Source organism: Hypanus sabinus, chromosome 3 (assembly GCF_030144855.1).
Source record: "Hypanus sabinus isolate sHypSab1 chromosome 3, sHypSab1.hap1, whole genome shotgun sequence".
NCBI lineage: Eukaryota > Metazoa > Chordata > Chondrichthyes > Myliobatiformes > Dasyatidae > Hypanus > Hypanus sabinus.
The window spans coordinates 98,145,302-98,268,559 of NC_082708.1; the positions used below are offsets into that span (position 1 = coordinate 98,145,302).

Consider the following 123,258-nt stretch of genomic DNA (forward strand, 5'->3'; position numbering starts at 1 on the left):
TTCAGTTGTTTGAAAGCTTTCCACACAGGATCCAGACCCTTAAAGACCAGTGGGTGGCCAAAGAAGCCTAGACTGTAGTCTTTTCCAACAAAACCTTTGATTTTGGTTGCACCCCTTAACACACATTCCTGCAGCTTGGAATATGCCAGCTGGGAGCATTCCCTGACACTTTTCACTGAAATAATGATCAGCACTTGATGACCATATCTGTGTGTGACCCTGAGAACAGCCCATCGATCAGAGAGTCCATTGTTGCACAGTTATTTAGGATGAGCTTGACAAGGCACTGTACATTCTTCTCAAGTTCAAGGTGAGCCCATTATTATTCAACCATACTGCCTAACGAAACAACATTCCTCTGAACCAAGATACATATAACTCAAACCCTTAACACATAAAGTAATATTACCACAAATAAATTAATAATAAGCTGCATATAGGATACAAGTTAGAAATGAACAGTATAACGCTACCGGCACTTTGTACATGATGAGATTCATATGCAGTGGCAGGGAGTTCAGTAGTCTTACAGCCTGGGGGAAGAAGCTAACTGAACTTGTCCTAATGCTATGATACCTCCTTCTTGACGGTAGGGGGTCAGAGAGATTGTCGGATGGATGGGAGGGATAATTGACAATGCTAAATGCAGCATTCCTGATAAATATCTCTGATGAGTGGGAGAGAGACTGCAGCAGTCCTTGCAAACCTTCTGGTCAAATGCCTTGCAATTCCTGTACCTGATGGCAAAGTAACTGGTGAGGATGCTCTTGAAGGTCCTCTTGTGTAAATGGAGGGTGGGGAAGGGAGAGCCTCACTTGTATCAGCCTCCTCAGGAAGTGGACACGCTGCTGTGCTTTCTTGACCAAAGAGTGGTGTTGAGGGATGAGGTGAGATCATCTGTTATGGGCACTCCCGGAAACCTGGTGCCCCTATAGAGCATTTGTCTCTCATCTCTTTAGTCCTGTCTATGCCTTCTCTAGACTTTCCTGTGAATGCACAGTCCTCAAAGAAGTGGGTGATTGACTCCTCCTCATTTCAGCTGTCCTGAAGGTAGCCCAGTTGGGAATGAGGTTCCAACTGTGTAAGAACGAGCTGACATGAAGAGCCCCTCTAACTGCCATGCAAGTGTGTTCTGGTGATGGGATAAATGGGCAGTCTTCCTTTTATTGTAAATACAAACTTAATTCCTAATAAAATATACATGCCAAAGGAAAAAACAGTGTAAAACTCTTTACATTCTTAGTGTAGTTAGGTCAATACATTCAGTAGTATTAACATCTTTTTTAAAATGTAGCACCATTGCCACTCACGTGGGCCCCTGGGGCATCCTGCAGTTAAATAGGAGCTGCTGCCTTTACCAGCAAAAGCTGCAGGCACAGAGATAGTGCCACATCATAACACTAGCAAACGCACCACCTGATCTGCCTGCCCAACAATAGCCTGTCCACACTGAACTGTGGGCAAGTCATTGCTGTAAAAATGCCAGTGGGGGTAGGGACTCACGTCAGATACTGGCACAAGCAGTATCTCTCTGCACACAATGTTGTAATTTTTAACGCTGATTGTTCTGTGTTCCTGTTCTTGGGAAAACATCCTGTGCCCTATGCAATGCAACTGAACATCCTTATCTTTTTCTTTGAGGCTTGAGGAGGATTTTAAGTTTGTGCAATATCTTGAAACGGGTTACAAACAATGACATGTGGGCAAAATAATGATCTGCACCTTGCTAATGAAGTTCATTGCTTCCGCAGTCTGGTTTGAAAAGATTAACTGGAGATAAGTTTGAACTTCAGTTGGGTGGAAATCCATCCAAATGGGACTCCCCCGCCCATCCACCTTGCCCCCACCCCCTGCTGGCCACGTGTTCTGCCTGGCCTCACTCCTGCTGATTTTGTGTGCATCTTTGGAAGGACACAGGGCAACTAAATGGTTGGTCCAGTTTTGCTCTGAAGAAAGCAGGCAAGTACATGGAATCAGTTATCTTGTGATAGTATTTTTGGTCATAATGAAACCGTACTCAGATTTAAAAAATGAGGAAACATATTCTGTTAACTGAGTGCTGAATGATTAAAGGCATTAAAAGTCTGTGCTAATTATCACTGTGAACACAGTGACAGGACTGGAATTCAAAAGGTACATTTAAACTCAGAGAAATGTAAACAATATACATCCTGAAATTCTTTTTCTTCGCAAACATCCATTCGCAAACAGTAGAGTCTGGCATGGTTCCGGAGGACTGGAAGGTCACAAATGTCATTCCGTTGTTTAAGAAAGGGGGGAGGCAGCAAAAAGAAAATTACAGACCTATTAGTCTGACATCGGTAGTTGGAAAGTTATTGGAGTCGATTCTCAAGGACAAGGTTATGAATTACCTTGAGGTGCATGACAAAATAGGCCCAAGCCAACATGGTTTCATGAAGGGAAGATCCTGCCTCACCAACCTATTGGAATTTTTTGAGGTAATCTCAAATAAGATTGTCAAAGGAGAGGATGTGGATGTTGTGTATTTGGATTTTCAAAAGGCCTTTGATAAGGTGTCGCATAAGAGGCTGCTTAATAAGATGAGGGCCCATGGAATTACAGGAAGGATATTGGAATGGGTGGAGCACTGGCTGATAGGCAGAAAGCAAAGAGTGGGAATACAGGGATCCTACTCTGGTTGGTTGCCCGTTACTAGTGTTGTTCCGCAGGGGACGGTGTTAGGGCCTCTTCTTTTTACACTGTATATCAATTTAGATTATGGATTAAACGGTTTTGTGGCTAAGGTTGCGGATGACACTAAGATAGGTGGAGGAGCAGGAAGTGTTGAAGAAACGGAAAGGTTGCAGAGAGACTTGGTCAGTTTAGGAGAGTGGGCAAAGAAATAGCAGATGAGATACAATGTTGAGAAATGTACAGTTGTACATTTTTGGAAGAAGAAAAAATCGGGCAGATTATTATTTAGATGGGGAGAAAATTCAAAAATTGGAAGTGCAAAGGAACTTGGGGGTCCTAGTGCAGGATACCCTAAAGTTTAACCACCAGGTTGGATCGGCAGTAAGGAAAGTGAATGCTATGTTGGCATTCATTTCAAGAGGAATAGTGTATAAGAGTAAGGAGGTGTTGATGAGGCTCTATGGGGCACTGATGAGACCCCATTTGGAATACTGTGTGCAGTTTTAGGCCCTCTATCTTAGAAAGGATGTGCTGATGTTGGAGAGAGTTCAGAGAAGATTCACTAGGATGATTTCTGGAATGCAGGGGCTAACATATGAGGAGTATTTGTCGGCTCTTGGATTGTATTCATTAGTGTATAGAAGAATGAGAGGGGTCTCATAGAAACATTTCGAGTATTGAAAGGGTTGGACAGAGTAGATATGGAAAGGCTGTTTCCCTTGGTGGGTGAGTCCAGGACAAGAGGTCACAGTCTTAGAATTAGAGGGTATCCATTTAAAACAGGGATGAGGAGAAATTTTTTTAGCCAGAGGTTCGTGGATTTATGGAATTCATTGCCACATGCAGCTGTGGAGGCCCAATCATTGAGGGTGTTTAAGGAGGAGATTGATAGATATCTAATTAGTCAGGGTATCAAGGGATATGGGAAAAAGCCTGAAATTGGAACTAGTCGGGAGAATAGTTTAGCTCATGGTGGAGTGGTGGAGCAGACTCGATGGACCGAATGGCCTGCTTCTGGTCCTTTGTCTTGTGATCTTGGAAACAAAGGAGTGCCCCAAAGAATGAATGAGTTAAATGCTAGAACTCCAAAGCCTCTTCCCATGCATAGGTAGCAGTAAAGTAATGACCCCTCTCCCCCGCACCAGCAAAATAGCATTGGCGCCCCCACCGAGCACTCAAACGTGCAGCAAAGCATCAATAAAGGCACAGACTTGCAGTACCCCAAAATCTACTCGTTCATCCGGTAATTCGACGTACCACAGACTCTCTCTCTCCCCAATAAGGGAAAAAGAGGTGTCCCCATTTCACAGTGAGAGGGGAGAAATCACAAACAACTCGCTGATTTACTAGGGTCTGTGGGCATACAGCCAGCAGCCAGCTTGCTGCTTTCGATCTTCTGCCTCCCACGACACACCAGGCAGCACCACTGACCTCAAATCCGCCCACCTCCAGAGCCATGAGAACCTGGCACACTGAAAGCGTGCTAGAATGGCATCTCAAAAAGCGGCTAGTTGTGAGGCCCTGAGAGCAGGTCCCATTATAACTTGGCAGATAAAGGAGACTCTGTTCCCCTAAGATTGTTGAGAGAAGAGAATAGAACAAATATCAATCACCATCTGCACTTCGACGAATTTAGAAGTGTATGAGAATTAAAATTGAGAGTCAAGAAGAACTTCCTCAAGCCATTGCTGAATGATTGGTATAACTCATATAGAAGCTTAATGAACCTTTCCTTTAAATATTATAGCTAATTTGGAAATCCCAAATTAGATTTAGTACATGATACTTCAAATCTGCTTACCACCCATAACCCCAATTAAATGCTGCTTATTTGAACCTGTCGTGTAATGTACCGGCTTCAGTTCATGAGTCCTGGTTGGACTTAGCTGTGATGTATTTATATTATTGAAGGTTGATTTTGCATGCATCCATAGCATTGCACAACTGAGTCTCTATCTTTGCCAAATAAAACTAGACAAAGCTTCCTCAGTAAAAACATTAGAATTGTTGTGCATCTGTCTACATTAAAAAAATCCTTCAGGCTATTCTTGCAATGTCCTTCCACACTTTGGGGACTTGCCACTCTACATGCCTGATCGAAACCTCTACCACTTCTGTGCACTCATACTGACCCACACTGGCCTCAAGACCTTACATTTAAAATTCTATGTCTTGTGTTAAAGTTTGTTGTTGGATGGAAACTGGAAAGAAAAATCCACTAGGCCATACAGCCACCATGTCAGCCAGGGCCAACTAGGCCATAAAGCCACCGTGTCAGCCAGGGCCAACTAGGCCATACAGCCACCGTGTCAGCCAGGGCCAACTAGGCCGTACAGCCACCGTGTCAGCCAGGGCCAGCCATCTCCTCCTTGTGAGACAGTTACATATCCCACTGGAGACTGAACAATTACTGTCAGGTAACTAAGCATCAGAGAGTGAAAGTTACAGCAGATGTTTGGACCACTCTCTGCTGAACGTTAGAAATATCAGTTGAGATAATAATCCCCTTCACATCCATACCAATATAAGATAATTAACTCTGGTAGAAAATAGTGGCATAAATTATTACTAATTTGATAACAATTATCAAATAACTGATAAGTATGCTAGAATATATACAGGTAGCATATGTTATGCACAAGAGCTTTCACATCCAATTATAATGTGTACTGGTGATTAAAATGTGAACTTTAATCCACTGTCACAAGGAACTGAAGTATTTTTGTTTAAGAATTTTTTTTATTGACTATTTTGGTTGGGACTATTTTCTTTGATTAAACTAATTGACATGATAGCAAAAGGCTCAAGATTTACTCTCACTGCAAACATCTGAAGTCATTCTAGCCTTGTTAATCAGAGAACCTCTCATTTCAGTTGCTTTGGACCCAATTCCCTGGAAGCATGAAGGTGCATATTAGCAAATAGACTTTTCATTTGTGCAAAAATAGAAATCTTACAAACTCAAGTTGGAATGCACAAATTAAATATATATCATTTTGCAAGAAATACTGGAAGAGCATACTATAAAAGACACTGACGTGTTCAGTCTGGTGAAAAAAGGAAGAGGCATCTATAAGGATGTTTTGATTTTCTTATCTGAAAACTGATTATCAAGGTTCAATATACAGAAAACAGCCTTCAAGTGGAGCTGCAGATTATGGTTGAATAGTGTTATGTAGAACTGCTCTGCAAATATTTGAGATACCCTGATACCCAGTGTAGAAGAGAGGTGGAGTATACCAGCCTAACATTTGATAAGTTATGGTATTGACCTGCCCACCAATGTGAAGTATGTGTTTCTGGTTCTCAATGTTACATTAAACATGAAGGTCCACCAGACCAGTTCCGGGGTTGGCAGATCTGTCATTTGAAGCAATAATGAGTAGGGAAGGCCTGTATTCATCATGGTTTAGAAAGGTGAAGAATGACTTCAGCAAAACATGTAAAATAATTAACAAGTGTTGATGCGGGGAATCTGTGTCTCCTGGTTAAGGAGTCTAGAACAGAAATGAGGAGAAATACGTTTACTCAAAGGGTAATGAATCTTCTAAGGAACTCTCCAGTTGGGGTGGGGGAGTGGTGTTCCGCTGAAGATCAGTTGACACTGTATTGGAAACAGAGGTGAATAGACTGATGGAATTAGAGGAACCACTGGGCATGGGGACAGGGAGGGCAGTACTGGCGTGTTAGTAGGTCAGTCTTGAAATTGTTGAATAGTAGAATTGATTCGAAGGGCTGAATGCTTAAAACCGATTTTTATTTCTTAATCTTGGGAAATTAAAATCAATGATGTAGTTGTAAACTCCAGTGGTTTAGATTACTGGAAGGTAAAGGTTGGAGTAATTAAGGAGATGTGCAGGTAAAATTCAAAGGTTCAGAAGGTTCATTTTATTATCAAAGTATGTACACAGAATACAACTCTGAGTTTTGTATTCTCCAGACCGCCATGAAATACAAAAAAAAACATGGAAGTTGTTGAAAGAAAATATATTCAGCTCCCCCACCCCACACACAAAAAGGAAAAAGAAACAAAACCCTAATCTCCAACCCCTCCCTCACAAAAAAACTAACTGATCACCCACCTGGAACACAGCATCTAGAACATCAAACCCCTAACCCCCAACTCCCTTCCCTCACAAAAAATATAGCCACAATAACATCAACCCCTCACCCCCTTAAAAAACTAACAGATCTCCCACATGGAAAAACACCATCAGACCCTAATCTCCAACCCCTCCTTCACATAAAAACTAACATATCACCCACCTGGAAATCGACAAGAAGAAAGAAAACAGTGGAAACTTTTTACACAAGAAGTTTTTTTTCACACAAAGAGGTTCTTGGAACATGTTGCCAACTATAGTGCTGGAAGCAGGCACAATTTGAGAGGTGAGACGTGATGATGCAGCGAATGGAAGGATACAGGTCATGTGCGGAGAGATAAATTTGATTGATTTGGCATCATGGTCAGTGATGGGCTGAAAGGCCTGACCCTGTTCTATGTTCTACAAGTAGGGCATACTGTTAGGCTCAGGGAATATAAAGCTCCCCAGACCACATTTGCAGACTCCATGTGATCCGAGTGGAGGAGACAGAGTACACGAGCCTTGCACGAGTCCCACCTTTGATGTCCAAACACCTCACAAGCTGCTTCACTGGAGAGCTGATGACACAAATTCTGACACCTATTTATTAAGATATTGAACTCAAGCTTGATCGAAGATAATATTGCAAATATGGAAAGGGCAGTAGAGAGATTGGGAGGTTAAGAGAGAGAATCCAGGGGTTATGAATGCAGCACCTGGAGGTAGAAATGGAGTGCAGATACCTGAGAGGGTCCTGGAGCAGGATGAGGTTACTGGTCAGGGATGGCACTTGAAGAATGGGAAATATATTATCAGGCTGTTGCTTTACCAAAACCCTATTCAGTCCAGTGTCAGTGAGAGTGTCTGTGAGAAGGATGTGATCATTCACTGATCAATCACTGTGGAAAATTTGGAAACATGGATACAGGTTGTATTACTGCAGATTGCCTGTTTTACATGCAGTAACACAAAGGGCAATTTGATTTGTGTGGTATTTACTGTGCGAATGGAGAAATAGAAGTACCCCTTAAAAAAGGCACTTCTCAGCCCATTGTGACTGTCTGATATTTTCCTTTGGTTTTTCTCCTGAGAAAAGCAAATAGAGGTCTGGACTTCTGTGGGGCTTCAAAATCATATAGAAATCCAGACTAAGGAAGTCATGCTCTCAGCTCGACCAATCTTGTCAGCAAATTAATCCACCCAGCTCCCAAATCAGTCAGTTTCCCAAACTAATTTACAATGTTGAAGGAGTTGAGTGGTTGAGTTCACACGGACCCCACTGCCTCTGAGGTTCTGAGTGCCTCCTGTGCTCATTGACTTCGTTGGTTTTAGTTAGCAGCAGGAGAACCACAATGTCTTCATCCATGTTGAAGAGGAATGGAGTATCCAGTGCGGGTTTTGGTCCCAAAAGTCAATAATTCCTGCCCATATATACTGTGTGACCTAATTTTCTCCAGTGGATTGCTCTTCATATAAAGACCTAGAACAGCACTGTACAGGATCAGGTCTGAAGGTCCATAATATCTGAGCTGACCGTGATGCTGATCCAAGCTACTCCCATTAGCCTGCACCACTCTATTCCCTGCCTGTTTGAGTTCTATCTCAATGTTACTTTCCCTGGCAGTGCATTCCAGGCACCTATCATTCTCAATAAATCTCCTTTGAACTTCCCCCTTTCACCTCAAAAGGTATAAACACACGTTTGATATTTCCGCCCTAGGAGAAAAAAATAACTCTGACAATTCACCCTATCAATATCATTCATAATTTTGTCATAACTTTATATACTTCAATCAGCTTGCCATTCAGTCTCTGATGTAGAATCCAAGTCTGCCCAGCCTCTCCTTCAACATTCTGGTAAACCCTCTCCAAAACCATCACATTCTTCATATAATCCAGCAACCAGAACTGCACAAAATACTCCAAATGTAAAGCAACACACACAAAATGCTGGAGGAACTCAGGTCTGAAGAATGATGTTGGCCCAAAATGTTGACTGCTGCCTGGCCTGCTGAGTTCCTCCAGCGTTTTGTGTGTTTTGCTCAGATTTCTCTTGTTACTGCTGAGTTCCTCCTGCATTTTGTGTTTCCATGTTGCTTTGTGTTGTTGCAGGAATGAAGTCACTAGGGAAAAGTACTGATCGATATGAAGCAGCCTCTTCACTTGACAAAACAAGTTACAGCAGGCTTCTTATTGGAGACCCTTTTGGTGGAGAAGGTCTGCTTGGCCCAGCCCTACGCATTTTATGTGCTAAAGATTAAAGAACAATTCAGGACAATTCAAACAAATCGATATGCTTCCTTTGAACCACACACCTCCCTCCTTCTCACCCACACTACAAACACATCAATAACAAATTTAAACCAGTGTTGTCCACCCATTGCTTGGAGTTGCATTTTAGATTTAATCTTCAGTGCATATTCAGATCTGAAGGCTGGTCACTGAAGCCAATATTCACTTTATGTCCTAACTCCGAAAACGCTCGAACCCTTTGGATTTCTAGCATGCCAGACTTCCTCATGCTTGTGATTTAATACTCCAAATGTACCCTAAAGCTTCTTAGTTTTCTAACTAAAATGACTTATTTAACAACATGACATCAGATAGCAAAGGGCAAAATGAGCTTTCAACTGATGCATCATGTCTGCACAAGCTTGCAGACTTCAGTCTTCACCCAGCAAACAGGAATCACTTGCAGCTTGTTTAAACCAAGAACTTATCCAAAATCCTTGTTCACTCATACGAAGTAGCAAACCTCAACCAGTTGCTCCTACCCGTCAGTCACCTTGTTGTTAAATTGCCTCTTCTGTCTTGGTATGTAACCCCTCTTGGCTTGTTGTTTTGCATTTATTATTAAAATTATCAATCATTGCTAAATTGTTTCCCTTTCCCTGCATATGGGTCAAGCCTTCTCGATATTTCTGGATGGGATGGGTGAACCAGTGATTGACCCAGAAGAGTTTGCTTGTCTAAAGGAAGTTTTCTGTCAACATGAGCACACAATCCAGAAGCAGCAGGGAACCATTGACCCCTCTCAACCAACTCTCCCTCTTGATAAAGCAACCCCATGCCAGTCAACCTCCTCCCTTGGAGCCCCAGATTCTGGTGCCCAAATTCCTTGATGAATCTCCAATCCAATGCTGCAACTTCTTGTCCCATGCTTCTTACACATCGAGCTCCTGCCATCTCTGTATGTTATAGGCCAAGCCAATATTGCCTTCATCATTTCTCTCTTGACTGAGCAAGCCACTTGTAACTGGGATTATAAAAGAACCATTTGCAATTGTTATGAGTGATGGACAGACCTGATGGACAATGGGGTGCAGAGTTAACCATTCCCCCCTGCCTTCTGAGAACCACAAACTATTGCTGTTGTTGTGCTGTTCATGAGAGAGAGATAAAGCCCAGGCAAGAACATTTGCTACAGATAAGAGGGAGAGAGAAACTGTTGATTTACTGTATTATGACTCTTCCTGGATTATTTACTTTCTACTACAAGGACTGTACTTGGCTCGTTAACATTCCTCAGGAGACAGCAGGAGTGGCCTGATTTGATGGACACGGTCATTCAGAGTTGATGGATAGCTGAGACCCCGTGAGTGGGGATAAAAGACAGGTCAGGAGAGACATCCTTCAGACACACCAGTGGACACTGATTGAGTGTTGGGAACCCACAGAAAGGTGGGGGCTTCGAAGACCGAACCAGATCGGTCAGTAAAACTCACAGTGTTACAGCAGGGCCGGTGGGGACTTGTGTGTGTGTCCACTCATGCCAGAGTGACAAGTCCACCACAGAAGAACAGTCTAGCTGAAGACCAGAGGGGTCATAACTGAATGACCACAACGATACGACGGATTAAGAAAGCAAAGGAAGGTTTGGCTGCTGTAGCTGTTACATCTTGCTCACTCTCTCTCTCCAACGATTTCAACACAACAATCATAACCACTTCAGCATTTATGAACTGCACTTTATACTTTCCTATGACAATTCATTTACCCCTAGACATCGATAGAGCTTGTTTATTATTGATTATTATTATTCCTACACTTTTAGGTTTATTATTGCTAACTTGATTTATATGTATATTTGCATTTTTTGATATTATATTGTGTAGTTTACAAATAAACACCTTTAGTTTGGTACCACCAGACTCCAATGGATACTTCTATCTTTGCTGGTCTGACACCCAGTTACGGGGTACATAACACAATAAATATGAGAAATTCACTGTTGGGATGTGCCGGTTTTTCAACCATCCAGGAAGTGGAAGGGAGCAGTGGAACAGACCTGCATCAAGGCTCATGCTTGGTGCTGGATTCAGACTCTCGTGGTGGAGTGCATCTGGAATGCAGAAGGGCTGCTGGACCATTCCATCACGGTCTGTCAGAGCACTTGAAAGATGACCCAGGAGATGCCCACCAGCCTCAAGAGTCTCATCACTCTGGCCCTACTTGTTGACAAGCGACTTATTTAACAATCCTCTGGGTCATCAGCCAGAACCCCAGTTCCATTCTTACAACCATTTCAGACTGGCCAGCCACTCATAATCAATACCCCCAGAACCCGTGCCATTAGGGAGAGCTCCCTTAACCCCCCCTAAGAGTGTGAGCGTTCGTGGGGAAATAACCTACTGTGTTTACACCAGAGCAGCCAATCACCCACACAGCAATTGCCCCACTGTGTCCAGGAAAACGGCCCCGGGTAGAGACGAGGGTCCTGCTATCTGGTAAAATCCCTGGCCCCTTGTGCTAGTACCAAAGCCTGACCTTCTCTCTCCGTCCTCCTCCACACCCCGAAGGCTCTACACACACAGGAGGCTCTGGTGGATTCCAGGGCAGCAGGCAACTTTCTGGACCGTACAACTACAGAGCCTGTCTCTCACTCTTTCGGCATCATGGCCATTGATGGAAGTCTCTTGGCATCTGGGATGGTCAGGGCACGCACATGGCCTGTACACATTAGCATCAGAGAGCACTACTAGTCCATGCAATTCCTTCTGATCTACTCATCCGACAATCCTGTCATCCAGGTTGCCCCTGCTCTCCATTTCCAGTTCACTCCTGAGTTAGGGGCCCACCTGCCTACAACCACAGTTGACTTCACCCCGTAACTCCATGGAAATAGAACAAACCCTGATCCTCTCCAAACTTCCTCAGGAATACCATGATTTATCCATCGCTTTCAGTAAAAAGGAAGCCAGCACCCTACAACATCCTGGATAACCTGGCCTTCAAGGAGGCCAAGAAATGCTTCACCACTGCTTGAGTTCTCCACCATCTGAACCCCTTCAGACCTTTTGCAGGTGTATGTGATGTGGATGCCCAGGCCATCCTCTCCCAGGGAGGACCAGGCAGAAAGACACATGCTGTGCCTTCTTCTCATGCAAATTCAACTGTAAAAATATTATGGTGGATTTTAGCCTCCCTGATATGAACTGGGACTTTCTTAGTGTAAAGGGCTTAGATTCTTTGTTAAATATATCCAGGAAGGTGTCCTAATTTACTAAGTGGATGTTCCAATGAGAGAAGGGACCATACTGGACCTGGTGTTGGGTAGTGAGCCTGGCCAGGAGACTGACCTTTCAGTGGGTGAACAGTCATGGAACAGTGACCACAGCTCCTTAACCTTCAAGATAACTAGAGAATAAGGATAGGTATGGTCCTCGTGAGAATGTTTTAAATTGGAGTAGGGCAAATTACAAGAGCATTAGGCAGGATCTAGGAAGCATTAATTGGGAACACCTTTTCTTTGGCAAGCTCACATCAGACTTGTGAAGGGTGATTAAAGATCAACTGCACTGAGTACAGTAAAGTTATGTTCCTGTTAGAAGGAAGGACGGGGATGGAAAGACAAGAGAATCATGGATGTCCAGAAAGCTGATGAATTTAGACAAGAAAAAGGGAAAGTATTGCCAAGCTTCGAAGTTAGGACCAAACAGAGGACATGGGGAGGATGATGCTGCCAGAAAAGAACTAAAGGGAATTGGGAAAGCCATGAAAATCCTTGGAAGTAGGATAAGGTGAATCTCGAGGCATTCTATACATACATAAGAGAATAATTAGGGAGAGGGTGGGACTACTCAAGGGTAAAGGGGGAAGATTTGTTTGGATGTAGAGGATGTGAGTGATGTACTTAATGAGTACTTTGCTTCAGTAGTTACCAAGGGAAAGGACATGCAGGACAAGGAGATCAGTGCTGAGTGTATAAATATATTAGGGCTTTTAGAGGTCAAGGAGGAGGAAGCTTTGGGCTTCTGAGTGAGTATTAAGGTTGATAAGTCCCTAGGGCAACATGAGATTTACTCCAAGTTATTGAAGGAGACAAGAGACAAGACTCTTGACCATGGGCCATTGACCAGTATCTTTGTGTCCTCTCTAGCCACAGATGAGGTCCCAGAGGATTGCAAGTGGCTAAGGTTGTAGCCCTGGAACAAGGGAAAATCCTGGGAACTATAGGCTGGTAAGTCTCAAGTCAGTTGTAAGGAAATTGCTGGAGGAAATTCTAAGGGATACGATATATGAGCATTTGGAAACCCATGACCTAATTAGGGAGAGCCAGCATGGCTTTGTGCAGGGCAGGTTATGCCTTACCAACTTGGTTGAGCTTTTTTGACAAGGTGACAATAGATATCAATGAGGGGAGGGCAGTGGATGTTGGTGACATGGATTTTAGTAAGGTGTTTGACAGAGACACTCATAGGGGCTAATCCAGAAGATTAAGATGCATGGGGTCCACGGCGAATTGGCTGTTTGGATTCAGAACTGGTTTGTGCATAGAAGGCAGAGGATAGAGGTTGAATGATTTATTTGAGCTGGATGTCTGTAATTAGTGGTGTTCTGCAGGGATCTGTACTGGGACCTCTGCTGATTGTGATGTATATAAACGTCCTGGATGAAAATGTAGATGGGTGAGTTAGTAAGTTTGTGGATGAGACACAGATTGGTTGAGTTGTGGATAGTGCAGAGGACTGGCAATGAATACAGTGTGATATAGATCAGTTGCAGATATGGGCTGAGAAATGGCAGATGGTGTTTAACTGAGGTGAATGTGAGGTGCTTCACCTCGCTAGGGCAAATACAAGGGCAAGGTCCTTCACAGTGTTGCTGAGCAGAGAGATCTTAGGATACAAGTTCATAGCTCCCTGAAAGTGACAATACAAATCGATAAGATGGTTAAGGCGGCTTATGGAATGCTTGCTTTTATTAGTTCAAACTCAGGAGGTTATGTTGCAGCTTTATAAAACCCTGGTTTGGCCACATCTGGAGTATTGTGTACAGTTCTGGTCGCCCCACTGTAGGCAGGATGTTGAGGTTTTGGAGACGGTGCAGAAGAGGTTTACCAGGAGGCTACCTGGTTTAGAGGGCATGTGGATTCACATGAGGCTGGATAAACTTGGGCTGTTTTCTCTGGTGCGTCAGAGACTGAAGGGAGATCTGATGGAGGTTATGAGAGATATAGGTAGAGTGGACAGAAAGCATCTGCTTACCAGGGTTGAAATGACTAATACCAGAGGGCATGCACTGAAGATGAGGGGGAGTAGGTTCAAGGGGGATGTGAAGGGTAATTCTTTTATTCAGAAAGTCATGGATGCATTGAAGTGCACTCCTGGTTTGGTGGTAGATCCAAATACATTAGAGGCTTTTAGGAGACGATTGGATAGACTCATGCATACAAGGAAAGTGGACATGGTGTAGGTGAGAGAAATTAGCATTTGAGTGTTTTTGATTTGATTTTTAGGTGGTTTGGAGCAGCATTATGCTGTATTGTTCTATGTTCTAAAGAGATAGGGAGCTGTTCACCATCAAATAGGCTTGAAGGAATGGAGACGTTGACTGATGAAAAACGTCAAGCCTTTCCTGATCTGGGCTGAGCAGCCGAACCTCATATCCATTCAACAGACCCGCCAACTCAGCCACGCCAGGCTCGTTGGGCTCTCTTCTTCAAACAATTCAACTTCTTCATCGCCTACTGAACAGGCTCCAAGAACACCAAGGCCGACAACCTGTCATAACAATTCAACCTAGCTGAAATGGAGACTGACCCTCAGCCATTCTGCCAGATCATCTTCCTGATCCTAAAGCACCAGCTCTGTCAGGCACTACAGCACGGGCCTGTTCCAACTGACACAACTGACAACTGTATGTATGTGTTGGGAGCCGTGTACTCTGAGGCTCTCTGATGGACCCTCTCCTCACCCCTGGACACTGGATTTTCTACGACCCTGGTTCCAGTGGCCCTCTGGGTTCCTGTTTAGCTCAGATGTATGTCAGTTCATTGCTGCCTGCTCTCAATGTGCCCAGTCCAATCCCTCCAATCAGTGGCCCTCTGGGTTCCTGTGGCCCCTGCCAGTTCTTTGATGTCTGTGGTCCACATCACCATGGATTTCATCACAGATTTGCCACCTTCTGATGCAGCCCTAGTGACCATGTTGGTGTGGGCCAGTTCTCCAAGGTGGCTCACTCCATTGCTCTCTCCAAACTTCTGTCAACCACAGAGACAGCAGACCTGCTCCTCCAACATAAAGCTCGCATCCATGGCTTCTCCCAACACATTGTGTTGGTTCTGCTTTCTCCTTCACATCTCAGTGAGCTTATCCTCTGGCTATCATCTGCAAACCAATGGACACTCAGAAACAGACAATCAGCACATGGAGAAGTTTCTGTGATGCTTCACTGCCTCTAATTCTTCCACATGGGAGTAATATCTGCTCTGGGCCGAGCTGCCCCATAATCTACACATCTCCTCTGCGCAGGTACGTCACCCTTTAAAGTACCTCATGGCTACCAACCCCCATGAGGAGCTAACGGTGGAAGTCCTCTTCACCAGGGTCCTGGATGCTGGAATGTTTGGAAGAGGGCACGGAGAGCCATCCTAGCTGCCAACTGTACCTACTGCCCCAGGCTAGCTGCCACTGGTGCCCAGACAGATGATTCCAGCCTGGGCCTGCAGCACTGAACCAAAGAAAGTGGAAGGTGGTCCACTGTACAAGATTTGCCGATTGATAGATTCTTGTCATCATGGACATGGTGTGCAGTACCTGGTCGACTGGAAAGAGTACAGCCAGAGGAGAGGACTTCCAGTGGTGCCATCCAGTTTCATTTTAGATCCCTCACTCATTGAGTTTCACTGGACCTGTCCAGATTGCTGTGGGCTGTTGGGTGCCAGTGATAGGGAGGGAGGAATGGCGGGGGGATGTGTGATGCTTCCTGTCAGAACTTCACAGGTGGGGGCCTCCCAGTCTTCAATCCACTAAGGGTAATTACCTGCCACTCATTTCCAACTCATTGCCGGCAGCCTATTTAAACCCAGCTATTGTACACAATCTTCATTCAATCGTATGAACCAGCTGGCTTTAACTGTTACCTTAATGAGCTAAGTATCTGTTTTCTCTTGTATTGTGGCCTCTTGTATCTTGTTATTTTGCAGTTTCCTATTAAAGTTATTGCTCATACTAAATCTTCTCCACCACTCTGTGTTTGGGTCAAGCCTCCTGTACATTTCCTAACAATAGGAAAGGACAGGATAAGGCCCAACAAACAGATATGAGACAATGACAATATAATTGATTTGGTGATACAGGTTTCAGGATAAATATTGGCTGGATTGCTAGAGAGAATTCTATATTTTCTTATGAAATAACAGGAGACTGTTTGGCTCGTGTGTCTTTGGTGGCTTTCTCAGAAATGCCACCTGTCCCATTTTTCAGCATACACTCAGTGGCCACTTTATTAGGTACAGAAGTGGTCTACTGCTGTAGCCCATCCACTTCAAGGTTCAACACATTGTGCATTCAGAAATGCTCTTCAGCACACCCCTGTTGTAATGCATGGTTATTTAAGTTACTGTTGCTTTCCTGTCAGCTTGAAACAGTCTTGTCTGACCTCTCTCGTTAACATCCACAGAACTGCCGCTCACTGGATTGTTTTTCTTTTTGCACCATTCTCTGTAAACTCTGGAGACTGTTGTGCCCTAGCAATTTCTAAGTTACTCAAACCATTCCATCTACCACCAATAATCATTCCATGGTTAATGTCACTTGGATCACATTTCTTCCCCATTCTGATGTTTTCTCTGAACAATGGAATGTCTTCACCATGTCTGCATGTTTTATGTATTGAGTTGCTACCACATGATTGACAGATCAGATACCTACATTAATGAGCAGGTGTACCTAATAAAGTGGCAATTGACTGTATTTCTCTGTCAGACATCCTTCAGCTTCACCAGAGAATACAATAAGCAAAAGGCTACTAACCAAACTGCTGTTGAGATGTGGGAGAAGACTGGAATACAATGGGAAGAATCCCATGGAAATCTGTCCACTGCCGCACTGTGCGCTCCCCCTTGCTTCGGATTTTTTTGTATCCATCTAAACAGAGCTTTGTTTCATTTTTCTGATCAGAAAGGTATCCCTGCTTTTAATGCTGCCCTTCCTCAATGCTGCATTGAAATGCCAGTCTTGATTGTGTGTTTCTCTTTCTGGAATAGGATAAAACGGTAATCCTGTAATTAAGAACAGTGAAGAGAAGTGTATATTGGTTCATTGGCAAACATTTCCTTTCAATCTCATCATAATCTTGCTCTTAGGGTTGTTAATGAAAGGATAATCAGCAGCCCAGTGATTAAACCATTTCCTCTCTCAAAGCGGAACTCGGTAGTGTGTAATATAATTCTATTATTGCCTAGTGTTGTCAGCTTTAGCACAGGCCAAAACCAGACATTGTTCTAAACTAGACTAGGCAAAATGCTACATTGACACAACACTATATGTACAAATAATTGAAAAGAGAATCTCTTTTGTTTTGCAAACTTTAACCAATAATAAAGCATCAGTGTTTTCATATGATCCAGAAGTGAGGGGAACAGAGTGGGGCATGGGTGAATGAGAGGGACAAAGGGGGAATGTTGCTCAGAGCCAGTCACTGAAGGTCGGCAGTAGATGAGAACCAAATCTTTCCTTCAATTAAAGGGGCCAAGCTTTGACTCATGCTTGGGGGAGTTTGGACCTTCACCCTGTGCACTTCAGGTAGGTTGTCTTCAGTGCTGCAGCTAATGCGGTTTCTGACAAAGGGAGCCGGGAACCTGGTACCTGGGGTCTAACGTCAGAAATTTGTCAACAAGATGAGGTCTGCAGGGATGGCAGGGACCAAACCTCAAGTCCGGATGGAGGACAGGAGTCTGATAGAGCAGCTGGAGTCTGAATCAGGTAACAAACCCCAAATGCTGAGCTACATGAATCCATTGCAAATGCCCAGTCTTCCTGCCCTATGACTACTGCAGCCTATCGAGGCGAGCTAGCTTTGCTGTTTTAATGAACAACATTGATGAAGGAATGGAAAACTATAGAATTCAAAATGAAGAAGCTTGGCTTGAATGAAAATGTCATGAGACCTGGTGCTATTTCCATTTAGAACTAATAGTGAAGGGATCTGAAAAAGGAGGTACAAGCTGCTGCTTGATGTTGCCTTTTCATGCCTAAGCAGTGGGATGAAAGTATGGACACCAAAGAATTTCGTATTACAGTATTTGAAAATTATGTTCTCTTTCTTTTGTATTTGTTTCCTACTGGACTGTGCAAAATTCAACCTGTGTGATGACAACGCCTAATATTATAAAAATTACACAGAGACACATGCCAGGATGCCTTACGGAGTCATCAGGCTCCAATTGCTCCAAAGCTGGGAAGGAAGATGGCTAAGAAATGGTGATTCAAAGAGATGGGCATTGATTAAAGAAAGGGAAAGATATGCACTTCTCATGACTCAGACTCCCAAAGCCAGTGAAATACGTTTGAAGTCACTGTTGTATTGGCAGCTGGTAATTTGCACCCAGTGCATCTCCCATAAATAGCAAGGTGATAATGACCTGTGCTACACAGTTAGCTGTGGATGGATCTTGGCCAAGGTATGTCAAAATTAAGGCAGTGCAGCAGGTATAGAAAGAAAGAGAAACACAGTCAAGTATTGCTAGAAAAAGGAGTAAATTTGAAGATAGGAACCTCGAACGGGATAAAGTTTGAAGATGACCAGGGGATATGGAAGGAGGAAAGAGGCTTTCTCAATGGGGGTTGGTGCAGTTATTAAGACAATGTTGATAAGGTTTGTTCTAATCATCTTTGGCAGAAATTATCTTTCGAAGGGAGCACTTTACAACTGTTGATCTAATTTCTTCAGTGTTTCCCCTGGTTTTCTAACAACTTTAGAGAGGAATTGGGACCCTTCCCTCAGAAATTTGATCACATGGTGTTTATTCTGGAATGAGTGGGTGGAGGGGGTGTCAGATGTAATATGTTGTAGAAAAGAAGAAGCCAGTTTGATATAAAGGCAATAAACCCGTCAGATGTTATCTGTAAACTCCATTTAGGTGTTTATGAGACCATCATGTTCACCTTTGTGTTACTCCTGGTTGCAGTAGAACCACAGATCATGAGCTATTGACCTTGGGATTATTTAAAGGTTTCCCTATAAGATATATTGTCATAGATAAAGTAATATAGAGATACTGTGATGTAACTGAAATGGATAAAGAGAATGAAGATGACTGCAACACTAAACAAGCAGAAACGGAGTTGTGCTTTCACATTGCCCGCACCTGGGCAGGGCAGGGGGAGGGGTCCTTCCTGATCCACTCAGGTTTCTATACATGTGGGATGATGTCCAATACAAAGTCAAACACTTGCAAATGATGAAGCATCACATTTTATTCTTATTCTCTGACAGTCTGAATGTAAAGACAGCCATCCTTTTGTTTCGGAGCCAGCTTACCCAACTACACACAGACAATCACTGTTTACATGGCTTTCTTCTCTGTTGTTTGCTTATGGAAAAGAAGGGGTGTGAGTTTGTACCATACAAAGGAAGAGGCCCTGACCAGAGCTAATAACCAATAACCTTGTCTGATGTGATCATTAACTTTGTTAGAAAATGCAGCAGCTCCGTTGAGTTGGCACTAGAGCATGATTTCTATCAGACACTGTTGGTAAAGCCAAGGGGTTTCATTTAACTAGTGCTCAGAATTTAATCCTGTGTTCTGCCAGCTTCAGCTCAGCTTCAACAGTCTTGGAGAAACTTAAAATGAGATTCCAGCACTTCTTCCTTATTATTCTTGTTGTATGCACAAGTTTTCTGCAGATCAACGGACAGAAAGCAGGTAAGAAGTTCCAATGGTTACAAAGATTGCCAAGTGTAGAACACTGTTTAGCCTTTCCATATAATGTCACTATTCCTGAAGATTTAAACACCAGAGATCCTGCAGATGCTGAAAATCCAGAGCAACACACACACAAAATGCTGGAGGATTGCAGCAGGCAGAGACCCAAGTCCTGAAGAAGAATCTCAGCCCGAATCATTGACTGTTTATTTATTTCCATAGACGCCGCCTGACCTGCTGAGTTTCTCCAGCATTCTGTGTGTGTTGCTAAAGCCTTGCCAAGGTGAGTTTTATCTAGAGCAAGTTGTTAGAAGTGTAGCTTTTTTTTTGATTAATTTTATAGTAATATGTAGTGTTACATTTCACAAAAGTCACTGAAAGTTAAAGATGTCCATATGTAATGATTTCCCCAGTTACGCCTTAAGGATACACCATGTGGAATTTTCAAGAGCCTTTTAAAAAAATCTTTGATAAGTTGTGGGAGATGTTAAATGACTGAAAGAAGCAGTAGCTAACCCTTCAAGTTTAGACAGAAAGAGCAAAAATTGAGTTAGTGTTTAACTGCATTCCCAAGTCTGTTCTTTAGAGAATGGCACATCCATTTAATATTAAATGACAAACGACCAATTTAATTCAATTCTTATTTTCAGGTAAAAATTGGAGAAGGAAAATGCAAAGGCACAATTGTTTGCAAAGAAGATGTATGCCTCTCCATTCGAGAGTTCCCTTCCCCTAAGGTTTGTAACTGTATTATCTGTAGCTACAAACCAATATTCCAGTCTACTGGACAAATTGTGATGTTTAAATACCTAGATGCACATGTGGGAGGCAGACTGAATTATGACTGGGAATTAGTTTGTTGTTTCCAGCTGGAACCATTTTAGTTGTTTATTTCAGTCTCTCGTCTTTCTCTTGCCGAATTGAACAGACACGTTAGTTGCTTTTATTTTGGTGTCAGTCTGAAAATACAAACCAATCTAAATTTACATTGAAATGACATGTAGGTAGTTACTGTCCAGATGGTCACTTGTAATTATTTTTTTCTGCTGTACTTTTGTAACTACTACTAACTCAACTGAATAATTAACTCATCTTAAGGATAACTTCAAACAACATTTATGTGGTGTTGGCCACTGACACCAGGTCGAGGTACGACTCCGATTTGTGATGTAGTTAATGAAGTGGCCGCTGAGAGTCGCACCTTGCTGTGGCCCATCCATTTCAAGGTTCAACGTGTTGTGTGTTCAGAGATGATCTTCTCAATAGCGCGTGGTTACTTGGGTTACTGTCATCTTGAATCACTCTGGCCATTCCCCCTCTGACTTTCCACATTGTCGAGCTGTTTTCACCCACAGAACTGGACATTACTTTCGATTTTCATACCATTCTCGGTAAACTCTAGTTTGTGCATGGAAGTTCCAGGAGATCAGCAGTTTCTGGGGTACTCAAACCACCCTGGAAAGCATCAAAAATCATTCTGTGGTCAAAGTCACTGAGATCGTATTTCCCTATTCTGACGTTTGGCGTGAACAACTGAACTTCATGATTGGTTGATTAGATATCTGCATTAACTAGCAGGTGTACCCAATAAAGCGGTCACTGAGTGTAGGTTCATAATTACAGAAACAGACCCCTAAGCTCACTGTGTTCACCCCATCCCCATATCAATTAGCTAATTATACTTGATCCCATTTTCCAGCACTCAGTCGACATTGGTACATCTCCGGAGCCTATTTTTTCTTGCTTCTCAAAGTGCATCATCTCGTGTTTTCAATTTCATCTGCCAATCTTACTAATTCTATAGCTGAAGACTAATCTCAGTATTAAAGTCTCCCCCACCCACAGGTCCCTTGAGCAGACACAAACTCACCTAAAGACGTCCCACAAAATCCGCTGCTCAGCAATACTCTGTTATGTGTATTACCTCTGTTGGAAAACCAGCAGGTTTTGGACAGACTGGAGCCCAGCCTACTTCACCAAAGTTTTGGTCTTTTTTGGCGATTGATGTCTGTCCGTGCAGCAGGGGCAAGTCAGACAGTTGGCCTGTGTGGCTGAGGAGCTGCTGATAGTCAATTCGTTGCCACAGTCCTGAAGACAGGTCACAGTGACATTGAGGCTTGGAGTATGAGTGTCTGACTCAACAGTTCACCCGGAACTACAGTGCCAATTGCCGGAATGGATCTTTAGGTTTACTGCTAGGGAACAAAAAACTATCCTGATGAGGAAAAAGGATCTAGTACTTTCCCAGCTTATATGACAAATAAACTCTTCTTGGGTTTCCAGCTGGGCACAGGTAGCGATTATAAATCATGGTTTGATGACGAACTCCCCCAGAATTGGAAGCCCAGCAAAAGTTTACAACCCTGAAGAGGATGTGCATGTCAGGACAGACTTGCATCTAGCATTATTTCAAATATAGATCAGCTCCACACCAGTGAATTGCTCTCAAGTGAAAAGGAACCTGAGAGCGAAGACTAAATTAAAATGTTATCTTCATGAAGCTATTGATTATTCAGACAGGCACAGTGTGATTTGTTTTCCTTTGATATCCAACCCATCCCACCCTCGTGTCCTGGTCAATGTGTCCTGCGCATGCACAGCAGCAGGAGATTCGCCAAAATCTCTGTTTCAATGTGGACAGAGATATTTTCAAAAACGCATAGTGTGGATGCCTATTGTTTTAACGTGAAACCACGTTTTCAAAATTATCTGGTCTAGTGATGTGGCCTCAGTGAAGGAAGCACAGTTACAGGTGGCTCCAGTGCAATAAATTGCAGGTGTCCTCACACTCCCTATCAAAAAAACACATCTTGTGTAATTCACAGGCTTTTAAAGACATTAACACCTTATCTGCTAATTCCTAAGTGTGGTCAGGATTGTTTAATCATGTCACATCTACATGATTAATCCTCCAGGATAGTTTTGCTGTTTCAACACATATAGCAGAGAAAATAACAGGCAGGCCAACAAATAGATCTTTAGTCCTGGGGTACAGTGAAACTGGTGTCAAGCGTTATATGGATGAAATATTCCATGTGATCACCTGCAGAATCAGACCTTAACCATCCAATCTAAAGCAGTTAACTTGTCAGCAAACAGCATCTAATCTAAACTGCTTAATTGGCCAGCAAACATCACAGCCGAAGGTGACTAAAAGAAATAACTTGCCAAATGTAGCAAAGCCAGGCAACTTTAATAAATTGTTTCTCTCTGAGTCTGTAGAAAGTAGGTTTAAGTACCATCTCTCTCTTGGAGGGAGGGGTGCTGCAAGTGGAGGCAGCTTTTGGAAGAGGTTTTAAATTAAATCTCTACATTTTTGGACTGATGAAAGCTACATGTGAGGTAATTTCAAAGTATAGGGTGGTTATCCAAAATGTCTTCATTTGCAATAATTAAATCTTAATTAATATCACTAGGAAAAGAGTATGGTACCATTTATCATATTATTATTGTTTCACTGTGTATTTTGATATTAGTGTGGTTTTAAATATGCTGATATTCTATGCAAAGAACCTATTTAAATAGAAATTCTTCTTTTAAATTACTTAGTTATATGAAGTAGAACAGGGGAATGGGAAGTGCAGAGCTGTAGTCCCTTGGTGAAATAATATTGCATTAACTACTTATTAGATGCCACACTAGCTGACTTAACGATGGAGAAACACAACTGTCTGATAGAAAACCATCCCAATTGCAAACCAACACATTATTTTTCCTGTCCCTTGCTTGCATGAACACGTTATGTTGAAGTCTATCCAGAAATTTTGTTTCTTTTTTTCCCACTTGGTGTGCAGTAATGAAATCTAAAGTGTCTGTGTACCAGCTCTCTTCTGAATCTGAATTTGTGTTTTGTCAATGTGGATATCTGAAAAAAATCTACCTCCTGAGCTGTTGATTCTGCAGTGAAAACCTCCTCTTCATGGTCATGAGTTTCATCCCCTCCAGTTCTGAAGAATGGAAGATGCCAGTGTGTGAATTCTTTCAACCTGGTGTGACTGCTGCATGCGACTAACCCCAAACACCAACCCCCACACACAAAGACTACAGCACAGACAAACACACTCATATTGACCACACAGATACATAAACAACATCTAACGTTAGGGTTGAACCCATGTCCTCGTCGTTGTGAGGCCCAATCTCAGCAATGACGGGAGCTGATGCCACTGTGTTGGTGGTCTCTCTGGGATGGCAGCTGCTAATATTGTGAAAAGAAGGAGGGGAAGAAGATTGCTTCTGTAGTCCTTGTTTAGAAACAGCAATACTGAGATTGATGATAATTAGGGGCTTGAACAGTGGGAGAAAGGTTACTGTAGGAAATAAGATTGCAGTGAATTTTACAGTGACAAGTTATTGGTAAGGAATATAGTTACACTTGATCAGATGTCCATTGTCAAATTCACTTCATCTCCTTTAATAAGTCATTTGAAGCCTTTCTACAAGAAGAGTCAACATTCAAGAGGATTCTGATGACTGGAAAAGTTACAATGAAAACTTTTATTTATTCTTTCATTTCTCCTGGAGGTGAAGAAATTAATAAATGTATTTGCCATCTCTAATCACCCACGGTCATTGCATATAGAGGGCACACAGTCACAGGCTATGCAGATCAGGAATGTCTAGGGTGTTTGATGGTCTACCATTCAAGCAGATGGCTTGGTTCTAGATGACGTCAAGCATTTTGAAAATTGTTGGAGCAGACCGGTAGACCATCACATAACTGAATTGTGTCTTGAAGATGGTGGATAGGCTTTGAAACATCTGGAGATCGCAGATTAATAGAGTTGTAGAGCATGGAAACAGTCCCCTTGCCTCACCACATCTATGCCAACCAGAGAATACACATCCAATATTAATCCCGTCTTCTACTACATCAATACCCATCAGAATTTTATGTATCTTAAAACCTCCTAGTCTCCAGGGAAAACAGACCTCGCTTCTCAAATGTCTTCTCATAACTAAAACATTCATCCCAGGCAACTTCCAGTTGAAGCTCTTCTGCACTCTCTCCAGTTATCCTGATGAGAATGAGGCTCTCTCTGCAGCATGCCCAGTATCTGGCCTGTACCAATAAGTGTCATGTGTGTGTCTGAATTATCCAGTTGAGTGTTGTCAATGGTGACAGTGGAGACTCCACAACAGAAAGTAGGAGCAGGACTGGGCCATTTTGACCTTTAAGCCTGCCCTGAAATACTGACTGACTTTCGAACTCAACAACATTTTCAAACAGTTCGCATATATTATTCACATCTTGTAGAGCAATGGTACAAATACAGCAGAGACAGGTCGGTCAGCAGCTGCTCTGAAAAACCCAGGTTAGACCACACTTGGAATATTATGTTGTTTCATTAAAGGAAGAATGTGGAAGCTTTAGAGAGGGTGCAGGAGCGATTTACTAGGATGCTGCCTGAATGAAAGGGTATATCGTATGAAGACTGGTTGACAAGCTGTGGATTTTCTCTTTCGTGCAAAGAGGATGAGAGGTGATAGAGTTGTACCAAATAGAAAACATAGGAACATAGAAAACCTACAGCACAATACAGGCCCTTCGGCCCACAAAGCGGTGATGAACATGTCCTTACCTTAGAACTACCTAGGATTACCCACAGCCCTCTATTTTTCTAAGCTCCATGTAGCCATCCAGGAGTCTGTTAAAAGATCCAATTGTTTCCGCCTCCACTGCTGCCGCTGACAGCCCATTCCACGCACTCACCACTCTCTGTGCAAAAAGACTTGCCCCTGACTTCTCCTCTGTACCGACTTCCAAGCACTTTAAAACTATGCCTTGTCATGCTAGCCAATTCAGCCCTGGGAAAAAGCCTCTGACGATCCACACGATCAATGCCTCTCATCATCAGGTCACCTCTCATCCTCTGCCACTCCAAGGAGAAAAGGCTGAGTTCACTCAAACTATTCTCATAAGGCATGCTCCCCAATCCAGGCAACATCCTTGTAAATCTCCTCTGCACCTTTTCTATGGTTTCCACATCCTTCCCATACTGAGGTGACCAGAATTGAGCACAGTAGTCTGACCAGGGTCCTGTATAGCTGCAACATTACCTCTCGGTTCTTAAACTGAAGGCCAATGCGGAGTGTTACGAACCCCGTAACTGGGTCACTTACCAGCAAAGATAGAGAGGTCCGTTGAAGTCTGATGGTACTATTTTTAACAGTATTTATTAGTAAAAATACACAAAAATAATATCAATGCAAACATACAGATAATATACGTCGTCAATACTAAATCTAAAAGTGCGGGTATAAAAATAATCAATAAGAAATAGCTCTATTCTTTTTCTAGGGGATAATGAATTGTCCGATGGAAATATAAAAGTCACTCAGTTCATTCAGGCTGTAGCCTTTAGTTGGAGTCAAGAGAGATTTTTAGAAACTTGCCAGCTTTTCCTTTTTATGATTTCGATCCTTCGAGAGTTCCGTTGGTGTAGCCAGTCCTTCAGCTAAAGCCGTTCTTCCGTGGTAAGCCCGCCAATTCCCAGGCAAGGGAAAAGGATGCACGCGAGCCCCCCACCGGCTGTCGCTATTAAACGCTGTCACGGGATTTCTAGCATTTCTCCTGGTGCGTCTAAAGAGGTTGTTCCCCAGACACTCTTTTATCCTTCCTCACGGGGTCTCAGATGTCAATCAGGTTGGGATGATGCAATCCCTCAACCAGCCCACTCTGGTCATTCCGAGGGCTTCAATGAATAGTACAGTACTCAATACACAATTCTGTCTCCAGGAGACAATAGCCGTTATCAGTGGTTCCGTCTTGCTGAGGCCAGGACACATTCCAAACCCTGTGTATTCTGGATGTCTCTCTCTCTCATTTCCTGGGTCCCAGACCCGAATTAATAGCGATCTTGCGATTCTCAAGAAGGAGGGGGCTACTTTGTACCCTTCGCCGCTCAGAGTTGTGGCACATTCGTAACAGGAGTCAACCTACTCGGCTGCTTTGAGCATCCTATGGACTTGGATCCCAAGATCCCTCTGATCCTCCACACTGCCAAGAATCATGCCATTAGTGCTATATTCTGCCATCATATTTGACCTACCAAGATGAACCACCTCACACTTATCTGGGTTGAACTCCATCTGCCACTTCTGAGCCCAGTTTTGCATCCTATCGATGTCCTGCTGTAACCTCTGACAGCCCTCCACACTATCCACACCTCCAATCTTTGTGTCATCATCAAACTTATGAACCCATCCCTCCACTTCCTCATCCAGACCATTTATAAAAATCACAAAGAGTAGGGGTCCCAGAACAGATCCCTGAGGCACATCACTGGTGACTGACCTCCATGCAGAAGATGACCTGTCTACAACCAGTCTTTGCCTTCTGTGGGCAAGCCAGTTCTGGATCCACAAAGCAATGTCCCCTTGGATCCCATGCCTCCTTACTTTCTCAATAAGCCTTGCATGGGTACTTTATCAAATGCCTTGCTGAAATCCATATACACTACATCTACAGTTCTACCTTCATCAGTGTGTTTAGTCACATCCTCAAAAAATATAACCTTCTAGATCCCTATCATTCTTTTCTTTCTTTTCTTTTTCAATCTTTTTATTGAGTTTCATATAAATATAAAAAAAACATAACATAATAATGAATAGGTTATGAATACAATAGACTTAAGATTACATTGATAATAGGATAATAATATCCTATTAAACATCAACAACAAAAAAGTACATTAATCAATCAAGTCTATATAATTATATATGAAAAAAAAACAAAACTAATCATCAAAAGAAAAAGAAAAAAAAAATTAGAGATGTGTGAAAGAAAATATACATATGAAACAAACACTAAACTAAAACTAACATGGGCAATAATAACAGTTTATAAGTATATGATAGTGTCAAAGAACTCCGGAACTCCATACCTGAACAAGAATAAACAGAGAGGAGGTCTGGGAAAGGCCAAATTAATTCATATGAAAATGTCGAATGAACGGTCCCCAAGTTTCTTCAAATTTAATTGACGAGTCAAAAATAGTGCTTCTAATTGTTTCCAAACTCAGATAAGAAATAGTTTGAAAAAGCCACTGAGACGTGGTAGGAGGGTTTACTTCTTTCCAATTTTGTAATATAGACCTTCTGGCCATTAATGTTACAAAAGCAATCATTCGTCTGATTGAAGGAGAAAACTGATTACCATCCTCATTTGGTATACCAAAGATTGCAGTAATAAAGTTAGGTTGTAAATCGATGTTCCAAATTGAGGAAATGGTAACGAATATGTCCTTCCAATAGTTATGTAAAGTGGGACATGACCAAAACATGTGGGTCAGTGAAGCCACTTCTGAATGACATCTGTCACATTGAGGATTAATATGAGAATAAAATCGAGCAAGTTTATCTTTAGACATATAAGCTCTATGTACAATTTTAAATTGTATTAAAGCATGTTTAGCACATAGAGAAGAAGAATTAACCATTTGTAAAATTTTTTCCCATTTATCTGTTGGTATATTGTATCTAAGTTCTTTTTCCCATTGTTGTTTAATTCTATCAGACATCTCTGGTTGTATCTTCATAATCATGTTGTAAATAAAAGCAACTAATCCCTTCTGACAAGGATTTAAGGTAAAAATCAAATCTGAGAAATCCTTTGAAGTTGAGTTGGGAAAAGATGGTAAAACTTTATGTAAAAAATTTCTGATTTGTAAATATCTGAAGAAATTAGATTTAGGTAATTTAAATTTATTGGAAAGTTGGTCAAAAGACATCAAAGTACCTTAAAAAAAAAGGTCACAAAAACATTTTATACCTTTCCTTTTCCATATGCTAAAGGCTTGATCTGTCAAGGAAGGTTTAAAGAAAAAATTAAATAAAATAGGGCTATCAAGCACAAAGTTTTTCAGAGTAAAAAATTTCTGAAATTGAAACCAAATTCGTAATGTGTGTTTAATAACAGGATTAGATATCTGTTTATTGAATTTAACTAAATCAGCAGGAAGAGAAGAACCAAGAACAGAGAATAAAGAATATCCCTTTACCTCATTGCATTCCAAATTTACCCACTGCGGACACAATAATGAGTCCAAATCTAATTTCCAATACGTTAGGTTACAAATATTATTCGCCCAATAATAAAATCTAAAGTTAGGCAAAGCTAAACCACCATCTTTTTTAGATTTTTGTAATTGCCTTTTACTTAACCTGGGGTTTTTATTTTGATCCCTATCATTACCTAGTTTTTTTAACCTTTCATAAGCTCTTCTTTTCTTGACTATATTTACAACATCCTTTGTACACCACGGTTCCTGTAGCCTACCATCCTTTCGCTGTCTCATTGGAATGTACCTATGCAGAACCCTCACGCAAATATCCCATGAACATTTGCCACATTTCTTCCGTATATTTCCCTGAGTATATCTGTTTCCAATTTATGCTTCCAAGTTCCTGCCTAATAGCCTCATATTTCCCCTTACTCCAATTCCCTAACATGTCTGTTCCTATCCCTCTCCAATGCTATGGTAAAAGAGATAGAATTGTGATCACTATCTCCAAAATGCTCTCCCACTGAGAGACCTGACACCTGACCAGGTTCATTTCCCAATACCAGATCAAATACAGCCTCTCCTCTTTTAAGTTTATGTACATACTGTGTCAAGAAACCTTCCTGAACACACCTAACAAACTCCACCCCGTCAAAACCCCTCTCTCTAGGGAGATGCCAATCAACATTTGGGAAATTAAAATCTCCCACCACAACAACCCTGTTATTATTACTACTTTCTAGCATCTGTCTGCCTATCTGCTCCTCGATGCCCGTTACTAATTGGGTGGTCTATAAAAAACACCCAGTAGAGTTATTGACCCCTTCCTGTTCCTAACTTCCACTCACAGAGACTCCGTAGACACCCGCTCCATGGCTTCCTCCTTTTCTGCAGCCATGACACTATCTCTGATAGACATGCCCCAACCTCTTTTGCCTCCCTCCTTGTCCTTTCTGGAACATCTAAAGCCTGGCAGTTGCAGTAGTCATTCCTGCCCCGAGCCATCCAAGTCTCTGTAATGGCCACAACATCATAGCTCCAAGTGCTGATCCATGCTTTAAGTTCACCTGCCTTCATAATACTCCTCGCATTAAAATAGACACAGCTCAAACCATTGGTCTGAGCGCATCCCTTCTCTATCACTTGCCTATCCTCCCTCTCGCACTGTCTCTTAAGCTTTCTCTATTTGTGAGCCAACCGCCTCTTTTTCTGTCTCTTCAGTTCAGTTCCCAACCCCCAGCAATTCTAGTTTAAACTCTCCTCAATAGCGATTGCACACCTCCCCAACAGGATATTTGTCCCCTTTGGGATTCAAGTGCAACCTGTCCTTTTTGTACAGGCCACGCTTGTCCCAAAAGAGGTCCCAATGATTCAGAAATCTGAATCCCTGCCCTCGCTCCAATCCCTCAGCCATGCATTTATCCTCCACCTCACTATTCCTATACTCACTGTTGCGTAGCACAGGGAGAAATCCCGAGATGACTACATTTGAAGTCCTGCTTCTCAACTTCCTTCCCAACTCCCTGTAATCTGTTTTCAGGACCTCCTCCCTTTTCCTACCTATGTCATTGGTACCAATATGTACCACAGCCTCTGGCTGTTCTCTTTCCCACTTCAAGATATCGTGGACTTGATCAGAAACATCCCAGACCCTGGCACCTGGGAGGTGAACTACCATCCGCGTTTCTTTCCTGCGTCCACAAAAAGCCCCTGGGATTTTCAGGCGCAACAGTGTCCAGAGTTTACAGAGAATGATGCAAGAAAGAAACATCCAGCGAACAGTTCTGTGGTTGAAAACGCCTTGTTTACGAGAGAAGTCAGAGGAGAGTGACCAGAATGGTTTAAGTTCACCTACATTAGAAGATTGGCATGAAATTATTTTGGAATTAAAATGGAAAAGATGACCTACTCTTTGAGAATTCAAAAAGAAAAATTTAATCAAATTTGGAATAAATGGATTGAATTTATAACCCCAAAGCGAGCAGTCTTTGGATGACTCTCCTAATGATTTATACAGCTTTTCTCATCAACACAGTAATATTGCACCCTTGGTTCGATTATTTACTGTTTTTTTTTGAAAATAGGGAATTAACACAAGTAAAGGAAAAGATTTGGGAAAGGGGAAAATATGAAAAAATTAAGTAAATAAGTACATAGGGATTGGATGATTATGTCTGGGGGTAGGAGCAAACATGAACGAGTTATAGTTACATAGGGTTACATATAATATTTTGGAACAGAAGTAATGGTTCAGAAGAGATACATGGAAATTATTATTAATCCACTATTATTACTATTTTTCATAACAATTGTCATCATTTAGTCTAAAAGGGTGGAATTACAACTATATATAATTATCTATTTAAGTGCCTTATTACTTTTTTATATTATCTCAATATGTACTTATGAATGTATAAAAATTATAGATTAAGATTAAATTAAAAAAAGGACAGAATGGTTTAAGTTGACAAGAAGGCAACAGTAACTCAAATAACCATGCATTACAACAGTGGTGTTCAGAAGACCACCTCTGAGCATACAGCATGTCGTACCTTGAAGTGCATCGGCTACAGCAACAGAAGACCGTGACATTTACTCAGTGGGTATCTAATAAAGTAGCCACTGAGTGTATATGCAGGAACTGAGTAATTAAGAAAGCAAACAGCATGTAATTGTTTATTACTATGGGCATTGAGGAAGCAGTTTATGATTCAGTTTGTAACACATTGACAGGAACACATGTTAAGTACTGGGTACTTTATTGGTCATTATATTTAAGGAAACATGTTAATGAATCAGAAAGCTGGAGAGAGAGTTTACTGGACAAATATCTGGGGTAGAGATGGTATCTGATGAGGGATGTTGGACATGCTTGTAATAACAGAGCAGTGCAAGCTTCTTGATGGAGACGTAAGTCTTTGAGGATGGTCTTTGAGGGCAGATGTGGAGAATGTTTCTTATGGAGGAATCCACAAATAGGGGGCACTTCAAAAAATAAATCACCAGTTCGCACAGGATTCCCTCAGATATTTGTGAACTTTCGGAACTCACTTCCTTAAAGCGATGGAAGCAGAGGTAACCATGCATAGGCAGGAACACAAATGTAAGATTGCAATCAGATCAGGTGAAGCAGATATTTGGGATTGACTCCCGCTCCTAAGTCATATGAATGTTCATACATTGCCTTTGCTGTGCCTGGTACTCTCATTTGTTTCAAGAAATTACATGGAGTGAACAAGCTGGAGATTAGACCCTACAACAGGAGTTAGTGTGAGGCATGTCAGAGTTTGGAGTTCAATTCCAGTTCCATTCTGTAAGGAATCTCTGTAAATCCTCCCTACTGAATGTGTGGGCTTTCTCCAGGTCCTCCAGTTCCCTCCCACAGTTCAAAGATGTACAGAATGGGTTAATTGGTCATTGTGATTAGGTTAGGGTTAATCGTGTTTGTCAGGGGTTACTGTGGTGGCACAGCTCGAAGCGACAGTGTGGAGTTGTCCCTAAAATCAGAAAATAAAATAAAACAATAGTGGGAAGTCAAGGTGAATCGTCTTTTTAGTTGCTCATGTTGCAAATGCTTCAGGCTGATCATTGATACTAATGTGTAGGGCCTGTCGTTATTAACGATTAGGAATGTTCCTTGGAGCCTCCCCATGAAAGAAATTTATAAGCTGTTTAATTGACTGTCAGTATACAAAATTGGATGTAGCAGTATTGTTGAGCTTTGATTTTGTTTGTTGGTTGTGAGGTGCTAAGGTGGGTCTAATACATCCTGTTTTCACCATTCAGTATGCAAGTAGGCCAGCAGCTCATCACTGTTTGTTTTGTCTGGTCATCTGTACCCCTTGTTGAACAAGTTGTTTCTTTAGCTTGACAGCAATGGAAGAGAGAGGCACATGAGGGTAGATGAAGATTCCCCTTGTTGCCAATGGTTCACAGCTCCTCATGGATGCAACATTTTCGGCAGGCAGATCTGTAAATTTATCATAGTCGTGTTGCCAGTGGCCATTTTACTATGTACCTAAAAGACCAGAGCGTATTTCTGTATGGTCGTGGTCCTCTGCTGCAGTGGCCCATCCACTTCAGGGTTCGGTGTGATGTGTGTTCAGAGATGCTTTTCTGCACACCACTGTTGTAACATGTGATTATTTGACTTAATCATACAGCCACTGCTCAATAGATTTGTTTGGTTTATCGGACTATTCTCTGTAAACCCTTGAGAATGTTGTGCGTGAAAGTCCCAGGAGATCAGCAGTCTGAGATACTTAAACCACCTTGTCTAGCAGCAACTATCATTCCATGGTCAAAGTCACTTAAATCACATTTCTTCCCCATTCTGATGTTTGGTCTGATCAACAACTGAACCTCTTGACCACAGCTGCATGTTTTTATGCATTGAGGTGCTGCCACATGATTAGTTGGTTAGATAATTGCACTTCCAAGGTGTACAGCTTGGTACATTGTCTCTTCAAGGACTTGCAGTGATTAATGAATTGATGCATCTGCCTCATATAGATTGATGACAATGAAATCAAGCAAGTTAACTCTATGTTAATTCATTCACCACCTGCTACATAGAACAGAGCAACACAGGAACAGGCCACTGGGCCCATAATATGTGCCAACCATGATGTCATTTTAAACTAATCCCATCTGCTTGGACATATTAAGACCAAGTCTAGCACTTGGCAATGACCATTGAAGTCCACCATGCAGAGTATATTGTGTCCTTGTGACTTTGTGCTCTTTCCAAGCATTTTTCTACGTAGACAAACACAGATTCATCATTTGAGGGAGGATCATAGGTAGGAATGACGTTTCTCCATCATCATTTGACCCGATATCACAAGGTTTCATGTGGTCTGGCGTTGAAAGGGACGGTCTTTCCCTCCTTTCCGTACACTACTGCCACCATCACTGGTGACTCAGCCTGCTGGTAGGCCAGAACACAACTTGGAATTGTGACACTCACCTAGTACTTCATCCTTAACATATGTTTGTATGAGCGTGACTGCTGTCAGCTTGTGCCTTGAGTGCGTGGGACAACTCTCCCAATTTAGAGCCCAGTTCCCATATGCTTGTAAGGAGTACTTTCCAAGGTCAATGTAAGCTTAAGATCAAGGGAGGGATCAGCTATCCATAAATTTGATACTGGATGATCACTCTGGTTTCATCCTTTTTCAGTTTGAGCATTCTGCCAAAAGAACATTTTTATTTACTAAATCAAAACACTGTGGGCCACACTGATGAAGGAAGACCTTTAGAGTGGTGGAGAATCAGTACAGATTTCATTAAAAGTATGTAGTGCTTAAGTTCATCATTACTAATGCATGAATTCAGGTCACTGGACTTTTGTTCAGGATTACTAGTCCAGTAATTTAACTACCATCTTCTCGATGCATTAGTGTAGCCCATCTGCAGCAGACTTCTACCAAAACACATGGAAACATAGGGTGGAGGGAAGTAGATTCAGCCTACATGTGGCAAAGTCCTACATTTGCCTATTCCGATAGTGGGGAAGTAGTAACAACCACCCTACAGAAATTTAAGTACAAATCCTTTCAATGAAACAAAGGGCAAGTTACTTTGTTCAATGTGCAAGATATTTGATGAAGGTAAATGCCTTACTTTTCAAAAAGAGCATAATTAATGGTAATCTGTCTTGTATCTTTAACAATACTACATTGGCCTAAGTACCCAGCATTAACACTTGCAGCTTCAGCAGAGTTAACAAAGTGTTTGCTCTTATACTCATTTCAAATGCTAGGATACAAAATAAAAGGTAATTTTCAATACTGAGATTGAGGGGAAAGGATGGGATTTCAATTCAAAGATAATTAAGCAAATGAGGTAGAGAGTAGCTATGTTCTAACTGAACAGAATGATAAGCTTAGGGCCTGAAAAGGCCATTCATGTTTTAATCACCTACAATAAGTAGTAGCAGCCACTTCAACTAATTATTAAAAAACATGTTCTACTTAGGTTATGCATTCCAAGTTCTTGCTTGCTACCTTACCAGTGTTGTGCTGGTGATTTCAAGCATCTACTCCTGCACCAATTTCTGGAAATGTACTGTTGTCTCCAAGGGTTTCAATCCTGAACCACACCAGGTTTGCAAATCACAGTTATAACAAGGAAGATACTACAATTAACCTCAAAACACTGGGCTAAAAAAGGCTTCATTGCTGATTGTTCTATTCAGCACCTCCTGCTTGAAGTTTACAAGTGGACTCTGGGAGAGGACAGGTTAGGATTTGATAAAAGAATACTTTGACAGTCAGGACATGATCAAAAAATAATCCGACTGAAGGCTCACAACACTCCATAGAATGCATTATTATAGATGTCTTAATTACATTTATCTTTCTCAAAATAGATCACCAGTGAAACCACAAAGGACTTTGAGCACCTGCTACTGTATCACTATTCGATTTTCAAGGTGGGGTGAAAACTGAAAAGGACTATTTCAAAGAAGTGAAGAGACCGAGTCTGAATTGGTGAACAAATATACACTCAAGCCTTGGGAAAATAAAGTTCCTAATGGAAATGCAATTAAAAAAATCATAGAAGCAGGACTTTGAATAAATGCTCGGAATTGTAAACATAATTCACGCCAGGTAATTATTTCCTTCCGCAAAGGACAGCTAAATTAAGTACTTTGTTGTAACTGTTATCAAGTGGACAAACTACTATCTGAATAGTTGTAAAATCAAAATATACATGGCTTAGTAATCTATATTCCAGACCAGTTAAACAAGATCATGCTATTGTAAAATAAAACTAATTTTTCTCAGCTATAACAATTCACCATTATTCAGCATCTTTTCTTTCAGGATCTGGGTGGAAATCAGTTAAATTAATGAAGGTTAAATAAGCTTCAGTAATTAGACCTCTATCATTTATTAAACAAGTTCAAGTTACTGTTTCAATACAATACTCTGAGAACAGCATTGTTCATGGAAATTGCACAGAAAAGCAAAGCTAGACAAGAGCACATTAATCAAAATCTACCTCATTGTCCCGTTCTCAGCTCTTCTTTAATGATCGATCTTACTGGGATACAGTTGTTCCCACAAACTACTGAATAACAGTGGTTAATTTGAAATTCTTGATCAGCATAGTCTTTCAAAATAGAAAAATTCTCCCCCCACCTCCCTCTTAGTCAGGTCCCCAGAAGGTCATATATCATTGTATTGAAGAGACTAACATATCAGTACAAATTCAAACTAAGATACTTAGCACAATTCAAGAGGAGCTTAATGTTCTTTACACCTTCATAGCCTAAACATTTATTAAAGAAAGCCATTTCCAGAAGACAAATCTCCAACAGTGCTACAGCAAATGAAGGTCAATATTGCAAAAATGGAGAAAAATCTTCACATACAAATGCAGAATTATTCTACATTATAGTTCATAACAAGGTCTTTTGGCACAGGTTTAGCAAGTTAAATTTGCCATGCTAATTTTGCCACGATTGATTTATGTAACAGATGTTTAAAAATGAAAACAAGATGCTTGTAGCAAACTTAGTCTTCCAACATCAATACAAGGCGACTTCAAGATATTTAAACAATTTACACTCAAATTCCACATTTGAAAGTATCTCACTGGTTGAAAATTCAAAGCATAAGCTGTGCCTTCTTTCAATCCTTCATTAGATTTTAAAGCTTTCGGAAACTCAGACTCGCACTTGTTGGGATATTAAGGCCAGTAGTCTTTTACTTAACTGCACATTGTGCATTTTTAAGTAATCTATGAGGTCTGCTTGCTTCTCTACCAGATTTTCCAAGCTTGTTCCATCCCTTCAGAATAAAAACATCAACATTTTCATTTTAAAATAGCATTTCATAATTTTATGTGCATAATATCAATAAAACATTTTTGAAATGTAGAAACAGGGCAGTAGCAGGAAATTTGAGCCTAGTTCATCACACATAATAATGCAAAAAAACCCCACAAACACACTATTTTCAAGACTTTGATTAAATTATATTATTAAATTATATATTATCCAGGAAACAGAAGAACTTCATGCTTTTCTTCACAATAGCAAAAATACAAGAAATGACAGTAGGGGCCAATTATCCCACTGAAACTGCTCCACATTTATCAGTACTGCCTGAACATTGCCCCCCTCTGCCTCCACCACAAACTTTGCCTTAGATAAAGTAATTAGGTTAGATTATTAAAAGCTCTATTGTGATAGATATATATTTTAATTTGTACATCTTATCCATCCGTGGCCTGGGTGAAATTACACTCGATTCATTCCCTTCCCCTCATTTTTCAATAACCCTGCAGCTTATTCTTTTACACATGCCCAAAAGCCCCTTTAACTGCACATGCAGCAATGTACAGCATCTAATTTACATTCTGGTATTTTGTTGAAATGTGGAAAGGGAAGAACAGAGAGAGAGAGCATGCACTAGGGTGCCTATGGTTTTGCAGTGTACTGTATTTATCAACGTGCAATAGAGAGAAGTTTGTAAATCTGGGAATCTGCTGGGAATGGCGAAGGTGGAGTGCCATGGGAGGGGTGTGAGACAGGTGTCAAGAAAAGGGAATACCAGGGGTTGGGGGCAGTACTGGCATGGGTGCAGGCGCACTCAGCCCTGAGACACCAGGCAAGGTCGTTTGAGATGAGAAAATCTGCAGATGCTGGAAATCCAAGCCCCATCTCCCCCCACACACACAATGCAAGAGGAAATCCGCAGGCCAGGTAGCATCGATGGAAAAGAGAAAACAGTCGACGTTGCAGGCCAAGACCCTTCATCAGGACTGGGAAAAAAAGATGGGACATTAGAGCAAGGTGGTGGTGGGGTGGTGGGGGGGGGGGGGGAAGGAAGAAAAAGTACAAGGTGGTAGGTGATAGTTGAAAGAGATAAAGAGTTGGAGAAAGGGGGATCAGATAGGAGAGGGTAGAAGACCATGGAAGAAAGGTAAGGGGGAGGAGCACCAGAGGGAGGTGATGGGCAGGTAAGGAGATAAGGTGAGAGGGGGAAATGGAAATGGTGAATGAGGGCAGGGCAATTAACATTGGTTGGAGAAATCAATGTTTATGTCATCAGGTTGGAGGCTACCCAGAGAAGATACAAGGTTGCTCCTCCAACCTGAATGTGGCCTCACTACGGCATTAGAGGAGACTGACATGGATTGACATGCCAGGATGGAAATGGGAAGTAGAATTGAAGTGGGTGTCCATCAGGAGATCCCACTTTTTCCGGTGGACAGAGTGTAGGTGCTTGGAGAGGCAGTCTCCCAATCTACATTGGAACTCACTGAGGCGACACTGTGAGCACTAGAGACAGTAGTTGACACCAGACTCACAGGTGAAGTGTCACCTCACCTAGAAGAACAGTTAGGGGCCCTGAATAGTAGTCAGGGAGGTGTTACAGGGGCAGGTTCCACTTGCAAGAATAAGTACCAGGAGAGAGATCAGTGGGGTCACCTAGGGGACAACCTTGTGGAAAACAAAGTGGGGGTGGAGAAGGAGGAAAAGATGTGCTTGTTGGTGGGATCCTGTCGGAGATGGTGGAAGTTCAGGAGAATTAGGTGCTGGACTTGGAGGCTACTGACGTGTAGGTAAGACCAGGGGAACCCTATTCCTGGTGGGGTGGCTGGAAGATGGGGTGAGAGCAGATGTGCGTGGAATGGAAGAGAAGCAGGTGAGGACAATGTTGATTGGTGGAGGTAGGAAGGCCCTTTTCTTTGAAGGCAGACATCGCATTAGTTCTGAAATGAAAAGTCTCATCCCAGGAACGGTGAAGAGAAGGGGAACTGAGAGAAAAGGATAGCATTTTTACAAGAGAGAGTGGGAAGAGGCTTCGTCCAGGTAGCTATGAGTAGGCCATCTGATTCCAAACAATTAGTTTATTGATGAATACAGAATGTCTCTCTGGTGCTTCCTGCTCCCTCCCCTCTCCCTTTTCCTAACCATGATTCTCCTCTCTCACTCAGTCCATAACAGAGACTCATTTCAGAATAGGGTTGAAATTTGTTCTCCCACCCCCTCCCACAGTACAATATACAAAATTACTACAGTACTGTGCAAACGTCTTAGGCACCCTAGCTACATGTACTGTATGTGCCCAAGACTTCCTTCTGAACTCTCTTACACTCTATTACACAAGGATGTTTTGTTAGGTGAACATTTCTGAACAAAAATTTGAAGATTCCGCTCCCTCTGCATCAATCCCAACCTCACTATAAAACCTGCTGATAAGGGGGGAGCTGTTGTTGTCTGGCAGACTGACCTCTACCTGGCCGAGGCACAGCGACAAGTCTGATACCTCCTCTTATTTACCCCTTATTTACTCCTTATTTACTCCTACACCATCACCAACCTTATCAGCTCTGGGGATCTCCCATCCACTGCCACCAACCTCATAGTTCCCACACCCCGCACCCAGTTTCTACCTCCTACCCAAGACCCACAAACCTGCCTGTCCAGGTAGACCCATTGCCTCAACTTGCTTCTGCCCCACCAAACTCATGTTCGTAACACTTCTCACACTTTGAATTTTTCAATGATTTTAAGCTCCCTGGCCCCCACCGTCTTATTTTCACTACGGACGTCCAGTCCCTATATACCTCCATCCCCCACCAGGACAGTCTCAAAGCTCTCCGCTTCTTTTTGGATTCCAGACCTAACCAATTCCCCTCTACCACCACTCTCCTGTCTAGCCGAATTAGTTCTTACTCTCAATAATTTCTCCTTTGGCTCCTCCCACTTCTTCTAAACCATGGGCACTTGCATGGGTCCCAGTTATGCCTGCCTTTTTGTTGGCTTCGTGGAAAAGTCCCTGTTCCAAGTCTATACGGGTATCCATCCCCCTCTTTTCCTTCGCTACATTGACAACTGCATTGGCGCTGCCTCCTGCACGCATGCTGAGCTCGTTGACTTCATTAACTTTGCCTCCAACTTTCACCCTGCCTTCAAATTTACCTATTTCTGACACCTCCCTCCCCTTTCTTGATCTTTCTGTCTCCATCTCTGGAGACAGCTTATCTACTGATATCTACTATAAGCCTATAGACTCTCACAGCTACCTGGACTATTCCTCTTCTCACCATGTCTCTTGCAAAAATGCTATCTCCTTCTCACAATTTCACCGTCTCCGCCGCATCTGCTCTCAGGATGAGGCTTTTCATTCCAGTAAGGAGGAGATGTTTTCCTTTTTTTAAAGAAAGGGGCTTCCTGTCTTGCATCATCAACTCTGCTCTCAAACGCATCTCTCCCATTTCCTGCACATCTGCCCTCACCCCATACACCCACCACCCCACTCAGGATAGGGTTCCCCTTGTCCTCACCTACTACCCCACCAGCCTCTGGATCCAACGTACAATTCTCCGTAACTTCCGCCACCTCCAATGGGATCCCATTACCAAGCACATCCTTCACCCCTCCTCCTGCTTTCCATAGGGATCGATCCCTACGCGACTCCCTTGTCCACTCATCCCCCCCATCCCTTCCCACTAATCTCCCTCCTGACACTTATCCTTGTAAACGGAACAAGTGCTACACCTGCCCTTACACTTCCTCCCTCACCACCATTCAGAGCTCCAGACAGTCCTTCCAGGTGAGGCGAAACTTCACCTGTGAGTCGGCTGGTGTGGTATACTGCGTCCGGAGCTCCCGGTGTGGCCTTTTATATATTGGTGAGACCCGACGCAGACTGTTTCTCTGAACACCTATGCTCTGTCCGTCAGAAAAAGCAGGATCTCCCAGTGGCCACACATTTTAATTCCACATCCCATTCCCATTCTGATATGTCTATCCATGGCTTCCTCTACTGTCAAGATGAAGCCACACACAGGTTGGAGGAACAACACCTTATATACCGGCTGGGTAGTCTCCAACCTGATGGCATGACCATTGACTTCTCTAACTTCCGTTAATGCCCTTCCTCCCCTTCTTACCCCAACTCTGACACATTGTTTTTTTTCTCTCTGCCCATCACTTTGTTCTCCATCTCCCTCTGGTGCTCCCCTCCCCCTTTCTTTCTCCCTACCTGTCCCATGATCCTTTCCCTTCTCCAGCTCTGTATCCCTTTTGCCAATCACCTGTCTGGCTCTCAGCTTTACCCCACCCTCTCCGGACTTTTCCTATCATTTTGCATTTCCCCCTCCCCCCCACTGCTTTCAAATCTCTTAGTATCTCTCCTTTCAGTTAATCCTGACAAAGGGTCTCAAGCTGAAACATCAACAGCATTCCTATAGATGCTGCCTGGCCTGCTGCATTCCACCAGCATTTTGTGTGTGTTGTTTGAATTTCCAGCATCTGCAAATTTCCTCATGTAAGAATTTGAAGATACTGATTCAAAATCCTCTGTAATAGCCAAAGGGTCAATTAACACAACACCTGTTCCTTTTTTGATGCCTATTTGCTTGACCCAATCAGGAAAGAGTTTCATGCCAGTTGTTGACCATATTGCACTATCAAACTCCAAGGTTCCTATTGCACTTTGCTCCACGTATTCTATTCCACAGCCGTCAATGCAGCCATATGTATAGAGGTAAGTGCAATCAATAACCAATGTTCTTGCACTCAAAGCTGGTAACGTTGCTTTTCCACTCATCTCAGTGTGAATTTGATCTTGTTCCTCTAACAATATGGGGCAAAGGTTGGTTTCAACATCTCTTTATTGCTGTGGTTAGCACGGGTTTAAGTCTTCACCAAGAGGAAATTTAAAACCTGGAATCTTTCATGGCTAGACAAACAATAGCTTAACATATCAAACCATCAGAAATTGGTTCACATTTTTACATCTATAAATTACAGACAGGTGTTCAGAATTTATATATATTTTTAATGACATATCAGTGGAGTTAATATGATGTCAAAAGGCGTGCACATGCCTAATACTTTCAAGCACTTTGTTCTTGTTTCCAATTTGGACAAGTTCCTGCTCTTCCTCTCTGAAGCAACAACCATTATACTCAAAGTGATGCTTTGATCTGGAGAAAACATTAACTGTGCCATTGCTGAAATTCCTAGTAGCAACTAGGGTGTTATCAAAATCATCAAGATACTCACCTGAATCCAGTTTCTGACAGAATATTACTGCGATTAGGGTATCTGTGTCTTCCCTCTTCCTCTTGGATGTCAGGACAAGGTTTCATTCTATTGAACTTTGTTATCCTCACTGTGAAAGAATAACAAATTAGAAGACGCCAAAAGATTCCAATTGCAAGCTCTTTAAAAGAAAAACAAACCTGCACCTCTTTACAAGATAAAAATGCCATTTGTCAATATGAGAAGCAAATTAAACCATAGCTGCTTCTAAAGGGATAATAAACAGTCACACCGCTTTTCTTCTCTGATGGATGTTCCATTACATTTTCTCATTTGCGCTACTGCTGAAATTAACCACAAAGGTGCTGCACTCAACTTTCCTGCCCAGCTGTCAAGGGACTGAGCTCCTCCAACACATGTTCAGTTTCTTTAGACTGTACAAAGACTGTTTGAAAGATCAGACAATTTAACAGATCATTTACTGTTGCAGGATTTTGAGGCCAATAGGGTCCATGGCTCCTCATCTCATTCGTATCACAGCAACTGCAGTACATGATTAAGGGATGTAATTCAGGCATCTGGGTGGATGAAGTCAAAATACTCCAGCTGCAATGCCAAAGCCTCTCAGCCTTAATGAAAAGCTGTAGTTACTGCTCTTGCACTTGCATATTTTGTTGTTTCTCAGTTCTAAACCACTCACTTTGTTAAGAATCCATTTCCAGCTCTCGTTCACTTTTAATCTCAAGTGCTTTGACAAAGCCAACAATAGCTTTTCTGAACTGATGAGTTCCATCCCCTTTTAATTCTTTTTCTGTACAGGTAGAACTTTGGAGAATGTCTGTGTTTATTTTTTTTAATTGTGCTATTTAATTCCATTTTAAAATAGTCCCCAACTGACACAGAAATAAAAATAGGTAGAGGTTGAAAGCTGATTTAAGTGCACAAACATTTACAGAAAGTACATGCAGTTCAATTTATAACTGTAGTTGGATACTAGGCAAGGTCTGGCTAAAGTGTTTCAATGGCAGGTTGGGCCTCCCATCAGTTTCATACTACTAGTGAAAATAACATATTTGTGAAAAAGGCCTATGGCAACACAGCCAAAAACCACTGGATTTGGACAAAATTTGTAGGGCTAGTAAATAAACTTAAAATAAGTTCTTGCAGTGAAAGACTAGTTTAAAAAAGGACATCTCAAAGTAACTGAGTCCATCACCAATCACTTCTTGGCAATCTGTTTGAACTAACTCAGACATCACACATTAGATGCAGAATAACTAGTGTAGAGCTATATTCTTGATATTTCAGTAAATTACTAAACCTGTAGACCAGCTTAACAATTTGTAATCTAGCAGGTCTTGAGGGCCAGCAAGATTGAAAAAGGAAAAAAAAAGGTTAAAAAAAACCAACTTGCTTTTCTTTACTGGCTTGCACTTTAAAAAAAATACAGCAACATTTATTGTTTAAATTGAAACATGAAACATTAGATAAAATGCAAGAGAGGTGACTTTAACTGACAAGGCCCCAAGATGAAAAATATCTGTCAGTGAACTAAACTGACAAAAAAAAGTAGGGAACACTTGAGGCAGAGCCTTAGATTGGATGGAATTATCCTGAGTCATGAAAAGCAAGGCCATTAAAATTAAACTTGGTCCATTCTCTTTCAAAAATAAGGAGATCCACAGGACCCAGAAGGTGAATGTGTAAGCAAGGCATCTATGATGGAAAGACTATTTGGCAGATTTAACAGTGAGGAACTTTGGAAGCATGTAACAAGGTATTTGGTGTTTCATGTTTGTATCTCAAAATCAATTAAGGCCTTTAGTCCAGCAATAACAATTGTATACACCAAAGCACTTTCTTTTGGGCCAAGAGTGAAGATTAGCGTTGACTAGGTGCAAGTGTAGGGGTCGGCTGGTGGTGTAGTGGCATCAGCACGGGACTTCAAGGCAGATGGTTCGAGTTCAAAGCCAGTTAGGTCCCAACCTGGGCAGCCGCAGTTTCTGCGCGGAAGAAAGGCATCTTGCCATGAAAACGCCTTGGACGACCGAACAACAACAAAAAGGTGCAAGTGTACAAAACCAAATTTAGAGCACCACATGCCTGTCTAGATAGACTTAATTTAGTCTCTTCCAGAAGGAGCGTTTAGTTCCTAAAGAACATCTTTATTTGAATTATCTTAATTTGTATTAAAATAGTGTTAAAGCCCCAAAATCCAAATATGATTTGATTTAGTTTACTGGACTTGTCTATTGTGCTGGAATTTTAAACTGAGCCCATACACTGCTTCTCGTCTACTTTATCATCCCCAAAGAAGAGATCACAAACCCCGGATATGACTACAAGACAAAGGAGCAGAAGTTGGCCATTCGGCCCATCGAGTCTGCTCCGCCATTTTATCATGAGCTGATCCATTCTCCCACTTAGTTCCACTCCCACACCTTCTCACCATAACCTTTGATGCCCCGGCTACTCAGATACCTATCAATCTCTGCATTAAATACACCCAATGACTTGGCCTTCACTGCCACCCATGGCAACAAATTCCAGATTCACCACTCTCTGGCTTAAAAAATTTCTTCGCATCTTTTCTGAATGGGCGCCCTTCATGCCCTTAAGTCATGCCCTCTTGTACTAGACTCCCCCACCATGGGGAAAAACTTTGCTGTATCCACTCTGTCCATGCCTTTTAACATTTGAAATCTTTCTGTGGATAACTATAAAAGGTACAAAAATATAATAATTTTAAGGACTACAGAGCGTAAATCATATTATGGATTAGTTAAAATAGCAAACAGTCCAGCCCCACAGGTAATCAGACATAATTTGATAATGCTGGCTGCCATACACCAGAAAAAGTCTGTTTAGTTTTATAAGAGTCATTGCAAATAATACTAAGTCTGTAAATTATAGGAATTGAAGGGAATAGTTAATCTCTTGATAGAAACATCGATTTTTAACAATCATTGTGCAAGTACCTGAAAATGTACAGCAAAAGTCTTGCTGAGAAACCCAGTTGTCAAAATAGGCGAATCCAGATTGGCATTTAAAAAGGAAATAAAACTGAAAAATAGACACAGAAACATAGAAAACCTACAGCACAATACAGGCCCTTTGGTTCACAAAGTTGTGCCGAACACATCCTTACGTTAGAAATTACCTAGAGTTACCCATAGCCCTCTATTTTTCTGGCTCCATGTACCTATCCAGGAGTCTCTTAAAAGACTCTATCACATCTGCCTCCACCACCTTTGCTGGCAGCTCATTCCACACACTCACCACTCTCTAAGTAAAAAACTTACTCCTGACATCTCCTCTGTACTTACTTCCAAGCACCTTAAAACTGTACCTCCTCGTGGTAGTCATTTCAGCCCTGGGAAAAAGCCTCTGACTATCCACACGATCAATGCCTCTCATCATTTTACACCTCTATCAGGTCACCTCTCATCCTCCGTCACTCCAAGGAGAAAAGGCCTAGTTCACTTGACCTATTCTCATAAGGCATGCTCCCCAATCCAGGAAATATCCTTGTAAATCTCCTTTGTACCCTTTCTAAGGTTTCCATATCCTTCCTGTTGTGAGGCGACCAGAACCGAGCACAGTACTCCAAGTGGGGTACTTTAATTTTTAGTAAGCTCAGGTTGTTCAGTTTCAATGTTTCAGAGGAATACAAGAATATTGTTTACAATAGTAGTCACCAACCTTTTTAAGCCCAAGATCCCCTACCTCAGCCATAGTCAAAGGCGAGATCGATTACACACACGTGCACCGGGGCAGAAAGGACCGGAAGTAAAAATAATGTATAAACAGGGATACCCAACCCTTTTTTGTACCGCAGACCAGTTTAATATTGACAAAATTCTTGCAAACTGGCCGATTTGGGGGGGGGGGGGGGGAAGAGAGAATGTTAAACACGACAGGAATACAGCGATACTCGAAGCAGGTGCCTTATGTCCAGTCTATTCCGCAATGTAGTTTTAGCGGCTCTCGGCACTTAGCTTCTGTCCTGCTTGATTACGTGGTTGGGGACCACTGAATTACACTGTGTAAACACAAAGTACACTGCAGATGCTGTGGTCAAATCAACAAGCTGGATGAACTCAGCAGGTTGACTGTTCATTTCAACAGATGCTACCTGACCTGCTGAGTTCACCCAGCTTGTTTGTACGTGTTGAGTTACACTGTGTAGAGTGTTGCGGGGGAGCTACACGCATGCGCACTGAGCAGAAAGAACGGAAGTAAAACCCTCGCAACCCGGAAACAATCTCTCAACAGCATTTGTGTACTTATTTATTTATTTATTTTTCCGGGATCAACTGGGAAAGTCTCAAAGATCGACCAGTCGGACGGGTTGGCGACCACTAGTTCACAAGAACATTGTTTAGCCTTCACTTGCAGTTTGAATTAGAATAAAAAGATTACCAGATATTCAAGCAAATTTATAATTAAACAAGGTTCATGTAAAACTATGCAAATTAAAAAGCATCTTGGGTTTAGATTGTCATGTCGGGCAAGCCAACCTCCAAAATATCCAGTGCAGACCATCAAAGTAGTGTAGTGAATATCCCTCATGGACACGCATGCATAGGGTGAATGGAACACACTTATCAAATATCACGTCCATATCTGATAGTCGTGATATACATGCTAATTCATTACGTTCTGAATATTAAGTCATTACAGTCCAAGTTTTATTTTTCCATGTAGTAACAGCTGCCAGACCAATCTCTCTCTAATGTGAAATCAGGACAGGTCAATAGATGCAATTTGCTCCTGTTTTTGTTCAGGTTTATGAATATATTACTGTTAAATTGCTCTGGAAGGGGAAGAGGGTCAAGAGCAGTGAATGGAGGCAAACATTCTTTCAAAAGCAAATTTCTTGCCTTTTAATTAAGAAAAGCAGGAAAGGGTGAAGTTTGAGAAGGATGGAAATGGGAATTATTCATTTGTAAATAGACTTGTTAAATCTATTGCAATGCCTATTGTAACTGCAACTTTGTAAGTACACAGCAGGGAATGCTGGCTTCTTTTCTCCCACCTCACCTGTGTAAATGACGAGGCATACTGAGGAACAGAAAAGCTCCACTGTCAAGACTCCAAGAATTACGTATATCAAGAGTCCTTTCAGTTCAAAAGACAGTTGCACTGCAAATATAAGTAGGATAACTGCAGTTCCTATATATAAAAATAAAAGTTTATCAGTAAATGTTTCTCAAATACATTTTCTAGTGCACAAATTACAGAGAATAAAATTGTGTTTCATGAAAATTTGTTATAATATCAACTATTTTAGAGTATATAATTAGGAAGTCTGAATAAGCCACTGAAATAAAACACAAAGTCTCTTAATACCTTCATTTCTCTTCCCTTTGGGAGCCATGAGGCACAAACAGCTTTGCTGCACTATGTGGAGGTAAGGGGCGGGGGTGGGGAGTGGCCATGGAAAATTGTGAATCTTTTACAGTTGTATATATGCCAGTCCAGGCCACTGGATAGCCATATTTCCACTCCCAATCCCATCTGAGGCTATAAACATTGAGTCAGGTGTATCCAGTGGTGCCTATTATCCATTTAACTTTACAGTGTCTTTATTCATTAACTGCTGTATAAGAAATCTTACAAAATAAAATCTATTGAACATACTTGGCCAGTTTTTGCAAAGTGATATGCATTCCTTCCATGATGTAAGTTTGTGAAAGATCAATTAATTTTAAATTATTTAAATTGAAACACAGAATGAGAACACGCATCTTGAGAATAAAAGGTGCCGGGAACAGGGAACATACTGGAAGTAAGGGATACTGAGACAAGCTTAAGAAAAACACATCAAAGTAGTAGGTAGATTATCCTTTTAAAAAGACACTAAAAAGAAACCCCAGAAATAAACAGTAGAAACATGCAAAAAGCTGAGATGATAGAGGTAAATCAGGTATGTAGCAAACAAGCAGGTTTTATGTTAAGTACTAACAAAGCTAAGGAACGAAGATGAAGAGATACACACCCAAGAAATCAAGTGAAAGATGAAGAGAATACAAAAATTAAAGTTTGCTTTCCCAGAGTTTTCATTAAGCAATTCTAATGATTTGACTATAAAGCCAAAATGATTTTCTCTCCCATTATACACATTTATCTCAGGATTTCACAACAGAATGGCCAGGGGAAAAAAAACTTTGAAAGAAAATTGTTGGGTGGACAGAAGTCTACAACAATAAGGAGGCTCTATCATGGGACTTCAAGATAGAATACAAAAGGGTGGTTCTGTTTCATTAAGTATATCCACCACAGAGACAGGAACTGACAAATCTTTCAAAGATACAAGACAATTTATAACAAAAATATGACATCAATGTTCTATTATCCTACCATAGATTAAACCAGCTAATGACCCAAATTGCACTTCAGCTATCTGGTTGAAATTACTTTTAGAATTTGCAAGGAAAGGGGAAACAAAATCAAATCCAAATGATTCTAAAATCAGGTTGTGATTACAAGGTGGAGCAGAAGTTTTAATTTTTTTATTAACAGAATCAGAGGGATAGAAATTAATTTTAAAAAGAGAATTCTCACAGAAGTATACAGTGGATTCTTTTTACCTGGGACACTTGGGACCAGTACATTTTGGTCCAATTAAGCAGCTGCCCCAATCAGCTAAAGTTTCATGGAAATTGTTAAATAGTAGTATCTCAGTTTTATGTTTTTAACTCAGTAAGAAATTATGTATTTCAAAGTTCAAAGCACATTAATGATGTATACATTACACAACCTTGAGATTCATCTCCTAACAGGTAAAGAAACCCAAAGGAACCCCTTTAAAAAAAGGCCGTCAAAACACCTAATGTGCAGAAGAAATCATGCAAACAATAAACACAACAAATAGTGTTCTGAACTGGAGTCAACGAAGAGTTTGTCCACAGATTCTTGGTTCCACACAGAGTGGAGCAGCGAGCTGAACCACCTTGGGCCTCGACACCCTGACCTTTACAATTGTCTAAACATCAGGTTCAGTCTCTTCGATACGCTCTGGGGCCTGGACCCTGCTGTCTCAATTCGGCCTGTACCCAATCATTTCAGTTCAGCCCGGCACTTAAATCTTCATCCAAACATTGGATTCAGTTGCTTCAATATGGACTGGGGACTAGACCCCACCGCCTCGATTCAGCTTGTACCCAAACTTTCCAATTAGTGCTTAAAATCAATCAACCCTTGGGTCTTCCTCACTCTTGGCAATGGGCCCGCTGCCTTGCCTCAATTCTACCACGTCGATTTGCCTCCAAGTCTAAAGGGACGTTACAGACTACTGCTTGCAATTATCGTTTACCAGAAAAAGTGTGATTAACAAAGTATTTAGTCGTTTTCCTTGTTTCAATGGCCAGAATTTGCCAAGATTCACCAGTGCCATTTTAAACTGATATTTAAATGAAATACAGAAAACAAAATTAGATCACTGCCAATACCACTGCAGTCTAATAAAACTGTAAAGTGGAATTCATCCAGTGTACGCTGCCCTATTCTTCTGATTGACTGTAAATGATAAAAATCAGCAGACACCTAGTGCAGATAATGGATTGCATCATTGCTTTCCTGCATAAAGTAATGTCATAATCCAGCAAGTTCAAAGTAAATTTATTAAGAGAGTACATATGTCACTGTATACAACCTTCACATTCATTTTCTTGCGGACATATACAATAAACCAATAATAGAGTAACAGAATCAGTCCAAAAGTCCACACCAAATCAGGCATTCAAACAGTGTGAAAAATACAACTGTGCAAATACACACAGAAATAATAATAAATAAATAAGCAATAAATATCAAGAACATAAGATGAAGTGTTCCTGCAAGTGAGTTCATTGGTAGTGGCGACAGTTCAGTGATGGGACAAGTGAAGTTGAGTGAAGTTATTCTCTCTGGTTCAAGAGCCTATTGGTTGAGGTGTGATAACTGTACCTGAACCTGGTGGTGTGGATCCTGTGGCTCCTGTACCTTCTTCCTGATGGCAGCAAGAAGAGAGCATAACCTGGGCGGTGGGGGTCCCTGATGATGGATGCTGTTCCTGTGACAATGTTTCATGTATCAGGGAGGGTTTTACCCTTGATGGACTAGGCCGCATCCACTACTTTTTGGAGGATTTTCGATTCAAGGGCATGAGTGTTTCCATACCAGGCTGTAATGCAGCCAGTCAATATACTCTCCACTTCACATTTCTAGAAGCTTGTTAAAGTTTTAGATTTTCTGATGAACCTTTGAAAACTCTTAAGGAAGTAGAAGCACTGCTGTGCTTTCTTCATAATTGCACTTACATGCTGGGCCCGGCTCAGGTCCTCTGAAATAACTACACCGAGGAATTTCAAGTTGCTGATCCTCCGATGATGATCGGCTTGTGGAACTCTGGCTTCCTCCTCCTGTGGTCAATAACCAGCTCCTTGTTCTTGCTGACACTGAGTGAGAGGTTATTGCTATGGTACCACTCAGAGAGATTTTCAACCTCCCTCCTTTGATTATCACCACCTTTGATTCAGCTAACAACAGTGGTGTTGTCATCAAACTTTCTTAGCCACACACTATAAAGTGAGTAGAGTAGGGGACCAAGCACACAGCCTTGTGCTGCACCTGTGCTGAAGGAGATCATGTTGTTGCCAATCTGAACTGACTGGGGTCTGCAAATGAGGAAATCTAGGATCCAATTTCACAAGGGAGTATTGAGGCCAAGGACTTGGAGCTTATTGATTAGTTTTGAGGGGATGACGGTATTCAATGCTGAGCTGTAGTCAATAAAGAGCATCCTGATGTATACAGCTTTACTGTCCAGATGCTTTTCATGAGTTCACCCTCCTGAAGGCTGCTCGCACAACTGAACTCACAGGATCATCAGAGGCTATGGGAAGCTGTGATGGTTCCTTTATGTTTTGATGGTAAAAGTAAGCATAGAAGGCATTGAGCTCATCTGGAAGTGAAACCCTGCTGTCACCCATGTTACTTGATTTAACTTTATAAGAGATAATAGTACCATCTCTTTGTTGTCCTGATCTCTGCAGCTTTGCTCTTTAGCCTCTGCTATGCAGACAGAAGAATAGCTTAGTGATCCAATTTATTGAAATGCATTCTTAGCACAAAACAGTAGGCATTCCTTATCTTAATAAACAGTGGTTCAGTGTGTTGGAACCTCTGGTGTTACAAGTTATATATTGATGATAACTGGGCAGGGTCTTTAAATAAGCCTGGTTTAAGTCACTGACATGATTTGAAATGCTATGGGATGGACTGTTTCTTTTTTGAAGATGGCATCAAGCACTTGGTTATAGTCAACTGCTGGTAATAAGTAAACTGTAATCGGGATTATGGAGCAGAACTCTCTGGGTAAATAGAACCGGTGGCGTTTTACTATTAGGTGTTTGAGGTTGGGGGAAACAAGAGTTCAGCAAAACCATATCTGAGTTAATCATGAAATACCCACTTCCATCTTTTGCTTTTTCTGAATCAACAGTTCAGTACCGTCTGTAAATTGAGAAGCCTTTGGGTCTGATTGCTGTGAGAACACCATGTCTAGTTCCAACACAGAACACAACAATCTCTCATTTCCCTCTAATACAGCAATCTTGCTCTCAGGTCCTCAATTTTGTCCGCCAGCGACTGCACATTTACTAACAAGATGCTGGGTAGAGGGGACCTCATTCCTCTGTGTTTCAGCCTGGCTTGGAGAACCCCTCCTGCCCCGCTTCCAGCCACGATAATGAACCTTTGCCTGCTTAAAAGTGCCGTACCCACTTGGTTTGCTGAGCCCTTCAGAAGATCACAAGATCTGTAGATCATTGAGTTAAAAGTACATTATTTTAAAAGCAAGTTACGTGCTGCAGATTGCAGCGAGAGCAATTCAAAAGAAGTATTGTACGCAGCCCGCAGAACATTGCGGTGGTTCACCAATCCACACCTTTTGATTAGCACCCATTGGCCCAAATGGATAACATAACACAAGCACATACAACTGATACGATTTACAAATGTTTCACTCCAAGCAGAGTAGTGTCTAATGGCCACACAAACGCACGTGACTAACACTAGTTAGAAACTGTTCAGCAGCAATCTCCTGCCTCAATTAAGTGGCATAGTGTCCCAAATAAACAAAGGGAATTCAAGCCATTGCCTTGATTAGTTTTTGTAATTTAAAAGTTGACCCAAATAAGCAGCTGTCCTGATAAACTAATGGCCCAATTAACTGGAATCCACTGTATATGGATAATGAGAATTCTAATTTCAATTTTAAAAAGCCAATGCCCTGATCAGATAGTTAGGAGAGATCTCTGTGCAAAATTCAACTCATCTGAGGACATCTGGTTTGCAAGCATGTGCAGTTTAGAATTAAAGAATTACTAATTTAAAAATCTTTTAAGTCAAAATTTTGTCCTTTATCCAATGATCAAGTAAATATTGTCCATGTTTAATTGCCCTGGTACTGAATAGCTTGCTGGGATTATTTCAAAAATTTATGTGGATAATGTGTCTCAAAAGGCTAGAACAGCAGACTTCCTTCTTCAAAAGAACAAGCAAATCAAGTAATTTTCTATTTCATAAACTTTGTGGTCATCATTACTTTCTAAATTCAACTAATCGAATCTGGAGTTAAATCACTGGTTGGAATGGCAAAATCCCAACTCATTTGAACATTTTTTTTTGCTCAAGCTCCCTTGCACAATTCAGTAAAATACCACGCCTTGCATTATGCATTCCCATGCCCCACCCAATCACCACAAAAAACAGGTTAAGATAGAATACAATAAAAAATTACCTAAATGGCTATTACCTTCAGGTCTAATATGTGCAAGATTCCCACCAGAGAAAGATATAGAGTATGGTAATTTCAGATCTGGTTTGCAACAAGGTGGTGGTAGGATTGAGAAGTGTTAGTAATGTCAGGACTTCTCTTCTCCAATATCTCTGCATGGATTTTTGCCAAGTCAACAAGCACCAAATGGAAAACAGGATGTAGTGATATACCTAAAATGTTTATACCAATTTGCTCTTTACCTGGCATGCCTCACCAAAATTAGGAAAAAACTGCAGGAGACAGAGAGTGGTAAAAACTGAAATTTCAAAAAGATGTAAAAACACCCAGGAAAAGCCATACTGTTACTAAAAGTGCCATTACACACAAGGGGTAGAGACATATGCAGATCTTAGAAATATGAGAGTGCAAGTTAGAAAAAAGATTAACATAAGAAAATGTGTTTATTCGACCTTCATTATAAGAATGATATTGGGGCATTCTTAAAATGCTCAAAAGTTACATTTGGAAACCTTAATTTTCACAGGCTGCTGAATCAAAAAAAAAAGTAAAAAGATTTAGGGTTAATCACTTGGGAGTAGAGGAGAATTAACAATAGTAAATGAACTCTAAGTATTCCCAATTTATATTGGAAGTTACATTTGAAAATTTTAGAAGCCATGAACTTTAAAAAAAATTAGTTGGATAATACATGCACAGGCACAAAAGACCATCATTCTATCTTGCAACCGGCTTTCGAAACTGCCTTGTTTTCTGCCATCTGTAGTTTTACTACAGAACGATCAAGTGATCACAAATTCAATCAACTGCAGATTAAGAAAGAATACACCATATTTGAATATTGTACAATTAACTATTCAATAAATAAACCCTAAAAACATGCAATTTGGAAGGCTAGATTGCATGAAATTGAGGGAGAGTTAGCTACATAGATACACATTTTGCTGTGACAGGTTGTTCTTGGACTGGAGGCCTGTGCCACAGTGATCAGTGTTGAGCCCATTGTAGTTTGTCATTAGGACAAGGTAGTGTTCATACAAGGTAAATGGCAGGACACTGAGGATCTGGGAATACAGATACATAATTCCCTAAAAGTGGCATCACAGGTAGATAGCTCTCAAAAGAGAGCTTTTGGTACATTGGCCTTTATAAATCAAAGTATTGAGTATAAGAGTTGGAATGTAATGGTGAGGTTGTATAAGACATTGGTGAGGCCGAATTTTGAGTATTGTGTGCAGTTTTGGTCACCTAATTACAGGAAGGATATTAATAAGGTTGAAAGAACGCAGAGAAGGTTTACAAGGATGTTGCCACGACTTGAGAAACTGAGTTACAGAGAAAGGTTGAATAGGTTAGGACTTTATTCCCTGGAGTGTAGAAGAATGAGGGGAGATTTGATAGAGGTATATAAAATTATGATGGGTATAGATAGAGTGAATGCAAGCAGGCTTTTTCCACTGAGGCTAGGGGAGAGAAAAAAAAAGCGGACATGGGTCAAGGGTGAAGGGGAAAAGTTTAAAGGGGATATTAGGGGAGGCTTCTTCACACAGAGTGGTGGGAGTATGGAATGAGCTGCGGGATGAAGTGGTAAATGCGGGCTCACTTTTAACATTTAAGAAAAACTTGGACAGGTACATGGATGAGAGGGGTATGGAGGTATATGGTCCAGGTGCAGGTCAGTCGGACTAGGCAGAAAGATGATTCAGCACAGCCAAGAAGGGCCGAAGGACCTGTTTCTGTGCTGTAATGTTCTATGGTTTTATTTACATAATGAGAATGTACAAGATGTGGCTAGTTTGCAGATGACACTAAAATAGGTAGTACAGTTAAAATGTTACCAGGAATGACAAGGGGATCTCAATCAGCAATGCAAATTGAGTTTGCAAATCTCTGGTGAGACCACACTTAGAGTATTGTGTTCAGTTCTGGTCACCTCATTATAGGAAGGATGTGGAAGCTATGGAGAGGGTGCGGAGGAGACTTACCAGGATGTTGCCTGGATTGGAAAACAAGTCTTATGAGGCAAGGTCAGCAGAGCTGGGACTTTTCTCTTTGAAGTATAGAAGGATGAGAGGGGACTTGATAGAGGTCTACAAGATTATGAGAGGCATAGAAGGGGTGGATAGCCAGTACCTGTTTCCCAAGGCACTAATAACAAACACCAGAGAGCATATGTGCAAAGTTAAGGGAGGGAAATTTAGGGGAGACATATAACCATATAACAATTACAGCACGGAAACAGGCCATCTTAGCCCTTCTAGTCAGTGTCCCTTAACTCTCAACTCATATCCTCTTGCTTGAATCTCCCCTAGTCTCAATGGAAAAAGCCTATCCTCGCCAACTCTATCTATACCCCTCATAATTTTAAATACCTCTATCAAGTACCCCCTCAACCTTCTACACTCCAAAGAATAAAAACCTAACTTGAGCAAACTTTCTCTGTAACTTAGGTGCTGAAACCCAGGTAACATTCTAGTAAATCTTCTCTGTACTCTATTTTGTTGACATCTTTCCTATAATTCAGTGACCAGAACTGTACACAATACTCCAAATTTGGCCGTACCAATGCCTTGTACAATTTTAACATTACATCCCAACTCCTATACTCAATGCTCTGATTTATAAAGGCCAGCATACCAAAAGCTTTCTTCAGCACCCTATCCACATGAGATCCCACCTTCAGGGAACTATGTACCATTATTCCCAGATCACTCTGTTCTACTGCATTCCTCAATGCCCTACCATTTACCATGTATGTCCTATTTTGATTAGTTCTACCAAAATGTAGCACCTCACACTTATCAGCATTAAACTCCATCTGCCATTGTTCAGCCCACTCTTCTAACTGGTCTAGATCTTTCTGCAAGCTTTGAAAACCTACTTCATTATCCACAAAGCCACCTACCTTAGTATCATCTGCATACTTACTAATCCAATTTACCACCCCATCATCCAGATTATTAATGTATATGACAAACAACATTGGACCCAGTACAGATCCCTGAGGCACACCACTAGTCACCGGCCTCCAATCTGACAAACACTATCCACCACTACTCTCTAGCATCTCCCATCCAGCCACTGTTGAATCCATTTTACTACTTCAATATTAATATCTAATGATTGAATGATTCATCAGTTCAGTTTTACCCCTACATCCACATACTAATCCATTCAAAGCTCAACATCACATTGACCTCTTCTGTCACTACAGAACTATAAGATAAAATGATTGTTTCAGCCTGCTTTTGCCCCAGCAAGTGTATTAACATTAACCCCAAGCTTTCTCCCCTTTCCAACTATAAATTGATGACACTTTGGATATTGTAGTTATAGAATGGTGTTTTCTACCACTATCAAGAGAAAATCTGCAGTAGCTGGAAATCTGAGAAACACACACAAAATGCTGGAGGAACTCAGCAGGCCAGGCAGCTTCTATGGGAAAAAAGTACAGTCAAAGTTTCGAGCTGAAATCTCTCAGCAGGACTTCAACTCAAAGCATTTTTTCCATAGATGCTGCCTGGCCGGCTGAGTTCTTCCAGCATTTTGTGTGTGTTTTTCTACCACTTTGATAGTTTCCAATTCCCTGGTCCCAAGACATACAGACATACAAGTTCCTAGATGCCAACATCTCAGAGGACCTAATCCTCGGTCCACTATATGATGCCATCACGATGAAGGTGTGCCAGTGGCTATACTTCATTCGGAGTCTGATATGTCCCCAAGGACTAACAAATTTCTGCCCATACTATGGAGAGCATTCTGACTGGTTGTATCACTAGCTGGTATGGAGGGTTCAGAGGGTTATTGCTCAACAGCTCCATCATGGGTACAAGCCTCCCCACTAGAGGATATCTTCCACAGGTGGTGCCTCAAGAAGGGGGCATCCATCATTAAAGACCCTCACCACCTGGCACATCCCCTCTTCTAAATACTTCAATTGGAAAGGAGGCAAAGGGGCCTGACAATCCTCAATCAATGTTTTAGGAACAGCATTTTGCCCCTCTGCCATCAGATTTATGAGTAGTCCATGAACACTACCTTGCACTATTTATTTTTATTGCAACTTATAATGGGTTTTTATGTTTTGCATCGTACTGTTGCCACAAAACAAATCCATAACCATTAACTTCCCTTTGGGCCAAAATCTAAGGTGGAAGGTAAGCGAGGTTTTCTGGACAGAATCATAACCAAGAAAAGTTTTGCATTAATTTGTTCTGGTTGACAATTTCAAAGGAGAATTGGGAAGAAAATACTTGAGATGACCTTTTCCTGAAGGTATATCTCTATTTCAGCTACAAAACAACTCTCACAACTCACGTCAGTGACAACAAACCTGATTCTTAATTTTTATATACATCTCTCTCAAGGCCTTTCACTTCTTCAGTGAACACATGCCCAATCGGTTTCCCTCCAGTAACACACTCATCCACCTTGCTAAACAGGTCATCACATTGAACTATTCCTTCATCTCCACTCACTTTCTCCAAATTAAGTAGAGTAGCTAGGGCAGAGGTCGGCAACCTGCGGCTCCGGAGCCACATGCGGCTCTTTCATCTCTGTGATGCGGCTCCCCGTGGTTTGTTAGCTTTTGAAATGTAATTCGAAATTTGAAGATTATGGTGATCTTGTACAATCTAAAAACTTTGTGGAGACCCCATTTCCTGGCACATCCGAACCGGCTCACAATTAGCCACCGTTCCGGCTAAGGGAGATAGCCTACGGGGGTTTGTGAGTACGTGTCTTTTGGAGCATCCGCGCCCACGGGGACAGGTTGAGGGAGGCTTTAAAGCAAGGCTGTTTAGTTCGAATAAAGTTACCTTTGACTTCAGACTTTATTTTAGCGCTGCATGTAGCACACCGCTACAACGTGTTTTTTTATCGCTATTAATATACATCACCACTGCCAATGCCTGACACCCGCCAGTGCGCGCTTTCTTTTAATTCTTCGATCCAAGGTAGGCTAACTATGGAGTAACCTTCAACCCAACGTCTTTTTTTCGGAGTTCAAAATGTTTTTGTTGCATGCAGAAATGTAATTTCGTTTTCTCTGCAGGAGTTCATCAATTTCATAAATGCAACACATTATAGTTTGTTTATACATAGCATAAAGGCAAAAAAACCCGTTGTATGCAATGTTATTTCATTTTAAATGTCAAACCGCTTTTGTGGCTCCCAGTGTTTTCTTTTCTGTGGGAAATGGGTCCATATTGGCTCTTTCAGTGGTAAACGTTGCTGACCCCTGAGCTAGGGGAATCTACATAGGCTCAAGCTATCCTTTCCTTTTAGTGGAAACTTGTTTAACAGCTTTTGTAGCAGTTCTAATAACAGAATTGGCACTATTCCTTCAGAAACAGATCACATAATGAAAAAAAAACTGGTAGCATCATAGCCTCCGTGGAGTAAAGAGAAGGAATGCAAAGCAGAATTGGGGAAGAAAGCACAAGATGACTTGTTCCTAAAGGCATATCCTTATTTTAGCCACAAGACCATAAGAAAGAGGCAGAATTAGGTAATTTGGCTATTGGGTCTGCTCTGCCATTCCATTAGTAACAAGGGGACAGGCTGCTGGACATTAAATTATTTTGATGAATGCCTAGGTCGCACCAAAAAGTCAAGTTATTGGTTGCAACACCTTTTCCAGCTTAGTCTGTCTACATGGTCAAGTTGTGTGTAGTTGACAGTCAAATGTATATACTACTTTTCCTTACCAAAATTTCCAAACCAGAATTAAACATTTGTCTTTCTGGTCTGTATAAAAGTGCACAAGATGATGCCCTTTATAGTGAATGTAGAGCACTGTAGCACAGAAACAATGTCCTCAGCCTATTTTACTCCATGCCAGACTGTTATTCTGCCTGGTCCCATCGACCTGCAGCCAGACCACTTCAGATGGTAGGTAGTTCCACACTTGTACCAACCTATGAATACAAGAACATAAGAAATAGGAGCAGGAGTAGGCCATCTGGCCTGTCGAGCCGGCTCCTCCATTCAATAAGATTGTGGCCAATCTGACCATGGACTCATCTCCACCTACCTGCCTTTTCCCCATATCCCTCAATTCCCCTACTATGCAAAAATCTATCCAGACTGGTCTTAAATATATTAACTGAGGTAGCCTCCACTGCTTCATTGGGCAGAAAATTCCACAGAATCACCACTCTTTGGGAAAAGCAGTTTCTCCTCATCTCCATCCTAAATTTACTCCCCCAAATCTGGAGGCCATGTTCCCTAGTTCTAGTCTCACCCACCAGTGGAAACAACTTTCCTGCCTCTATCTTATCTATCCCTTTCACAATTTTATATCTTTAATTTTAAATATTTCACTTTTCATTCACAACCTAGAAATCTAATCTCACCCAACTAAGTTTGGTTTATTATTTTTAATGATGACTCTTATTATATCTAAATCAGTTTCCCACCCTCTTTTCTCACTGAAAACAGGGCCAATAAAAAGCAATTACAAATTTTTCCAAGTTTTATTTTGGTTCTCTGTCTTTAATGTGCTGTGTCTTTCAACTCTGCAGCTGATGTCCATGCCTATGAGCAGTAAAACCTGCATTATGATGAGATATAGACAGTTGGCTAACATTCATGCCAAGTACAAGGCAGGCAATGTCCATCCCCATGATAGCTCCATTATCAATGGCACTACATTCTTGTACTTTCAACTAACGTGGTTAAAATTTGTTTGTACAATTAAAAAGAAATTTTGCTCACCTGTAGAATGAATGAAAAGTGGCAGGTGTTTCAAATGCTTTATGGAACGGTATAGTGCTAGATAGCCTCTGTTTCTGACTTTGGAGTGTTGAGTTTGCAAGTAAAATTCAAAGACAGCATGCAGGGTCCAAAGGACAACTTTTGTTATTATTATAACAGTCACAGGTTTGAAAGACCCAAGGACATTACTACAATTCCCAGATGCCGTTACACATAAAAAACCCAAAGTATATGCCAGAGCCACAAAAGCAACCTAGAACAAAAAAAAACATTTTTTTAAACAAAAAAATTAACTCATCAGCAATGCTAATTTATTATAGAAAATGAATCTAAATGTCACTTTAGAATTCAATGTCTCCTAATGCAAAATATATCATGCACTTGTGACCTTAATACCGATACACAGGAAATAGAAATATGCTAGTTAATTACTCTTAGTCTCAAGGTTTTTACTTTTCTTTTAAAATGTTAATGTTTTCACCAATATTCAAAATGTACAAGTTTTACTACACCTGGAACATTTCATAATCTTGAATTGCAAAGAGATTTGACAGTGTAATTCTTATTCCACTCCACCTGACAGGGCAACTGATGTATTGCCAGCATGATTTTGGAAGTCATATACACAAAAAATACTATTTAAATTGAGCAATGCCAAGGAAAAAGTTGAGAAGCAATCTTGAAGTGGGACACAATGGATGCAAGTTCACAAAGTATGTAATAATGACTAATAACCAATCTTCTCAGATAAATTTGTGATGAAGGGTGCCATTTTAGTGGCAAGTTACAATTAAAGCCTCTAAAGCCTTTTTTAAAAAACCTCTATTAATTTTTTCCAAATGCAACATGCAAATTCACACCAGTTTACAATTTTTAATATTACATTTGAGATTTTAAAAAGTTGTAGAGATTTAAAGACCTCAACGAGTTAATTTTTAAATTATCAAATCAACCTTATATGCATTTTAATTTTTTAAAAGTAGAATGTGGTTATAGTTTATAAAAAATATCAAAGATGGTCATGAAGCATTTTAGAGCATGGAGTTTTGTCAAATACGCCCTTGAAGAAAAATTTCCGAAGTATTGTTACAATTGTAATATGATTACTACAGCAACAAGACCTGAAAGATAATTTCTGTTGCTGACATTCTTTTCAATTTTACAAAGTCTATTTTCAGTGGATTAAGGAATTCAACTGAACAAAATATTGAACAAAAACGTTATGGTCCAATAGCATGTACACTTCCATTTAAAACCAAAGTATTGTTAAACATTTGATATGAAGTAGCTATTAAAATGTTACATATCTCAAAGGTTTTCTAATACAATTCAATTAACCCCCAGCATATAGAAAATCCAACACTCACATGCAGAAATGTTAACAGGATTGCCCAACATCCTGTTGGCACACTTTTAAAATAAGGTCTCACATCACCAACCAAAGTATCAGCATGCAATAGGGGAAGGTCTATTGGTGGATCCTCTTCCACACTTTGAGTCACATCAGTGGAATTCTAAGGGGAGAAAGCAAAGCGTGAAGAATCTGAAATACCAAGACACATCTATCTAACACCAGCAAGATGTTTACCTATGCAAGTCATGCTAGTTAGTGTGGCACCTGCAGTCCATAACATTCAGCTTTTTATACTACACAAAGGAAACTTAGAGCAATAAAAACTTCACACCCTCTCATTCCACTTTGAACTCTTCTATAGCCACAATAAAAAGAAATACACGGGCACCTTACTGCCAACAAATGGTGAAATTCACTTCTGAGATCACGGTAAGGTTCACTTCTAAAGCAACGTGAAGAACTTTACAAGTATTTTCTCAGTAACAATACAAATTAAGAGAGACAAAACTGCTGTGCTTCCACTACAGAATTACAGAAAATAAGAGATCTATTGATAAGGGAACAGAGCACTGGCAAATCATATTATAAATTATTCTATTGCAGTGGCAGGACAGAAACTTAAATGCTTCAATCACAACAAGAAACAAAATATAATCAGGATTATGTAAAATCAAACCAAAAACCACAAATGCCTCTCAGTAAAATAAATATTTCATAATATTCATGAAAAACTACTTCAAACCACAGTTTTAGTTTGTTTTAAAATACAATTGGAAAAACCACAGATGATCAGCAGTGAATAAAATTTCAATAATTGTAAACACAAATCTGTAGATGCTGAAAAAAATAGAGTAGCATACACAAAATGCTGGAACAATTCAGCAGGTCAGCAAATGGCATCAATGGAAAAGATGAGTCTATGTTTTGGGCTGAGACCCTTCATCAGGTCTATAAATTGTTCAAAATTTTCCAATTAAGAAAGTACTCAGATCAACCTATCATTGTCTCTTTTCTCATAGCTCATCTTTCTTGTAAAAACTAAAGATTGACAAATGCTTTCAAACTGAATTTCCAAAAAGCTTACATTTATTTTTCACTTATTTTAAATTTTCATATGCTTTCAATCTTTTGCCACTCCTCACTAGCAACTCACTTTAGCTAAATACTATACTTCATCCTCATCAAACTTGTCTAAATTGATGCAACTGTGGTAAAAGTACATTATTAATACAGTATTAGCAGCATACCTGGAGTTTCTGAAAAGGCATTTTGAAGCAAATGTTCAGCACACAATTTTATTGGGACTTTTTTTTCCAGTTCAGAATTGGAGTACATAGAGAGAATAACCTAGCCAGGTCATCTAATAAAGTCACATGGGTGAATTTAGGAATAGAATATGGGCAATTGCTTTGTTGGGGTTATAGTAAAAGCCTACAACAGACACTGCAGATTAAAGGAACAGATATGTTAGCAAATGGAAAAAAAGATTCAAGATTAGCTTTATTTGTCATATGTACATGGAAACATGCAGCGAAGTGTGTTGTTCATTCGCATCAAAGCAAATCAACAAAGACTGTACTGGGCAGCCTCCAAGCATTGCCACACTTACAGCCCCAACATAACATCTCCACAACAAACTAATCCTAAGCATACGACTTCCACATGCAGGAGGAAATTGGAGCACCTGGAAGAAAGTCTGGTCACAGGAGTAGGTGCAAACTCCGGGAGGAATCAAACTCTGATTTTACCGCTGCAATAGCAAGCGGTGAGGTAGCTGTACAGCACAGGAAGATGTGAAACAAATAGGGTTATAATAGTGACGATTTTAAACTTACCCAACATTGACTAGCATTGCCTTGCATAGGCTGGAGTTTAAGTGCACACAGGTTTTTTTTGGACACAAAAATTAGAAATTCCTCAGAGAAGTGGCTGACCACATCTTAGGAATCTAAGCTGGCAGTTAGGAAGAGTTTGGAAAAAATGACAGTAATTTTGTTGGTTCCAAGGTAGTGATAGAAAGAAATAGGGTGATCATTAAGTGAGGTCCTAAATTTGCGAAAGGCTGATCAGGACTGAGCAAAAATAAATTAGAATCAGATTACTGTAGGTAAAACAACAGTCAACAAGTGGGCATCTTTTAACAGATAGCAAGAATTCAAGGATAGCACATTCCAGTAAGAATGAAAGGAATAGGCAACACGATTAGGAAACTTGGATGACAAAGGACATTGAAGATCCCTAAGTGGGGAGTGGGGGGATAAAAGCATTTGACAAGTATAAGCAATTGTATTCTCTTGAGGAATATAGAGGGTGTAGCAGAGTACCAAGGAAGGATATGTACAAAAAAATGGCAAGGCACTAAAGAATGTTAATGAACAAATACATAGACAGTTCCCAAATTCCATAGGACTGCAAAAACACTATGAAATGTCCTTGAAAAACAAGACCAAGGCATTAAAAAAAGATAACTAAGGAGAGGGTAAGTCCACTTAAGGATAAAGGAAGGAATTTGAGCCTGGAGATAGAGCAAGTGGCCAGGTACTAAAGGACAGCTTTTGTCAATATTTACCAAGAAGGATTTGGAGGATAGTGAAAGCAGAGTGGGGCATGCTCATGTCCTAGGTCATTTTGATATTGATGAGGAGGGAGTGCTCCGTCTTCTAAAGAGCATCATCCAGGGGTCTGATGCCTATAGCCAAGAATATAATGTCCTCTTGTTTGAATACAGATTCAAACAAAAGGACACGAGTTGAGAGTTAGGGGGCAAAAGTTTAGGGGTAACACGAGGGGGAACTTCTTTATTCAGAGAGTGGTAGCTGTGTGGAACGAGCTTCTAGTAGAAGTGGTAGAAGCAGGTTCGGTATTGTCATTTAAAGTAAAATTCAATAGGTATATGGACAGGAAAGGAATGGAGGGTTATGGGCTGTGTGGGTCAGTGGGACTAAGTGAGAGCAAGTGTTCGGCACAGACTAGAAGGGTCGAGATGGCCTGTTTCCGTGCTGTAATTGTTAAATGGTTATAATATTGAAAGCAGCAAGTGAAGATCTTTGTGCCCTCACTAGAAACAGGTAAGGTCTTAGAGGACTGGGGAGTAGCAAATGTGCCTTTGTTCAAGAAAGGAAATAGAGATGATCTAGGCAATTATAGATCAAAAAGCCCAGATCAGTAGTAGGGAAGAGGATACCAATGCAAAGAACTTATCGGCATTTGGAAATGCATGGCCTGCTTAGAAACATTCAACATGGCTTTGTGCAGGGCAGGTACATCTGACAAACTTAAGGGTTTTTAAAGGGTTATTTACATGAATTTTAGTAAGGCATTTCATAAGGCCCCTCATGGTAGGTGATTCAGAAAATAAAAACACATGCGAGCCAGGGAAAATTGCAAGTTTTGGAACTAGTTTGCTCATAGGAGATAGTGTAAGTGCAGAAGGTCAGTATTTTGGCTGGAGGTCCATCAATGCTGGGTGCTCTTTTGTGATACATATTTGGATAAAAATGTAGGGGGTGGATTAGTAAGCTTGTAAATGACACCCAAGATTTGGGGAATCTTGGATGGTATAAAGGGCTATTAAAGAATACTCTGTCCACACGAAAACTGTGTTTTCATCCCCCGAAACTGGAGCTTTTCAGAAACTCTCTCCAGGGTGTGTAATTTTGAAAACACCGCTTGAGCAGATCAGTGTGGACGGGTAACCAGAGAAATCTGAAAACGCTGCCATGACTTGCCGGAACAGATGGTTTCTTGAATGCCACCTAACAATTTCAGAACAGACGGCAACGAGACTGAAGCCAGAAGAGTTAGAAATATACTCACCAAATACTTTGACCCATATCTTACTGAATAAATAAGTATACTCACTTTGCCCTGTTTTCTGTCCTTGCTGGTATGAAGGTGGTTTACCTATTTATGCAAGTATTTCTCTGACAATAGATGTGTAACAGTCTAATGTAACATTGTATGGAAATACAAGATAACACTGATGCAGACATGTTTTATACATTTAACAAGGGGCTTTATTAATGCAACAGAGTTAGTCAGTTTTTCAATGTTTGTCATCAGCCGGTTCATACAGTCTGTGAACTCCCTGTTGGTTGCCTCCATAATGCTCCAATATTTGCTTTTTTTAAAAAAACTTTTCAGTTCTCCTGCACAAGAGCCAACAGCTGTCTGTCGTTTTAAGCTTTTCTAGTCTGTAACCACACAAATGCGCACTTTCGCGGCAAGATTCGACACCAAACATGTCGCTTGTTTTCGGTAGATGTGTCCTGCGCAGGAGGAGGAGATTTGCCGAAATCTCCATTTCAATGTGGACAGAGATATTTTTAAAAACACATAGTGTTGACGCCTATTATTTTTTTGCGAAATTGGCGTTTTCAAAATTATCCGGTGTAGCGTGGGCATAGCTTTAGTCTGGGCAAGCGTGAGGTGTTGCGCTTTGGGAGCACAGTTGAAAGGAGAGAGTATACAGTTAATGGTAGGCCCTTTTAATAGCACTGAGGTTCACAAGGAACAGAAACAGGTTTACTATCACTGGCATATGTCATGAAATGTGTTGTTTTGTGCCAGCAGTACATTGAAGTACAGAAAATCTACAAATTACAAGTAGTATACAATAAATTAAGTAATGCAAAAAGAGGGAAAGCATAGTGCAGTAGTGTTCATGGATTTATCGTCCATTCAGAAATCTGATGGCGGAGGGGAAGAAGCTATTCCTGAAACGTCTTCAGCACCTTGTCCTTAATGAGCAGAGGGAATATCCTGTGTGATGGGGTTCCTAATGATAGATGCCATTTCTTTAAAGCACCATCTTTTGAAGATGCCGTGGATACTGGGGAGGCTAGTGCCCCAGCTGACTGAGCTTGCAACTCTCTGCAGCTTTTTTTGATCGTGTGCAAAGGCACATCCACACCAGATGGTGATGCCACCCCACTAGAATGCTCTCCACGGTACATCTGTAGAAATTTGTCAGTGTCTTTGGTGACATACAGATCTCCCCAAACTCCTGATGAAGTAAAGCTACTGTTGTGTCTTCTTTCTAATTGCATCAATAGGTTGGGCCAAGGATAGATCTTCAGGGGTGTTGACAGCCACGAACTTGAAATTGCTCACCCTTTCCACTGCGGAACCCTCAATGAGAACAGGTCCCATAGCTTCCTCTTCCTGAAGTCCACAATCAATGCCTTGGTCTTACTGACATTAGTGCAAGGTTGTTTTAGTGATAGCACTCAACCAGCTGATCTATCTCACCCCTGTACACCACCTTGTCATCACCTGAAATTTTTCCAACAATTGTATTATTGTTGGCAAATTTATAGATGGCATTTGAGTTGGGCCTGGCCACACAATTATTGGTGCAGAGCAGAGGGCTAAGTGCACAACCTTGAGGTGTGCCAGTGTTGATAGTCAGCAAGTAGATGTTATTTCCAATCTACATAGACTATGGTCTTCTGGGGAGGAAGTCAAGGAATTGTTTGCAGAAGAAGGTACAGAGGTGCAGGTTTTGGAGCTTGTTGATTAGACCTGAGGGTATGATTGTGTTGAACACTGAGCTGCAAATAAATAAACAGCAGCCTGATGTAGGTATAGCTATTGTCCAGGTGATCCAAGATCAAGTGCAGAGCCAATGAGATTGTATCCACTGTAGACTTATTGTGGCAAATAGGTAAAGTGCAGCAGGTCCAGGTTCTTGCTTAGGCAGGAGCTGATTCTGAGCGTGACCAACCCTTTAAAGAACCACTGAGAATCACTGATCGATAGTCGTTCAGACAGCTCATCCTTGTCTTCTTGGGGACTGGTATGAGAGTCTCCATTTTGAATTCAGATACAGCAGCGAGATACTGAAAATGCCTGCACACAGATTTTCAGAGCCCTACTAGCCTGACGCCTTGCGAGGGTTCACTCTCTTGAAAGATATTCTGAAGTTGGCCTCAAAGACACAGACCTAATGGTTTTTTTAAAATTATGAAAGGCATTGATGAGATAAGTTAGTCCTTCTTTTCCAGAAAGAATGTGAAACACCAGAGGACATGCTGTTAAGGTAGGTGTGTGGAAAGGAAACTATTTTTAAAAAAATGAAACGCAGAGACTAGTAGTATCTGGAATATATTACCACAGCAGTGGTGGATGCAAGGAGCTTGAGGTTTAGGTCGACAAATGAATAGGAAGGGAATCAATGGATGACACATTTAACAGTAGGACATTTAGTATACATTGGCAACATCATGGTCAGAACTACCTCTCCAGTGCTGTACGGTTCTCCGTATTTTGGAAATCACATGGCTGGAGATTGTTGAAGCCCAGAGGTTTTTGCCTCTGCTAGCCATAGCTGAAGTACTAGAAGAACTGGAGGAAAGTTAACATTATTCCCTTATTTCATAAGAGCAGCAGGGATAAACCACAAGACTAAATGTCATCAAGCAAATTAATGAAGAAAATTCTAAGACAACATTTATGTTTACATAAAGTCAATATGACTTTATGGAAAATGCTTTTAACACATTTGATTAGAGTTTTTATTTGAAAAGATGGCAGATGAGATTGATGAAGGTAGGACAGTCAGCATTGCCTACATAGATTTTAGAAAGGCATTTGACAGAGACCTACATGGCAGACAGAATCACAAGGTCAAGGTACACAAGATTCAGGGGAAACCGCCTTGGATCCAAAACTGACTTGGTGACAGGAGGCAGAACATAGTGATGTGAAGATGTTTTCCTGGAGAAATCAGTGACTGCTGGTGTACTACAAGGATTGCTGCTGGGACATTTGGTGCTTGTGATGTATATTAATGATTTGGATGTGATTAGCAACTTTACAGTGGCATTTGGATGGTGATAGGATTTAGATCAGTTGTAAAGATGGCAGAGATTTGGTATTTGGAATTCAATCTCATCAGGTATAAGCTGATGTATCTGGGAATCAAATGGAAGTAGAACATACACTGCAAACAACAGGGCTCTACAGAATATTGCTTAACAAAAATATCTACAGTTCCAAATTCGTAGTTTCCTGAAAGTGGTAACATAGTGTTGTGATGGAAAATAATTGGTTCTTTGAGTCTCAACAGTAGAGGCCTGGACACACACAGTTTTAATAATAAGGAATTTATTTACAAGGGGAAGTCGGGTCAACACAAGCAACTACAATACACAGGAAGCGGTGTTGGGACAGGGTACGGTTACACAAACAAAGAACAAGGGAAAAGCACTACAACAGCTATCCCCCTTGACCTCGGATAGCTGTGGCTCCCTTACCAGGACAAACGATAGACCTTCCCAAGCATAAATCAATGCACTTACCTCCAATGTGGTGGTCTGTAAGAGAGCGGGAGCCAAGTGCAAGTCTCACCTTTTAAAGCATGAGGCTGGGTGAGATAATCCAATTAAGGTGACCAATAATTTAGGTGTGCATTGATTAGTTGGGAGGGACCAAATGTTGATTGGCATGTGGTGTGTCCTCCGACCAGCCAGGTGGCAGTGCATCTGTCACGTGGCCGGTATCGCTGGATACACATAGGTCCCTAGGGTGGTAAAGTATGGCATGCTTGCCTTCAATGGTCAGGGCTTGCATTGTTGGGATGATACATCATAATTTTACAAAACACTTTCAGGTACACACAATATTGTGAACAGTTCTGGTCACCTGACTTTACAAAGGATGTGATTGCACTGGAGAGAATAAAGAAATACATCAGGGATGTTACCTTAATTGGATGACTTTAGATTGGGCAAGCTGGGCTTATTTTCCCTGGAGCAAAGTAGGCAGAAGAATGACCTGATATCGTGTCTTGAAAAAGTATTCAGTCCTCACAACTTATTTCACATCTTACTGTCTCACATTTAAAACATATTGAAGTAGTATTTTTTGAGCCAGTCTACAAAGTAGTGTTCATCATGTCAAATCAAAAGAAAAAACCCAAACCCTGTCCACAACTTACCAGAAATTAAAAAGCACAATTGAGAGGCTGAAAAAAATATTTTTCTTCTTTGTAATTACTGTACTAACTGCCCTCAGGTATAATACCTTTCCAACTTTTTGATGCAGAAAATTAGAAGATGACCTAAATAAATCCCTGTAAGGTTCAAGTGTATGGTACATTTTCAACAGACCAAACCAAAATGAAGACAACAGAGCATTCAAGACAAGTCACGGAAATGATAATAGAGAAGCACAATTCTGGGGAAGGGTACAACACCATGTCAGAGGCACTGAGCCTACCTGGGAGCTCAATGCAGTCTATTGTAAAAAAGTGGAAAGATATGAAACCACAGCCACACTGCTAAGGTCAGGCACGCCTTCTAAACATAGTCACCAAAGAAGAAAGGCACTTGTATCAGAGGCTATAGTGATGCCAATAGTTAGAGTGAACTGCACAAGTCTATGGCTGCAACTGGAGATGAGGTTCAGGGCTCCACAATCTCCAAGGCCTTGTACAAAAAGGAAAAGTGGCAAGGAAGAAGCCCTGGCTAAAAAAACATATCCTTGCCTATATAGACTTTGCAAAGTGTCTCTTGGAAGATACTGTAAAGATGTAGAAGGCCTTCTGGTCACATAAGACTAAGGTGGAACATTTTGGCCTCAACACTTAGCAGTACGTTTGGCGTAACTATAATATCGTGCATCAGCCAAGGAATACCATCCCGAATGTATAGTGGAGGTAGCATCATTGTACGGAGATGCTGGTCAGCAGCAGGCACTGGAAATCTGGTCAGGATTGATGGGAAGGTGAATGCTGCTAACATTCTAACCTCTGCCAGAAAGCTTAAACTGTGAGGAAGTTTGTCTTTCAGTAGTCAATGACCCAAAGCATACTGCCAGAGCAACCATGCAGTGGCTTTAAATGAAGAAAATAGTGTTTTTGAGTGGCCCAGCCAGAGTCCTGACCTTAACCCAAGAGAACATCTCTGGGAAGACCTCAAGATTGCTGTCAACCACCACTCCCCAACCTGGCACAGATTGAGCAATTTTGCAAGGAGGAAAGGGATAATCTTGCTCTATCATGCTGTGTAAAACTGATATAGACTTATCCAAAAAGATCACTGGCTGTAATAGCTGTGAGAGGTGGTTCAACTAAGTACTGAGCAAAAGGGGATAACTACATTTGAACTACTAACATTTCAGTTTTTGAATTTTTAGTATTCCATGCTTCACAATTTTCTATTTTTTTGGGTTCTACTCCAGGGAAAAAAGATCATATAATTCACAAACATAATTCTCAAATTGATCAAAATCTTGTGTTGTAATTGTAACCCCCTGGGTCGCCTCAGGCTCGCTCAGCTCGTTCTCGTCTAGGGGGAGCAGCCTTTGGCCCCGCCAAACTGGGTAATCAGCTGGTGTGGATGCTGTGTGATGTCCCCGCCTCGCCCAAAAACAGACAGTACACCATATGCGATTAAATGAGTACAATTTATAAAGGTTACTATAACTAAGTGATTAATAACGATACAGTATATATGAAGAGAAAATTAAAGAAAAGGCGCCAAACTTATCAAAGTCCAAACCACTTCGTGCACAACCGTTGGAGCTCAATTACTGAAGTCTTCTGGCCACCATTCGATCCCCTCCGAACTCCTCGACTCGCAGCTCAGGACCCTCCAAACTCCTCGACTCTCCAAACAGCTCAGGACCCTCCGAGTGGTCAACCAAGCACATCTAGCTTCATCCCCCCCCTCCTCGGAGAATCTCCCTGCCTCGGACCCCCCTTTGGGGTCCGATCCTCGCCCAGCTTAGAGCATTGCGTCCTCTCTCTCGACCCCCTCGCGCCGATCTGCCCAAAAGCCCGTCAACAAAAGCTTACAGACTCAGAAGAAAGAACATTAATCCCCATTTGGTTTACAAAGGAATACCATTCTCGTTATCAGTAAATTAGCATTCCTGCTAGTTAACAAAAGGAAACCCTTTCCCAACAGTAACAAAGAAAAAAAAGAAACCCCCTTTACACACTTCCTCCACCAAATAAATGTCATGTCCTCATGACTACTAAATAACTCGCCACCTTTCCTGCCAACACACCGTAACCCAAGCACAAACAGTGACATCTCCTCCCCTCTCCTCCCTGTTCCTCAGGCGCTACTTAGGCCAACTATCTGGGAGTTCCCTAACCCTTCTGAGGCCTCCGTACCCCCTCACCTAAACCCTTCAGGCTCGGACACAACTGGGGATACCTTGGGCCCACTACCAACTCCTCTCTCAACCTCTCACTCATGCCCCACACTGCACACAGCTAACCCTCCCTGCTACACCTGACTCAATGGGAGAAGGGCCAAAGGTCTCTTCCTCAATCGAGGGAAAGTCAGCAAAAGGCAGCATGTACCACACATCCAGCACATCATCCATCGAATCTGTATTCTTCCTCATTCCTGTGATCGGTAGCTGCTGTTTGATCTTCTCCAAACGGAAACACGTGGCCTGCACTGCTCCCGCAGTCTCTTCAGCCTCCTGTTCAGTATTCACTGCACTTCTCTCCAGCTTTTTCTTCCTCATGACTTCTTCCAGATCAACTTTCAGGTTTTGCACTTCATTTGAACTGTCGATGGTCATCTTCAGGTTCCCTTCAAGCTTCCGCTTCTCTCTTCTGAGATTCGTCTGTAATTTCTTCACCTCTGCAAACTCCCCTCTCCGGGTTCTCAGTTTGCTATTACCCTCAGTCAGACAACTTTCTTCATTCTCTCCAACGTGCAAGTCTTCCGAATGGTTCCAGATCACTTTCTCCAGTCTCTCCGTCTTCATTTCAAACTTGATTCCGTAGAGACAGTCTCTCACGAGCTGCGACCTTCGCCAGCCCTGGCACGTGTCCCGAAAACACTTTAACTCGGTAGTTCTCAGCTGCTCCTGCAACGACCTCACTTCATATTCTCCTGAGGCAAATCCAAATACCAAGAGATCATCCACATACACCAAAACTCCAAACGCCTCCACATCCCCTATGGTCTTCCACCTGCCCCGCAGGAAGGTTGCAAGGGTTCCAGATATGCCCTGTGGCATCTTTTCGGACCCGAAGACTCCTAGGGAATTTATAACGGCCGTCTTCTCCTTGTTGGCCCCACTCATCGGGATCTGGCAACATCCACTCCTCAGATCCAGCACCTTAAACCACTTCACACCACTCAGACAGGCCATCGCCTCTCTGGCCCTCAGGGCCATATTCTGGTCACTGACAGTGCGCCTCTTCAACGCAATATAATCCATACACACGCTGCCTACATCTTCCATGGCTGTAGGGGCCAGTCGCCGCAACCTCTCTCTCTCCGAGGTGTCTTCAGCAGTCAACTCCCCTCCCTTGTGGTATTTCGCAGCGTCCACGAAGAGGGTCTCACCCTCAGATACTTCCCCCAGGCCGTACCACCACTGGCTCTTGTTTGAATTCGGTATCAGCCCAATGCTGCTACACACGTCCGCACAAGCAGCTCGAAACCCTGGGTGCATCGACAATGCCTCCAAACAGCGCTCACCCGCCTCCTCCGGGCAGGCTCCCAAGCGCACCAGCAGGATTTTGGTTCTTTCTCGAACAGAAACGCTGCCCGTCTCAACAGTGTCCGTACACATCAGCATTAACGATTCATGAACCTCAGTCTCCTCCACATTTGCCTCTAAGAACTCCATTTTCACTGACCAACAACCGTTGTCTGGATAATCACCGGCACTGGTACCCCGAATCTCCAGTGTCCTCAATGTTGTCAAGGGTAAATGCTTCCAATAACGGTTATGAAACAAACTGTACAGCAACTTCACCAGCGCCCCGGTGCCGAGGATGGTTTTAACTTGACTTCCATCCATCCGTAACAACACCTGTGCGCATGGCCCCTCTAAGCCTTCAGGAATAGGGTCTGCTCCTTTCGGGAGTTCCTTGGTACATTGCTGGGAACGTGCTCCCCCAGAGACCCCAAGCCGTTCCCCCACTGGGCCTCCTCTAAGTTTCCCGACACCTCTCGAATCAACGGAACAACTGATCCCCTTGACAGATCCCCTTGGCACCACAAGCAATTTATCTGCCCCCCTAGGCAAAAAGGGATACCCTAAAAACTTCCCACCAATCTCCTGCCACAGATATAATAAGCCCCCCAGCTGCGGCATTTGACTTCCAGTCGAACCACACGCATTTTCCCACACTTTCCCAGAACTGGCAGCAGTCACTTCGAGGTAATTGCGCCTGACAGTTCTAACAAAGTCACCAGCCCGCCTACTCAAACTTTCAACCCGTCCCTGTCGCTTTCCCTCAGCCAAGTACTGCCACTCACCCAACAACTGAGGGGTCCGCTCCGCCCACGCCTCCGCCCCTTTAGGGCTGGACATTATTCCAATAACCGGGCGGAACTCACCACTGCTGAAACATCCCAACCTGTCACTCCTCAATCTCCAAACAGTACGGACAACCCATGGTCCCACCACCATTTCGTCAGCCAACAGCAACCACCCCACCCAACACACACGCAGCGATAACCAGCAATCGCACACCCACAAAGGCACACCAGCTCTTCGCCGCAGACACAATTTAAAGAGGGTGATCACACAGCTTCCACAGAAATCAACCCCGGACGAGCACCCCACAATGTAACCCCCTGGGTGGCCTCAGGCTCGCTCAGCTCGTTCTCGTCTAGGTGGAGCAGCCTTCGGCCCCGCCAAACTGGGTAATCAGCTGGTGTGGATGCTGTGTGATGTCCCCGCCTCGCCCAAAAACAGACAGTACACCATATGCGATTAAATGAGTACAATTTATAAAGGTTACTATAACTAAGTGATTAATAACGATACAGTATATATGAAGAGAAAATTAAAGAAAAGGCGCCAAACTTATCAAAGTCCAAACCACTTCGTGCACAACCGTTGGAGCTCAATTACTGAAGTCTTCTGGCCACCATTCGATCCCCTCCGAACTCCTCGACTCGTAGCTCAGGACCTCCGAGTGGTCAACCAAGCACATCTAGCTTCATCACCCCCCTCCTCGGAGAATCTCCTGGTCCGATCCTCGCCCAGCTTAGAGCATTGCGTCCTCTCTCTCGACCCCCTCGTGCCGATCTGCCCAAAAGCCCGTCAACAAAAGCTTACAGACTCAGAAGAAAGAACATTAATCCCCATTTGGTTTACAAAGGAATACCATTCTCATTATCAGTAAATTATCATTCCTGCTAGTTAACAAAAGGAAACCCTTTCCCAACAGTAACAAAGAAAAAAAAGAAACCCCCTTTACATAATATTCATGTATGTGAACACAATGTTGGAAGTTGAATACTTTTACAAGGCACAGTACATGCATATAAGATTATGAGACACAGACAAGATATTAGTTTTCCCATGAACTTAAAAGACATGAATGCATCGATTTAAGGAGAGTGAGGAGTTTAAAAAGGAATTGAGGGCATGTTTGAGTGTTTGATACCTGCAATACACTGCTGAAAGTGGTGGCAGACTTATTCCATTTAAGAGGCATTTACACATTCTTAAACAGGCACGAAAGGATACAGTCATCTGGGGAAAATGGCATCAGTAGGTAAAAAGGTCAGCATCAATGTGGTGAGCTTAGGGGCTTGTATTTTTTGTGCTTGATGCATCCTTGACCTGGAATATCAACTGTTTCTTTCTTTGCTAATGTTGACCCACCAGTACTTTCTACTTTTGAATGCTACATTATTCTTATTAAGCAAATAATTTTCACAGGCTAATTGTCCATAACCTACCAATGAGTTAGTGATAAACATCTATGTTTAATCTAGTTACAGCTAGCCCTATTTTATGAATAATAAGCAAACCAATTAAATTTAGCATCAACAGAAAAGTGAGTGCAGTCTTTTCAATAGAGCTGGACAATATTTTACTACTGTTGTACAGGAGGTTTTGAATTGTGTTCATTGCACAGTAATTCCATGTGAAAAGGTTTGAAGAGCTACTGCAGGGAAGTTACTTAATTAAATTCATACATTACCTGACCTAACTGAGGTCTTACAAGTTTTTCTGATCTCTAGCATCTGTAGTTGTTTTGGCTTTGCAAGCATCTTAATTTATTTCAGCATGTTCATGTTGAAGCAGGATTTCTCTTCAATCTGAAGGGATTTCCTTCTGTCTTCTAACTTATTTACTGCCATTTCCTTTGACGTGAACAACTTCAAGATGTTACTGCCAGGCTATCATTTTATATCCCCACCAATCATTCTACTGCCCCCTGCCTTCCACAGAATCACCATTCTTTCTTTTCTCTATTCCTTCTAATTTAACCCCAAGTTAAAACCAACTGTTAAAACCTGTAATATTTTAGTTTTGACAAAAAGTCACCAACCCAAAATGTTCTCAACATCTGTGTACAGCTTTTGAAGATTTCTTGTAATATAGGACATTTTGCCTGTCTATTGAGTTATAAAAAGTTTCAAATTATTGGCTCAGGTTTTGTTTGAAAGAAACCCTGAAGATTTTCATACATTCCCAACCACCTTGTGGTACAGAAGCCAACCGGAAATGGTGTCAGGTTAGATGCAATCAGCACACAGTTTATTCAAAGATGCAATGTAACTGACTGAGCAATATCAGCTGAAGCTGTTGGAGGACTGGGCAGAGTGTAGATTGTCAAAACAAGAAGAACAGCATGGTAGCACAGTGCTTAGAGTGACACTGCTACAGCAATAATGGCCCAGGTTCAATTTCACCACCATCTGTAAGGAACCTGTACGTTCTCCCTGTGGGTTTCCTTCAGAAGCTCTATCTTTAGAATGTGAGAAGACACCATACAGTTAGTTATCTGGTCACATGGGTTTAATTGGCAGCACAGGCTCAATAGGCTATCAGATGGGCTTGTTCCTGTGTGGCATTCCAAAATAACAAAATAAAAATGAGTACATAAAATCATGTGGGTCTGGATTGTATGAAACTAGTGCTTAATATGTAAACAATCTGAAATCTGCAGAGAAATCCATTTTGAATTTATTACATCACAGCCCTTTTCAAAAGAGCTGTGAAGGCAGTTTAGAATAGGTAGTGAGTGCCATCACTTGCACAAGTACTATTGGATAAAGTTAGCAATATTTCTTATAAATTTTGTAAGGCCATGTATAAAATGTGAATACAAGAAACAGGAGCAGGAGAAGGACATAGTCCATCTTTTACCCCGATAACAGTTTTGGGTTCTCTCCCAACATCCTTCTAATATCCAGAAATCTGTTGATCTTTTTGAATACAATTGATAAAGCTGCTAATTTCATTTGCCACAACTGAATATATACCCAGATGTTTGAATTGGTTCCCTAGGGTTCAACCTTCTGGTCAATCCATGCAAACAAACAAATCTGGATTGTCATTTTCACACCTTATAGACATCCGTGTGATCAAATTTTAATTCTTCTTGCTATACAATTGCCCAATATTCTTGTTTCAAGGTTAAAAATGCCTATAATAATGATGATAGCAAGGTAAACTGAATGAGTTCTATGTCAACTGGTAAAACCTGTAGTTACTTCAGGATCAGGCTGGCAATTAGTAGACTGTAGCTTTGAACTTAATACCAGATGGAGTCAAATGCATCTATATTGACAGGGGACCAATTAGAAAATGGCTTCATCCCTTTCAAAGGCAACTCATCATTTATGTGATTATTTCACTTTTAGACCAGCTACACATTTCCACAAGCTGCTATGTTCCACTTCCACAGGAGTGAGAATAGCTTTGAATTCTTTCCTTTTGTTGAGAAAAGAGTTTGAATTAGTACTGATTTCCAGAGTCAGGTACACAAGTGGTATGTGTACTGTATGGGCTGCCAAATGGTTACCCAAAACAAGAATACAGAGCATGGAGGCAACAGCAGTTAGACTACACCTGAAGCATCACAAATGCCCTAATCACCACATTAAAGATATTATTGTCCCAAAGAGTGCAGAGATTAATGAAGATATTGATAACAACCTTTCTCTCTATCAGGAAAACAAAGAACTGGTCATTGATTTCAGGTAATGGGATGGCACACACACTGCTATCTAATCAACACTGATGAGATTGAGAGAGTTGAGAGCTTCAAGTTCCTGGGAGTGAACATTACCAATAGCCCTGCCCTGGTCCAGCCACATAGACCTCATGGCCAAGAAAGCTCACCAACATCACTACTTCCATAGGGGAGGGCTAAAGACATTTGGCATGTCTCCACTGACCCTTACCAATTTTTAATCAAAATTTGGACTCTTGACTCACAATCTTTTTCATTATGATTGTTAAAACCCACTAATTTTTAAATAATACTTTTTATAGCATTTGTGCTTTTTATAAACTTATGTATTTTTCACAGTATGAGTTGTTTCATCCCCACTTACTGGCAGAAAGCAGTATAGCAGCTAAATGAATGGTTTAATCACCCCTCTCATTTTTCATTGGCTAAGTATTAACACATTACCCACATAATGTTTTAATTATGTGGCCTATTAACTAATTCATTCCTATATGAGAAATTTTCCTCATCTTATTATAAAAGTGATAGAGTTTTCAGATCTTTATTCCCTTCGTCTTTGCGTACATTTTGCTGAGTATTTGTATGTTTAGATTGTACTCTTAAAATAAAGAATTGTTAGAATTTAGACTGCTCACCATTTCTGAATCCCAGAAGAACCTCAAGGATCAGAAAATAAACAGAGATCCAACAACTTGGTGCAAAACGTGGAACGAACAAACCAAACTAAGAAAGGAAGTTTTAAGCACATAGCTGGAAGACAAGGCATTCCTCTGTTCCTCAACTGCCCAAGAATAAATATCTTTTGCACATCGTTAAAGGGAGTTGAAGAGTGAACGGAGTTGTGGTTGCACAAACTGTGTAGGGCCGGTATAAACTCAGAGTCTGATATTATAGTAACAACAGAGTTATACGAGTTGTTAGATGAGAGGACGACAGAAGTTAAGACAGTGGATGGATGTTTGCTTGGTTGTAACCTGGTATTATAGTCACAACCAGGTTGTGAGTTTTGCGAGATATTTGATGTCTAGGAGTGAACAGGACTTCTTAAAATCAAAACTAATATGATGGCCAAAGCTTTGAAACAGACTGGTTTCAAATCCCTCAAATTTCCAGCTGAGGAAGGAAAAGTTAACTGAAATCTTAAGCTCTTAGGTGACGCATATAAACGGTAAAGAGATACAGAAGAGATGTACAAAATCTAGTGAGGACTGGCTTGTAAGTGATGTTGAAGTTATACGCTGCAAGATCAAAAAATGTGTGGTCAGGACCCCAAAAGGAAAAAAGAACAGTATGGGTACCAGCAACCAGTTGATAGGTGCTTTAAAATGTGCGAGAACTGATTTAGAAAATCAACTGGATGACAAAGAAGAAAATGCATACATGCTAAAAGAGCAGAATGAAAAAGATAACAGATCAGCAAAAAAGATTTCTGCATTATTGGAAAAGGTAAACAGACAACATGCAAAATTTGTCGTAGTTAAGAGCTGTGTTCAGAGGCAAATCTGCCTGGCACTGGGAAGACTGGTGGCTGGTTCAGCCAACTCAGTGGGTGGTGTTAACGATGTCAATCACATTGAATGGCAGCCAGCACTGACTAATCACCAAACAGAGTGACACCTTGGGAACTCCACAGAACTGCTGAGATACTGACTCAGAGACCTCTAGTGGCTCAAGAGATGATGACTGTCATAAGTTAATTGGTCTGGCAGCCATGGCAAAACTTGCCCCAGTAAAAAAAATAAGAGAATGAAAACACAAAAGACCAATGATGGAATTTATTAAAGAAAACAGGAAATTTGTCACTGACCAGCAGGTCTAGAGAAAAAAAAATTGACAAGTGATCCAGGGAAGTTTCGCATCCTAAAAAAAGGAAACTTATAAGACTTGGATTGAACTTCAACGTATTAGCAATATAAAAATTGTACCTATATGATAACATGCAAATTTTAACTACCATGCTAACAATTCAACAAATAAACTAGTTAAGACAAGAGTTGAAGAGTATAGAAGAGGATAAACAGTTTACCAGCTGGTTGGGAAGAAATTAAGGCATGGTTGGAGGGACAAGCCCCAAACCAGAACAATTGGAAGAAAGTGGTTGATTGTGAACAAAAGCCTTCAGAGGATGTTTCTGAATATGAAGACCACGACAGGATAGTTTGGCTCAGTTACGCAGGAGTCTCAGGAATAAACAAAGACAATATCGAAGATGCTATATATGCCTCTTTCAAGTTGACTTTCATGGATGGTTTGAAACCAGATGTTGCCAAAATTGTGAAGCTAACAAAATCAAATTAGAGTGAAACTGCTGTTTCCTACAGTGAACTGGTACAAGCTGCCAAACAAGTGGAGCAAGATATCAACACCCGAATAAGATTGGTAAAGATGGGTCAACTGTCTTTACCTGCTAACCAACAAGTGGAAATGGATATGGAAGTTACCTGGTAGATGAGGACAATGGGCTTTATCTTGATGGCATAAGAGATCAACTTCACCAAAGACAACAACCTCAACAACAAGCTCAACCTTTTACCTCATAAGGCACAATTTTAGGCTATAATTGCAGATGTAATGGAGATGTTGTCAAAGTTGAGAAAATGACTAGGCCCAGCCCTGCAGCCTTTGTCTGCAGTAGCACAAAAGCAAAACAGTAAAGTCAGTGGACATGGAAGAGTATGATGGTCCTGACTGTGCAAGAACATAACATGAAAGAAAGAAGCGCTCTTGTTGAACCCAGATCTGATTCTGTACACTGATGGCTCCTCAACTATTGAGCGAGGAATTTGAATAGCTGGTCAGCTGTTGTTACAGAAGAGGAAGTAACGGCCTCAGGAGACATGGCTCCTGATACTTCACCACGGGCAGAAGTGAAAGCTTTAATTGCAGCCTGTAAGCTAGAAGAAAGAAGATCAGTTGATATCTACACAAATTCTCGACATGCTTCTAGAGTTTTTCAAGACTTTGGAAATATATGGGGACAAAGGATTTCTTATAGCCATGGGAACTCCAATCAAGAATAGCGTACTAGGACAAGAATTCATGGAAGTCATGCAACTATCAGAAGTTACAGTATTAAAATGTAAAGGTCACTCTTAAATGACCATAATAGAAAGTCATGGAAATGCATTTGCAGATACAATTCTGCCAGGGTCCCTTGTAGAATGAAAAGGGTGGACTGTTAGAAACCACTTTTTAAATAATAGTTTTAATAAGATTTGTACTTTTTAAACAAACTCATGTACTTTTCCACAGCAAGTGTTGGTTCATCCCCACTCACTGGCAGAAAGTGGTATAGCAGCTAAATTAACATATTATCACCTTTCTCATTAAGTACTAATACATTACTCACGTGCTGTAATTGTTTTAATTATGTAGCGCACTACCCAATTTTTTTTATCCAGGAATTTTCCTGATCTTATTATAAAAGTGATAGATTTTTTAGAGGTGTCATTCCTTTTCACTTCGCATGCATTCACCTCTAAACTTCACTTCTCAGCTCTATTTAGTTTGCTTAGTATTTGTATGTTTATGCTCTCAAAATAAAGAGTTGTTAGAATTAAGACTGCCCTTCATTTTTGACTCCCAGAAGAATACCAAGGGTCAAATAAAAATAGATCTAACATGATCTTGTATCTTCTTGCCTACCTGCACGACACTTTCTATGCATTGTTATTGTTTCTACCTTGTTCTGCCTCAATACACTGCAACTACACAATGCAAGACAACCTTCTCACTGTATCTTGGTACATGTGACAATAATAAACCCATTCCAATATTACCAGGTTCAGCAAATTGACTAAATATGCTGGTGTTGGTTTCTTTGGAACAAAAGAGAATGCAGGAAGATTTCATTTTTAAATATATTACAATTCAATTCAAAGTAAATTTAATATCCAAGTACATATATGCTCTACTCACTATATACTAATGACTGTGAGGCTAAGTATAACTCCAATGCCACATTTAAGTTTCCCGACAGCACTATTGTTATTAGCCAAATCAAAGATGGTGATGAATCAGCATACGGGAAGGAAACTGAAAATCCACGTAGTGCACAACAACCACCTCTTGCTCAACGTCAACAAAACCAAATTATTTATTGTTGACTGCATGAGGGGGAAACCAGAGGTCCATGAGCCAGTACTCATCAGGGGATCAGTGAAGGAGAGGGTCAGTAACTTTTAAGCTCCTTGACAATAGCATTTCAGAGGATCTGTCCTGGGACCAGCACGCAAGTGCCATTAGAAAGGCCTCCACCTTCTTAGAAGTTTACGCAGATTCAGCATGTCAGCTGAAACTTCTACAGAGTATCCTGTCTGACTGCATCGTGGCAAGGTACAGAAACACTAATACCCAGGAATGGAAAAACCTGACTAAAAGAGGGGCATACAGCTCAATCCCTCCCCACCATTGAGCACACCACTGTTGCTGGCCAAATCAAAGGTGGTGACAAATCGGCATATAGGAAGGAGATTGTAAATTTGGCTGATTAGTGACTACAGGAGGAGGAAACTCGAGGTACACAAACAGCACTGCCACAAGAATGCAGCGTCCATCAAGAACTCCCACTATCTAGGCCATGTTCTCTTTTCACTGCTGCCACTGAGATGGTGGTACAGGAGCCTTAGGCTCCACACCACCAAGTTCAAGAACAGTTATTACCCTTCAATCATCAGGATCCTCAACCAGCATTGATAACTTCAGTCAACTCACTGAACTGAGTCCACAACCTACGGACTCACTTTCAAAGACTCTAAAACCCATGTCCTCAATATTAGTTCCCCAAATGTCCAAGATCAGTGTGCATTGAATAAAAAACAACTGGAGAGACGAGGGGAAGCATTCCATCCTGGGGGCTGATGAGTGGTTGGGCAAAACTTCCCTGAAGGATCAATAGTGGCATCACACTGGCGTACAAATTGGAATGGCGTGGTGGGAATGCTGTGAGGGTTGGAGAAAGGACTCTGGGGGACAGTGGAAAGTCAAAGGGGAAAGATGAACATTGATTGTGGGGGTGGGGGGGGGGAAGAGATAGGAAATGACCACAAGATTAAAGGGAGAATAGGCGGGAAGCACAAGAAAGGCAACATCAATGAGTGCACAATGGTCAGCATGTCCACCCATACAGCAGACTCGTTGGACTTGCTCCCACTGGCCACGGACCAAGACCACACTCGATCAAACTGGTGTCATTGCTGATGTGCAGCAGCTACAGCACTTCAAAAGAAATCACTTCTCAGTGTGAAGTCTGGGACCTGGCAAGTCCAGGCATGTGGAAAGCCCCAACAGCAACAAACTTTGCTCTGTTACTATTGCCCAGGAACTAAAATGCTTTGCCAGTAACATCACTACCCCAGTAAGATTATTACCAGTTATAGGCATTTCAGCAAAAGTGCAATTACACTGCCTAGAAGGGGAAAACCATAGAGAGGAACACCATCTTCATGGGATGGGCTTCACTTCTAAGAATGAATTATTCCGATGCCTCAGCAATTCCTCCAAGGAACAAGTGAATGCCACATGACACTGCAACTCACTGCAACCTGGAAACAGCATTGTTCTCCACAGAAAACCAGTTGTTACAAAGTTCAGTCAATATCTAGTCAAAAGTTCAAAAATTTATTATCAGAGTATGCCTGTCACCATATACTATTGACATTTATTTTCTTGCAGACATTCACAGTAGAATAAAATACAAAAGAATCAATTAAAAACTATACAAAAGACTGAAAGACAACCAGTGCGCAAAAAAACAATCTGTGCAAATACATAATAATAAGTAAATGAATAATACTGAGAACATTAGCTGTGGAGCCCTTAAAAGTGAATCTGCAGGTTGAGGAGGCAGTTCAGAGTTGAGGTGAGTGAAGTTATCCATACTGGTTCAGGGCCCTGATGATTGAAGGGTAATAACTGTTCCTGAACCTTGGGCTTGTAGGACACAAGGCTCATGTACTTCCTTCCCAATGGCAGCAGCAAGAAAGGAACATGGCCTGGATAGCGGGGGTCCTTGATAACAGATACTGCTTTCTTATGGCAGCGCTGCCTGTAGATATGCTCAATGGTGGGGGAGGAGGTTCCTGTGATGGACTGGGCTGTATCCAAAACACATACACCTCTTCTTGGAAAGTTATGAACAAGGTCAGAGAGGATTTCTATTCCAAAAAGATGCTAGGAAAATCTAAACATCCAGTAAGGGAAAGCTAACTCAAGTTGGATCATCCTCATGATCATGCTCCTGGAGAATGGTCTTGCCACAGCAAACGCTCCATTTGGTAGTGCCAAGCACAAGATTTCATGGGATAGATTAAAAAAAGCCAACATGGTTTTGTGCAGGGAATCAGGGCCCATGAGTTTTTTCTTGAGGCACTCGGAAAATTGATGAAGGCAAAGCTGTAGATTTGACACCCAGGCTTTTGATAAGATCTCGCATGGTGGGCTGGTCCAGAAGATTAAGGCAGAAGGAATCAGAGACAAACTGAATCAGACTTGGCTTGTGATAAGAGATTGAAGATAGTGGTGAAATGGTGCTAACCCACCTCCACCCACCGGACTGAAAGTTTTGACAGATGGTTTCCCAGAGTTTTAGTGCTGGGATCTTTATATACTTAAATTAGATGTGAATGTAGGTGGTCTGATTGGTAAGCTTCAGACAGCATGAAAATTGATAGTCATAGCAAAAATGAGTGATGAGCTGGAAAGTTGGGTGCAACTGGGGCAGATAGAATTTAATCCATTCAAGTCTAATGCAATACATTTTGTGAAGCTAAATACTTATGGTGGGGGGATGGTGGAGAAGAGAGGCACAGGGTTGTAGTGTTCTCGCACAGGTGTAAAAACTCTGAACTAAACACCAAGTATAAACTGGAGTCAATGAGGCGAGATCCCAGTAAGATTAACTGTTTACTGTTCACTCTTCCACATTAACGTATGGCGAAAAGGCGTTGCTTCACTAATGTTTCTAGTGCGTAGAAAGAAAACTTTTTTCATGCTGATCCTGCACACATAAGCCCCCGCCTTCCCGTTTCTCCAAACTGATATTTTCCCACAAGACGTGGCGAAACCGGGTGTGATGTCATCGCATGCCGCAATATATCACAGACAACGAATTTACTTTCAACAACCTTAACTTTAACTAGAAACGATTACAAACGAATTACTAAAGCAAAAATATAATAAACTAAACAAATGCCTTAAGGGCAACACGGGTGGAGGAAGAGGGAAATTTTATTTCCAATTAGTAAATATCTGGGACCTCAGGAGCACTGCTGTACTCAAAGGCCTTGTGAAGAATATTGACAACTCCCTGAAATTTAGGGAATCCCGCACAAGAACTCCCAAGTCCCTCTGCACCTCTAATTTCTGAAAACAGTCTACTACACATTTTACTACACTATATTCCATTTGCCGCTTTGCCTATTCTCCTAATCTACCTACATCCTTCTGCAGACTCCTTTCTTCCTCAACACCACCTACTCCTCCACCGGTCTTAGCATTGCTCACAAACTTGGCCATAAAGTCATCCATTTCCAACATCCAAACCACTGAAACATAACTGTCCCAAGAGTGATCCCTGTGAAACACCAACAGCCAACGAGAAAAGGCCCCCTTTACTCACACACTGAAATCTGCCAGTAAGCCAATCTTCTATCCATATTAGCACCTTTTCTGTAATCCATGGGTTCTTATCTTGTTCAGCAGCCTCACGTGTGGCACCTTGTCAAAGGCCATCTGAAAATCCAAGTACACAACATCCACTGACTCTCCTTTGTTTATCTTGCCTGTTATTCCCTCAAAATATACCAACAGATTTGTCAGGCCAGATTTCCCTGCAAGGAAACCACGCTGACTTGGGCCTATTTTATTATGTGCCTTCCAAGTATCCCAAAACCCCATCCTTAGTAATGAAGTCCAACATCTCACCAATCACTGAAGTCAGGCAAACTGGCCTATGATTTTCCATCTTTTACCTCACTCCCTTCTTTAAAGAGCGGAGTGACATTTGCAATTTTACATTCCTTCAGAACCATTCTAGAAACTAACGATTCTTCAAAGTTCATTGCTTTTATGCTGTCTTTGACTTCCCTGTCAGCTACATTTGCCTCATCTTCCCTTTGGAATACTTTTTCATCTTTGGGATGCATCTATCCTGTGCCTTTCACATTGCTCTCAGAAACTCCGCCATTGTTGATCTGCTGTCATCCCTGCTAGTATCCCCTTCCAATCAACTTTGGCCAGCTCTTCTCTTATGCCTCTGTAGTTCCCTTTACTCCACTGTAATACTGATATATCTGATATCACTCTCTCTCTCCCCCTTTCTCCCCCCCCCACACTGCAAGATGAATTCTATCATTTTATGATCATTGCTTCCCCATTCCTTCACCTTAAGCTCACTAATCAAATCTTGTTCATTACACAACACCCAACCCCAAAATTTCCTTTTTCCTAGTGGGCTCAACCACAAGCTGTTCTAAAAGGTCATCTCATAGGCAACCTACAGAATCCCCCTCTTGGGATCTAGCACCAATATGATTTTTTATCTGCATACATATTGAGAGAAATGATTCTTAAGGAGTCCATTTAGAATGTGCTGACACAGAAAGAACGTGCAAAGCAACTTGCAGGGCAACGTATAAACCAATTTGCAAAATCAGGATGAAACAATAGCTTGCTGATTAAAGAAGCGATACGGGTAATGGGAAGACATGCTTAACGGTTGAACAATAACGGTGTTAATGCGCTGAGGCTGATAAGTGGGCCAAAGGGGTAATCACATTTGTAATTTTGTAATGAGATTAAGGAAGAATGTCTGCACCTCACATGGGTGCAACTCACAAAGTCGTAAACAAGTAGGGTATAAAAAACTGTGCAAAGTGTAATTCGGCACTCAATCTAGCAGGAGCTGGTTGGGTCCGACTCTGCAGACTCGAAAAATAAAGTTTACCGTTCTGCAAATTGCTGAGACTCAGTGTGTTTCTGACAACGTGGGGGCTCGTCCGGGATCCACACTCCGGCCGCGGTGGACACGAGGAAGGACATCGGAGACGGTGCACCCCGCCGAGTTTGGCGGTCCCTGACTCCTTGCTCGTCGCTCCAGCGCGGCTTGAGCGAGTGATATCCGGACAGCGCAGAGCGGTAAACGGGGAGAAGGGGACAGTACCTGGTACTGGAAGTCCCCAGGACGCACCGGGTAAGTGCCTACTATTATAGTAGAAGGGTGCGGGAATAAGTAAGGACGGAGAAGACCGGGATCGCTACCCGGGGGTCCTCCTGATAAAAGTCCTTGGGACGCACCGGGTAAAGTGCCTACTGTTGCAGTAGAAGGGTGCGGGATTAAGTAAGAGCGGAATAAGATGGGAGGGGGTGGCTCTAAAAAGAAAGAGGAGACGGAGAAGACCGGGACCATACCCGGGGGTTCCTCCTGATAGCCCCCTCGGTAGAATGTTTGAGAATTGGGGATGTGGAAGACTAAAAGGGAAACAAAAGAAAAAAATGATACAGTACTGTTTAATTTGGTCGAAACAGCCGATAGAAAAACCTGCGGTCTGGTGGCCGCGGCTTGGGTCTGAGGAGGATTGGGTACGACAAGCCTTAAACATTTACGTTAATTCAAAACCAAATGTAAAACCGGAAGAAATTGCTTATGCTTTTTGTTGGGCTCCCTGGCCAGGAGTAACAACAAGGAGTTTTAAATTGGGCATTAAAGGGGAGCGGAAGTGGGACCCACTCGATCATTTACCCCCTCCCTATGTCCAGCCTTCTGCGCCCCTTGCGGGAGCAGAGGGAGGACGTGAAGAAAGTGAAAAAACAGAAGAAATAGACCCGGAGAGGGAAGAGAGGGATGTTAGGGAAAAAGCAAAAGCAAGGATCGAAACAAGGAGTGTGACAGGAGCAGATAAGAAAAAGAAAGACGAATTAAAAAAGGAAGAGGTACAGCTGTGTCCCCTTCGAGAGGTTCCAATGGGAGGAGAACGGGGAGGAACAGGATTTGTAAACGTCCCTCTGACAAGTACCGAAGTACGAGGATTTAAGAAAGATATGAAAACTTTATTAGAAGATCCAATGGGACTGGCAGAACAGTTGGATCAATTCTTAGGACCTAATGTTTACACTTGGGAAGAAATGCATGCGATTATGGGAACGCTATTTTCTGCACAAGAGAGGCAAATGATACGACAAGCTGCAATATCAATTTGGGGAAGGGAACAGCCGAATGAGTTACCGGGGGACCGGAAATTTCCAGTAAACGACCCACAGTGGGACAAACAAGCAGAAGAGGGAAGACGCAATATGCGACAGTGGCGAGAGTACATCATTAAGGGAATAAGGGAGGCTGTGCCAAAAGGTCACAACTTTGCCAAGGCGTTTGGAAACCACCAAGGGAAAGATGAGAGCCCAACCGACTTCCTCAATAGGGTGCGGAAAAATGTGCAACAGTATGCGGGGGTGGACCCTAATTCGGCAGTAGGGGAACAATTCATACGAATTGAATTTGTATCAAAAGCATGGCAAGACATCCGGAAGAAGCAACTCCGGTGGACCGTCTTGCCCCAAGGGTTCACGGAGTCCCCAAACCTATTCGAACAGGTACTGGAGCAAGTATTGGCTGGATTCCATTGTACCGAAAAGAACCAACTATTACAGTATGTCGATGACCTACTACTATCGGGACCAGCAGAGGAGGTAGTGCGAGACGATACTATAAGACTCCTGAATTACCTAGGAGAAAAAGGATTGCGGGTGTCCAAGAAGAAACTGCAATTTGTCGAGAAGGAAATAACATATCTCGGACACAGAGTCAGTAAAGGGCACCGCCAAATAACCCCAGAAAGAATAGCGGGAATAACTAAAATACCGCTTCCCAGGACAAAGAAGGAAATAAGACAATTTCTGGGCTTAGTGGGCTATTGCCGGATTTGGATAGAGAATTATACCTCCCTGGTGAAGTTTATGTACGACAAATTGGCAAAGGAAGACCGGGGAATAATCAGCTGGACCGAAGAAGAAGAACAGAAGTTCAGGAAAATAAAAGGGCAACTAATTCGGGCCCCGGTATTAACACTGCCAGCACTGGAAAAGCCCTTTCAGCTGTATGCAACAAACAATGAAGGAACTGCGTTAGGAGTACTAACCCAAGAAAAAGGAGGAAAGCGGCAACCTGTGGCCTTTTTATCAAAAATGTTAGACCCGGTATCCCGGGGATGGCCGACGTGCATACAAGCCGTAGCGGCAGCAGCCGTACTAGTAGAAGAAGCACGGAAATTAACCTTTGGGGGAAGAATGACAGTGTATACCCCGCACTCCGTTAGCACCCTCTTAGCCCAAAAAGCTCAGCGGTGGTTGACGGACTCTCGCATACTGAAATACGAAACCATTCTGATGGTCAGGGATGATTTAAGCTTTGAAAGGAACAATAGTTGTAACCCGGCACAGTTCTTATACGGGGAATCAACAGGGGAGGAAACCGAGTATAACTGCGTGGAGCTAACAGACCTTCAGACAAAAAGTAGGGAAGATCTACAAGAAGTTCCCCTAATTGAAGGCGAGGAACTATATATCGACGGCTCCTCCAGATGCATCAATGGGGTACGACACAGTGGATATGCTATTATAAACGGGAGGACTAGGGAGACGGTGGAGTCCGGCCGGCCCCCGGGTAATTGGTCAGCCCAGTCTTGTGAACTATATGCCTTGCAGAGGGGACTGCAACTGTTAAGAAACAAAATAGGCACTATATACACCGATTCTAAGTATGCCTATGGAGTGGTACACACCTTCGGAAAGATTTGGAAAGAACGGGGGTTGATAACAGCCAGGGGAAGGGAATTAGCTCACGAACAAATGATAAGCATGACTCTGGAAGCCCTAACATTACCTCAAGAAATTGCAGTGGTTCACGTTCCAGGACATCAACGAGGAACAGCCCCGGAAGCAATAGGAAACCGGCTCGCAGATGAAGAAGCCAAACGGGCAGCAATGGAACAAACGGTCCGACTTCTAACCGTGATACCAATAAGGGAAGGGCTTAACAAACTACCAGTCTTCACCCAAGTAGAAATAGACGCTATGAGCCAGCTGGGAGCCCGACAAACATCAGAAGGCGAGTGGAAGACCCCCGACGGACGGCAAGTACTGAATAAGGAAGTAACTCGTCATATACTGCAACAACTACACCAACAAAGCCGCTGGGGTATTGGGACTGGCTGGACGGATGGTTGAAAGGAGGCTGGTGGCGAACCGCTTTAGGGGTTATAGGAGGGGGATTGATGGTCCTCCTTCTGCTACCATGTCTGATCCCCTGCTTGCGGGAGCTAGTAGCTCGGGTGGCAAGACAAGTCATGCAACCAGGGGCCCCAGCTGATCCTGTTCAGGTACTCCTACAAAGGGAAATAGAGCTAGAGGAAGAAGCCTATGTAAACCCGTGGCAAAAGCCCAACTGATAGCACATTCTAAAAAGAAAAAGGGTGGATTGAGAGAAATGATTCTTAAGGAGTCCATTTAGAATGTGCTGACACAGAAAGAACGTGCAAAGCAACTTGCAGGGCAACGTATAAACCAATTTGCAAAATCAGGATGAAACAATAGCTTGCTGATTAAAGAAGCGATACGGGTAATGGGAAGACATGCTTAACGGTTGAACAATAACAGTGTTAATGCGCTGAGGCTGATAAGTGGGCCAAAGGGGTAATCACATTTGTAATTTTGTAATGAGATTAAGGAAGAATGTCTGCACCTCACATGGGTGCAACTCACAAAGTCGTAAACAAGTAGGGTATAAAAAACTGTGCAAAGTGTAATTCGGCACTCAATCTAGCAGGAGCTGGTTGGGTCCGACTCTGCAGACTCGAAAAATAAAGTTTACCGTTCTGCAAATTGCTGAGACTCAGTGTGTTTCTGACACATATTGATATCCTATGACCATCATAACATTGCCCTTTTTATATGCCTTTTCTATGTCCTGCTGTAAATTGTATCCCACATCCCATCTACTATTTGGAGGCCTGTATACAACTCTTATCAGGGTCTTTTTAACCCTTGCGATTTCTTACCTCTACAAACAGGAATTCTCTTTCTTCCTATGTCACCTCTAAGGATTGGACTTCTTTTTTAAAATTAATATCGGAACCACCCCGCTCCCTTTACCTACCTGCCTGTCTTTTCAACACAATGTATATCCTTGGACTTTAAGCATCAACTGCGATTTGCTTTCGGCCATGACTCAACGATACCCACAACATACCTTCCAATTTTCGACTGTTCTACAAGATCAATCTTATTCTGTACACAGTGTGCACTGAAATATAACATCTTCATTCCTGTAATCATCAATCTTTTCAATTTTGCCCCCATGTTACCAGAAGCTAAATTCTTATCCTTTTCTAAATGTTGTCTTATTATTTATTCTGGAGACCTTTCTCATCTCTCCTGCTCTTTATCCTCTGGTTTCCAAATTGCTGAACCCATTCTCTATTTAGTTTAAAGACACTTCAACCCATCCTACTGACTAATTTTGCCCTGTCAACTGCCTATCCTTCCTCACAGTCTCAGTACACGCTGTATCTACTTGTGTACCATCTGCTCTATCCTTTGCTCTAACACTCTAGTTGCTATCCCACTGCCAAATTAGTTTTATCAGGATAATGCCTGAAAGAAGGAGCTGCAATGAGAAGGAAAGATTGGATAACCTGGATTAATTCTCATAGGAACATAGACAACTGGAAGGTAAGAACTGTATAAGGGAATGAAGGCCTAATGGAAGTGAATGGAATTAGTGTAGATAGGCATATTGGTTGGCATTGAGATGGGCCAAAAGGAGCCATTTCGCTCCTACGATTCCCATTTCCCACATTCAAGTAAGAAACCCACAATTCACAATAAACATCGATTACAATTGGAATCACCACCTTCTAAATTATCTCATCTCCAAAAAAATTCACAACAGAAATTCTGCAATATAAAATTAATAACAAATTCTTCAGCATCAACAACAAGTTCACTTCAAGAATATCACAGACAAGCTGTTAATTCCCACTCAACTATAGTGCCCACTCTGTCTGAACTGCCCCAAGGTCCACAACAAACAGACCATGTGAAGAGACTCGGCTTCCATACCAGGGTATGCCAGGACTGGTTTCTTGTTAATGACCAGGAAATCATAGATCCAATTAACCACAAATGATTGGAAGCTCCACCATACTTTGAAGGAAAATGAATTGCTCTGGAGGCATTGTAAAGGTGAACGCGAACAGAAAATCTGCGGTCTGAATACAGGAATAAGGAACCTGGAGCAGGACTGAGAACAATTTGCCTCATGACATGATCATGGCTGACCTGCCCCACCTCAATATATCTACCACCTCTTTAAACACCTTCTCTGAACCTCCACAACACTCTGATATAGAGTTTTAGAGATTCAACACCATCAGTGAGAAGAAATCCCTACACACACAAATTTAAAATAACCACCATTTATTTTGTAACTACACCCTCTCAGTCAATATTCTTACATTAGTGAAAAGACTTCAACATTATACCCTCTTATAATCTTCCATGTTTCAGTAAGATCACATTCCATTCTTCTGAAGAAATGAGTCCCAACTGGAGCTGTACAACCCCTCCCTAAGGGAGTGGTTTCGTGTCCTAAGGGGGGCCGTTAAAAGAAATAGAAGTTGTTGGGGGGGGGGGCATTCAAAATTCTTGGGGGGGGAGGGGGGAGAAGTGCAAGTGGAACCCTAATTTGAGGCATGAGACCAGACCGACCTTATTAACTCACTGCTGTCATCAACATCCAAAAGCATTCCTAGTTTGTGTTAATTTTTCTTTTAATTTAGCTCCGTTAATGATGGATAAATACATACGGTGCGATCTCAGAGTCTGAAGGTTGTGAAGGCTTGGATTCTAATCCTGCTAAGAAACAGCAACTACAGAAAGTGCATCAATACAATGTTACATACCAGGGTATTGTTTTATTCCATGCCCATCAGATTAGCAATGCCCCATGTGTCTTATTTGTAATACTGTGCTATCTAACGAAACTATGAAACCGTCAAGATTGTAGGAATACTTCTGTAAAATTCACCCTGATAAGGCTACTTATGGTATTACTCAGTTCCAGAAGATGAAAGAAGCATTTGAAAAAGCGTTGCACACTTGAGTCATTTGCTAAGAAAGCAAAAAAAAAATGACCTTGATAGTGCCTCTTCGCTTCTTATAACATTTCCAAAATGATAGCAAAGTGTGGAAAATCTCATTCAATTGGTGAAAGATTAATAATGCCTGCTGTATCAGGAGTGCATGCTGCTGTTCTCAAAATGAATTTTAAAATCAGTTCCTCTGAGTAATAACTCTGTAGCCTGTCGCATCGATAAAATGAGTGAAGACATTGACCAACAACTATGCAAAGAACTACAAAAAACAGAATTTGGGATACAACTAGATGAGTCTCACTGCATTGCTAATGGCCTATGTAAAGTTCACCAAAAATGGAAAAGTTTTATGCAGAGGAGATTCTCTTTTGTAAAAAATAAAAACAAATGGATCTCTCCCCCAGCTCCTTTCTCAGACATCCTAGGAAACCCGGCTCCTTAGTCCCTTGCTAACAGCCACTGGATCCCGCGGTGATAAACCCACCTTTCTCCAGCTTCATACGTCAGGGGTGTATACAACTTTGGACCCGCCAGATCGGTGAGGTTGGGATGTCTTGCCCACCCAAACCCTAGTTTGTGTGAAAGCTGTGTGATTTACTGCCCCCAGCAAGAAATAACATCATACACTGCATACAATTTATAAAGTATATTTCAGAATGTTAATATAAACAAACAGTTATTAAATGAAAGGAAAAAATAAAAAAGGGCCCATTACTCTTAAACAGTCAAATGCGCACAAGTTGGAGCTCATCTTGAAAGCACACAGCACCTTCTGGACATCACTCGAAATCCATCTCGAACAAACGGGTCTCCCACAGGAGTACTGGTTCTTCCTTCTTGAAGCCATTCATTTGCTCAAAGCACCTTCAGCAACAGGGATGGCATCCTCTGCCAATTTCTTCCCCCCATCTTCTCCCAGCTCCTGCCAACAAAGACAAAGACCAAGTGTTCTCCAGAACCTTTGCCCAATTGCACTATACTGATTGGCTAACAGCACATTCCCAAGTTGATTAACAAGCCTTATGTCATAGTTCAAACCCAAACAAACTGAAAGCAGAACAGACTGCTCTTACAGAACTGCTAAAATGAAATGCCTACAGCACAGCGGTAAAAATCTTAACCAAGGCATTACACAAATATCAAGGGAGAATCAACCTATGACAAGCTCTAAATGTATATTGAGGATAAAAGTATTCCGATTAGGAACACGATTTCTTGTGCAACACATGGACCACCATACATGACAAGTTACCATGCTGGTTTAGTGACATTTATGAAAAAAGAAATTCCAAGTCCATTTGCAATCCTTTGTGTAATTCATCATCAACATCTTGCTGCCAAAAACCAACAAAATTAAAGCTCATCCATTAAATAGCAAAATATTTCACCAGTTATGCCAAAATAATGATGAGAGTTTGTACACTTGCTTCTTCACACTGAAGTGCGCTGGCTGTCAAAAGGCTGCTGGTTAAAATGTTTGACACCGTGGTTAAATTTTTGATCAAAGTTGACAAGGGCTCGGGAAACAAGATTTAATTTCTATGTAGTGATATGGCATACCCAGCCGATCTCAATGACAAAAATGAACATTTTAAATATGAAACTGCAGGGTGAGAATTTCAATTTAATCCAGACAAAAAGTACTATGACCAATTTTCTGATAAAAGTGGAAATATACAAACCAAACATTGGGAGAAGAATGTTCTCACAGTTTCTCTGCATGGAAAGTATGGCACTCTCTTTCACAGATGGCGATTTGCAAGAGTACTGCTTACTGCTGCAGTCACTGAAGACTTCAGAATCTATTCAAGGATTTGAACAATCTGCAAATTCCGAAATGATTAATTAACCCATTTCTTTGCAAAGTGGAAGAACAGGAAGAGAGCTTGCATGAAGAAATTGTCAAAATTCAGAATGATGAAGCAAAATTGCTTTCCAATGTTTCTTGTTTTTTGGCGAAGAGCCAAACTGCTCTTCATTGTATTATTTCCATCCTCCTACCTTGTTGAAAGAGGCTTCAGTGCAGAGAATCACACATTAAAAAAAAACAGAAACCACTTGGACATTGTTAAGCTTGGGGGCTTAAGGGTTTTAGTCAAAACTTGAACCAGATATTTCAACTCTTACTAAAAACCACCAAACCACCACATTGATATGGAGTGCATTGGTACTGTGTAAGCTAGGCTTAAAGACAAATAAAAATTTGAAGCAAGATCATTTACCTCATGTTAACATATAGTAGACATTTTTAAAAAAATACTATGGGGGTGATGGAAAGTACATTGTGCTTAAGAGGGTGTTGGCAAGTTTGAAGATGCTTTAGGGGGCACCCTGGCAGGTATGAGAGTGCTTTAAGTTGGGAAGCACTGATCCAAAACATTCATAATTAGACACCTTATCAACTACTGAATCTCTTTTGGACTACCTCTAATACTACACAGCTATATATAGCTAATTGTACACAATACTGATTATATGCAAGGATTTTTTCATGCTGTCAAGGTCTCTGCTGCTCCAAGATCCAGGACCCACTTCACTGAAAGTCAAGAATGAAGTGTATCAACCACATCTTTCCTTAGGGAGTGCAAAGATATTTAGAAGAAGCTCCTCCTTAATAACTTCTCTAACCAAAGTTGTGCAAAAAAAAACCTCATACCTTACCACCAAGTTTTGTTCAGGCACCCTTGCTATTTCTCTCCTAATTTCCAGCCAGTAAAGGAAGCTCCCACAAAATTTATTTATATTTCGACAGGTCGCCCTGTTACTCACGATACAGCAAACCTGTTCTCTTTGCAACTATCCATATTTGAACATACTCCTCTGTAATCTTTACTCAAACTTGCTCCTGACATGGACCCATCGATGTACCTAAAGTTTCTTCAGATATAAAGTGTAAAAGGGAGGCAAGAGAAGATATCAGACAGCTGGAAAATGACACTGGAGAGGTAGCAATGGGGTACAAGGAAATGGCAGATGAACTGAATAAGTATTTTGCATCAGTCTTCACTGTGGAAGACACTAGCAATCTGTCATAAGTTTGAGAGTGTCAGGGGCAGAAGTGATGAATTTGCCATTACTAGGGAGAAAGTGCTTGGGAAGCTTAAAGGTCTTAAGATAAATATGTCAACTGGACCAGATGGTGTACACCCTAGGGTTCTGAAAGTGGTGGCTGAAGAGATTGAGGCAGCATTAATGATCTTTCAGGAATCTGAAGATTCTGACATGGTTTCGGAGGAATGGAAAATTGCAAATGTCACTCCTCTGTTCAAGAAGGGAGAGAGGCAGAAGAAAGGAAATTACAGGTCAGTTAGCCTGACCTCAGCGGTTGGGAAGATGTTGGGAGTCAATTGCTAAGGATATGGTTTCAGGGTACTTGGAGGCACGTGGTAAAAAAAATAAAAAAAAATTCAGCTGAAGTCAACGTGGTTTCCTTAAGGGGAAATCTGGCCTACTATATCTGTTGCAATTCTTTGTAGTAGTAACAAGCAGGATATGACAAAGAAGAATCAGTAGATGTTGTGTAATTTGATTTTCAGAAGGCCTTTGACAAGGTGCCAAACACGAGGCTGCTGAACAGGTTAAGAACCCATGGAATTACATGAAAGATACTAGCAGGGGTAGAGCATTGGCTGATTGGCGGGAAGCGAAGAGTGGGAACTAAGAGAGCCACATTTGGTTGGCTGCCAGTGACTAGTGGTGTTTCACAAGGGCTGTGCTGGGACTTCTTTTTATGCAATATTTCAATGAGTTGGACAATAGAATTGATGACTTAGTAGTCACATTTACAGATGATATGAAGATATTGTGTGCAGTTTTGGGTCCCTTATCTAAGGAAGGATGTGCTGACATTGGAGAGGGTTCGAAGGTCATTCATGAGAATGATTCCAGCATTAAAGGCTTATCAGGAGTAGTGTTTGATGGCTCTGGACTCAGTGGAATTCAAATTTAAGGGGTGGGGGCTCATTGAAACCTGTTGAATGTTGAAAGGCCTCGATAAGAGTGCTCATGGAGAGGATGTTTCCTGCGGCGGGGGAATCCAAGACCAAAGGACACAGCCTCAGAAGAGAGGGTCATCCATTTAGAATGGAGATGAGGAGGAATTTCTTTAGCCAAAGAGTGGCATATCTGTGGAATTTGTTGCCATAGGCAGCTGTAGGCCACGCCATTGGGTATATTTCAGGCAGAGGTTGATAGATTCATGATTAATCAGGACAAGTAGGGATACAGGGAGAAGGTGGGAGAGTGGGGCTGAAAAGGAAAATGGATCAGCCATGAGGAAATGATGGAGCAGACTCAATGGGCCTAATTCCTTCCGTATGGCTCTCTCCTATCAGATTCCTTCCTTTCCAGCCCTTTACCTTCCACCCCCCACCTAGCTTTACCCATCTTCTTCTAGCTAGTCTTTTTACCCCTCTCCCCACCTTTTGATTCCCTCTTTCCAGTCCTGATGAAAATATCGACTTTATTCATTTCCAGAGAGGCTGCCTAACCTGCTGAATTCCTCTGGAGAAGCCTGCCAGAGCAAAGATGCCCTATTTTCTGCAGATCATTAACGATGTCAAACAGTTCGCATCTTTTGATATCTAGCATCTGACCCGGCAGAGCTGACTGGCATGACTCAACGAGAGTCGGTGGGTACATTGCGGAGACCACCATTGCGGCTGTGGCGACGGATGAGCCGGCCCGAGCACGCGTTTCCCAGCGGGGTAGTCCTCGTCACCACACCGCCGGAGAGCAGCGATTCCCCACCCTCCCTACCCCGCTCTGACTCACCTCCAGCTGGTTCCCGACCTCTGAGGTCATCGTCACAGATTACAGAGCTGTAAATAGACGAACTAAAAGAAAACACACGGAAAGCAACTACAACCGCGACCCCAGTACGCTCACAATATCGTCCCGTCCTCCCAACCGCCGCGCTTCTCAGTTCCGCCTTTTGAGCTGCGACCGCAACTCCAACGTTTCCAAGGGGAGAGGGGAGGGAAAGCAGAAGGAGTGGAGGGGAAGGGGGAGAGTGAAGGGGTAGAGGGCAGAAAGGAGAAGGTGGGTGAGGGGGAAGATGGTTGAGGGGGAAGGAGGAGGGGAGGTGGGTGAGGGATGGGGAGGAGAGGGATAGAAGAAGGAGTGGAGGGGGAGAGTGAAGGGGTAGAGGGGCAGAAAGGAGAAGGAGATAGGTGAGGGGAAGGAGGAGGGGAGGTGGGTGAGGAGAGGGATAGAAGAAGGAGTGGAGGGGAAGGGGGAGAGTGAAGGGGTAGAGGGGCAGAAAGGAGAAGGAGGTGGGTGAGGGGGAAGGGGTGGGGGTGAAGGAGCAGGGAAATGTGGGTGGGGGGTAAGGATGAAGGAGGAGGGGAAGGTGGGTGAGGGGAAGAGGAGAGGAGGTGGGTGAGGGGAGGGGGAGGGGTGGTGGAGAGGAGGGTGAGGGAGTGAGATGAGGGGGAGGGGTGAGGCAAAGGGGGAAGGAGGGTGGAGGAGGGGAAGGTGGGTGAGGGGAGGAAGGGTAGGGAGTGGGGGAGGGGAGAGAAAGGGGAGAGGGTGAGGTAGGTCAGGGGGAGGGGTGAAGGAGAAAGGGGAGGTGGAGGAACCTGAGTGGGAGAAAAGTGGGAAGGGGAGAAGGGGAGGGTAGAGGAGGCACGGGGGGGGGGAGGGGGAAGGGGAACGGGAGATGAAGTGGGCAAGGTGAGGGGAAGGAGGGGGAAGGGTAGAGGAGGCATAGGGGAGAGGAGGGGGAGATGAAGGGGCAAGGGGAGGAGGGGGTGAGTGTGAGATGGGGAGGGGTTGAGGGAGGGGGCAAGGCGAGGGGGTGAGGTGGGAGAGAAGGGGGAAGGGGATATGAAGGGGCACTTGGGAGGGGGTAGGGGAGAAGGAGGTTGGGGAGAAGGGGAAGGGGAGAGAGCGGGGAGGAGGAGAGGGAACAGGAGAAGGGGAGTGGAGAGGAGGGGGAAAGTGAGAGGAGATGGAGAGGGAAGGGAAGATAAGGGGGAGGGGTTTGAGGATTGGAGAGGAGAGGGAGTTGGTAAAGTAGGCTGAGAGCCTGTGGGCTGTGGGAGAACCATCCCTCTTGTGGCTTCTTGATCTCGTCACTGGACATTCAGTGTGACCCAACCCTGCCACTTTGATCTGGCCCTTCATTAACCAGGTCCAACACTTGCCTTTATTGGGTTTTGCTCCTCACACAAGTCGTTGGGTTTGTGGGGGTGCGGCCATTGTTGATTGGGGTGTGCCTAGGATTAGTGGCAGTGTGTGCCCCCTTGGGCTTTAGGATTATGTTTGAATGTAGGGCTGGTGGATGTCTGTGTGGCTGGGAGAGATAAGGTTGTGGAGTTTAGTGTGGTCAGGTATGCTGGGTTGTGGCGTATAGGGTAGTTGAGCCACTTTAATCTGATCGATGCGTTTCATTAACTTGGTCCAACACCACGTGGCTAAATTAGGGTTAGAATGCGATTATGTGGGCAGTGGGCAAAATATCCTTCTAATGATTGTAGATCACGTACTGGAGAAGTAGTATCACTTCATCTTTGTTTTTGGCCATGTTGTTATCATCCAGGTCCCCGACATGCCTTTATTGGCTTAATTATGGTTAGGGTTAGGTTGAGAGTATGCAGGTAGTGGGAGATGAGGAGAGGAGGGGGAGGGGTGATGAGAGGAGGGGAGAAGGGGAAAGTGAGTGGAGGGGGCAAGGGGAGAGGAAGGGGTGGGGAGGGGGAAGACAGTGAGAAGAACAGGAAGAGGGGTGAGGTGGGAGAGGGGATGGGTGGGTGGAGGGGAAGGGAGGGGGAAGAGGAGGAGGAGGGGAGGGGCAGAAGAAGGAGAGGGGAAGAGGAGGAGGAGGGGAGGGGGAAGTGTAGGGATTATGGGAAGAAGGATGGTGGGAAGGACCTGTTGTAAGTTTGTCTGTGGGGAAGCCAGTTCCTTTTTACATGCTTTCACGCTGATATTTCTTATAACCTGTTTAAGCTGACCTGTAACTTCAGCTATGCCAGCATGCAATTCTTTGCAGAAGTTGTCAGTACAACAGGAGCATCAATCAGAAAATGGTTAATAGCCAATTCTGCCATTCTTTTTCTTCAATTATTTGTTAAAAACCAGTATTGATTGCCTATCCCCAAATACTTCAATTGCTTTGGGGAAGATACTCCCAAGTGCTGTTAAGTAGAGAGTACCAGTGGCAATGAAGAAACAACAATATATTTTCAAGTCAGTATGGGTATGCATTTGAAGAGGCTCTTGCAAATGGTGGTGCTCCTGAAACCCACTGGTCTTGTCATTGTTAGTGACAGTTACATATTTGGGAGGAGTTACATACTTGGAGCTGTACAGCCACCAGGAGTGAGGTGTTACAGGTAGCGTGCTCCACCGGGGCAGTGTCCAGGTTGGAGTTGGCACTGCCCCCCCCCCCCCATGTTCTCTCGGTGGGAGACAAGCTGCATTCTGATCGACCGCAGATTTTTGCCAGTATTCAGTTGGACTCAGGGTCTCAAGCTACAGTGTTGCTGGGAGAGAGACAGCAGAGCTGGGGGCAGTGTGGAGCAGCATTCGGGCTGGAGTTGGTGCTGCCACCCCCCCCCCCCCCCCCCATGTTCACTTGGCAGACAATTGGCTCAGGGTCTGGACTATATATGTATATAATTCGTGTGGTTGTAATTTACTGATAAACCGGGTGCGGTAGGGTGCAACGTCCAGGCTGTGGTGAAGTCTGGTGCCCAGTGGTCCTGCAAAACTGAACTGGGCCTTGTGAGTAGATTATTGGTCAACAAGAGCCACATGGCAGCATTTTTACTGACAGTTTCCACACATTGCCTTTTGCTAATAGGTGTCTCGGGACATGCTCTTGGACTAAGAGAAGTCTATTTTGCGCCTTTGATTTTATGGTTTGATGGGTCAACTATGTAGTGTCTTTAAGTCAGTATTGATACGAGAGTCTTGCCTGCCTTTAAAGTCAAACTTAACTGCAGGCAGCATTGCATAGGGAGTGGGAGTGGGAGACAATTAAAAGCATTTTGAGTTGGATACCGTTCAAGCCTTGACTTGTTTGAGAAGATTACCAAGAAGAAAAGAACCATGACTGTGAGCTGCCAAGACTGAACTCTCCAAACTTTCACCTGTTAGGGGTGTATATTTATTTAATGTAACTGTATTCTGATTTGTACAGTTGCTGTCACCTCTCTGACAGCCAATAAGCCATCATTATTCCACAATCTGTAATCTTCATCAAGTCAAAATCTTACAGTGTTAGCACAGGAGCCAGACCTGTGGGCTTCGAATATGAACTTCCTGGAAAATGGACACAATTTGAAGAGGAAGATGCATTCAATGGTAGATGGGAGAATTGTGGTTGACAATGGACCACTGGATTTTAAGGACAGATAAGTAAAAAGCACTTGGAGTAGTAACAACTGTAGATTTGAAAGGGTAGTGAGACACAGGAAAATGTAGACCACCTCTTAGAAATGGCTGCCATGAGGATGTAATTCACATCGTCAATGTGCCAGTACATCCATAATTCAATAGAGAAAAAAAATGTCAGAGATACAAGACGTTGGAAAAATACCATCAGAGGTGTCTATCCAAATTCTCTGGAAGGTTTGGAGAACCAATATCAGTGTCTCCACCCAGGCCAAATTATCCAGCATTATAGCCCTCTGTTACATTGGCCATGTGGTTCTTAAGTCGAACATCAGACTCCCTAAACATTCTGAATTCTACTGTATAAGAGATCATTAGACAGACAGGATAAGGTTCAAGAGAATGCTTAAAGCCAACTTAAACCAATGCAATACAATCACTGATTCTTCAGAATCCTTGGGATTGGGATATGACTGTTCAAAATGGAGAAAGAACGTTTAGGATATTGTGATCCTTGCCAATATACTGTATAGGGAGCATACAGAAGAAATGGCAGAAAAAAAATCACACCATCTCATAAAGGATCCTTCAACCTGTCCGGTCAGGCATTACCTTCTATCTGTGTAAGTGTCTGTGGTTCCAGCATTGGCCTCAACAATCCTCTTAACCCAGAAGACTAGACTAGAAGCAAGTCAGTCTTGGTCCTAAGAGGTTGCCTCACAGAGCAGAAAGAAAGGATGGAGAGAGCAGGGCACAAGACAGAATGAGTTCATAGAGGTGAGACAAGATTGAAGAGTATCTGGAGAAAGATTTGAGTTCAGGATTTGGAGAAGCAGGAATCTGGTACCAAATCCAAGATTCATTCCCTTTTCTGGCAGAACTAGTTTATTTATATTTTCAGTCTCTAATGCTGTAAATTAATTCTTGCATTTATTATAAATTTTCTATATTATGAGGGGCCAACTTCATGACAAAATATTTGGCAATATAAAATGCTTTGTGTACTTTTTAATCCGGAAGGCATAAGATTGTCACCTGGCTGTTAGATTTTTTTGCTGGCCCATCTGGGTTATTGAAATTGTTGCTGGCTTAGTTTTAACTGGAAATATCATGACACGAAATATAAAAGACTGACATGAAATAGTCAAACAATTCGGCACTCTCTTGTCATTTAAAATTGTAAGGTACTGCAGCATTAAAGACTCCTACTCACCTAAAGACTAATGGCAAATTATTACCCACCAAGTATGTTCAGAAGGTGGTGTTACAATATTTCTGTTACAATTTCCACTCATGCGGATAAAAACACCTATTTGCAATGATAATTCTGTTTCATTTGTACTTCCACTAATTAATAGAGCTTGTGCCAAATTATTATTTGTTAACACCAGGGATGACATAACTAAAACTTAAATAGACTGGCTTTGATATTGCAATGTAATTTCCAGATTTGCAGCAAACAGCTAGTTTGCAGAGCAAGACTAACTGAATTTACAATTTTTCAGTGTAGAGGACATTTAAATAAAAGTTGGATACGGCAGTAATTCTGCAATGGTTCTAATGACATCATATGTTGGGGAGAAAAATGCGAATTTTGCTATTTGTCAATATATTCTTTGCTGTCATTGTGTTACCGTGATATTATAAAATACAATAAACCTTTTGGGATCAATTCCATATTTTATTTTAGTAGGATACATTGATAAAGCTGGATGTTCCTTCAATTTTTAATAGGGCATGAACATAACATTGGTTAGACCACAGCTAGTATAGCAAGGCTGCTTTTCCAGATAGTCAGCTTTGTGGGACTAGATGGTGTGACTCACTGTCACTGGAGAAGTCATGGATAAGGGGCAGCACAGTAGCTTAGTTAGCATAATGCTTTACAGTGCCAGTGGCCTAGGTTCATTTCTGCACGCCGCCTGTAAGGAGTATGTACATTGTCCCCATGACCGCATGGATGTCCCCCATATGCTCCAGTTTCCTCCTGCAGTCTGGAGATGTACTGATTGGTAGGTCAATTGGTCATTGTAAATTGTCTTGTGATTAGGCTTGGGTTAAATTGGGGCTTGCTGGGTGGCATGGCTTGAAGGGCCTGTTCCACACTGTATCTCAATAAATTATCCATCATGACAAATAGACAGTCTCTTGGGGTCACTCTTGGTAGAGTCCCACAAACTCAAAGGTACATGATAATTGTATACCCTTAAGATCAAAGGTAACACTGGGTGATTCAATACAATTTCAATGGTTACAATGACATTTCAGTTTTACAGTGGAAGCGCACTGTAATTAATAAAAAATTTCAAATGCCTTTGCCCTAGACAAACTAATTCACACTGAGATTCTAACAACTTCTTAGGACAGAAAGCCAGATGCCCACAGACAGTATTGTTTATTTGCATATGTGTGCTTTTAATTTACTGCTTACAATTTGCATTAAGCTGAAGACTTGCTCTTGCTTGAATTAATATCTGCTATATTTGCATGACTCCAGAATACTCCCTACATACCCTCCTCTTAGGTCCCCAGATAGAAGTCTGTCGCAGGACGGTCGAACTTTAAGGAGGATCTAATTTAAGTAAGGCAGTGAAAATGCCTCTCACTTCAGATTCCTTCCCCAATTACCAACCTATCATGTCCTATACCTCAGGACACTATCTATCATCCCTACTTGGCTACTGACAATAAAATGTTCCAGAAATTTGATCACACCCTCTTCTTGGACATATTTGTCTTCTTGATTTCAACCAGACTATAAAATGCAGTTTTGTCATTTGTGCTTTTTACCTCCGTGCCTGCTGCCCCGTTGCCGTTTAATCACATCCTTATCTTTGTCCCTTCAATCTTGGATTGCTAAAGCTATCAGTAGTTACTCTGGGCAGAGTTATCAGCAAGGTAACTTTGTCTCAGGTTCACAGGCAACAGTTCTTATTCCATGCCATGACAAAAGATTATGGAATAATCTGAAAACCAGTCTATCAGTCCCTTTGAAGGATTTACAGGAGGGTTTGGGGTGCTCTCAGTCAAACAGCTGCAAAGACCTCACCTCAGTGGCACCCCTCCTGGACTGTCTCTGATTCCTGGCCCAGCTTCTTTGTGTTCACACCCGTTCAGGCAGGGGTGGCTGCCTTCAGAATCTGTGTGCCATTTCTTCTCTCGTTCACACATGGTCTCCCTCTCTTCAACACTGATTCTAAAGCAAGGAGATAAGACAAAGTAAAATTCCATGCTCACTCGTTTCTTCTTCCTGAAGCTTCACAAATGAAAAAAAAAACTTGGAGTAAACATTCAATCAATAATAAACATATATTCCAAAGAGCAAGGAAAATGAAGAGGTGATTGGAAGGGGCCATACGGTCACAACACTGGAAATTATTGGTCATGGATAAGCAAAAATTCAACTGTTCCTACATCAAACAAAATTACATCTTCTGAGCTCTCTCAAATTCAAATCTCTGATTTATAGAGTTCATAGATTATATGACCAATCTTGGGCAATGTGTCCTTCCAGGAACATCCATGAGTCTAGACCAGGGGTTCCCAAGCTGGGGTGCATGGACCCCTCAGACTCCACGGCATAAAAAAGATTGGGAGGTCCTGGTCTAGAACTTTACTTCCACTTATGTCTGGGATATGGTTATATGGTTCTGTTCTAATCCAGTCTATTCCGACTGGTTAATCTTTGTGTTCAGCCACTACTCCTAGGAACTTGACATTATTCAGATAATCATCCTGGCTCCAGCCTGCTGATCAGGGCTGCTGAGGCCATGTTGTTGGTTTTGTGAACCTTATGTGTTTGCTGACCCTGACTTGTCCATGTAATCTGTCCCTCCCCTGAGTCTATGACAGCACCTAGTCTTACTAAGTGCATCTATCCCCAGGGCAATTCCACGGAAAGGAGCACTGGTATCCGAGGCACACTCTTTTATCTGCCCTCATTGTTTTTCTCTTACGCCTCTAAGGTAAATCGCCTCCTCAGTCATGGGCAAAGGTAGGTGAGCTCCCACGTCCACTTACATATCGCATTGCTGTCCCCCTATTACAGCTCTTGTGTACATCTGTGGGTGACCAGTAATGGCAATGGGGGCTACCAATAACTGTTTATTTTGACATCGATTCTGTCTTTACTAGTTCTATAATCTGGTGAGCAGTCAATGTATGTGGAGGAGATTCTGCTGTGGTTTCTGCTTGTCTTGGTGGCTGACTGTTTGATGCACCATCAATAACTCTCTGAGACATGAGGCGAGATATAGACTTTTATTGACTGGCAGAAAGAACAAGCAGCAATTGACCACCACACTGCATCCTGGAGACTGAGGCCGGGGCGGTGTCCCCAATCACCTTTATACCAGGGTCTGTGGGAGGAGCCACAGGAGCAGTCAGCAGGGGGGGCGTGTCCAGACAGGTATCTGTAGTTCACCACACTGTCACACCTTCTTTCCTCCTTGTGACATTGCCTCTGGCCATGGCCTGGGATGCCACTGGTGAAATAAACCATCATCTTTACCCTTCTGTGTCTATTCTGGCTGTTCTCTGCTAGGTGCCCCTGTTGCTGGCACACAAAGCAAGTTCTTCATGTAGTTATATTCACTCCAGCCATGTTACAACCCCTCTTCCCTCTCTTTCAGTCCATTTTGTCTTTAGTCATAAAGGGGATAACTACACTCATTCTATTTCTGGTGTTCCCACAACCAATGGTCTCACTTTAAGGACTCTTTATCTTGTTATTTATTGCTATTTATTTATATTTTCATTCGCACTGTTTGTTGTTCATTGACCCTGTCTACAGTTACTGCTCTATACATTTGCTAAGTATGCCCACAGGAAAAATAATCTCCGGGTTGTATGTGATAACATGTATGTACTCTAATAATAAATTTTACTTTGACTTTGACTTGATTTCTCCGGCCCATGAAACTATGGAGTAGGTGGATCCCACAGTTATTCTCAAGTCTAAAACCTCCTGATGGGCTCAGCTCAGCCCTTCCTTGAGCACTTTTAGGAAGACTGGATCTTCCCTGCCCAGTTGCCCAGCCCTGAGCATTCCTCATAGGTCCTGTAGCTTCACTCTGTATTGTCCACGCAGGTTTATCGGCCTTCTGAACAGCTGACATTTTCATTATCCAGTTCTCATCTCCTCCAAGTCGCTGTCTTATTTCTTAAAGTTCCAGTATCTTTTCTCATTGCTGGCAACCCCGCCAGTTGTCCTTGTTCCTTGAGACCTGACAAAGGGTCTTGGCCTGAAACATTGACTGCTCATTTCAACGGATACTGCCCGACCTGCTGAGTTCATCCAGCTTGTTTGTACGTGTCCTTGTTCCATCCTGCATCCCTGGGGTCAGACTGTCCCACACATTTCTTAGGCATTTAGCTTTAACCAGTACGTGTATGTCTTTGGGGTGTATCTGGTGGACTTCGATCATTTCTTCTAGCTTACACCAACATTCTGCATTGCCACACGCACAACTCTAAGCAGTGGGGGGCAGTTCAGACAGAATGCTCTTGCTTTTTTCTGAGCTTGTGGATAGCGGTGATGAGTGTGAGTGGCTGGCTGGGTTCATCGGGGTTTGAGTCTGTCATTGTCTGGCGCTGTGGGTGCCACTCCGACAGGCAGTATTGGGTTTAAATTCTCCTGTTTGTGGACACTTCCCCCCTAATTAACTTCCTAGCCTAACACTCTCATTTACCTCTCAGTGTGCCCAGATCCCTGACTAATTCATTCTAATTATTCTGCCTATTTTACACCTCTCTCTATGTAAATGTTCTAACTGTTCCTTCAATCTGTCCAGCTCTGTTTGTACGGTATCTCACTGTTCTCTCTACTCATCCCTACCCTCCTATAGTGCTTCTATTTGGACTATGTCATTCCAGGCACTTTGTTCTCTCTTGCAAATATACATACATGACATAGAATGACTGCTGCTTCCCCTCCCTTTCTCTTTGATTGGCTTTTCCACGACTGCCAATGTTCCTCTTGGCTCCAGGTCTCCAGTTTCGTCCATTCCTTGTTCACCCTTCTCAAGTTTGTGGAGTATATACTCTAAGTTCTCACCTCTTCACAATTAAGCCCATAATGTTGTTGCATCTGTTTTATGCAGAAAATGTAATATTCCAGCACTATGGTGTGTCTTGGGCCTCGAATGTAAGGGTTTCCCACACACAGTCAGACACACACTTGCAAGCTGTACTGCTCTATGCTTTCCTGTACGATATTACACACACCTCTCTGGCATTCCGAACGTTATCTTTTATACTCCCCAAGTGTTCTCAGTGGTCATGCTACTGTTATGTCCTTGCCCACCAAACAAGTATACATGCACCCCTCTGGTGTTTCAGTGACCACCTTTTGCAACTGGTCTCTCTCTCTCTCTCTCTCTCTCTCTCTCTCTCTCTCTCTCTCTCTCTCTCTCTCTCTCTCTCTCTCTCTCTCTCTCTCTCTCTCTCTCTCTCTCTCTCACTCACACACACACACACACACTCTCTTTCACATTTACCTCTCCAGCTCTCTGCTGTTTTCTTTGATAGTTTGTTGCTCCATGGTTATTGGCCCAAGTGAATCTAAGTATTAGGTATCACAAGCAGAAATACTCACCCCATCCCCCTTAGTGCTAAGGTTGCTGGCCATGTTATTTAGTCACAAACATATAGTGGACAAGCTCCCAAATATTGTGACTGTGACTAAGTCACTGCTATGGATATGAATGTTTATTCATCATGACAAACAGACATTCTTTTGAAAACACTAGGTAGAGTCTCACAAACTTAAAATACATTGCATTTTTATACCCTTAAGGTGATTCAATACAATTTCAATCATTACAATGACATTGTTTACTTCATTATTTTGGGTTGACAGGTGGTTCCTTTGAGATACATGTTTGCAGAGGAAGCAAATTGTAATTGATAAGACACATCTGAAAGTTCAAACGCCTTTGCCCTGGACAAACTAATTCACAACATATTCTAAAGAACAGAATGCCAGATTCCCACAGACTGTTGTTTATTTGCAAATGTGTGCTTTTAACATCAATTTACTTCTTGCAATTTACAATTTACATTAAGAACTGAAGGCTGGTTCTTGTTTGAATTAATGCCTGCTATATTCATAGAACTGCAGAATACTCCCTAATCCAGATCTGCTTGAAGTGTACATGCCAAGGTTCAATCTGTCCACGGTGTTGCAAGGAACTATACTTCTAGCTGCAGCATATCATACTCCATGAGGAAGGGTATCACTACCCTCATCTACAAGTAGAAGGATGACATCAGGAATTTGAGAATGATCTTGCTGTTCAAATCAAGTTTTTTGTCATTTTGACCATAAATTGCTGGTACAGTACACAGTAAAAACGAAACAACGTTCCTCCAGGATCCTGGTGCTACATGTGTTACGAAGGATGAACAACTCTGATGGGCAGAAGGGTGCAGAGTCGCCCATGCTCCCCCTTTTGGAGAATCGCAAATCGCTACTATTTCGATGCTGTTATCAAGGAAGTAAGAGAGACAAAGGAAAGCTGCCAGGGCAGTTGTTATTGATAAAAGCTCATGAAAGTTAATGAGAGAGAGACACAACTAACAAAAGAGGAGCGGAACCATTGATTTACTGCTATTGTCTTTTGGAGAAGGATTGTTTACTTGGTACTGTTCTATTCATTGAAACCCCTCAGGGGGCAAACAGAGTGGGCTGGTTTGATGGGTTACATCATCCCAACCTAATTGACACCTGTGACCCCGTGAGTGGGGATAAAAGTGAGGTCTGAGATAACACCCCTCAGACGCACCAGGAGAAACGCTAGTGAGCATCAGAACCCCCACGAGACAGGGTGGGAGATCGGAGACCGAACGAAGGGTTAGTAAATTTTAACTCACAGTGTTTTGTAGCGAGACCGGTGGGGGCTTGTGTGTGTGTCCACTCTTGCCTGGGTGACGAGTCCACCACAGAAGAATGGTCTAGCTAAAGGACGGAGGGGCCATACGTGAATGGCCACAACAACAACGCATTGACGGATCAAAATCATAAAGGAAGGTTGGCAAGATAATAGCTGTTACTGTTCACATGTTTTCTCTCTCTCTCTCTCTCTAACAATTGCAACACATCGACAAACAACTACTGCAGCCTGTATGAACTGAACCGAACTTTATATTTCCATATGACAATTCATTATCCCCTAGACAACGATAGAGCTTGTTTCATTAGTGATTATTATTATACCCGCACTTTTAGGTTTAGTATTGCTATCGTGTATTATCTGTATATTCGCATTGATATTATTTTGTATATTTTTGCTAGTAAATATTGTTGAAAATAGTATCACCAGGTTCCAACGGACACTTCTACCTTTGCTGGTAAGACACCCAGTTACGGGGTACGTAACACATGAAACAACACAAGACTACACTAGACTATGTGAGACAGCACAAGACTACACTAGACTACGTAAAACAACATAAAAACTGCACTAGACTACAGACCTGCACAGGACTACGTAAAGTGCACAAAACAGTGCAGGGCAGTACAATAATTAATAAACAAGACAATAGACAAATTCAAATCTAATAATAAATGATGTAGATGTCAGTCTAGACTCTGAGTATTGATGAGTCTGATGGCTTGGGGGAAGAAACTGTTACACATTCTGGTCGTGAGAGCCCAAATGCTTTGGTACCTTTTGCCAGATGGCAGGAGGGAGAAGAGTTTGTATGACGGCTGTGTGGGGTCCTTCACAATGCTGTTAGCTTTGCGGTTGGAGCATGTAGTGTAAATGTCTGGGATAATGGATGATCTTCTCAGCTGACCTCACTATCCGCTGCAGGGTCTTGCGATCCAAGACGGTTCAATTCCCGAACCAGGCAGTGATGCAGCTGTTCAGGATGCTCTCAATACATCCTCTGTAGAATGTGGTGAGGATAGTGGGTGAAAGATGGACTTCTCTCAGCCTTGGCAGAAAGTAGAGACACTGCTGGGCTTTCTTGGCTATGGGGCTGGTGTTGAGGGACCAGGTGAGATTCTCATCCAGGTGAACACCAAGAAATTTGGTGCTCTTAATGATCTCTATCGAGGAGCCGTCGATGTTCAGCGGAGAGTGGTCACTCTGTGCCTCCTGAAGTCAACAACCATCTCTTTTGTTTTGTTCACATTCAGAGACAGGTTGTTGGCTCTGCACCAGTCCGTTAGCCGCTGCATCTCCTCTCTGTAAGCTGACTTGTCGTTCTTGCTGATGAGACCCACCACGGCTGTGTCATCGTGAACTTGATGATGTGGTTCGAGCTGTGTGTTGCAGCACAGTCGTGGGTCAGCAGAGTGAACAGCAGTGGACTGAGCACGCAGCCCTGGGGGGGCGGGGCCCGTGCTCAGTGTGATGGTGTTGGAGATGTTGCTCTCGATCTGGACTGACTGAGGTCTCCCAGTCAGGAAGTCTAGTATCCAGTTGCAGAGGGAGGTGTTCAGGCCCAGTAGTCTCAGCTTTCCAATCAGGTGCTGAGGAACGATTGTGTTGAATGCTGTATTGAAGTCTATGAAGAGCATTTGAATGTACGTATGTGTCTTTTTTGTCCAGGTGGGTGAGGGCCAGGTGGAGGATGGAGCTGACAGCGTTGTCTGTTGAGCTGTTTGGGACGATACGCAAACTGTTGAGCTTAGACTACAAGATCTTCACCAGTAGGGTCAAGTCTGCTCTGGGACAGGTGATCCATCCAGAACTAATCGGTGCTGACCCTGACAGGTAGTTCTTTGACAGCCTTGCATTGCTCAGGGATACCATCACCTGTGTGCAGAGCCTGATCTGCTTGGACGAGGAGAAAACCCTTGACAGAATATCACCCTCTTATGTGATGGATGTGCTCTCCAAAATGGGCTTTGGGGAGGGAATCAGGAACTGGATCCAACTGCTTTACACAGAGATCTGTAGTGTTGTCCAAATCAACGGTGGGGAAGCAGGTAGCATCCCCATTAAGTCAGCTCACTCTTCCCTGCCTTGTTTGTGTGTTGTATAGAACCCTTTACTGAAAGGGCAAAAACACAGGAGAGATGACAATGCTGGGCACAGGAGAACCCTTATGAAAAGCTCCCTGTTCATGGATATCACCCTCTTCTAGTTAGCTGGCAGTTTGACCAGTTTGAGTTGTTATCAGGGGACAAAGTTAACTGCATGAAAGTCAGGGTCATACTCTTCAGCAACTGGCCTGACTGATCCAGTGACCCTTCACTGTCAAAGCTGATTAACTGAAGGTGCTGAGGAGCTGGTTCGGAGGGGCAGAGGCACGCAACAAGAATTGGCTGGAGCAGATTGGGAAGGCAAAACAGAACATAGGACTGTTAGAGGATTCTCCCCATCGATAACTGGGAAGAACCTGGTCATCGGGTGTGAGATGTGAGCTCTGAGAGCTGCTCTGCATAGCACAGTTGTGGCCTGTCCCTGTTCCTTTAGCTTGGAAATCACCCAATTCATTTTCAGGTTCATCTGGGGAGTCAAGATGGAGGGGGCCACCCAGATCACAATGATCGGGTCCCTGGACAACAGAAGCAAAAATGTACCGAATGTTGTTTCACTCTGATGACCACCTTTGCCTCAGGCTCTGTGTGGAACCTAAGTTTGTGGGCATCAAGTATCAATATATTGCCAGGGATCCATCTGTCCCCGTGTTGTGAGGATGGCTCTGGCCCTGCTGCCGCACAATGTCCAGACAGGTGGATGTTGCTGCACTACCTGTGATTTGTGAAAAAGTTCTTCTGGGCCAACACCTTAGAACACAAGTCCATCAGGCAGTGTTCTACATGGAACATTCTGTAGACACAGCGTTCAAAGGACTCCATGGATACGGTGGTGTGGTTCCCTAGCACAGTGGTCCCCAACCACCGGGCTGCAAGGAAATGATATGATTTGGTGAGAAGAAATGATATGAGTCAGTTGCACCTTTCCTCATTCACTGCCACGTCCGCTGTTGAACTTGAATACATGGAGGGTCATTACCCACATGAGGTCATCAGTCGCCTAAATGCAGTGATACCCTAGTGCCAGGGATCATTGGTTGGCTTCGGGTAATTGGCTGCCTTGCATGGCCGGTGAGAAGTTCCGTTGTTACTGGCCTGAAGCGTGGACAGATGGGCGCTGCCTCGAAACCTGTTTACCACACCGAATGTTCGTGGGGAACCTGGTGCTAAAATATTTGCAGACGACCTAATTTGGGCTCAGGGATTTGTAAGTAGCAGAGCAGCTACCTCGGTGTGATCTACTGAAAGTCATCCCTCCAGCCAAACTTTTGTCGGCCGATAGATCCCACCTACCTACAGGTCGGGGGGGGGAAGGGGGGGCACGCCCTGTCGCACTCCTCGCTCGGTCAGTCGCTCTCTCCGGACTGCGACCACCACGGCCCTGGTACGGGGACCTCCAGCCCTTACCTTGCCCTCTCACTGGTGTGTTGCAATGATTTTATATGTTCAAACGAGGAAAATATGTGATGTGTGTTTAATATTAAATTCGTTAGATAAACCCTTTTAGAAAAGAAATTGAGTGTATTAGCCATTTATAAATGACTTAGAGTTGACTTATCACCTATGTTCCAGTCATGATTAACACCCACACTCCCCTACCGCCCCCCCCCCGTCGGCCGGTCCGTGAGAATATTGTCAACATTAGACCGGCCCGTGGTGCAGAAAAGGTTGGTGACCCCTGCCCTAGCAGACTGTTCAGACCATCTGGCAGAATGCCTCATTGGTAGATCTCACCAACAGGCACCAAGACCTTGCCTGGCTGGTAGTGAGAAGGGAGCTGTAGTCTGATCCTTCCTGCATGCCCAGAGCATCACTTGGACTTCGCGCTGGGATGACTATGATGAGACAAAGCGGTTGCTCACCTCTTTGCAGACTGTGGGTCTGTGAAGAGGGTGTGCAGAAAGATGTAGAGGTTCATCCTGAGCCGCCTCATGACAGAGGACTCTGATATACGGGCTGTTCCCAAGGTGTTGCTGGCAGATCACCTGCTCAGGGAAAGCTGCCCTTGGGCCTGCCAGCACATCGAGAAGTCCGTGGAGGACTGCTGCCAACTGGCATGCTCCAGCCGGCAGACGTTCACGCTGAGTGACGCACTGAAACTGGGTGCAGCCATTGCAAAGCCTTGGTGGGGAAGGACTATAGTATGGGGTTCTTCCGAAACTGGAGGGAGGGGCCAGGTTGAGTGATGGAGTCACATGAGGGGCAACAGTCCTATTGGTTTTACGGAATGCGATAGAACAGTACTGAAAGCATTGACCGTGAATGTAAGAGTGAAAAGATGTTGCATGGTTTGTTCTTGTAAATAATTTTTATTATGAATAAATTTAATTTTAATAAAAAAGGCACCTTTTGGGGACAAAGTAATTGTCACTCTGTTAGATATTAGCATTGTTCCTTGAGGATCAACAGATATAATTTGATTTCTTGTGGTTGACATGGCAATGAAGAAGAGAGGTGGCATTGCTGATCCTCGAGGATGGCATTAGAAATAGAATCAGTTCAGGCACAGCAGTATTGAGGGAACAGGCACATTTAAAGGAAGCCCCCAGGTGTGACAAGACTTTTTAAAAAACATTCTTTGGCACAGATGAGGCATAATTTTAATCTTGACACATCTGAATTCACACTGAATCTGAGAAGTTAGTATTGTTTATTGTACAAGCATTGCTTGACCTGAGAAGTATTTCTGGTATTTTCTGTTTTGCTGCTGCTCAGGTTCATTTGCCTTATAAATGCAATTCCTCCATGGTACAAGTATAACATTCAAGCAATAGTACATCAGCAGTGTGCCTTACATGACTGAGCAAATCATATCATATCTGACCTTACACATAGCTTATCCTGGTACATCCTTATATCTGTATCTAACATCCATGACAAAGCTACAGTATTAAATCTTTACATGTGTTTGTGATGAAAGCTACCTTTGGCTTGAGTTCAGAACGTACAATTCCATTCGGGAATAGTTTATGCAATTATATTTTACATTGTCCTAGATGAGATAATATCTCTGGAATTTTTATGGACGGTATTCACCATGAACACGTCATAGTTCTACAATGATCCTGTCTAGTATTAAGAAATGGTCCAAATTAATGGGATGCGTAGAAATGGTCTCTTCCATGTAATTGGTTAGGATCTTGTTGTTTGGGGTATGATTTTTCTGCAATGAGGCAAACACAGACTTTATTTTTACATCCTAAGTTCTGCATCAATTTTATTCCCATTTTATGGTGTTGCAAAGAGTATAAGATAGATTAAAAATGTTGCTGTGAGCTTAGAAAGGGTAAGCAATGACCCTGCCAATACCTTGGGTAAAGTAACAGCAGAAATGGTCACCATGTGTAAGATGGTTCTTCAAATTTGTATGGCATTAGATCTTTTCTTCAGAGTTAAGGGGGGAACATGTGTGGCTTTAGGCATGGTGTGTTGTACTACCTGCCTGTTGAGTCTGAAGGCAACTGATTTGGCTGGTCATATTTGTAAAGAAGCAGCTAAACTGTATCAATCTGATGGATTCATTTTTAAGTCTAGGGAACTGGGTTATTCAATATTACAAGTCAAAACATCTGTCCTGATGTACCTTATAATAATTTACATTTTTTTACTTATATAAGGCTGATCATTAATAGAGTAGTTCAAACTCACATAAGTGTGGCCATTAATCTACCTAACCATGACATAATCCTATGAATACCTCCAAGAATATATATCCTTTGGTAAAGGTGGCAGGGTGGAGATAGTTCTTCATCAAAGGAGGTGTAAGATGCTCCTTCCCTCTGCTAGCTTCCTGCTCACCCTGGGGCAAGTGTAACACCTGCTTAGATTCCCCCACCCCAATCAGGGTCATGTGAACCATGGGAGCATGTGGTGCATATCACAAGTCCTGGTTATGCGTCCACTGACGCCAGACAGACAATCTCTGAAGAGTATTGATAATGACTGGGTTCACCAGTCTTGTAAAGACACTGCTCAGAAGAAGGCAATGACAAACCACTTGTGTAGAAAAATTTGCCAAGAGCAATCATGGTCATGGATAGAGAAAAGAATTAGAACAACAGCGTGAAGGGGGTCTTCCTCACAGTGTTTCCGGTTAAAAACAGTTCGAAGACCATGATCATCCATATCATACGTGTACGTTGCTAGTTCCTTATCCTACCCTGGGTAAAGGTTATTGAGCATTTGTTTGGCTCAATGCATAGCTCAGCAGATATGCACTGTGAAGGCGTTAAGAGTGAAAAGATAATCCATCTTTGGAGGCATCATCCGCGGACTGGAGATGCATCTGGACACCTCAGATGATAATGTCAGCTTCTGATCCGAGCCAATACCTGGAAGTCAGGTCAGAATGTGCTTCACCTATTGCATCTTTGCAATGCTCAAACAAAAGCATAATTAGCAGAGCTGCAGTATGAGCTGATGCCAAATCTGAAGCACCAAGAACAAGAGTAGCGAAGTTGATATGCAACTGTTGAAAGCACATATGAACATGGAGAGAGCACGTGTAGAGGTTACATTAAGAGTGCTCAAGAAAGGGCATAAAGCTGATGTTGCCTCAGCAGAGGCAAAGGTGTATGAAGCACCAGATGACTAGACAGAGGTGAGTCTATAACCAGAACCAGTCATGCTTTACCGCGCATAGACATTGAATCTCCTTGTTTCATTAAATACACTGTTTAACTGAGCACGAACTTGCTATAAGTAAAAAACTTGATATCATCCAGCTCTGTGTCCAGCTCCTCGGTTATCATCTCAACTGCCAGAACAGCAGCACCAACTTCAAACCTTGGTATGACGAGATCTGGTTTGGGAGCAAACTTTGCCTTGCTCAGGATGAATCTAACTTCACTATATCCAGTAGTATCTGTGACCAACACTTTTAGTTAATGCATCACAGAAGATGTAGATCTTTTTTCTTTTGAGCTGAAGATAGCAGATTTGTGGTGTAGTTCCTCAGAATTTTCAAACCTTTAAGTTCCTGAAGGAGAGAACACCACTGCTGGCACTGCTCACATATCTCGTTAGGGAGTGGGACATCGCATTCACAGGTGTCCAAGGTCAACTCTCTTAACACAAAATGTCGCTGAATATTAACTGAAGAAGCAAATGCAATATGGTCAAATAGGCTGCTGACAGCAGATAGCACGCATGTTGCGTAAAGGATCTTTAAGCATCAATGATCTGGAAAGTAAGGGTGTTAGCAACAAGGGAGGGAGGTCCTGTCTGAGATCAAAATTTTGTGGACCCTTGGCTGGCTCTACAAATGGCTTCACATACCTTATGTGCATGGACAATGTGTTTTTCAAGTAATGGGAGAATCTCAGCAGAAGAGTCAAGTGAGGTGTATTTTTTTTCAGCCAAGGCCTTAAGATGTGAATGACCATGTGCAGCTTCAGAAACTGGGATTTCATCCCTGTTCTTGGGAATATGGTCGCACTCAATTAGTGTTGGCAAGGGTAAGTAGACCTTCCCTCCTATTGGCTCTTCTTCCAGCAATTTCTGATGCTTTAGAATATGTCTTCAGATTGCATGGGGAAACAGAACTTTGGATGCTGAAAATGTTGACTGATGATGTTTTCATGATGCTGAATGTTGACTCTGCCAATGATACATTGCCCTGATATTCTTGTATCAAACATGCCTTTAGTTGTTGATCAGGATGTCCTTTTGGGTACAAATGGTACGCATTTTAGAGCAGGATTCGCCTTGGAACCTTTCCCACATACTTCTATAGATGAGCAAGTATTTACATCTGATGGATGCTCAGCTGGCTCCTGGCCGTGCTCTGCCGGGGGTGTGTTGGAACAAGTGCTGGACCTAAATGAAATGTGTCAGTCACTGTTACACTCAATGCAGTGTATGATAGCATAACAGTCTTTTGCTTGGTGTAGTATTGTAGCACAACATTTGAAACATGTTGAGTGCGCTTTTAGAAAGTGTCTGATCAGAAAGCTGTCTTTCTCTGCATTTGTTGAGGGATGAAGTTTCCTATGGACTGGCATTGTCTATCAGGTTCGTGATAGAGTTTCCTATTTCAGTTTTGTTGATCGTGTAAAGGGTTTTGGCTTTCCATGCTTCTTCTGGAGTACACTCTTTGAATGATGTGTTATTGGATGTTGAGAGCATAAAATTAGGGTAATTTTGCATGTCTGAGTGGTAGCAGATGAATTCCAGAAAGCAACATATACAAAACAATGGAGAAACTCAGCAGGTCATGCAGCAACTATAAAAATGAATAAACAGTCAGCATTTCAGAACAAGATCCTTCTTCAGGACTGGGAAGGAAGTGGCAAGATGCCAGAATAAAAAGTTGGGAGAAGGGGAGGTGATAGCAGGTGATCAGTGAAGCCAAGTGGGTAGCGTTGGCCTTGGTGGATTTAACATATGAAAGAAAACATTGAACCTGAATGGGCCAAGGACGTGGAAGCAGACAGATCAATTATCTTTTTTCCTGTCATGTGCTTTGAAGATGGAGGCTGCCATTCTGTGGAACAGTTTTATATCCTCCATTTCATGAGATGAAGTTGCTTCATTTTCTGTGTTTTAAAGTAGACACAATGATGTTTCAAGTAATCAGCTGGACTGGAGATAATTTCCAATTAAGTTATTTGTGAGGTGTTCTTTTATATAATAAAACACGTAGGTTTGTGAATGTTGGGGTTGGTGCCTGCTTGGAGTGATTCGACCTGGTTATTAAAGAGACCAAAGAGCTATAAATTACCGACTGTCACTTGCTGGGAAGAGGGTGATAAATGGATGCTGGTATGGAGCAGAGCCAAAATAAAGGTGTTAAAGGTCAATCAGATGACCTACAGCCAATGACACGGGAATATTTGAATTGGTAAGGAACGAGTAATAAAGTGGACACTATCAGTGATAAATCTCTCGAGACCCACCATCGCAAGGAAGAAACCCCATGCCAGGGGCTGGCGAAGAAAGGATCGACCATCTGGCCAACAGAGGTCCCTATTTCGGTGTTATAAATTGGAAACATGGTCCAAGTGAGTATTGGTACAGAGGGAAGAGTAGAATTCATGTTCTCAGTTGGGGTCAACATAACTATGTTGTTGTTTGCACAGAGACAATAAAGTGTGAGCTTCGATTAATTAGTGAATTTCTTAACCTAATTTCATTGACGAACGGTCAACAGTAGGAGAGATAAAGGGTTGGAGAGGAAGAAATCTGATAGGAGAGGAGAGTGGACCATAGGAGAAAGGGAAGGAGGAGGTGACTGGCAAGTGAGAGGAGATAAGAAACTAGAGTGGAAATAGAGGAAAAGGGGAGGGGGAGGGGAGGGATAGTTTTTCTCCAGAAGGAGAAATCGATGTTCATGCCATCAGGTTGGAGGCTACCCAGACAGAATATAAGGTGTTGCTCTTGCACCCTGAGGGTGGCCTCATCTTGGCACAAGAGAAGGCCATAAACTGACATTTTGGAACTGCAGTGGGAATTGGAATTGAAATGTTTGGCCTCTGGGAAGTTCTGCTTTAGGAGAAATAGTGAAGGTGCTTGTGGAAACGGTCCCCCAAGGATCTCATCAATGCAGAGTAGGCCGCATCGGGAGCACCGGATACAGTAGATGACCCCAACAGATTCGTGGGTGGAGTGTTGCCTCAGCTGGAAGGACAGTTTGGAGTTCTGAATGGAGGTGAGGGAAGAGGGGAATGGCTACGTGTAGCACTTTGGCCACTTGCAGGAATAAGTACTGTAAGGGGGATTAGTGGGGAGGGACAAATGGACATGGGAATCATAGAGGGTGCAATCCCTGCGGAAAGCGGAGAGTGAGGTAAAGATGTGTTTGGTGGTAGGATCCCTTTGGAGATGGCAGAAGTTGTAGAGAATGATGCGTTGGATGTGGAAGCTCATGAGGTGGTAGGTGAGGGCAAGAGGAACTCCATCACTGTTAAGCCGGTGGGAAGGTGGTGTGAGCGGATATCCAGGAAATGGAGGAAATGTGGGTAAGGGCAGCATCAGTGGTGGAGGAAGGGAAACCCTGTTCTTTGAACCTTTTTATCTCTGATGTCCTGGAAAGAAAAACCTCATCCTGGGAACAGATATGGCAGAGGTGAAGGGACTGAGAAAAGGGGATAGCATTTTTACTGCAGACAGAATGGGAAGGCCTATAGTCAAGATAGCTGTGGGAATCAGTAAGTTTATAAAAGATGTCAATCGACAGTTTGTCTCCGGAGATGAAAGCAGAGAGGTCGAGAAAGGGGAGAAAGGTGTCAGAAATGGCCCACTTGGCGGGGGGGGTGTGGAAGTTAGAGGCAAAGTTGATGAAATTGATTAGCAATGTAGCAAAGGAAGACTTGGGGAGCTTTTACTGAGGACAGCTTGGAACATGGGTTGTTCAACGTAGCCAATGAAGAACTGAAGGAAAATTTTTTGATGGTGAGGACCAGTTCTGACAGATGGAGGGGAACTGGTTGGTTCTTTTACTGAGAAAGAAGTGGAGAAAGGCGTTACAGCCTTTTTAATGGGGGTAGAAGTGCATAGGGACTGAACATGAAGATGAAGTGGTCAGGGCAAGGGAATTGAAAGTTACTGAGGACATCGTGAGTGTGAAAAGAGTCAGGGATACAGGCAGGAAGGAATTAGACCAAGAAGTATTGAATGGAGTTCATTGGGGCAGGAGCAGGCAGAGACAATAGACCTATCTGGATAGTCAGGTTTGTGGATCTTGGGTAGGAGGTAGAAGCGAGCAGTGCATGGTAAGGGAACTATGAGTTTGGTGGCTGTGGTTGTGAGCTCTCTGGAGTTGATGAGGTCAGTGATGGTGTTGGAGGCAGTTTTCTGATGTTCTGGAGTGGGGTCCTCTTCGAGGTGGTAGCATGAGGTGCTGTCAAATAGTTGCTGCCTGGCCTCAGCAAGGTAGAGGTCAGTCTGCCACTCTTTACCAGCATGCCCTTTGCCTGCAGGTTTGATGGTAGGGCTGAGATTGATGTGTAGAGAGTGGAGGGTTGGTGCTCAGAGGAGCTAAGTTTTGAGGAATGAAGTTGAGACGGTTGATGTCTTGTTAGCAATTCGAGATGAAAAGATCCAGAGCAGGTGGAGCGTTCAAGAAGAGGAGGAGGGTTGGAGAAGGGAGAGAGGTTTAACAGTGGCATGTGGAATTCTTACCCAAGAACTGGGCTCGGAGATGGAGGCGATGGAAGAAGAGCTCAGCATCCTGGCAGGTGCAGAACTCACTGGTGAAAGGGGACAAAGGGAAGTCTCTTGCTGAGAACAGAATATTCTGCCTCAGAGAGGGAAGGTTGGAGTGAATATTGAAGACACGTCAAGGATTAGATCTTGAATCAGCGAGGGGAAGAGAGTTGGTGCTGCCAGAGGAGGGTAGGGGTGCTCAAGGAAGGTGGGGTGGGAGGAAGATGGAGGCTCCAAGGACCCAAGAGGTGACAATGGAGCCTGAGAGACACGGAGTTGGAGAGTGGTGATGGGGGAAAGAGACCCTGTGTGTGCAGTAGGAAGGTCTCGGCCTAGTGGTGCTGGAGGCCCAGGTCCAGACTGGAGCCAAAGCTAGCCACGTAGTTTGCTCTCTGAAGGTGTCTGGGGTTGCAGGAACCACATGGACAGTGGTGGAGTCTGGGGCCTGCATCTGCTCAAGGTCGTTGGAACAGGGTTTGGTGACAATTGTGTCACCAGTCTGGAGGTGTCGACAGAGAATGGAATTGGTGGATAGGGGATTTGATGCTTCATTTGGTTGTCTATTGTTCTTGCATGTTGCTTTTTCCGCACTAGTGTTTATTCCACTTGCTGTATCCATGAATCTCAGCACTAGTAAGTAACTAACTTTTTTGCGGCTTGTAGTTCCGACAGCAGATCTGCAAGCTCCAATAGCTTCCACACTTCTTTGTGTGAGAGCTTGGGAAAGCTACTCTAGAGATATTCTTTGATTGCCCATGGAGAACCCCAGCATTTGTCCAGACTCCGACGCAACATTTATAACCTGTGGCTACTTTATTAATGTGAACTGCTCTCACCCTTCTTTCATGTTGCAATGACTTACAGAGAAGGTCTGGCTCTTTGCTACGTTTGAGATTTAGTCCTTCCACAGTGTTTGGAAAGCTTAACTTCCAGGACAGATAACTGGCAGACTGGGTGTTGTACACTTCCAATTCTGTTGTGACTAGGTCTTGATGAGTCAGATACCAAGATAAATTTGATGCACCTATAGCTCCAGAATGAGAGCATTGTGGAGATGGGTTTGCCAAATGTATGTCCTGTGCTAGATGGATGTTCAGCCTGTCCATGTCTATACATATGGGATTGACATTAGTAGCAACTCTCTTTGCTCTGGTGGAATGGCAGGATGGGATGTTGTGGGTCTTTGCTGCTGTGGGCCTTAACTGTCAATACCTGGACCATGTGAAAGGCATGTTGGTTGTGTGGTGTGGACAGCTTCCCCTTGTAAAGCTGGAGAAATGTTATTTTTATAGCCAAAGTGTGTTTGGACATATTCTTTAGTAATATTCATTGGATGTTGTGAAGGCAAAGCCTGACTGATTCCAGTTATAGACTCACCACTGTCAACACAAGCTGCTGCTTCATATACCTTTGCCTCTGCAGAGGTGACCTCAGCTTCTCACTCTTCCTTGAGCGCTCTTAATGTCGCCTTTACATGTGCCCTCTCCATGTTTATATGAGCTTTCCCCATTTGCATATCAACTTTGTGCTTAGCATAAAGCCACTTTTTGCCACTTGAGCTTTTGTGTGAGATCATGGTAATTGTGGATTCATTTGAGTTTTGCAAAGATCCAACAAATGCATCACTTTCTGACCTTACTTCCAGGTGTTGGCAGTAGACGTTGCTTGGATTGGAAGCATTATGGTCTCAGCATTCAGATGTGCCTCCAGTCTGCCTTTGAAGACAGACTATCTTTTCACTCTACTGCCCTCACAGTGTGCATGTACAAAGCTAAACACCTTCTCAAAAATTACCCAAGATGGAAGCTTTCTTTAGGGCTTTTATTGTGAACTTACTTGTGAAAATGCAGAAAGTTAAGCTAAATATGCATTAAATTCAATGCTGAATCAACATGGCCCTAAATATACTCATGCTGTTGGTTATTCTCTGAGTTGGTGTTAGCCAAGTTAATGCATGTATGCAGTACTCCATTCACTATGCTGTGAAAACGAGAGTAAACTTGTACACAACTATATCTTAATAATGATAAATGATAAACCTAATACTTCCTTCAAAATGTATCTACTAAATGTTTACCAATATTAACAAAAATTTAAGATCCATAGATATCTACCTAGGTCTGAGTTGATGCCCTACACCTTTTGCAGACTGCATTTTGGAAATTATAACGTGTTAGTTCAATATTAATGTGAGCAGGAGTTTATGAGAAGTTCACTTACTCCAGATGGAGAACTCTTGATATCTGGCTTTATTTTTTGAGCTGACCTGCTTTTTATGTTTCCCTCAGGGTGGCGGTACTGAGTTTCCAAACTGAAAGAAATTCAGGCCTAGTTTTCTCCCATCCAGCCACTCACCTTCCCAATGATACCATTCTTTGGATTCCAGCTTGTTGACATTCCACCCACATTAACCCACCACTGACAGCTATGTCCTGAACTATTTCGGCCCTATTTATTAAGATTAACTCCCTAAACATTCTGTATCATCATTTGCTAAATCTTCCAACTGAACTTCAACATCTATCCAGTTTTGGCTCTTCACATATTTTCTTCAGACTTAGAGCAACTGGAATAATTTCATTTAACACTTTATACAGCCCTTTGATCGTGTTGTTTCCCAGTATGCTTATTAGCCTGGAGGCTGGTTTTGAAGTCATTTGTACCCATTTAGTTTATACAGAAATAGCACCTAAGATGCAATTTTAGAATTTTTTGTATTTATCCATCTTGAAGTCCCATTCATTGGGAAACTGGAGTGTATATGTCTGTAATTTTTCATTCTAATTCTGATGTAATTTCCTTGTGGTATCTCGTGCATCCAGTAATGATGTTCTGGCAAAATCTAGATCAGGGGTTCCCAACCTGGGGTCCACAGACCCCTTGCTTAATGGTATTGGTCCATGGCATAAAAAAGGTTGGGAGCTCTGCCCTAGATCAAACAATTGTATCTAACAGCCCTCATAATTTGCTTTAGTTACCCCAAGGAGTCTGTCAGGCTGTAAACAATGAAACCTCAGGAATTATCAAGTCAAGGAGTTTTACAGAACAGAAATAGGCCCTTTGGACTGACATGTCCATGCTAACTATTAAGTACATATTCTACTAGCACTTGGTCAATGAACTGATGATTCAATTGCAGTTCTCAATACCCTAAGCTTTTACCCTCTAGTTTTCAGTACCTCTGCTTGGGCAAACATTTTCTACAATGTACAAAACATAAGCTTCTATCAAATTACCATCAGTCTCTTAATATTTTATTTATATATTTAAACTTATTTCTTATTGTAATTTATAGATTTTAGTTATTATGCATCACCATGTGCTGCTGCAGCAGAACAACAATTTTTACAAAATATGCAACAGATATTAAACCTGATTCTGATTCCGAGCCTCCTTCACTCCGTGCAAAACAAATCCGGTCATCCATTCTCTCTTGATAATGCTCCATCCCAGGAAACATCTTGGTGAAGGTGCTCCACATCCTTCCTGTAGTGTGGTTTGCAGAGCCCCAGCTGTGCCCTAACCAATGTTATACAGTAATTCAGCATGGAATCAGGTACACAATGTCTGTGCTGACCATCAACCATTAAACTCATTTTTAATCCTTCCCACATTCTCATCACCTACCTGTAAATTCTACCACTGGCCTACACCCTTGTTGCAGCGTACAGTAGCCAACTAATTTATGCCTTTGGGATGTGGGAAGAAAGCAGAGCACCTGGAGAATACCCACGTAGCCACAAGGGAGAATATGAGAATACACAAAAACATCACCTGAGCTCAGGATTGATCCCAGGTCTCTGGCACTGTGAGGCAGTGACTCTATCAGCTGCTTTATAAACTTGTGGCTGTGGTGAACTACATATACCTGTCTGGACACGCCCCCCTGCTGACCACTGACCATGGCTCTTCCCACAGACCCTGGTATAAAGGCGATTGAGGCCTGAG

The 123,258-nt window shown here is 42.3% G+C and overlaps 1 protein-coding gene across 3 annotated transcripts; it reads right to left on the reverse strand.

Annotated features, from left to right (window-relative positions):
- Positions 1-35,776: 35,776 nt before the first annotated feature.
- On the reverse strand, positions 35,777-96,762 carry tmem192 (transmembrane protein 192). 3 transcript variants are annotated; one of them, XM_059964852.1, is made up of 6 exons: positions 96,606-96,762; positions 60,778-60,924; positions 59,411-59,663; positions 46,951-47,082; positions 41,929-42,037; positions 35,777-36,694 (listed from the first exon to the last, which is right to left on the reverse strand). In XM_059964852.1, exons 1-6 carry the CDS (start codon positions 96,633-96,635, stop codon positions 36,571-36,573), a joined length of 795 nt encoding a protein of 264 aa, XP_059820835.1. In that variant the 5' UTR covers positions 96,636-96,762; the 3' UTR covers positions 35,777-36,570. The 3 variants fall into 3 exon arrangements, with proteins under 3 accessions (XP_059820835.1, XP_059820836.1, XP_059820834.1); XM_059964853.1 differs by lacking the exon at positions 46,951-47,082; XM_059964851.1 differs by lacking the exons at positions 35,777-36,694; positions 41,929-42,037; positions 46,951-47,082; positions 59,411-59,663; positions 60,778-60,924 and adding an exon at positions 70,150-73,781 and having other exon boundaries at positions 96,606-96,711.
- Positions 96,763-123,258: the final 26,496 nt, after the last annotated feature.

Bases quoted from the DNA above. Each gene is read 5' to 3' on its own strand.
- tmem192 (XM_059964851.1), bottom strand. From the start codon at position 73,157: ATGGTGGTGGGACCATGGGTTGTCCGTACTGTTTGGAGATTGAGGAGT.